The following is a 144,179-nucleotide window of genomic DNA, read 5'->3' on the forward strand; positions in this document are numbered from 1 at the left end:
GCATCCTACGCTCTGTTCTCAGCACAGTGGTCAGCTCCTGGAAGACACAGGTCACCTTAAGTAAAGTCCTCCACGGCTTCTCACTGGATTATAGAGAAAACTGGGCACTTCCAGTGGCTTCTTGGTCCCTTCATGGCCTCTGACTTCATCCCCCCTCCCTCCACTCCAGCCACAGGGGTCCTTGGTGGTCCCAGAGCAACCAGGTTGCTCTCCCTGCAGGGTCTTTGCACTGGAACACTGGTCCCCCAGGTAGCCCCATGGATAGCTTCATTACCATCTCCATCTCCTCTCAAATGTCACTTCCTCAATGTGGCCTACCTGGACCAACAATAAAATTATGATTTCTGTTTTCAGATGTTCCCTTTCCCTTCCCCTGCCCCATTACTTCCTAATATGCAATATAATTTATTTATTCATTATGGTTATCATATACATTCTGTCTCCCAGTACTAGAATGTAGGTTCTGGAAGGGGGGGGGGGTATTTTTCTGATTTATATATAAATTTATTAAAAGCCCAATAAATATTTATTGAATGAGTGAATAAATGAATGGATGAACATAAAGTAGCTAGAATACTGTGTGGCACAAAATACATGCTTAATAATATTATGCATCACCCATATTCAAATCAGATTTTGTGGCAGGAAGATCTAGGGCTGCCAGAGTTCCCCTTGAAAGAAAGATTCTGGGTAAAGGGGGGAAATCTGCCAGTTATAGACACTTATCCAAGGCTCATTTATTTCCAAATGACTTTGCATGGGCTCTTTTGGTTCTCCTCTGACTGCTCCCTTGTGCCAGACTTGGATGGATCCCTTGGACCTACCCTGGCAGGGCTCTGCTTGAATCACTGCTCTGTGCTCTTCAGGAGAACTTCAGGCCCAATTTAGCTAGAGAGAAGTAAAAATTAATAACCTCAAAGAAATCTCAGCCTATTTCTGCTGTTACCTCATTTCCAGGGTTTTTCAGTCTTTAAGAGACTTTAGGAGAATTAGGTCCAACCCAGGAGCTGGTAGAGTAGCTAATACTACTGAGCAAAGGACGCGTAGATTCTGTTGAGCCTGTCAGACATTCCCATGATCCGCAAAGCATGCAAATGGTTTATAACATTTTTTTGATAGAAGAGTTTGCAAGGGAACTGATTTAATGTGACTTAGATTTTACAGGACCACCCTGGGTATAATTTTTTAAATAGAGTGTATGGGGGAAATAGGGAAAGCAATTAGGAGGCTATTGCACTAATCCTACTGAAATCTCAGATCACAGTAAGAGAAGCAAGACATGCTTGGATTCCGGATACGCTTTGAAAATAGAGTCAATAGGATTTCCTGACTGGTTGGATCTGTGGCATAAGAGAAAAAAGGATCACAAAGACAACATGGTTTTGAGGCTGAGCCCCAGAGAGATGGGAGCCCTCACAGCACCTCGCATGACCCACAGGACACTCTTGGTTTTGAGAAGATGTATGTGAGGGTGGAGAGAGGAAGAGTTGTATTAAATAAAATTGTTTTGTACACAAACGTTGCACATATGTCTTCTGTAAAGCAGAGAAGAGTTTTTGAGACAGAAGGCTTTGTCCTCAGAATTTCTAATAATTAATTCCTGCTTTCCTTGCTTCCTTTTTTCACTCTGTTCAGGAAAACTCATTTTCTGAATAACTTGCACATAATAGAATAGCTTAAGCCTAACACATTGTTTAATGAAAATGCAACTTTAAAGATGTCCACACACTCACAGCGCTTCCTGAGTGAACTCAGACCCTCAACACACAGGTTTTGTCTGAAAGCTTTGTGCTGATTTATTTATTAATTTATTTTTAATTGAAGGATAATTTCTTTACAATTTTGTGTTGGTTTCTGCCATATAGCAACATGAATCAATCATAGGCATACATATGTCCCCTCCCTCTTGAACCTGCCTCCCACCTCCCAGCCCATCCCACCCCTCTAGGTAGTCACAGAACACCAAGTTTAAGGCTCCTGCATCATACAGCAAATTCTCATCTGTTGGGTTATCCTACTTTACATATGGTAATGCATATGTTTTGATGCTACTCTCTCTATTCGCCTTCCCTCACTGCTCCTACAAGTCTGTTCTCTATGTCTGCGTTCCATTGCTGCCTTGCAAATAGTTTCATTAGTACCACCTTTCTAGTTTCCATTTTTATGTGTTAATATACAATATTCTCTTTCTGAGTTACTTCACTCAGTCTAAAAAGCTCTAGGTTCATCTACGTCATTAGAACTGACTCAAATGCATTCCTTTCAATGGCTGAGTAATATTCCTTTGTATATATTTACTACAACATCTTTATCCATTTATCTGTTGCTGGAAATCCAGGTTTCTTCCATTTCCTAGCTATTGTACATAGTGCTGCAATGAATATTAGAATACATGTATCTTTTTCAATTCTGGTTTCCTCAGGGTGTATGCCCAGTATAGGGATTATTGGGTCATATGGTAATTTTACTCTAAGTTTTTAAAGGTAGTTTTTACTCTTAGTTTTTACTATTCTCTGTAGTGGCTGTATCAACTTACATTCCCACCAAAAATGCAGGAAGGTTCCCTTTTCTCCACACCCTTTCCAGCATTTATTGCTTGTAAATTTTTTGATAATGGCAATTCTGACTGGTGTGAGGTGATACCTCATTATAATTTCGATTTGCATTTCTCTAATAATGAGCAATGTTGAGCATCTTTTCATGTGTGTATTAGCCAACTGTATGTCTTCTGGAAAAATGTCTATTTAGGTCTTCTGCCCATTTTTTGATTGGGTTGTTTGTTTTTCTGGTTTTGAGCTGCATGAGCTGCTTGTGTATTGTGGAGATTAATCCTTTGTCAGTTGTTTCACTTGTTATTATTTTCTCCCATTCTGGAGGTTGTTTTTTCACCTTACTTAGAGTTTCCTTTGCTGTGCAAAAGCTTTTAAATTGAATTAGGTCCCGTTTGTTTTTTCTGTTTGTTTTTATTTCTGTTGCTCTAAGAGGAGGGTCATAGAGTATCTTGCTGTGATTTATGTTAAGAAGCATACTGCCTATGTACTGCCTAAAAGCTTTATAGTTTCTGGTTTTACATTTAAGTCTTTAATCCATTTCGAGTTTATTTTTGTGTGTGGTGTTATGCCAGTGTTGATTTAAAGCTCACCCAGTGAGAGGGGTGAGTATTCGAATGACTGAGAGGAGGACAGGGACGGGGAAGGGCTGTATTTTACATTTCTAAGCACTTGGGGTGAGGACTCGCCTCATTTTCCGGTCCAGTGTCCTCTGGGCTGTTGAACTTCTGCAGTTACACAGAGTCAATCTGTTCAATGACAGGGTCTCACCCAGACGGAGCCTGACCCAGAGGACGGGGCTTGTTGGAGACAAAAAGGGGAAAAGAGTGGAGGAGAGGACCAAGGGTCTCCCAACTCCCCATTACTAAAATTAGATTACGTTGTGTAGGTAGCCTATAATTTGGAAATTTGGGATCACAGGAAGCCGTAAGACCAGACAGAAACCTACAGCAGGTTGTCTCAGGAATCATCTGGCCTGGAAGAACGCAAGGAACAGGAGATTCGACGTGTCCTGGGGTGCTTGCCTGGCCAGCAGTGCATAAGGTCTTGTGTCTGCCCAAATCTCAGTGGAGAACTTCATGTTTTGTTTGAATCATGAAGTCCCCAGTAAAATTGAATCCAGCCTTTGTACTTCAACACTGAATTAAATCTCAGGGACAGAGTTTTGGGTGAAACAAAAAAGAATAGATTTATTGCTTCACCAAGCAAAGGGGACCACAGTGGGCCAACGCCCTCAATCGTGTCCCCCTTGGAAAGAGCAGTGAAGCTTTATAGTGATGGTTCAAAGAGAGTGTGAGCAGCTCATGGACATTATTCTGATTGGTTGGTGATGAGGTAAATGGAAGTCCATCAACATCATCGACCTTCTGGTTCCAGCCGGTCTGGGGTCTACATGTTCATGGTCAGCATCTTGTCACTAACTTTTAACTTCTCCCACCTGGTTGGGGTTTCAGTATCTGCAAAATAGCTCACAGATATTGTTGTGTGTATCCCTTAATGGGGAACCAGGACCTTGCCCCAAGGATGTTCTACTGTTTCTCTTGACTGTTTCTCCCAGGTTTCACATCCCCTCCCTTCCCTAATTAACAACTGCTTGAATCTGCCTGTTGAAACTCAGGGAAGATCATGGAGGGTGTGTGCATGCCAAGTCGCTTCTGCTGCTGCTGCAGCTAAGTCGCTTCAGTAGTGTCCGACTCTGTGCGACCCCATAGATGGCAGCCCACCAGTCTCCCCCATCCCTGGGGTTTTCCAGGCAAGAACACTGGAGTGGGTTGCCATTTCCTTCTCCAATGCTTGAAAGTGAAAAGTGAAAGTGAAGTCGCTCATTCGTGTCCGACTCCTAGCGACCCCATGGACTGCAGCCTGCCAGGCTCCTCTGTCCGTGGGATTCTTCAGGCAAGAGTACTGGATGGGTTGTCATTTCCTTCTCCAGAGGGATCTTCCCACCCAGGGATCGAACCTGCATCTCTATGTCTCCTGCATTGGTAGATAGATTCTTTATTGCTAGCGCCAGGGTGGATGAAGCCTATTTCCTGTTATCAAAGAAATGAGGGACACAGAAAAGCTTTTTGCCCAGGAACCCCAGAAGGTCCTGCTTGGTATCACCAGTCCCATGCTCTTATCTTCCAGAAGAAAGATTTCAAAAAAGAAAAGAGGATGGGCATGGTCAGACCAGTTACAATTTCCCACCTGGCAGAACTGAGTTCATCAACTCTGCTAGGAGGTAACTTCCTCATATTTGTGTTCTTTGGAGCCCTGAGTCTGTGTCTGTTTGGAACCCTGTCTCCTGCCACAACAGCCTGCAAAACGATTCAAACAAAACCAACAGGAAGATTGCATGTCAGCAGAGCACTTCGTAGTTAACAGAAGGTATTCAGATATGTTTTCTGGTTTTGATTCTCAAACTAGCCTGGACTGTCAGCTTCATCAGGACAGAGAACCATGTCTGCTTCATTCAGTGTATCCATGGTGTTTGGAGCAGGGAGGGGTTCATAATAGGCTGTCAGTGCATATTTGTCAAATAAATGAACCCTGTGGGACCAGAAAAGGGAGTCATCCCCATTCTAGATTTAAGGCCTAGAGACTCGCAGTTAATAAATGACAGAGCCAGGACCAGGCAGAGCCTCCTAACCTAAGGGCATTGCTAGTCATTTGGTCCCTTGATGTTTCTAAGTCGCTAGCCTAAGGAAGCAAAGAACCCTAAAGCCATGAGTAGGTGTAACAGTCATCCAGTGCCCAGAACAGTCAGCAAAGGTTTTCCAGCACAGAGAAAGATATTCAAAGGAACCTCTGGACAGAGATGTGGGCATATAGCTGACAAAAAGCTCCATGCCCTCCCTGTGCAGAACAAAGTGTGTTCCAGCAAGCAGACACTGGCTGGAAAAATACGCAGCTCTTCAGCATCCCCTGGAGCAGAGCTCCAGAATACAGCCTTTCTGCAGGGCTCAAGTGCTCATAGGAAACCCACATCCAAACACACCATAGTTATATCTAACTGATGCTTCATGGTCCACTATTTAGATTTTAGCTACTAGCCACAGTAAGGCTCAGGATCCATCACTCCTGCTATTTCTTCTCTAGGGAAAATAGCCAAGAGTTTAGTTTAACCACAAATCAGAAAGCAATGTGCATAGCTGACCATGGTCAGTTGTTGTGTCTGACTCTTTGTACCCCATGGACTGGAGACAGCCAGGCTTCTCTGTCCATGGGATTTTCCAGGCAAGAGTACTGGAATGGGTTGCCATTTCCTCCTCCAGGGATTATCTCAACTCAGGGATCAAACTTGTGTCTCCCGCATCTCCTGCATTGTCAGGCTGATTCTTTGCCACTGAGCCACCTGGGAAGCCCAGCATAGCTGACCTCTGAGAGTGAATACATGACCTTAGGTTCTTAAGGCTGAGAATTCTGAGTGGTTCACAGCCTGGGTCCCTAGAAACAAGGTCTGAGAAGCTGCTGAAATAACATGTATATCATGAGCGTTCTGAAGGACAACATCCACGGCTTCCATCAGATCCTCACAGAGGTCTCTGATTTCAATCCAGTCACTGAAGATCTGGAGTTACCTCCCCAACTTCCCAGCTTTGCTCAAAGGCCCAGGGATGGGACATAGGTCCCTAGCAAGGTAGCCCAGCCATTTCTTGGCAATTTCCATTGCCCAGGTGATCAATACCTGGCCCCACAGAGACTGAGGTTTGGGCAGATTGTCCCACTAGGACCTGAACAAAACATCTCTCTCCAGGTATCTAGCCCATGTTGTCAGAACCAGAGCTGCAACATAGCAATGCTAGGATGACCTTCCGCAGGCATCAGGGGCTGCTTTTCAAAAGTGTGTATTTAGACAGGTAATGACAAGTTCCCCCAAAGTGAGGTATTTATATGCTGCCCATATATCTCAGAAGAACCTCTTACATGGACGCCACATCTGGAGCTGGTGGCGTCCATCAGGCCCAATTCTAATGGACTGCCCCCAAATGAGATTTCAGTGATGGAGGCAAGACGCAAGTTTGTGGGAAAAAAAGAGATCCTCTCCTGCCATCTGGTGGCTAACGCTAATTATGCACCTTTTTACAACATGCATCTGTATGGAGTTCAGTCTCAGATCTTTTCCAGGGTTTCAGAACTGAACCCAGTATAAACTCCTCGCTTTACTTACAGGAAGCTGCAGCTCGGGAATTGTATAAGCATGTGTCACACAGCTTATCAGTGGCAGAGCCCAGACTGAGGCTCAAGCCTTCTCGCTGTCCTTCAGGAGCTCTTTCGCACCCTGCGGCGTGTTTTGTGTTTCATCTTTCCTATCTTGTGGCCCTTTTCCTGGGACAGGCACTTTCTATTTGGAAACAAGGTCCGGGCTGGCTGTACCCCTCCACGCTCCCACGCTCCCACACTCACCTCTGTAACAGATTCTCTCTCTACCCAGGGTCTCTCCATCGACTTTCCTGTGTCCTTCACTTGCCAAGAGACCCGTGAGGGCAGAGACGGTTCACAGCCTAGAGCCCAGCAGATATAAACTGATGAGCGAAGTCACCTGTCACCTTGCTCACCAGGTGGGCAGCGCAGTCAGTTCTGAACCAGGATCACCCCCTCACCACACCTCTCACCACAGCCTCTGTCTTCCCATTCTCTGCTATGAAGCCCCATGCTTCTGGGGTCCTGGAGAGAGCAGGTGGGGTCCCCGTGGGAAGAGCTCCAGTGGTAGGAGGCCCAGCCAGGACAATACTGAGTGGGGGCCTAGGGTGCTTACCCCTGGGTGCCCGAAGGGCAAAAAGAGAACGTGGTGTGGCTGTCAGGCTCAGGGTAGTTTCCGTGAAGACTGTTCAGGGAAGTTTCTGGGACTTGAAGGTGAATTCAGAAGAACCTTGGTGGAGAGCAGCAGGAACAACCAGGCCCAGAGGTGGAGCAGGCAGGTGTGTTAAGGGTCCATCTGCGGTGTGGAGAACTCTTGAGAGTTGTGGGGAGAAGAAGCCTAACCCAAGAGCTGCACCAGGGCCAAATGAGAAAGGCCTTAATGCCAGAATCTGGGAGCTTAGCCTCAGTTTCCAGGGGAGAGAAGGCCATGCAAGACTTTAAGGAGAACAATGAGATGGGGCCTGGACAGTAGTGGGGTCGATGAGTCAGGAAACGCTGGATTAAAAAGTGTGGCCCCGTGGACGTCCACAGAGCTCGTTGTTCTTACACTTCATCATGCTTTCGAATTCCCAGGAGAGCCAGCGTGAATGCAGATTCCCAGGTCCCCTCCAGAGATTCTGGTTCAGTAGGTCTGTGCATTTGCACTTTCAGCAAGAAGCAAACCCTTTGAGTGTTTCTGATACATATGAATTGAGGGCACACTCGAGGTGTCACAGAGGAGAATGAGAAGAGGAGAGAGCAGAAGACAGAAGATAGCATGTAGGGGGTGGGCAGTGAAGGTGGTAGTGGAGGGAAAACTGTTTGGGAACAGGAAGTGGAAGGGAGAAGCCGCGCCTGAGAAAGGGAAGGAAGACGGCTTTAAGGAGGAGAGACTGTTCCTTTCCAAATATAGGCAAGGGACTTGTCGACACAGTAAGGGAAGGAAAGAGTGGAACAAATGAAAAAGTGGCATCCACATACCATATGTAAAACAGCCCAACCTGGTGCTCGATGATGACATAGAGGAAAGGAATGAGGGGAAGGGAGGGAGGCTCAAGAGGGAGGTGATATATGTATAGTCATGGCTGATTTGCATTGTTGTATGGCAGAAACCAACACAACATTGTAAAGCAATTTTCCTCCAATTAAAAAATTAACTTAAAAAATAAAATAGGGACCAGTCACACACACACGTAAAAAAGGAGAGACTAGTTCCTCAAAACAAACTCAACACGAAAGTTAAATTAGGTATGAAGAGACAATGGGTTGATGGGATTTGGACAACTACACAGTCATTACTGACTCTATCCAGCAGTGGTTTATTAACGGTGGGAACAAAAGCCGGACGACAGAGGGTAGGAAGTCCCTGCAGGAGAGAAGCACGAATACTCAGGGGATTTTCCTTCTAGAAGCTTGACTAGGAAAGAAAATGAAAAGAGGAATGGAGGCTGAGTGGAAAGGGACTGATAGTGTGGAAGCATTTTGGTTTTAGATGGGAAAGACTGGGATATTTTTCCATGCGCTGGAGGACGCGTGGGCTGACATCAGAGCAGAGGGTCCAGGAGAGAAAGGTGGGGCTCCCAGAGCGCAGGCAGGATTGGGGAGCGGTCCTGAGCCCCCAGAGGCAGGACCCTCCTTTCCTGAGGCAGATGATAAGAGGAAAAGTGTGAATGCAAATAGGTTTGCAGGTTGACTAAAGTAAAGGACAAAAGAAAACAAATAGTGTAAATATGTAAACTTACCTTGTCAAAATTTGAGTTGATAAGTAAACCTGGGAGAAATAGAGTTCATTAAATAACTAGATTAAGAGTTAAAAAAAATGTTGAGTCTCAAATGAAGACCTAAAAACTGACTTTAACCATGCAAATGTAAATTCTGCACTTGGTTTAAAAATTAGCATCTGAAAATACAAAAGGGCAACTTAACGGCAGCCAACTATTTTTAAAAAATAATAATTGATGATATTCTCCATTTAACTAAAAAGGATTATGAGACTTTTAAAAGCTAAGAATTTGAGGTTATCAATGTAGGATCCAGGGATTTGCAGAATTCTCGCTTAAGACTGTTACTCCATCCCTTTCTAAAGGAATGAAAGTGAGGAAGAGTGGGTGGTGTGATTGTTGAGACAATTTAATCTATACTCTGCTTTATATTTAAGTCATTCATTTGCAAACTTTGATCTTTTAACTGTAACTGGAAACTAGTTCATTGTGTTCTATCTCAAATCTAATCACAATGATCTCACCAAATGAAACTCACAAATCTCCCTGACCACCTAGAAAGTCCTTCTAAGGCTAAAGAATCCTAAATCTCCACCCCTTAGATGCTCTGATGGCCTGGGTCTTGGGAGTGAGGTAGGAGGCTCTCCATGAATCATTCTCATGATCAGTTAGGTTTGGAAGCCACTGAACTGATTAGGAAATCTTTGGAGGTGTCTGGTTGCCACATTAAGCTACTAAAAAGAAACAGAACTTTTTCCCTTGTGTTTTGCAAGTATTCAGAGCTATCAGATTATGCCTTTGGGGAGTATGACAAATTATATACCTGAAATTATGGCTAATTATGGTCTACATCAAATCAGTCAATCCTAAAGGAAATCAATCCTGAATGTTCATTGGAAGGACTGATGCTGAAACTGAAGCTCCAATACTTTGGCCACCTGATGCGAAAAACTGACTCATTGGAAAAGATCCTGATGCTGGGAAAGATCGAAGGCAGGAGGAGAAGGGGACAACAGAGGATGAGATGGCTAGATGGCATCACCAACTCGATGGACATGAGTTTGAGCAAGCTCCAGGAGTTGGTGATGGACAGGGAAGCCTGTCGTGCTACAGTCCATGGGGAAACTAGAACTAGGCAAAGAACTAGACACCACAGAGTGACTGAACTGAACTGAACTGAACGGCATTTGTTGGCGTTGCATAATGTTAGAAGACTTGTTCCGGCTTATAAACTCCTTTAAAAAGTTTTAGTGTTCAATATAAACCTAATCACTTTAATCTTTTCAAATCTTTTCAAACTACTAGTATTCATGAGTAGTATATTTATGTGCAGTGATGCTGTGGATGTTATGAAGAGAGACTAATAAGACAATAAGAGGTGGTCCAGAACTAACTCATCATGCCCAAAAAACAACACAATTGAACAAATCACGTATCATCTTTATCCTTCGGGTTTAATTTTATTAGTTGTCATATCTCTTTGAGTTATAATGTATATATTGTAAAGTTCACCCATTTTAGGGTACAGTTGGATGAGTTTTAGCTCATTTACAGGGCTGAATAACATTCATTACAGTTTTAGAATACTGCCGTCACTCCACAAAGTTCCCCCACACCTATTAGTTCCCCCACACACAGCCCTATAGCCCAAGTAAACCTATGATCTGCTTTCCATCTCTAAGGTTTTGCCTTTTCTAGAAATGTCACATAAATGGAAACACAAAGTATTTAGTTTTCATGTTTGTCTTCTTTCACTTCACATAATGTTCATGAGGGTTCATGCTTGCTGTTAACATAAACACATAGTTCACTACTTACTTTTAGCTCTTCATATCTCAATCTAGGATCCATTTTTAATTCACTTGTGTGTGTCATGTGAAGTATCATGTAAGTGTACATATGCATATATGTATGTATGTATTTTTGAATATGGATAGCCAATTGTGCCACCACCACCTAAAAAAGCTGTTCTTATTCATTGAATTGCCTTGGCACCTTGGTTGGAAATCACTTGACCATAAATATGTAGGTTTATTTCTGGATTCTCTCTGCTTTCCATTGATCAACATGTCAGTGCTTGCAGGAAGGGTAAACCTTGATTTGTGAAAACTTTGTTTCAGTTGTATATACTAAGTTACTCTGTGAAATGTATTTATTACTAAGGATTGTGGTAAAAATATTATCCAGGTATTGCCAGATAATATTCATAGTAAGACACAAAAAAGGGTCCTAGAATAGACTATCAGGATACATGAGGATGGTGGAGCATGAGTGTAGCCTCACACTTTGCAAAAGGGGAAATTGAGGCTGGGAGGGAGGAAGTAACTTACCCAAAGTTACACCAGAATGCAACCCAGGTGCTCTTTCTGATGCCCCCATCTTCCCAATGCGTCGGCTTTTCCTCCCTGTTCTTCAGCAACTGCTTAAGCTGTTTCCACCCCATCCGCCGCTGAGGCTGTTCTGGCAGAAGCTGGCTGAGCCCATGTGGGCGTAGAGCTGGGCAGGAGTCTCCCTTTCCTCGGCCTCCTGAGACTTGCGAGTCTCCCCAAGCCCTGAGCTGCCTGCAGGACGGCCCTAGACGACTTGGCCCCTGTGCTCCTGCCCCTCTCTCTTCAGGGACAGTAGAATTGGCTTTTCTTCAGGGACTCTTCTCAGAACAGAAAGAAGAAAGTCATGCCACCGACGTCAAATGGCTCTTACACAACAGCAGCATCTTGCTGAGTATTGTGCAAATAACTCCAGAACATATGGATTGAATTTCCCTTCACTTATTCAGGAATGTAGTAAGTCATTGCCATGGAGGAAGGCTGCCACTGGGCCCTGACACTCCGAACACTTGAAAGAGTCGTCTCCCTGTGCCAGGGACCTCTTAGTCTGGAGCTCTCCCATCCATTTCAAGTTCAAAGGGCTCCTACGCTCAGCAAGGCACTGGCTGGGTGGGTCACAGAAGCAGCGTCCCAGGCTCACTGCTGCCACACTCTTTCAGAGGAGCACTGTGCTTCTAACCACATAAACTGGGCAGAATGTCTGCTCATTATTTCATTCATCCATCCACTCATTCAACTAGTACTTATTGAGCCCTATGGGAGCAGGGGGAGAAAGAATATCAGAGTGAACAAGAAAGCACAGCCCTGTTCTGGTGTCCAGTGAAAGAACTTTCTAGGACTCTGAGTTATCAAAGCTTTTGAATGGGACTGAGTTCCTTTCAGAGGCTGATAGAGACTCAAGCATCAGATGAAGAATTGGGTGGCTGAACTCTGAGATTCCTCCCAAGATCTCATGAACTTTTAAGTTCTTGGAATGCGGCCACGGCTCCCTTGCTGCCTGTGTCCCTTTGGACGGCAGCTGCAGAAGCTTAGACCCAGAGATTTTTGTTGGAAGGCATGGGTGGTCTCTGAAGAAGCAATAGAGGGTCCAGGAAAATCAGATACCTGTTTTTCCTGCTGAGAAAACTCTTTCCTTTCTTATTTCTTTTTATAGCTTGTCTTCTCTATCTAGTCAGAAGAGATTTGAGAATTTTACCCTCTTTAACCACAATTTGAGAGGTTCTGACTATGCTTAGGAAGCAGAGCTGAATAGTCAGGTCCTTAGCTTTGCCTCATTTCCCTGCTGCTACTGCTGCTAAGTCGCTTCAGTCGTGTCCGACTCTGTACAACCCCCTAGATGGCAGCCCACCAGGCTCCCCCGTACCTGGGATTCTCCAGGCAAGAACACTGGAGTGGATTGCCATTTCCTTCTCCAATGCATGAAAGTGAACAGTGAAAGGGAAGTCGCTCAGTCGTGTCCGACTCGTCGCAACCCCATGGACTGCAGCCCACCAGGCTCCTCTGTCCATGGGATTTTCCAGGCAAGAGTATGGAGTGGGGTGCCATTGCCTTCTCCACTCATTTCCCTAGAACAGTAATTTTCACACTTCGGCTGCCTTAAAATTACCTGGGGAGCTTCTTATAAGACAGACTGCTGGGCCCCGCCCCTAGAGTTCCCATTCAGTAGGCCTGGTTCCTTCAGGGAATGTGGGTCTTCAGCAAGTCCTCAGATGACAACTGCTGCTGGCATGGGTTCTCTGCAAACCCAGAAGATAGCTACAGGCCCCATGTTCCAAGGGAAAAAAAATGCAGATTTGCCAGGGAGCTTGGCCCTGAGGCCTGGAGCCAAAGAAGAGAAAGAGATGCGGGCTGGGAGGAGGGTGACAAATGGGAGTCTGACAGAGATCAGAGCAGGGACCGGCCCCTCCAGAGAAGGTCGCTCTAGCTTTTCCTTTTCTTTCTCCCTTTCCACTTGAAATGAAGCACTGCCCCCCCCTCCCAGCCCCTCTGCCCTCACTCCCACCCCTGGGAAGTCATCAGAATCAGGGGAGAATAGCCCCAGGCTGAAATTCTGAAGTTCTCCCAGGCAGAGGGAGGGAAAGGAGCCCTAGGGGGAGGACCTCCAAAGCCCAGGACTCACAAGCCCAGAGGGGAGCAGAATGGACTCCATTCCAGACTGGTTTGTTGGGGCATGTTCGTGGTGGGTGGGGGACTGACTATGGAAGTGGGAGCTTGCCAGTGGCTGTGCTTGTGTTTGCCAAGACCCCCATGTGATGCAATGGAAAGTGAGGTGGGAGATGAAGAAGAATAGCTAACTTTTATTTAGTACTTAAGTAAGCATCCCTGGTGACTCAAAAGGGTAAAGTGTCTGCCTGCAATGCGGGAGAACTGGGTTCGATCCCTAGGTCAGGAAGATCCCCTGGAGAAGGAAATGGCAACCCACTCCAGTATTCTTGCCTGTAAAACCCATGGATGGAGAAGCCTGGTAGGCTACAGTCCATGGCGTCGCAAAGAGTCAGACATGACTGAGCAACTTCACTTTAAGTAAGCATCAAGCCCTGAGTAAGCACCTGAAGTAGGTATTATCCCCATTCTAAGATAGTAGATGCTTCCCAGTTACACAAGCACCTGCCCCAGCTGACACCTCATATCAGATCCTGCTCTCTGCACTGTCATGACCACTTGGTCCCTGCACCCCTACAAGCCATGAGACTTTGACCAAATCAATTTTTCTGAGTCCCAGTGTCTCTGCCAGTGTTAAAAAAAAAAAAAAAAAAGTCAATATTGAGTGCTTCCAAAAGGATTTTAAGACACAGATAAAACAGCAAGGTGAAATAATGAGGTGAGATGCAGGGAGCTGTGCTGTGTATATCTCAGCCCTCCACCTAACAGTTAGTAGCAATGACCCCACCAATGGCCTCTAACATTCACTTAGAGGTCTTACATTTGGTTCTGGGCATCACCGGGTTAATATTTCATCTTGTTTTAAATAAAACCATTACTCAACAGTGTAACTAATGTTTTATTATTCCTAATTCCAAGACCATTACACCATGGAGCCAGAGTTTAAAAAGAATTTAATTGAAGACCAAAACATGCCCAGTAGCATTGCCTATCTTATAAATAATTCCTGTTCCAAATCCTAACTTGGTGCAGCTTTTTTGGTATATTTCAGTTTTCAGTGTGTGATATAAAATGTTTTCATGGTATCTCCGTGCAGAATCCTGAAACATTCAGAAAAGTATTAACAACAGTAATTATCCTTCTCACTTTTGTAGCACCAAATGATAGGCTGAACGACCACTCATGTCTTTTTGTTATAGATGAGGAAACAGGCCCAGGCAAGCAACATGGATTGCTCAGGCTCTTAGATTTGAATCCATCCATTCAGGTAGCATGCGTGCAAACCCAATGTTCTTTGTTTTACCCATGCTACTTCCACAGAACATTTGAGAAAAGAACATGCTACCCCACCCAACACCATCAGCGAGGCTGTCTTTTCATCTGAGTGTGTACAGCCATCCATAGGGAAATGCCCTCTTAGAACCAACACCCATTCCAACCCCCAGCTGCTAATTTTATGAAGATTTCTCAGGCCCTGGGAATGACTTCGGGCGGCTTTGATCAATAAGCTATGTCCTGGAGCTTTGTCGGTTGTGTTCTCTGTAAGTGTCTCTGGGGAGCTGTATGGTTTCCCAGAGTCCCAGGAGTTTCCTGCTAAGACCATGAAGAAGGAATTCATAGGGCCTGGACTCCATCTCAGGCCTGTCCATGCTGATCACGCTCGGCCATCTCTCCAATGGACTCTGCACTCTGTGTTTAGTGCCTATGGAAACGACAACAGAGGATAAGACCCCCTCCGGACAGGGGAACCTTGCAGATTGTATCCAGGTTACTCATCGCCTAAGAGAACACACACACTAATCACCCCTTCCTCCAGACAGGCCATAAATTTTTCTGTACCTGTCGGAGTGTAACCTAGTGCTTATTGATCACTGGCTAATTGTTTAACTGTCTGAGCACATGGCACATGAGTGATGGGGTTATTAGGATTGTATTTACCCTTCGTTAGTTTATGTAAGTCTCAAGGAATATGGGGCGGTGGGTTTGGACACATACACATGGGGTATAAAAGATTTTCACAAATGCTGGACGGGGTCCTTGGCTAAGAGAAGACTCTGCCTTGGGCCCGCCGGTGTAATAAACTGCACTCCACTGTCTGCATTGTCCTTCTGAGTGAGTTTGTTTCCGGAACGTGTGGCTACAACAACAACTGTCCTGCAAAAAGTCTAGAATGACTCTCAAGTGACTTAAGTTTTTTCTCTCAGGACTATGAGCATGAGGCATTTCCCGGACTGTGTACTCATATGTCCTCTATTTTCTTGATAGACAGCAGAATCTTGTCTCTCTTGTGGTTAAGATTAGAGACTCTGGATTAGTGTGAATGTCGCTTTGTTGCTTGTTGAGTATATGACACTGGAAAACTTAAATTTTTCTGAGCCTTGGTCTCCAAGTCTGTATAATGCAAATCATAATGATGCTTAACTCAGAAGTTTGTTGGCATAAACTAAGTGCTTGATATATGTATGCTCTCATTTTAATTATGCCTTTCTTTGCATTCAAAATAATAGAGACTTTTGCTTCCATGAGAATATCTTTTTGAAACAAGAGAAGGGTAAAGACCTTTCCAGATACACAACTTTAAAGAACTGGAGGATAAATCCATTAAAAATATGTAATAGAGATATGTTGGGGGGGGGGGAAATCAATGAAATCAAGAGCAGCCTCTTTGAGGAGGTGATAAAATTGACAAACTTCTGTAATAACTGATCAGCACAAAAACAGAGAAGATACAAATTACCAAATTCAGAAATAAAAAAGGTGACATTACTAAAGATTTTATAAGTATTAAAAGTACAATAAAGCAATACTACAACACTGTTATGCCATTAAGCAGAAAGCAACACAATATTGTTAAGTAATTAACTTCCAATTAAAAATAAATTTTAAAAAAGAATAGATAAAAAGTACAAATTCCTTGAAAAACACAAAAATTTACTCAAGATGAAACAGATAACTTGTACAAACTTTTATCTGTTAAATAAATGGAATTTGTAGTTAAAATTATCTCCCCACAGAGAAGAAGGGGGGAAACTCAAGCCTGTATAACTTCATTGTATTAAGAAATGCTTAAGAAAGAAAGGATGCCAATTCTATGCAAACTCTTTCAGAAAATTGAAGAGAAGGGAATGCCTCTCAACTCATTCTTTGAAGTCAGTGTTTTCCTGATACCAAAATCATATTAAAATGCTACAAGAAAATGTCATACCAATATGCCTCAAAACCATATGTAAAAAATTATTAACAAAATTTTATAAAATTGAATTCAACAATACACAAAAAGATTAATATATCATAACCAAGTAGAATTAACACAAGATTAACTTTCTGGAAAAGTCAAGAAAATAAATCAATGTAATTTACCATATTTTTAATGTGGTAAACTTTTAACACTGACATTTTAAATATTAACAAATGAAAAATCATATGATCATGTCAATAGAAGTAGAAAATGGAATTCCCTGGGGGTCCAGTGGTTAGGACTCTGTGCTTCCACTGCCTGGTCAGGGAACTGAGATCCCACGAGCCGTGTGGCATGGCCAAAATAAATAAATAAATAAAGGCAGAAAAAATAATTGATAAAATCCAACAGCCATTCCTGGTATATATTCTCAGCAAACTAGGAATAGATAGGAACTTCCTCAATCTGATAAAGGACGGCTACAAAAATCCCACAGTTAGCAACTAACGTAATGGCAAAGACTGAGTGCTTTCTCCATAAGATCAAGAATAAAACTTTTATGTTCAGTCTCCACTTCTATGCAATATTACACTTTTGGTTCCAGCCAGTGCAACAAAGCAAGGAAAAGAAAAGAAGTAAAACTGTCTTTATTCTTTTGATGATATGATCATCTATGTAAAAAATCTGATGGGATCTTAAAAAAAGCTATTATAACTAAAATGTAAATTCAGTAAGATTGCAGAAGACAGAAAGAAATCACTTCTATTTCTCTATTAGCAATAAGCAATCAGAAATCAAAATAAAAATGTCATATGCAATGAAGTAAAAATTTATGAAAGACCTAGAGATAAATATGACAATAGGTAGATAAGAACTATTCACTATAAACAGCAAATCATTACTGAGAGAAATTTTAAAGAACTTTATAAGTGAAGAGGTATATGGTATTCACTTAAGAATACTGAATGTTTGGGAGGAGCTAAGATGGTGGAGGAATAGGACAGAGAGACCACTTTCTCCCCTACAAATTCATCAAAAGAACATTTGAACGCTGAGCAAACACCACAAAACAACTTCTGATCGCTAGCAGAGGACATCAGGAGTCCAGAAAAGCAGCCCATTGTCTTTGAAAGGAGGTCAATAAAAGTTTCTTGGATGAAAAAAAAAAAAAAGAATACTGAATGTTCTTAATATGAACACTTAATTATTCTTAAGATATCAATTCTTCCCCAAACTGATGTATAGATTCAACAAAATTCCAATCAAAATCACAGCAGGCTTTCTGGTAGGAATTAACAAACTGTTTCTAAAACAACTTTGAAAAAGAACAATGCAGGAGAGCTAACACTACATATTTCTAGATTTTTCTAAAGCTACAGTAATTAAGACAATGTGGTACTGGCATAAAGATCCACAAATAGATGTACAGAACAGATTGAGAAACCAGATACAAATCCACACTGAAGGACAACTGACAAAGGTGTAAAAGCAAATCAGTGGAGAAAGGATTGTCCTTTTAACAAGTGATGCTGAAACAGTTGGACATCTATTTGCTAAAAAATGAGCTTCAATTCAAATCTTGTGCAATATACAAAAATCAGCTGCATATGGATCATAGACCTAAATGTAAATCACAGTATCATAGACCTAAAGTGAATCTAAATCTAAAAATTTTAGAAGAAAATACAGGGAATAAAAAAATAAAATACTGGAAAAACTATTGTGACCTTGGTGTTATAGACTGAACATTTGTATCCCTCAAAATTCGTATGTCGAAGCCCTATACCTCAATGAGATAGTTTGGAGGTGGAAACTGCGAAGTAATTAAGCTTGGAGGAGATCATGAGGGTGGTGCCCATGATTAGATTAGCGTCCTTATAAGAAAAGACACCCTCTCCTTCTCCCATGTGAGGACACCACAAGAAGGCAGTCTGCAAACCAGGAAAAGGGCTCTCGCCAGAAACCCAATCTGTGGCATTTTGCTTTTGGGCTTCACAGCCTCCAAACTGAAAAATAAATGTCTGTTGTTTAAACCCCCAGTACATGGTATTTTATTATTGTGAATACTTGGGTTAAGCAAAGATTTCCTTGATACAACACCAAAAGCATGATCTATAGAAGAAAAAAATTGATCTTTACTTCATCAAAATTAAAAACTTTTCCTCTGCAAAAAACATTAAAATAATGAAAAGACAAGTCATGAATAAGGGAGAAATATTTGCAAATTATGCATCTGATATACAGTGGTATGCTTAGACTCTTCATCATGTAGGACTCTTTATGACCCCATGGACTGTAGCCAGCCAGGCTCCTCTGTCCATGGGATTCGCCAGGAAAGGATCCTGGGGTGGGTTGTCATTTCCCCATCCAGGGGATCTTCCTGACACAGGGAGCAAACCCATGGCTCTTGTGTCTCCTGCATTGGCAGGCAAATTCTTTACCACTAGTGCCACCTAGGAAGTCCGATATACAGTGGACTCATATATAAATAAATCAATAATTAGGTAAAAACACAATTTAAAAACAGGCAAAAGGTTTGAACAATTTACCAAAAATGATACATGAATGAAAACACTTTAAAATGCTCAAAATTATTAATCATTAGGGGAATGCAAATTAAAATCCAATGAGATACCTCTACATATATATGATAAAGGTTTAAATTTTTCAAAAATCAAACTTACCAAGTTTGGGCAAAAGTATGGCACAACTGGAATGCTCTTCACTATGGTGGTAATGTAAAATTGTACAACCACTTTGGAGACATGTTTGGTAGTGTATTAAAACATTAGACATACACCTACTATCTGACCTAGCCATCCCATTCTAGAGATGGACCAAATAAAAATGGAAGCATCTTTCCAAACAAAGACACATATATGACTGTTCACAGAAGCTCTATTTGTAATAGCTGAAACCTGGTAATAATCCAGGTGTCCATGAACAGATGAACAAGCAAATCATGGCATATGAACTAATTACGTGTGTAACAACATGAGGGAATCTCAAAATAATTATGCTAAGTGAGAGAAGCCAGACAAAAATGAGTATATGCTGTATGATTCCGTTGGCTTAAATCTCTAGAAAGTGCAAATGAACCTGTAATGACAGAAAAATAATCAATTCTTTGCTAAGGAAGCAGGAGCAAAGTTAAGTGGGTAATTCTGAGTAAGAGCATTTCCTTTTCTCTGTTTCCTATTCTCTAACAATATCTCATTGTGGAGGTTGAAGTAAATAATGCATATCACACCTGGAAAGAGCTAAGTCTCAGTAGTATTACTCATTCTGGGTAATCCTTTCATCACTGAGTCTTACTTCAATTTTTGCCATTACTGTAGCTCTTATTTTTCTTTTGGCCTCTTGAAATCCTACTCATCTTTTCAGGCCCATCCTGAAGGCCACTTTCTTTGTATACCTATCATGGTCCTTACTCTTACTTTCTAATTATATTAATAAAAATTACTGTTGGTTGAATCTCTACAGAGGGCCAGGAGCTTTGCAGGTGATTTATAAACATATTACCAAGGATTGACTTCCCTCATAGATCAGTTGGTAAAGAGTCCGCCTGTAATGCAGGAGACCCAGGTTTGATTCCTGGGTCAGGAAGACCCGCTGGAGAAGGGATAGGCTACCCACTCCGGTATTCTGGCCTGGAGAAATCCGTGAGAGTCGGATACCACTATGCGAATTTAACTTTCACTTCACCAAGGATTAATCACCAGTTCTACAAATACCTAGATACAAGAAAATTTTATACATTTCTCCAGAGAAGATCGATTTTCCTTAGAAGCCCAAAGGTATCACTCCTTTAAAAGACTTTAAGAACAACTGTGTCCTTGAAACAAGATGTAAAAAAAAGGGCCATCATTTCTCCCATCTTGTGGGGAAAAACAAAACAACCAAGGCCCGGAGAGTTACCACAGCTAACCCAAAAACCCTCCCTGTCCTGATGAGTGCAGCGTTGAGTATCACGTTCTGCTCAACTATCAGGGTCTGCTGGCATGTCTTCAGAAGAGTCACGCTTGTTCACAGTCCTAAATGGGTAAAGACACACACAGAGCTCTGCGCCCCTTCCTGCTTCAGCCCCTTCCTGCTTCAGCCCCTTCACCTAAGGCCCGAAAATATTTTGAAGCCCCCCATTTTAAAATCATTACCTGAGGGGTGGCCAGCTTTCTTGCAATGCTTTTTTGTGAAATATTTTTGGTCTTAAAATCCTGCTTTTAAAAGGTCATTATGGTTCAGGTTCACTGTTTTGTGACAATTTAAATTAGTATTGCGGTTTGGCCAGAGAACGCTGATGGCCCCAAGGCCCATGTGCTCCAAATGCCCCCGGGCTTCAGCCAAGCTGCGCTCTGGGATGGGTCTGGCCAGGAGGTCGGCTCAGCTCTTTTCCAAACAGCGTTCTGCTGAGTTTTTCCTAGCCTGGGAGCGGCTGAGAATCAGGCAGCCTGGGTTTGTTAGGTATTGTAGTTCCAGATTATCCTCCAATCTCTCGCGAACTCATTACTGTTCTCAAATATGAATTTAAAGACAAAACAAAACGCTATCTGATCATGTCATTCTCCATTTAAAAATCTTGCCTTTCTGCGGCCTAAAATGTCAGCGTTCCTCAACCCTTTCAAGATTTTGGATGGGATCAAGTCTGCGAGCTGTGGCAGAAATTTGAATTTTTCAAGCTCCCCACATGACTCTCTCATTTACCCAGAGTTGAGAAAATCCCCAGCCTGCCTAGTAGATTTTCCGCATCTAGTGTGGCATGCAAGGCTCCTTACACCCTGACCCCCACTCACCCCCTTCCACTCTTCCTCCATCTCAGTAAGTGGCAACAACACAAACTTGAGTCAGAATTCTGGGAGATGTCTTTGCTGTATTCCTCTCCCTCAATTCCTCACTCTCAATTCACGGCCAGGTTCAGACTTTTCTGAAAGACAAAATATATTTTGTCTTTATCCTCTGGGTTCCATGTTCACCACCACCAGTCCGATCCATCCAGGCATTCTCTCTCCTAATCTGGGCTTTATTCACAAAAATATAAATAAATAAACATTATATTTTAGTGTTGCATTGCTATAAAGATAACTGGATTCTTTATTATATATCTGTTATTATTTTATTTTTTAATTCTGATTTTAAAAGAAATTAAAACATTTTCATGGGCCCCAGACTCTGTGCCCAGAGTGCCTGATGGTCCTAAGTACTGCAACAGGCTCCAAACTGGCCTCCAAATCCATTTTCCTCACGACACCCAGAGTCCTCCTTTACCCTTAATTAAAGTCCCCTGCTTAAACAGTCCTGATCAGTCACTGAAAGTTTTGCTTATTATAAATATGAATAAAGCCTCTCACCACATCCTCCACACAAGTAACTAGTTATTTGTGATTTATTTCCTACCACTTTTTTCAGCTGTATATGGAAAATAAATGCAAAATATCTATGATATGAGCAAAATATGTATTGTGTGTTGAACCTATTGCTTTTTCATTAAATAAATAGTATCCTAATGCACATACCATTCTTCAACCTGCCCATTTCACTCAACAGTAAATCTTCGAGATAAATCCAGGTTGATACATATATCAGTAGATCTTTCATATCTCTTCTTATTGTTGCTTTGTGTTCCATAGTATGACTATATTATATTTAGCCATTACTCCACTGAAGCCCGTTTTTCACCTTGACAAATAATGCTACAATAAATATGTTCGCAAATGGAAGTTTCTCTAAGACAGATATCTTGAGGTAAGATTATTAGTTTGTAGGATATGCCTCTTTTTATTTTGTTAATATCCCCAGATTGTATCCCTAGTAGCCAGGCCACTTTATGTTCTGACAAGCATGATACACGTGTACTTGAAAGTGTTGAAATTGTTAGTCGCTCAGCCATGTCCAATTCTCTGCAATCCCATGGACTATACAGTCCATGGAATTCTCCAGGCAAGAATACTGGAGTGGGTTGCCATTTCCTTCTCCAGGGGATCTTCCCAAACCAGGGACTGAACCTAGGTCTCCTGCACTGCAGGTAGGTTCTTTACCCTCTGAGACACCAAGGTTCTAGTGTGTTTATTTTTCCACAATTTCACCAATGCTAACCAGCTCCAACATCCTCCAGTAACTCTTTCTGAAAGGGCCGGCAAATGGTAGGCTTTGTAGAGTCTGAAAATGTCTTCATTATTTCAGCTTCACTTTCATAATCCTTCAGCTAGTAAAAAATGATAAATTTAAAGATATTTTCTTTTTTCACATTTGGATAGTCTCTATTTCCCTTTTGTTTCCACGTAGCTGGTAAAAATGTCTGAATGATAATCTAATTTCATTTTTTTCTCTTAAAAATTGGTAATTTTAAGATTCTAATTTTATTCTTAATACATTGACCTTTCATGACAAGGAATCTAGGTCTAATTTTATGTAAATATCTCACTTGGGCCTTGGTAGATCTTTTCAGTCTGAGAATTCTTGTCTTTTCTCAATTCTTGGCCAATTCTAAGGCCAATATATCATCAAAGTTTGTTTCACATTCCCCCTCTTTATTTCATTTTTAAAGAAAATTCTATTAGACATATGTAAGAACTTCAGAATCTATATCCCTTTATTTTTTTCTATACTTCTGATCTCTTTATCTGAGAGAATTCTTCAGCTTGAATTTTCAAATCATTAATTAATTTTTCATTTGTAGCCATTCAGCTATTTATACTTACAATTGCATCTTACTTTTTAATTTCAATAAACATTTAATAAATGTAAAATTGTTACTTTAATTTCATTAATTGTCCAGTTGCTTCTTTTTTGCATTTCAACCTGTTCTTTCAAATCTTTCTCCTTGTCTCATAGATGATATCCCCTCCTTTAACTTGCTGGAGACAGTTTATTTTAAAATCCTGTTCTTGTGATTCTATTAACTCTATTTCCTTCCATGAAATCCTTTTCTTACTGAGTTTAGTGTCACTTTTCCATATACAGGCTTTGACTCTTGTTTGGCAATTTTTCTGTGTTGGTGATTCTTGCTCCTTTCCCACTGACTTTGCATACAGTCTTGTCAGCCCCAGCGGGACTATGAAGACCCACCACAAGGTCAGGATGGGTTCCCACTGTGGGAAACTCACTGCCACAACTTCTCATCCACCACCCTCCTTTAATGGACTTTCCCACTTCCTCATCCACGGGTCATTCCTTTTCTTGATTCTGAGTGCAGCTGTTCACATTTCTATATCTTTATTATTTCCATGAACTGGGTTATAAAAATGGGGAGTTTCCACACATGTGATGTCCAAGTAGGGTAGTCCATCGTTGAGAAATCACCAGCTCTTCACTAACAAACTTGTACTCATCCTATTGATTTTAAATAACAGTTCACCATGACTTTGCTGACCACTGTGCATAAATTAGGCCCTTCTATTATCCTCTCTCATAGTCGTGTGTAGCATTCATCATAATTTATAATTATAGACTTAATTGTGTGTTTACCTGTCCTGATATCTTTCTAAAAATTTATTTAGACATCTATGTATTCAATGAGCATTTCTTGAGTTGAAAGTACAAAGGATGTTGTTCAGAACCTCAGATTATTGTGATGAAAGAATGACTCAAGTCAACAAAAAAATTGCTCTATAATTTGACAAAATGCAATTTAAAGTGTAATTTAGAGGGAGGAGCCAAGATGGCGGAGGAGTAGGACGGAGAGACCACTTTCTCTCCTAGAAATTCATCAAAAAAATAACTGAACGCAGAGCAAACTTCACAAAACAACTTCTGATCGCTAGCTGAGGTCATCAGGCGCCCAGAAAAGCAGCCCATTGTCTTCGAAAGGAGTGCTGTATAGTTGGAGAAGTCCTGAGACTACAGGAAGAATAAAACTGAAATCCAGAAGCAGGAGACTTAAGCCCAAAACCTGAGAACACCAGAAAACTCCTGACTACATGGATCTTTAAGTAATAAGTGACCGTACAAAAGCCTCCATACCTGCACCGAAACCAACCACCACCCAAGAGCCAATAAGTTTTAGAGCACGACATACCACGCAAATTCTCCAGCAACGCAGGAACATTGCCCTGAACGTCAACATACAGACAGCCCAAGGTCACACCTAACACATAGACCCATCTCAAAACTCATTACTGGGCACTCCATTGCTATCCAAAGAGAAGAAATCAAGATCTGCACACCAGAACACTGACGCAAGCTTCGCTAATCAGGAAACCTTGACAAGCCAATCGTCTAACCCCACCCACTGGGTAAAACCTCCACAATAAAAAGGAACCACAGACCTGCAGAATACAGAAAGCCCACTCCAGACACAGCAATCTAAACAAGATGAAAAGGCAGAGAAATACCCAACAGGTAAAGGAACATGAAAAAAGCCCACCAAGTCAAACAAAAGAGGAGGAGATAGGGAATCTACCTGAAAAAGAATTTAGAATAATGATAATAAAAATGATCCAAAATCTTGAAAGCAAAATGGAGGTACAGATAAATAGCCTGGAGACAAAGATTGAAAAGATGCAAGAAATGTTTAATAAAGATCTAGAAGAAATAAAAAAGAGTCAATTAAAAATGAATAATGCAATGAATGAGATCAAAAACACTCTGGAGGGAACCAAGAGTAGAATAACAGAGACAGAAGATAGGATAAGTGAGGTAGAAGATAAAATGGTGGAAATAAATGAAGCAGAGAGGAAAAAAGAAAAAAGGATCAAAAGAAATGAGGACAACCTCAGGGACCTCTGGGACAATGTGAAACGCCCCAACATTCGAATCATAGGAGTCCCAGAAGAAGAAGACAAAAAGAAAGGCCATGAGAAAATACTCGAGGAGATAATAACTGAGAACTTCCCTAAAATGGGGAAGGAAATAGCCACCCAAGTCCAGGAAACCCAGAGAGTCCCAAACAGGATAAACCCAAGGCGAAACACCCCAAGACACATATTAATCAAATTAACAAAGATCAAACACAAAGAACAAATACTAAAAGCAGCAAGGGAGAAACAACAAATAACACACAAAGGGATTCCTATAAGGATAACAGCTGATCTATCAATAGAAACCCTCCAGGCCAGAAGGGAATGGCAGGACATACTGAAAGTAATGAAAGAGAATAACCTACAACCTAGATTACTGTAGCCAGCAAGGATCTCATTCAGATATGAAGGAGAATTCAAAAGCTTTACAGACAAGCAAAAGCTGAGAGAATTCAGCACCACCAAACCAGCTCTTCAACAAATGTTAAAGGATCTTCTCTAGACAGGAAATGCAGAAAGGTTGTATAAACGTGAACCCAAAACAACAAAGTAAATGACAACGGGACCACACCTATCAATAATTACCTTAAATGTAAATGGGTTGAATGCCCCAACCAAAAGACAAAGATTGGCTGAATGGATACAAAAACAAGACCCCTATATATGCTGTCTACAAGAGACCCACCTCAAAACAAGGGACACATACAGACTGAAAGTGAAGGGCTGGAAAAAAATATTTCACGCAAACGGAGACCAAAAGAAAGCAGGAGTCGCAATACTCATATCAGATAAAATAGACTTCCAAATAAAGGATGTGAAAAGAGACAAAGAAGGACACTACATAATGATCAAAGGATCAATCCAAGAAGAAGATATAACAATTATAAATATATATGCACCCAACATAGGAGCACCGCAATATGTACGGCAAACACTAACGAGTATGAAAGAGGAAATTAATAGTAACACAATAATAGTGGGAGACTTTAATACCCCACTCACAACCATGGATAGATCAACTAAACAGAAAATCAACAAGGAAACACAAACCTTAAACGATACAATGGACCAGCTAGACCTAATTGATATCTATAGGACATTTCACCCCAAAACAATCAACTTCACCTTTTTCTCAAGTGCACACGGAACCTTCTCCAGAATAGATCACATCCTGGGCCATAAATCTGGTCTTGGAAAATTCAAAAAAATTGAAATCATTCCAGTCATCTTTTCTGACCACAGTGCAGTAAGATTAGATCTCAATTACAGGAAAAAAATTGTTAAAAATTCCAACATATGGAGGCTAAATAACACGCTTCTGAATAACCAACAAATCATAGAAGAAATCAAAAAAGAAATCAAAGTATGTATAGAAATAAATGAAAATGAAAACACAACAACCCAAAACCTATGGGACACTGTAAAAGCAGTGCTAAGGGGAAGGTTCATAGCATTACAGGCACACATCAAGAAACAAGAAAAAAGCCAAATAAATAACCTAACTCTACACCTAAAACAATTAGAGAAGGAAGAAATGAAGAACCCCAGGGTTAGCAGAAGGAAAGAAATCTTAAAAATTAGGGCAGAAATAAATGCAAAAGAAACTAAAGAGACCATAGCAAAAATCAACAAAGCTAAAAGCTGGTTTTTTGAAAAAATAAACAAAATTGACAAACCATTAGCAAGACTCATTAAGAAACAAAGAGAGAAGAACCAAATTAACAAAATAAGAAATGAAAAGGGTGAGATCACAACAGACAACACTGAAATACAAAGGATCATAAGAGACTACTACCAGCAGCTCTATGCCAATAAAATGGACAACTTGGATGAAATGGACAAATTCTTAGAAAAGTATAACTTTCCAAAACTGAACCAGGAAGAAATAGAAGATCTTAACAGAGTCATCACAAGCAAGGAAATCGAAACTGTAATCAGAAATCTTCCAGCAAACAAAAGCCCAGGACCAGATGGCTTCACAGCTGAATTCTACCAAAAATTTAGAGAAGAGCTAACACCTATCTTACTCAAACTCTTCCAGAAAATTGCAGAAGAAGGTAAACTTCCAAACTCATTCTATGAGGCCACCATCACCCTAATTCCAAAACCAGACAAAGATGCCACAAAAAAAGAAAACTACAGGCCAATATCACTGATGAACATAGATGCAAAAATCCTTAACAAAATTCTAGCAAACAGAATCCAACAACATATTAAAAAAATCATACACCATGACCAAGTGGGCTTTATCCCAGGAATGCAAGGATTCTTTAATATCCGCAAATCGATCAACGTAATACACCACATTAACAAATTGAAAGATAAAAAACATATGATTATCTCAATAGATGCAGAGAAAGCCTTTGACAAAATTCAACACTCATTTATGATTAAAACTCTCCAGAAAGCAGGAATAGAAGGAACATACCTCAACATAATAAAAGCTATATATGACAAACCCACAGCAAGCATCACCCTCAATGGTGAAAAATTGAAAGCATTTCCTCTGAAATCAGGAACAAGACAAGGATGCCCACTCTCACCACTACTATTCAACATAGTGTTGGAAGTTTTGGCCACAGCAATCAGAGCAGAAAAAGACATAAAAGGAATCCAGATAGGAAAAGAAGAAGTGAAACTCTCGCTGTTTGCAGATGACATGATCCTCTACATAGAAAACCCTAAAGACTCTACCAGAAAATTACTAGAGCTAATTAATGAATATAGTAAAGTTGCAGGATATAAAATTAACACACAGAAATCCCTTGCATTCCTATACACTAACAATGAAAAAACAGAAAGAGAAATTAAGGAAACAATACCATTCACCATTGCAACAAAAAGAATAAAATACTTAGGAGTATATCTACCTAAAGAAACAAAAGACCTATACATAGAAAACTATAAAACACTGATGAAAGAAATCAAAGAGGACACAAACAGTTGGAGAAACATACCGTGTTCATGGATTGGAAGAATCAATATTGTCAAAATGGCTATTCTACCCAAAGCAATCTATAGATTCAATGCAATCCCTATCAAGCTACCAACGGTATTTTTCACAGAACTAGAACAAATAATTTCACAATTTGTATGGAAATACAAAAAACCTCGAATAGCCAAAGTAATCTTGAGAAAGAAGAATGGAACTGGAGGAATCAACCTGCCTGACTTCAGACTCTACTACAAAGCCACAGTCATCAAGACAGTATGGTACTGGCACAAAGACAGAAATATAGATCAATGGAACAGAATAGAAAGCCCAGAGATAAATCCACGAACCTATGGACAGCTTATCTTTGACAAAGGAGGCAAGGATATACAATGGAAAAAAGACAATCTCTTTAACAAGTGGTGCTGGGAAAACTGGTTAACCACTTGTAAAAGAATGAAACTAGAACACTTCCTAACACCATACACAAAAATAAACTCAAAATGGATTAAAGATCTAAATGTAAGACCAGAAACTATAAAACTCCTAGAGGAGAACATAGGCAAAACACTCTCCGACATAAATCACAGCAAGATCTTCTATGACCCACCTCCCAGAATATTGGAAATAAAAGCAAAAATAAACAAATGGGACCTAATGAAAATTAAAAGCTTTTGCACAACAAAGGAAACTATAAGTAAGGTGAAAAGACAGCCCTCAGATTGGGAGAAAATAATAACAAATGAGGAAACAGACAAAGGATTAATCTCAAAAATATACAAGCAACTCCTGAAGCTCAATTCCAGAAAAATAAACGACCCAATCAAAAAATGGGCCAAAGAACTAAACAGACATTTCTCCAAAGAAGACATACAGATGGCTAACAAACACATGAAAAGATGCTCAACATCACTCATCATCAGAGAAATGCAAATCAAAACCACAATGAGGTACCATTACACGCCAGTCAGGATGGCTGCTATCCAAAAGTCTACAAGCAATAAATGCTGGAGAGGGTGTGGAGAAAAGGGAACCCTCTTACACTGTTGGTGGGAATGCAAACTAGTACAGCCACTATGGAAAACAGTGTGGAGATTTCTTAAAAAACTGGAAATAGAACTGCCATATGACCCAGCAATACCACTTCTGGGCATACACACTGAGGAATCCAGATCTGAAAGAGACACGTGCACCCCAATGTTCATCGCAGCACTGTTTATAATAGCCAGGACATGGAAGCAACCTAGATGCCCATCAGCAGATGAATGGATAAGGAAGCTGTGGTACATATACACCATGGAATATTACTCAGCCGTTAAAAAGAATTCATTTGAATCAGTTCTAATGAGATGGATGAAACTGGAGCCCATTATACAGAGTGAAGTAAGTCAGAAAGATAAAGAACATTACAATATACTAACACATATATACGGAATTTAGATAGATGGTGGCGATAACCCTATATGCAAAACAGAAAAAGAGACACAGAAATACAGAACAGACTTTTGAACTCTGGGGGAGAACGTGAGGGTGGGATGTTTTGAAAGAACAGCATGTATATTATCTATGGTGAAACGGACCACCAGCCCAGGTGGGATACAAGAGTCAGGTGCTCGGGCCTGGTGCACTGGGAGGACCCTGAGGAGTCGGGTGGGGAGGGAGGTGGGAGGGGGGATCGGGATGGGGAATACATGTAACTATATGGCTGATTCATGTCAATGTATGACAAAACCCACTGAAATGTTGTAAAGTGATTGGCCTCCAACTAATAAAATAATATTAAAAAAATAAAAAAAAAATAAAAAAAAATAAAAAAAAAAAAAGAAGACATACAGGTGGCTAACAAACACATGAAAAGATGCTCAACATCACTCATTATCAGAGAAATGCAAATTAAAACCACAATGAGGTACCATTACACGCCAGTCAGGATGGCTGCTATCCAAAAGTCTACAAGCAATAAATGCTGGAGAGGGTGTGGAGAAAAGGGAACCTCTTACACTGTTGGTGGGAATGCAAACTAGTACAGCCACTATGGAGAACAGTGTGGAGATTCCTTAAAAAACTGGAAATAGAAGTGCCATATGACCCAGCAATCCCACTCCTGGGCAAACACACCGAGGAAACCAGTTCTGAAAGAGACACGTGTACCCCAATGTTCATGGCAGCACTGTTTATAATAGCCAGGACATGGAAGCAACCTAGATGCCCATCAGCAGACGAATGGATAAGGAAGCTGTGGTACATATACACTATGGAATATTACTCAGTCATTAAAAAGAATTCATTTGAATCAGTTCCAATGAGATGGATGAAACTGGAGCCCATTATACAGAGTGAAGTAAGCCAGAAAGATAAAGACTAATACAGTATACTAATGCATATATATGGAATTTAGAAAGATAGTAACGATAACCCTATATGCAAAACAGAAAAAGAGACACAGATGTACAGAACAGACTTTTGGACTCTGTGGGAGAAGGCGAGGGTGGGATGTTCTGAGAGAATAGCATTGAAACAAGTATACTATCAAGGGTGAAACAGATCACCAGCCCAGGTTGGATGCATGAGACAAGTGCTCAGGGCTGGTGCACTGGGAAGACCCAGAGGGATGGGATGGGGAGGTAGGTGGGAGGGGGGATCGGGATGGGGAACACATGTAAATCCATGGCTGATTCATGTCAATGTACGACATGGTTCATAAAAACCACTACAAGATTGTAAAGTAATTAGCTTTCAACTAACAAAAATAAATGAAAAAAAAAAAAAGAAAAAAAAAAAAAAAAAAAATAACAGTTCACCATGACTTTGCTGACCACTGTGCATAAATTAGGCCCTTCTATTATCCTCTCTCATAGTCGTGTGTAGCATTCATCATAATTTATAATTATAGACTTAATTGTGTGTTTACCTGTCCTGATATCTTTCTAAAAATTTATTTAGACATCTATGTATTCAATGAGCATTTCTTGAGTTGAAAGTACAAAGGATGTTGTTCAGAACCTCAGATTATTGTGATGAAAGAATGACTCAAGTCAACAAAAAAATTGCTCTATAATTTGACAAAATGCAATTTAAAGTGTAATTTAGAGGGAGGAGCCAAGATGGCGGAGGAGTAGGACGGAGAGACCACTTTCTCTCCTAGAAATTCATCAAAAAAATAACTGAACGCAGAGCAAACTTCACAAAACAACTTCTGATCGCTAGCTGAGGTCATCAGGCGCCCAGAAAAGCAGCCCATTGTCTTCGAAAGGAGTGCTGTATAGTTGGAGAAGTCCTGAGACTACAGGAAGAATAAAACTGAAATCCAGAAGCAGGAGACTTAAGCCCAAAACCTGAGAACACCAGAAAACTCCTGACTACATGGATCTTTAAGTAATAAGTGACCGTACAAAAGCCTCCATACCTGCACCGAAACCAACCACCACCCAAGAGCCAATAAGTTTTAGAGCACGACATACCACGCAAATTCTCCAGCAACGCAGGAACATTGCCCTGAACGTCAACATACAGACAGCCCAAGGTCACACCTAACACATAGACCCATCTCAAAACTCATTACTGGGCACTCCATTGCTATCCAAAGAGAAGAAATCAAGATCTGCACACCAGAACACTGACGCAAGCTTCGCTAATCAGGAAACCTTGACAAGCCAATCGTCTAACCCCACCCACTGGGTAAAACCTCCACAATAAAAAGGAACCACAGACCTGCAGAATACAGAAAGCCCACTCCAGACACAGCAATCTAAACAAGATGAAAAGGCAGAGAAATACCCAACAGGTAAAGGAACATGAAAAAAGCCCACCAAGTCAAACAAAAGAGGAGGAGATAGGGAATCTACCTGAAAAAGAATTTAGAATAATGATAATAAAAATGATCCAAAATCTTGAAAGCAAAATGGAGGTACAGATAAATAGCCTGGAGACAAAGATTGAAAAGATGCAAGAAATGTTTAATAAAGATCTAGAAGAAATAAAAAAGAGTCAATTAAAAATGAATAATGCAATGAATGAGATCAAAAACACTCTGGAGGGAACCAAGAGTAGAATAACAGAGACAGAAGATAGGATAAGTGAGGTAGAAGATAAAATGGTGGAAATAAATGAAGCAGAGAGGAAAAAAGAAAAAAGGATCAAAAGAAATGAGGACAACCTCAGGGACCTCTGGGACAATGTGAAACGCCCCAACATTCGAATCATAGGAGTCCCAGAAGAAGAAGACAAAAAGAAAGGCCATGAGAAAATACTCGAGGAGATAATAACTGAGAACTTCCCTAAAATGGGGAAGGAAATAGCCACCCAAGTCCAGGAAACCCAGAGAGTCCCAAACAGGATAAACCCAAGGCGAAACACCCCAAGACACATATTAATCAAATTAACAAAGATCAAACACAAAGAACAAATACTAAAAGCAGCAAGGGAGAAACAACAAATAACACACAAAGGGATTCCTATAAGGATAACAGCTGATCTATCAATAGAAACCCTCCAGGCCAGAAGGGAATGGCAGGACATACTGAAAGTAATGAAAGAGAATAACCTACAACCTAGATTACTGTAGCCAGCAAGGATCTCATTCAGATATGAAGGAGAATTCAAAAGCTTTACAGACAAGCAAAAGCTGAGAGAATTCAGCACCACCAAACCAGCTCTTCAACAAATGTTAAAGGATCTTCTCTAGACAGGAAATGCAGAAAGGTTGTATAAACGTGAACCCAAAACAACAAAGTAAATGACAACGGGACCACACCTATCAATAATTACCTTAAATGTAAATGGGTTGAATGCCCCAACCAAAAGACAAAGATTGGCTGAATGGATACAAAAACAAGACCCCTATATATGCTGTCTACAAGAGACCCACCTCAAAACAAGGGACACATACAGACTGAAAGTGAAGGGCTGGAAAAAAATATTTCACGCAAACGGAGACCAAAAGAAAGCAGGAGTCGCAATACTCATATCAGATAAAATAGACTTCCAAATAAAGGATGTGAAAAGAGACAAAGAAGGACACTACATAATGATCAAAGGATCAATCCAAGAAGAAGATATAACAATTATAAATATATATGCACCCAACATAGGAGCACCGCAATATGTACGGCAAACACTAACGAGTATGAAAGAGGAAATTAATAGTAACACAATAATAGTGGGAGACTTTAATACCCCACTCACAACCATGGATAGATCAACTAAACAGAAAATCAACAAGGAAACACAAACCTTAAACGATACAATGGACCAGCTAGACCTAATTGATATCTATAGGACATTTCACCCCAAAACAATCAACTTCACCTTTTTCTCAAGTGCACACGGAACCTTCTCCAGAATAGATCACATCCTGGGCCATAAATCTGGTCTTGGAAAATTCAAAAAAATTGAAATCATTCCAGTCATCTTTTCTGACCACAGTGCAGTAAGATTAGATCTCAATTACAGGAAAAAAATTGTTAAAAATTCCAACATATGGAGGCTAAATAACACGCTTCTGAATAACCAACAAATCATAGAAGAAATCAAAAAAGAAATCAAAGTATGTATAGAAATAAATGAAAATGAAAACACAACAACCCAAAACCTATGGGACACTGTAAAAGCAGTGCTAAGGGGAAGGTTCATAGCATTACAGGCACACATCAAGAAACAAGAAAAAAGCCAAATAAATAACCTAACTCTACACCTAAAGCAATTAGAGAAGGAAGAAATGAAGAACCCCAGGGTTAGCAGAAGGAAAGAAATCTTAAAAATTAGGGCAGAAATAAATGCGAAAGAAACTAAAGAGACCATAGCAAAAATCAACAAAGCTAAAAGCTGGTTTTTTGAAAAAATAAACAAAATTGACAAACCATTAGCAAGACTCATTAAGAAACAAAGAGAGAAGAACCAAATTAACAAAATAAGAAATGAAAAGGGTGAGATCACAACAGACAACACTGAAATCCAAAGGATCATAAGAGACTACTACCAGCAGCTCTATGCCAATAAAATGGACAACTTGGATGAAATGGACAAATTCTTAGAAAAGTATAACTTTCCAAAACTGAACCAGGAAGAAATAGAAGATCTTAACAGAGTCATCACAAGCAAGGAAATCGAAACTGTAATCAGAAATCTTCCAGCAAACAAAAGCCCAGGACCAGATGGCTTCACAGCTGAATTCTACCAAAAATTTAGAGAAGAGCTAACACCTATCTTACTCAAACTCTTCCGGAAAATTGCAGAAGAAGGTAAACTTCCAAACTCATTCTATGAGGCCACCATCACCCTAATTCCAAAACCAGACAAAGATGCCACAAAAAAAGAAAACTACAGGCCAATATCACTGATGAACATAGATGCAAAAATCCTTAACAAAATTCTAGCAAACAGAATCCAACAACATATTAAAAAAATCATACACCATGATCCCTTGCATTCCTATACACTAACAATGAAAAAACAGAAAGAGAAATTAAGGAAACAATACCATTCACCATTGCAACAAAAAGAATAAAATACTTAGGAGTATATCTACCTAAGGAAACAAAAGACCTATACATAGAAAACTATAAAACACTGATGAAAGAAATCAAAGAGGACACAAACAGATGGAGAAACATACCGTGCTCATGGATTGGAAGAATCAATATTATCAAAATGGCTATTCTACCCAAAGCAATCTATAGATTCAATGCAATCCCTATCAAGTTACCAACGGTATTTTTCACAGAACTAGAACAAATAATTTCACAATTTGTATGGAAATACAAAAAACCTCGAATAGCCAAAGTAATCTTGAGAAAGAAGAATGGAACTGGAGGAATCAACCTGCCTGACTTCAGACTCTACTACAAAGCCACAGTCATCAAGACAGTATGGTACTGGCACAAAGACAGAAATATAGATCAATGGAATAGAATAGAAAGCCCAGAGATAAATCCACGAACCTATGGACACCTCATCTTTGACAAAGGAGGCAAGGATATACAATGGAAAAAAGACAATCTCTTTAACAAGTGGTGCTGGGAAAACTGGTCAACCACTTGTAAAAGAATGAAACTAGAACACTTTCTAACACCATACACAAAAATAAACTCAAAATGGATTAAAGATCTAAATGTAAGACCAGAAACTATAAAACTCCTAGAGGAGAACATAGGCAAAACACTCTCCGAAATAAATCACAGCAAGATCTTCTATGACCCACCACCCAGAATATTGGAAATAAAAGCAAAAATAAACAAATGGGACCTAATGAAAATTAAAAGCTTTTGCACAACAAAGGAAACTATAAGTAAGGTGAAAAGACAGCCCTCAGATTGGGAGAAAATAATAACAAATGAGGAAACAGACAAAGGATTAATCTCAAAAATATACAAGCAACTCCTGAAGCTCAATTCCAGAAAAATAAACGACCCAATCAAAAAATGGGCCAAAGAACTAAACAGACATTTCTCCAAAGAAGACATACAGATGGCTAACAAACACATGAAAAGATGCTCAACATCACTCATCATCAGAGAAATGCAAATCAAAACCACAATGAGGTACCATTACACGCCAGTCAGGATGGCTGCTATCCAAAAGTCTACAAGCAATAAATGCTGGAGAGGGTGTGGAGAAAAGGGAACCCTCTTACACTGTTGGTGGGAATGCAAACTAGTACAGCCACTATGGAAAACAGTGTGGAGATTTCTTAAAAAACTGGAAATAGAACTGCCATATGACCCAGCAATACCACTTCTAGGCATACACACTGAGGAATCCAGATCTGAAAGAGACACGTGCACCCCAATGTTCATTGCAGCACTGTTTATAATAGCCAGGACATGGAAGCAACCCAGATGCCCATCAGCAGATGAATGGATAAGGAAGCTGTGGTACATATACACCATGGAATATTACTCAGCCGTTAAAAAGAATTCATTTGAATCAGTTCTAATGAGATGGATGACACTGGAGCCCATTATACAGAGTGAAGTAAGCCAGAAAGATAAAGAACATTACAGTATACTAACACATATATACGGAATTTAGATAGATGGTGGCGATAACCCTATATGCAAAACAGAAAAAGAGACACAGAAGTACAGAACAGACTTTTGAACTCTGGGGGAGAACGTGAGGGTGGGATGTTTTGAAAGAACAGCATGTATATTATCTATGGTGAAGCGGACCACCAGCCCAGGTGGGATACATGAGCCAGGTGCTCGGGCCTGGTGCACTGGGAGGACCCTGAGGAGTCGGGTGGGGAGGGAGGTGGGAGGGGGGATCGGGATGGGGAATACGTGTAACTATATGGCTGATTCATGTCAATGTATGACAAGACCCACTGAAATGTTGTAAAGTGATTGGCCTCCAACTAATAAAATAATATTAAAAAAAAAAAAAAAAAGAAAAATCAGTGGGAGATAAAGACTTTTAACTAGTCTCTGAATCAGCAATGGATAATAGTCAGCCAAACAGAAAGTCATTAAATGTTGATCAGCCCTAAAAAAAAAAAAATAAATAAATAAAAAAAAATAAAATAAAGTGTAATTTAAAGTTTAAGTGTAAGGAACAAAGGTGGTGTTTACTTCCATGTTGAATGATTGGGGAAAATTTTCCAGAGAAGCTGATGTTTAAGAAAGATTTCAAATGATAAATAAGAGGAAGTTCTGTAGACAAATGAGGAAGAAAATAGCATTAAGGACCAATAGAACCGAGTATGTAAGTGCCTACAGACATGAGAGAGCATGATAAAATCTGGAATATGAAACGAGTTTGGTACCAGTTCTAGACATTAAAGTGTGATGTGTAGGCGTGGTGGTTATGGGGAAGGATACCCATGTAAGAGTATTGTGTCAGTCAGAATAGGCTAAATTATCTACAGTAACAAACAATACCAAGAGTTCAGTGGCTTCACACAACAGTTTCTTTCTCACTTAGGCAAAGTCTGCTGTGGATCCAGGCCATTCTCCAGGCAGCTGTCCTCCACATGTTGGCTCAGCACTGCAGGCTACTTCAATTTCACGGCAGCATTCGATTTTAAGGCTCAAAGGCTATTCTAAGGTATTTTTATTTTATTCCCTAGGCAAAGGAAGGATCTGAAAGGTCTAGCAAAGGGAGAGAATTAACGAGACTTGTATACTTATAAGAGTGGTACTAAAGGCAAAGAAACCAATGAGAAGTTATTGAAATAATCCAATGAAAACTAGTGAATCATTCCACTAATGCAAGGGCAATGGGGAATGGATGCTATGCATAATGATGGATTTTAAAGATATTTATATATGAACAATAGGAGTTATTGATTGATGGCAGATGAGAAGAAAAGGAAAAAATAAGTCAGTGATGACACTCAAATATCTGGCCTGAATTTCGGATTTGATAGTAGTTCATGAACATTGTACATATGAGAGAATGAGCAAGTTGGATATAGAAAATGACTTCTGCCTAATAGAACCTTGAGGTGGAGGTGAGAATAGACATTTGATTTGAGCATGAGGAACTATGGGAAGACATTTAGCCTAAAGAAGCAGCAGATTTGCTAGTGATCAGTATGTAATGATTTTTAAAACTATAGTGGGATGTATGAGAAATATGTGAGAAGACTGGTTATGATTGAGTTTCTGAGCTTCATGGTTTTAGGAGCGCCATCAAGCCCCTGAAATTATATCCCAAATTTGAAGAACAGTGCCTATTAAATGTTTCTTGGAAGAAAACTCATTCCACAAGTGTTTATTAAGGGCCTATTTTGTGCAAGCCAAAGGCATTATTCTTGGTACTGGGAATAGAGCAGTAAACAAAAAAATACAAAAATATTTATCCACTTGTAGACAGTGTTATTCTAATGGGGTGGAGAACAAGCAACAAACCAATAAAAACTTAAAATAAATACCATCTTAGCTGGTGGCTAGTGCCACAAAGACAAATGAAGCAGGATATGGGGAGAGCAAATGGGGGTGAGAATAGAATAGCATGGAGTGGCCAGGAAGGACCTCACTAATAAGGTGGCATTTTTAGAAAGAATTGAAGGAGTGAGGGAGTAAATTATGTGGCCTTGTTCAGGATATTCCAAACAGAGGGAATGTGGCTTTCATTAGATTCTCAATGATTTACCAGAAATATGAAGAATCATTCCTCTGAAGTAAGAAAGTCAAGAAACTGGTTTTAAACAAAGAAGAAGAAGAAAAAGAATCCATAAGGAGTGATGGTGATTGGTTGTGGAATTCAGAAAAGATATAAAGCCAAGAGAATCTGATAGACTGGAAATGGAATTGTGTTAGAGGGCTGGCTATCCTGATGAGGTTGAATTCTAGGGTTATTGAAGAAGTCAGACTTAGAAAGAAGGGAGACAGTGATCAGGGTATGGGGTATCACAAGGGTAAGATTCCAGACATAGATATGGCTATAAGCAAAGTAGATGGCTATGGTGAAATGGAAGAAATCATCATTAAACGAGATCAAGCAATGAGAGGCCATTGTCACTCAGGATGTCAGGAGGAATTGGGAGAGAGGTGAGCATAGTGTCACATGCCTAAGTTATTAATGAAAGGAACAGAGGATAGGATAAAGAAATTAGAAGATGACAGTAATAGAAATGAGTAGAGTGTGCCAGAATGATAGAAAAGCAGGGGAATTTAGAAGGAGTTTGGAAAAGTAATGGTCATAACACAGCACTAGAGAGTTAGGGAGGTGATAATCCTGAATCCCCTGACCTTTCACAAAGTCTGACCCCTGCTGTTCATTTGCTTCTGAAGGCCTAAGTAATCCTGTCCTATGGTTGTATCTTCTTGGTCCATGTGGTCTTAGCATCTGAGGAACTTCTGGGGCAGGGGAGACCTAATATGAGTGAATAGCAACTAAGAATCGTATTAAACATATTTAGGTGAGCAAAGGTAAGGCAAGTATAGATGATGTATTAGCTTCCTAGGGCTGCCATACTGAAATACCACAGACTGGGTCACTCAAGTAAAAGAAATTAATTTTCTCACAGTTCTAGAGGCCAGAAGTCTAAGATCAAGGTGTTGGCAGCTTTAGTTTCTTTTGAGAGCCTTTTCCTTGGCTTGCAGATGGCTGCCTTCGTACTGCATTCCCTCATGGTCTCCCTACTGTGTTTTCTGTATCCTAAACTCTTCTCACATTAACAATTAGATTAGGCCCATTCAGCCCTATTTTAACTTAATCTCTTCCTTAAAGCTCCTATCTTCAAATATGTTCATATTTTGAGATACTGGGAGTTAAGGCTTCAATATATGAATTTGGGGAGAAAATAATTTAGCCCATAACAGATGGTCTATGTTTCACGTACCTAACTCTAGGGCACATCACCCCTCCTAGGACTGGCAGAACAGAAAAAACCAGAAAATGTCCCCAGGCCTACCTTCTGCCTCACTTCTTGCTACACAAGGAAAATAAGCTCTGTTTCAGCACTAATCAAGGTTTCTCTTATCACCTACCAAACAAAACCTTAACTGGCCCAGTATTTGTTAATTCCATGTATGTGGTGCTTGAAATTAGCTTGACACTGTGGTGGTATGGGCTTACGCTTCGGGAGAACTTCTATTAGACAGTCTGTGTTAGTTTGCCAGAGCTGCATGACCAAGGATCAGAGACTAAATAGCTTAAACAGCAAAAATCTATTTTCTCACAGTTTGGAAGATTGGAAGTTCAAGCTCAAGGTGTTGGCTGGTATTTTCAGGAAGTTCAAGATCAAGGTTGTTCTTCTGAGACCTCTCTCCTTGGCTCACAGATGGCTGTCTCCCCACCCCATCTTTCCTCTGTGCGGTATGTATCTTAATCTCCTCCTCTTATAAGGATACCAGTCATACTGGATTAGAGCCCACCTTAACAACCTCCAGTTTAATCACCTCTTTAAAGATCCTGTCTCCAAACACATTCTGAAATACTGGGGGTTAGGGCCTCAGCATATGGATTTTGGAGGAGTGCATTTCAGCCCATAATAGAGCCTGGTTTATTTTTTGCATATAAATTATTTTCCCGTCCCCTAAATTCTTGCAGTCACATGACAACATGGCTCAGGAATGCTCGAAGTCCACAGGCAGGATCAGGGGCCTACAGATGAGGGGAAAGAGAGCTGGATTTAGGGTCAGGAGTCCAAGGCTCTAGATGCTGATCATCCTCCCAAAATGGGACACTTGTGCACGGGAGCTTTTAAAATTATAGATTCAAGAGCCCCTCCCAAGATTCACTGAATTTGAATCCTCTGAGATGAAGCTCAAGCATTGTTATTTTTTTAATTTCCCATGTTATTCTGATGACCTGATAGGTTCTGAAGTCAGGGTTTCCAGCATTCTGTCAGTCAGTGTATTGAATAACCCAAAATTTAATTCTGAGGTGTAATCTTTGGGGCCATTTATCAGTTTTTAGATATTCTATAGGAAGCCTGGATTCACAGTTGGCCAATAAAAACTCTTTGCCCAAATATTTTACATTTTCCAACGCATTCATGGAATTCCAGAAAGTCTGTGCTCAAGAGTTGTATATAATAAACACTTTGATAGAACATGTAAACGAAGCCCTGTTCTAGTTGCAGGAATGCTGTAGTATTTACTCTCTTAGTAGTAGGTTTCTGATCCATTTCCCTTACTATAAACGGGATCTTGAGCCAACATCCATCATTCTACACTTTTATGATTCTAACTGACATACTGTTAGTTTCCTAAATAGTATGTTAACCTTTTCATCACCATTTTTTAAAACGAATTGAATCTTCTTAGAAATTATCTTTCTGAATACCTATGATTGAATCCTGAGTGATGTAATGATATTATGACCACAGATAAAAGCAAGTGTCAAGACTAGAAGGCCACTCTGACCTCTTTGACTTTTAACAGATTATTAGCAATTCACCTCACCACCCCCACTGCAATTTCATTCCATAGTCCTCACACTCACATTTATATGTGCTCCATGCTCCCAATGGACTCCTATCCCCTGAGTTTATAGTGGAGGAAACTGATGTCTCTCCTTCCCCTCCTGCAGCAGAGAAAGTAGGTGACTTGCCCAAGGTCACATATGAGTTACCCATGTTTGAGTCTATTCCTAGACCACTGTCTTTCCCATTCCTCCCACTCTTCATGATTTATTCATGTTGCCCCAGGACGTTCTTATCAAAAGATCAGGACTGTATCACCAGTGCAGCCCCACACAATGGGAAATTGCCCTGAATCCAGGCCAGATCAGTCCCAAGCCACAGTTGTCACGCAGATTCCATCTGAGCCTTGGCTAACTCCCAAGGAAGCACATATCAGCTCTGCTGTATATTGGCAGAACTTTGGCTCAGAACATATTTCAAATGCCTCCCATTGAGCGTTGGCAGCCTTAAAAAAAAACATAGGAAATTATTCTGGGAGGCTCAGTGGCTCTGTGACACTTTACAAGGAGAAGCTGATGGCTTTCCCTCCCAAACTCTCCCCTCTCTGCCCAGAACAAATGACTGCATTTCTCTGGATGTGCCCTAAATTAGGAGAGGGCCAGCTCATCTGCAGCACTAATGGAGGGAATGTCTTTAGTGGGCAGGGCCCTCTGCATGGTGCAGGGTGCTTCGTGCCAAGTTCTTTCTCTCTTGGTTTTAAAATGCTTGTATATTCCAAGAGAAATGCAGTCCATGTGTTTCTGATTCATTTACACTTAAATCATTAAAATGTTGTGTGAGAGTTATTTGATGTCTGAGGAGCCTGTGAGTCTTCTTAATGGGACTTTTATTTTATTTTTATTTTTTTAAAGTCTAATAGCCATCATTTACTTTTTAAAGTCTAATAGCCATCATTTATTTTTTTTTCATTTACTTTTATTAGTTGGAGGCTAATTACTTTACAATATTGTAGTGGGTTTTGTTATACATTGACATGAATCAGTCATGGATTTACATGTATTCCCCATCCTGATACCCCCCCCCCCCCCTCTACCCGATCCCTCTGGGTCTTAATGGGACTTTTAAAGGGTTTGTTTTTTTTCTCCTGTTGCCTAAACCAGAAAGTATTATTTTGCTAAAACAGTGCCTGGTTCAAACATTTCCTCATCGCATATACTTGCACCCACAATATCAAACACACCCTCTTAATAATGCCCAGCTTAGCGAAGTTGACTTTTAAAGGTGATAAAATAGAGAAACTGGAGAAAAAAATGGAACAAGGAGAACTTCAGCAAGATTCAAGGCATTGTTCCCCCAAAATGTGCCAAAGCAGTGTTATCAGAGTGTGGAGAATGCATGTGTTTGCCTCCTTGCTTGGAAGGGGTGGGAGTCGTCTCTTGAGTACACTGAACAACTAAAAACGAATAAGGATAATTTCCTTTAAGTCTCACAGCAACTCCTATTTTCCAGATGAGGAAATAGGATCAGAGATGTTAACTATTGAGTCCAAAGTATACAGTTCGCTTAAATAGAAAGGAAAGATTATAGCTAACTCTGACTCTAATTGCTCTTTTCAAAAAATGCCTCAAATTGAGTTTCTCTGTGACTGTGCTATGTATTTGTAATGCCATATGCACTATAATATGTTAGTGAGAGGCAGCACAACACAGTGGATACCAGCTCAGATTTTTCCCCATCACTTTCTAGCTGTGTGATCTTGGGTATCTTACTTAAACTCTCTGAGCAGTTTCTTCATCTGGAAGCAGGAATAATATTACTACTCAGCTTTGCAAAATGTAAAGAGAATCAAAAGCAGTTAACCCATTATTAGAACAGTACCTGGCACATAGTGCTCAGTAAATATTAACTGCTAGCTGTGACAGCAGTAGGAGTAATAGGAGGCTGGATAATCTAGGCAAGTTATGGACTCTCTCACCTCAGTTTTCTTGTCTGTAAAATGGGTACGATAGTGTGACCCTCTCAAGTTTGTGGAAGTAATTGAGATGATGTCTGCACCTAATCCTGTGCCTAGCACAGAAAAGGTGATCTCAGTGAACTGTGCTTTTTATAACCAGACATCCCTCGCCTTGTTCAGGACTGGTGGTCATTGTTGTGAAGAAAGGGATTTCCTTATTCAGCTTGGCTGAGATCTGGTGCTGTTTTCTCCACAATCCCTGGGTCTAGCCATGTACACAGGCCCAGGTCTCTTCACAGCCATGGGGTGTGAGGCTCTCTGGCTGCAGTGGGTCCTCCCCGGGTGGTATCAGGCCCCGGCACAGTCCAAGTTGGTAAAAAGCTCAAGCCTCACTTTCAGCTGGTGAGGAATAACCAGCCAACTGAAGGACTGGCCGCTCGTTCACAAGTCCAGCCAGCTGCTCGGTTCACCAGGAAGCCTGTGGTTGTTTGCAGACAGACAAGCTTTGGGATTTACCTAGTGTAGATATTAGAATTGCCTTCTTAGTGTTGTCCTTGGTTAATTGATGTCCTTTTGCCAGTGTCCTGAAGACGAGCAGAGAATTATAGCCATCTGGCAAGGGAGTCTGGGGAGAGCTGACGTTGTCCCTCTTCACTGTCTATACACACACACACACACACACACACGCACGCACACGCACGCACACACGCGGTGATACAAATACCTATTCGAGCTCCTCAGTGATTCTCTCCCGGGAGCTGGAAGCAGCCGTACAGGATGAAGGAGGGAACTGGAGGAGGAGATCTTGTAAGGAAGAAGACAGATTCTGTTCTGTCAGGTCCCTCTGAGTGTGTGTAAGAGCAAGTCAGAGGAGAGAGAGAGAGGAGAAGGCAGAGGGAGAGAGGGGGAGAGGGGATCTGTTGCAGGCAGGGGAAGGCGTGACCTGAATGGAGAATGCCAGCCAATTCCAGAGTCACACAGGGACCTCAGAACAAAGATAAGGCTGATACCACACTGGGGACGAGCTCGCGGACAGTCAGGCCAAGGGGACCAGGCAGCCAGGAGCACTCAAGGCAGGAAAATGAGGTGAGTGTCAGGGCAGAAGTGGGCACGGGGTGGGGAGGGCAGCTTTCAGGGACCAGATGCCAAGTAGCCCTGGAAGGTCTGACCTTGTCTCTGGGCAGACTCACCTGCGTGTCCTGTGGTTGGTGCAGGGGCTCCTCATCAGTTCTCGGGGCTCTGAGAAGGGAGCCAGGCTGGGGCCTTGCCTGGGACTCCAGGGACTTGCAACTTGAAACGGGAGGCTGTGGCTCTGTGCAAATGCCGCCGGTGCCGCTGGAGCTCAGATTTCTCCTCTGCCAACGCAGGGTGCTGCCCGCCGGCCAGTGTGACTTTCCTCCTGTTGCCCACAAGGCTGAGTTTTTGTTTTCCTTCTTTAAAAAGAACACTGGTTTCTCTCTTCCAACACTCTGTGAGTTAAATATGTGTTTGTGTGTTTATTTGCTCTGACCGGAAAAGAAACCAGATCCCCATTGCTCAGCTCTGTGGCTTCTTAAACCTTCAGAAGTTTGCTAGTTTAAACCTCAGTTTAGAAAAGCAAAAACCTGTCCACATTTTACAGTCCCCTATAAATTTCTGCATTTATTACTGAAATCAGAGGCCGCCAGTCGCATGAATCAGGCTATGAATTGCACCAAATGACTCTTAAAGGGATATCTCAAATTAAAAAGAAAAAAAAAAGTCTTCCCGATTCTGAACCTAGGATTTTAAATTGCAATTGTTTCCAAGCTCTTCAATATTTCCAATGTCTCAGCCTATACTTAGTTACTAGCTGCTTGTTACTAGACATTGCTTATAAGTTTTCCAAGTGTCAAAATCCAGCCACCATAATTATTTTTACTACTTACAAGTGCTTATACTGTTAAAAATACAAAAAAGAAAAAACGAACACTCCAGAGACGTGTTAAGTCTCTGAACACCTCTATTTCCCGTTAATTTTACTCTCAATTGAAAAAGGGTTTCTATTTGTTTCTCTTCTGCAGTCACCTAGCAACTTTTCAGGGTCTGGGGCCAATGAGGGGCTTCAGGCTGTGTTAACTCTTTGAACTCAAGATTACCTGTGGTTTAGACAGATAATCAGGTCTTTAAGGTTAATCCAATCGCTCTGTTCTTTTTAAATCCATTGTAATGTTAACCCTGCTGTCTAACTTCATTTTCCTTTCTCCTGAAAGAGATGAGGTTTATGCCCCTCTACATGGAATGACAATTTGACTCATCTGTCCACCATTCAAGCCTTCACCCTACCACCCAGGACCCCAGCCATACCAAACTATAGGGCCGATGATCAGTTCTGTCTTGGCATTTCCTCATCCCTTAGCTCTCTTATTTCCCCTTTTTCTAGAGCAGTGGTCCCCAATCTTTTTGGTACCAGGGACCGGTTTCATGTAAGAAAATTTTCCAGGTATGGGGGGAAGGAGGGAGGGGTTCAGGCTTCAGGCAATAATGCAAGCTACGGGGAGTGACAGATGAAGCTTTGCTCACTGGTCCGCTGCTCACCTCCAGCTGACCAGCCCAGTTCCTAACAGGCGGCAGACTGGTACCAGTCCTCGGCCAGCCCAGGGGTTGGGGACCGCTGTTCCACAAGACTCTATCTTTCAAGCTTGCTCAAACATCACCTCCTCTTCCCCACTCAGTTTCCCCAGAGTCAGCATCTTATCCTTTGTGCTTTTTCTGTCCTTGGGAGTTACCTCTCTTAGTATTATCATGTTGAAATGTCCACCTCCTCCTCCAAGCCTAGTTCCTTAAGGAATAGGATCTGTGGCTTGTTCACCTTTGTATGCCTCGTACCTAGCATAATGTCTGTTTCATACATACAATCATTTCATTGCATACAATCAATACTGGCTGAATTGAATTCAGTTATTCAATAGAAAAACTTCTCCTGGAAAAGTGCTCCACTAGAAGTCTCTAAAAGGTCTTGCCTCATACAGACACAACACTTCAGAGTTTGCAAAGCCCTTGTAAAGTCTTTATCGCATCTGGTCTTCAGATTTTGGATGAGGTAAGGGTTTATGGAGACAGGAGGATAAAAGAGTTAAGCAACTTGCCCAAAGCCACACTGATGATCTTGAAAAAGCCCAGACCCAAATCCGGATCTTTGGGCTCCAAGTTTAGGATTTCTTTCTATAATACTGTGCCAGACTCTCAACCAAATATATTATTCTACATAACAGCTCTCAACCCTAGCTGTGCATTAGAACAATCTATAGTACATTTTAAAAAATGCCAATGACCAGGACTCACTCCAGACCAATTAAACTAAAATCTGTTGGGGAGGGACTTTTGTATTAGTATTTTTTTTTTAATTTTCACATAAAGCTATGGGTTTTTTGAATTATTTTTCACAGACTTAATTGCTTTGGCCAGATGCCGAGGCATGATATGGGCATGAACCCAGTTTCCCCTGTGAGCCTTTGTTATTGCTGCTTTCTGTAGAAGCTAACTCACCATATGGCACTGGGCATGACATGTCACCTCTTGGGGTATCCTTTTTGTCCTCTGTCAAGTAAGAGTGTCAAAGAGATCTACACAGGCCTTTTCAACTCTTCTATCCCAAAACAGTCTTGGTGTTGCGTAGGCTGAAGTGAGGAGTGAATGGAAAGGATAGAAAGTGCTACTCGTTCCACAACCATGGCTATATGCCGGCATTTTTTATGCATTCCTCAGAGGCTGCTCCTACAGTAGGGCTTATGAAATCCCGGCTTTATATATTACTTGTGACATTTCAAACAAATGTAACTAAACTTTTTGATTAGTCGGAGAATAGATAGCAGGTGTCAGAATTTGTACAGCCGGTGCCTGGTGGATAAGAAGCCAAAAACACTCAGAGAGCGTGATGGGAAATGGAAGCCGCCACTTGCATTCTTTGATTTGCAGCCCCGCAAGCAAGCAAGCGAGCATATGCTCAGGCTTATTATGTGAAAAGAGAGATTTGTTTCATATGTTTGAAACTGTTTTGAAATGCAAACAAAATAGAACAGAGTGCTTCACAGGCCTTCCTCCTACGCTGACCAGTTGCCTACTACACGTGGTCTGAGGCCTCTGAGGATAGATGGAGCCATCCGCCTGGGCCAGCCCATGACAGAACCAGCAGCAGCAGGAAGCTCAGGGTCTCCTCCATGTGGTGTGAAAAAAGCAGAAGTGAAGAAAGCTGACCTTTCAGCCTTGCATAATCTGGGTGTTGCTATTGCAGGGGGGTCCAGTTTGGGAGCCAAAGCTCATTCCCAACCCCTGCTTTTCGGGAAGCAGCCTGATGGGGTAATAGTAGCTAATGTTTGACTAGGGCTGGATATCTGACAAAGTACTTACTCTCCAATTCTCCTTTACTGTGACAGCAGCCTCGGGGGGTGTCATTACTATCAACACTTAATGAATGAAGAAGTTGAGAGAGAGACCTTACATGACTTCCCCGAGATGGGAATGAAGTCAAAGTCTGGACTGGAATCCACCTCTTTCAACCCAAGACCAGTGCCCTCCCCTTCTTAAGAGGCACTTAACCAGAATTTCCAGTGCAGGTTGGAAATATCAGTATATTTCCTCATTTCAAAGTGGGGCTGCCTGACCCCTGCAAGCCAGAGTTTTCAGACTTACCTCTCCTACTACTTCATCAGAGAGCTTGGACCCATGCCTGCCTTTCTCTCTGCCTTGGAGGCCCTTCCTCCACAGATTGGTTTGTAAAAATATTGACCCTGGCAATTGGATGAAAACATTTTGTTTCCTTAGTTGCATCTCACGTGTTGCTATTGTAGGGGCCTTGGAAAAAATTTACGTCTATTTTTCTTAATTGAATAAATAGCACAAGGTCCTTCCAGGCACATTTGAACATTTTACATACACAAAAGTAAAATTGAAAGCACTCATTTTTATTGAGTGTAATTTTATGTTACCACTTCAGAGATAACTACTGTTAATACCCCAGTGATACCCTTCTAGGCCTTTTTTCACTTATGTATTTACCTTTTATGTAAATATTATATAAGACAGCTAGATAATTTCATTGCAGTTACCTCATTGTGTTTATACACTCAAAAATTCATATAAATGCATATAGACACATATATGCATTTTTTTACTGAGCAGGGCGGGGTAGGTTGGGAGAAACAACTTTCTGATTAGTCAGATTCTAACTATTAATGTTAAAATGCTGGTATAATTCCCCAGAACTTACTTTTTAGACTATATATTAATAAGACTCTGGCCCCACATTCATGCTTTAGCTCATTCATTCATTCATCATCTATTATATACTAGGCTTTATATTGGGTCCTTTACATACATCATCTTAATATTCATGTGAGCTCTGTAAATTAGAAACTATAATCTTCACTTTACATTTGAGGAAACCTGAACTCAGAGACTAATTCCCCAAGGTTTCACAGCCAATAAGGAAGTGAGCTGGGATTTGAACCCAAATACACCTAACTTCAGGGCTGTGCCTAAAGCATTGCTCTAATTGGAAGCATGTACAAGGAGCTGCAATCTGGAGTGAAGGATATTCCATGGTATCCTGGGAAGCTTTGAGCTGGATGGTGGAGGATAAATGAGATGACCAGGTGAGGAATGAGTGGGGCATGTGTGATGGAGTCGAGGCCCGGATGGGTGTAGCATGCTTCCAGAATGATCTGCCTCCGGCTGGTATGAGATGAAGCTGAGCAGGCAAATCAGCACTAGATCAAAAGGGGCTCATCAGCCACCCCAGTAGCAGATGCTTTGCCCTGCGGGCACAGCGAAGCCACATGGACACGTCTGTGTTTTAGAAAATCAGATTTGGCAGAAGATTGCTAAATGGCGTGAAATGGGGCCCAAGGAAATCAGTTAGGATTCAGTAGCAATAGTTCAGATACGAACATTTAAATTAATTGACTGAGGAGAAACAGACGGGTTTCCAAAACATAGGAATCAGAATAAATAAGATTTAGGGGAGAAATTGACGAGCCAGGTTGGGGATGTTTGAGTTCAAGGTCCTTGAGTCTTGCAGAGGAACAATCTATTGGATGCCTTGGTTGTACTGTACATTGACCATTAGGTTTTTGACAAGCCTTAGACATTCTGCCTCATTATTGCATCAGCTACTTGGGTGTGTTCTGTAAGTTTTAGTTGAATTTCCCATGCCCCTTATACTTAACAGTCTATTATCTTGGAGTCCTACAACTGGAAATAGATTGTAAGTTTTTGATCCTTTTACAAGAACACTTGTCAAAGGGGAGGGGAAAAAAACTTGTTTTGGTCATTTCTTCTTAATTCAAAATTTTATATTTCTTAATTAATTTTGTTAAATTTGTTTAAGGTACTGCAGATCCCATCATCGAGTACAAGCCTTATCTCAATATTTCCATGTTACTATTACTTTTTAGAAAATTGAATCAAGAGTTTATGATTCTTAAATTAAGCTGAGCTGAAGAAATTATATCACTTTTTACCTATGAAATTTATATTCTAAACCAAAAAACAATATGTCTCAGAGTCCCAAATATGATATTTTCTGGGAAAGTTTAATACTATTACAGAATCTTTAAAAGAGCACAACTGGGAGAAACCTTAGAAATCAAGTTACTATCCTCCAGTGTTATGCAGTGGATAAGCAAGGCCCATAAGGGAAAAATAATTACAGCAAGTCAGGGACAGGCTGGGAACTTGGTCTCCTGGCTGTTGATTTAGTTAAATGACAAGGACCGTCATCTGAGTGTGAGTGAATCCGTTCATGTCTTTCAGGTGGCTCCTTCTTTGTCATGCTCTGTGCTTCTCCTTGCTGAAGGCCTCAGCCCACCTTGTGGAGCTTAACAACATGTTTGGCCAGATCCAGTCTCCTGGCTATCCGGATGCCTATCCAAGTGATTCAGAGGTGACTTGGAATATCACTGTCCCAGAGGGATTTCGAATCAAGCTTTACTTCATGCACTTCAACTTGGAATCCTCCTACCTTTGTGAATACGACTATGTGAAGGTGAGATCCTGATGTTCCCTTACCGTGGCAGGTTCCCTACCAGAGAATCTGCTGAGAGTTAGAGGAACCTAGATGAATTAGATGCTGTGTTTGCCCCCCAGGCCGGCAATCCAGTGAGGGAGACATACAATATCATAACACGACAAATGAAGGTTGCGGATGGTACGCTAGGTGCAGGTTGAGTAGAAAGACCTAGAAAAGATCTTAAGGGAAGATGAGATTGGCAAGGTGTTACTCAAATACAGCCTTCCCTTTTCCTTTCTGTTCTCAAAGTCTACCATTTCTGCTAACCTCTGCCCCAATGTCACCTTTAGTCCAACAAGCAAAAGAGACTGCAGAGTAAAAGCTATCGTTATATCCAAAGCTGAGGCATTAGAAAACATTGTCCAGTTCCCTAGGTAATGATCAAGGTAATGAGAAGTGTAGAGTATGCTGCAAGGGAAATTAAAGGTGAGGTTGGAAGGTTGGATTGGAGTGAGATTCTGAAGGGCTTTGAATGTAATGCTAAAGAGTTTGGATTTTATCAGCAAAGAGTATGGGCAACAGTAAAGGGTCACCACAGGAGATGGATGTGATGATGGATGTAAAAAACAAAGGGAAGAGGAGCAGGAAATGATTGCAGCATCAAACAACAATTTCTGAGGATTTAGAAAGTACTCACAAGCAATGCCATAGAAGCTGTTCTCTTCTGAAAGTGGAGCTAAGAAAGGTCAAAGTACTTCTGAGAGATGACACACATCATAGTTGTATCTGGTTCAAAAAGAGATGAAGACCTAAGAACCTACTTATAACCTCTCTTTGGCTTCCTGGAAGAAGCTCTTATCAAACCACTCTAGCACAGACTTCCTATACTTTTGGTATTAGTATAGTTTCATTTTTCTACAGCCGTAATTCAGTAAGAATTAACCTGGTATTAACCAGAATGTTTGATCATCAGCAAAGAAGTGAGTTGACAAGATGTTTTTACACTTATAATCTCGTTCAACTTTTAAAACAATCCTATGAGATAGGTATTGCTCTCCCATTTATAGGCAAAGACACAACCCCAAGAAGGTGAAGCAACTCACCCAAGGTTGTACAGCTAGTAAATGACAGGTCAAGATTCCAAATTCATGTCTTATGACTTTCAATACTGCATTCTTTTGGCTCCGCCAAACTGATCACAAGCTGTACTCCACTGAGCCCTAGGATACCGCAGAGGGTGACAAGGGCACCGGGGCAGGGGCCGGGGAAGCCTAGTAAGTGGGGCTGTGAACTCCCACCCTGATTAACTCATTTTGAATGGTGAGTGTTGCTGATTACATATGTTGGATATGCATCAAGTATCCCATTTAAAGCAAGTTTTCTGTGACTAAAAACTTTCTAAAATTGGTCCTCCATGGCACAGTTTTTCAATTTTAGCACTATTGACATTTTGAGCCAGATAATTATTTGCTGAAGAAAGCTATTCTGCAAATTATAGGATTTCTAGCAGCATCCCTGGCTTCACTTACTGGATGTCAATAGCACTCACATTCCAGTTGTGACAACCAAAAATGCCCCCAGCAGTTATCAATAGCCCCAGAGGAGCAAAAGCTCCACATGTGAGAACCGTTGCTCTCTCTGTGCCACTGCCCATCTTTGAATGTCCTGTGCTAGGAACTGTGAGAATTTAAGGACCCAGAAATCTAGTCCATTACTAAAGAGATGAGCCTAGAAAAAAAGCCATTACACAAGGTGGAAAAGAGTAATGATGATAAAAAATTGACAAAGAAAGAATGAGAAATGTTGTAACTATCTGCTCTCAGAGATGATGTGGCTTGGTAATCTAGATCGAATACAGTTTCTCTAAGTTCATTACAAATGGAGCCAACTTCTCAGAGTCACAAAGATCAAACAGGGAGTATTCACCAAGGCCCTAAGTGTTCATCATCGTAAACGGAAATTTCTAACAAACAGGTTAGTTATGTCTTCTAGGATATAATCTAGCCTCTGGAAGAACCGAACTCCAGGATCCCAGATGTATTATGAGTAAGGGGCATTTGGTTAGCAGAATCCCCCAGCCCATTCCCCTAGCTAATGTTGGCTGTACCACCATTTTATTCTCAAATATTTAGGTTGGAGAGTGAACTTAGCAGAAGGAAAATGACCAAACATTGGCTTAATACAAAAGTAAATTCCATTGATTTAGACAAGGCTAAATGTGAACTTCCTAACTGCTTTTTATCTGCTTTCAAACATATCAAACATCTAGAAATTTTGCCAGTGGAAACATTTGCCTTTATTAGTAGTTGAGGCCTCAAGACCACAGAAATTGCATATTTTTTTTTCTTTAGCTGTGACAATGACTTATTTTCATTATTTCCCATCCCTCCACTGCAAGAATTCACTCTCAATTCATTTGCAATTTTTTTTTTCTAACAAGTTTTCCTCTTTTTGAGACAGAGGTCAAGTCTGACCGTATTAGGACACCTTTGGGGCTTCCCTGCTGGCTCAGCTGGTAAAGAATCTGCCTTCAATGCAGGAGACCTGGGTTCGATGTCTTGATTGGGAAAATCCCCTGTAGGAGGGCATGGCAACGCACTCCAGTATTCTTGCCTGGAGAGTCCCCATGGACAGGGGAGCCTGGTGGGCTGCAGTCCATGGGGTTGCAAAGAGTCGGACACAACTGAGTGACTAAGCACAGCACACACAGAACTCCATTACCAAGATGATAAACACACAATAGAGGACGTAACCCCGTCCTTTGCTCCCAAATAAGTGGATTCTCCTGATAAGATAGATTAAGGAGTTGACATTGGCTATTTTGTAATGGAAAAAAAAAAACAAAAACACTGTACTTTTCAAGGGCCATAATAGAACATGAAGACCTCTTCTGACCCTGAATTAGGGACACTGGAATACATTTATACCCAAAGCTTAGCTTTTCTGCCTGGAGAATATTTTGCAGGTTAATTGATGACTTCTATCCAGGGTGATATGACATCTTCCTGAAAATTCAAGGAGATGGGACTAGGCCCTCTGGAAGGGCAGCATGCTCTGGGTCCTTGCCTGGAGTTTGGGAACTTTCTGTTCTGGTCCCAGATCCGCCACTAACTCCCGAATGATCTGGAGTGGACAAGACAGTCTTTTAACACTCTCTGCTCCAAAATTATACTTGTGACCTCTGAGCACAGCAAAGAATCAGTCTGGGTGAGACAAGGCAGAGTTTGAGCCACCTATCTGAAGTGCCCGGCAGTTTTCCCAATTCCTTTAGGAGGGATTAACATACTGGACAGAGGTATGTCTTTCCTCGGGCTGGCACAGTTCACTTCCTTCCAGAATGCTGTCCAGCACCATCACTGGCCCCTCTGCAGAGGTTTTAGCAGCCATGGGGCCTGAGTAGGCCTTCCTTCACAGGACACTGCACCCTGATCAGCTGTCAGCTGGTGCTCACGTGGAGACAGGCCCAGTTCCCCTGCTCACACACGCCTGGCAGAGTTCCCCTCCTAGACTCAAGAACTTATGGAATGTCAAGCTGCGGAGGGATGCTGGAGACCCACCTAGACGCACGCTGTTGTTGTTTTTCAAATACTTTCTCCCCAGTGGACGTTTTTCTTCTTAGAAATCTTCTCGTAGTCCTGATTCAGGAGACAGAAGTGGGGCTGTTGGGGCTGAAGGTGGCTCAGAAGCTCACTCTGCTTACTTAGCTTCCTTGGTCCCCCTGAAGGTCACAGCTTGTAGGAATTACAGTTTGTGTGCATGCATGGGCACACGCTAGATTGCTTCAGTTGTGTCAGACTCTTTGCAACTCTATGGATTGTAGCCCTCCAGGCTCTTCTGTCCATGGGATTTCCCAGGCAAGAATACTACAGTGGGTTACCCTGCCCTCCTCTAGGGGATCTTCCCAATTCAGGGATCGAACTCCCGTCTCACATCTCCTACACTGGCAGGCAGGTTCTCTGTGACTAGCACTACCTGAAAGTGAAAGTGAAGGTCGCTCAGTCGTGTCTGACTCTTTGAGACCTCGTGAACTATACAGTCCATGGAATTCTCCAGGCCAGTTCTGGAGTGGGTAGCCTTTCCCTTCTCTGGGGGATCTTCCCAACCCAGGGATCAGACTCAGGTCTCCCATATTGTGGGTAGATTCTTTACCAGCTGTGCCACAAGGGAAGCCCAAGAATACTGGAGTGGGTAGCTTATCTCTTCTCCAGTGTATCTTCCCGACTCAGGAACTGAATCAGGGTCTCCTGCATTGCAGATGGATTCTTTACCAACTGAGCTATCAGGGAAGCCCAATTGGGAAGCCCCAATTACAGCTTAAATGCTCCCTAAGTTCTCAATTCAGGTACAAGACTAGTATTTCCATCTGAGAACTCAGAAGCTTTCAAACCCAGAAGCCTTCCACATCTAGTTGAAACCCACTGAGTTTTTAAAATTGCATTCTCTCCCTAACCTTCTACCCTCAGTATATGTGGCTTTTCTGGCTATGAATGAGAAAGAGGCTCTTCCTTCTCATGTGAATGAAGTATGAGTGTGCTGGCCATATAACCCTCAGACAAGTCAATGCCCCTTTACAAAATTCTGTTTTTTCATTTGTTACATGAGCAGTAAGATGAGATGATCCCTAAGGTTCCTAAAACTCCAGAATTTTAATCTTAATTCTCTTTTCCAGAGCTTTCCAGATGACCTCACTAAATCTTCATTATCTTAGGTAGGATAATGCCAGAAAATAGTAATAATATGGTACAACAGCCACTTCTCTAAGTTCCTTGGCCATAAGCACTCCGTTAAGCGACCATAGTCTGCTGGAGTTGCCTTCGTGACACGTCATTTAAAGAGAACTTGTAAATATATCATTCTAGTGCTGTTCTTTTTCCAAGGAATTTTGAATATCATACATTTCCTTCCTGTGAGATAATACTCCTGTCCTGAGGATCTTTCACTCTGTGACTGAATTCCCCTGGCAGGCCTGGGAGTGTTTAAAGGACCACCAAAGAACCTCCAGTTCACAGGAATCCTTTCTGCCCAGCCACAGTCCCACAGACTGCCCTTCCCATCCTGGCCCATCAGGGTCATGATGACGGAATTGCTGACACTGCACATCAGCAGTTTGAAGAAGAGCAGGACCCTAGGGCTGTGGTCCAGATACTCTCACTTTATGAAAATTCCTCTCTAGCCTGATCTCCTGCAGTCCTTGGTCTTCAAGGCTCATGAGCATCTGCACAACAGTATTTGCCTCCTTGGAATGTGGCTGCCTCCTTGGAATGTATGGACTCCTGCAGTGTACAGACAGGCGTAGGAGTCACTTCTGGTTAATGCCGCAGGCGAGGGGTGGAGCACAGACACGGGCCAGGGAACAGGAGGCCTGGATTCTTGTGGCCATTCTCTATAACTAAAAGACCCTGGGCAAGGGATTCCTCTCTCACATACAGGGAGTTGAGCCAGATGGTCTCTAAGGCTCATCTAGCCCTGATATCTATGTATCAAAGACCCCAGGAATCTGGTTCAACTTCATGATCATCACGCTGAAGCACAGGGGAGGGCAATTCTTGGGCCAAGGTCACACTGAGACCAGAATTTATATCTTAAAACATTCAGTCTGTTTTTCCTTTAAAAATATTAAGTCACAGTGAAATCCCCCATCATATGGATGCTTAGGCTTTTAAGTATAATGTAAGGCCAGTGTTGTATGGATGTGAGAGTTGGACTATAAAGAAAGCTAAGCACCGAAGAATTGATGCTTTTGAACTGTGGTGTTGGAGAAGATTCTTGAGAGTCCCTTGGACAGCAAGGAGATCCAACTGGTCCATCCTAAAGGAGATCAGTCCTGAATATTCATTGGAAGGACTGATGCTGAAGCTGAAACTCCAGTACTTTGGCCACCTGATGTGAAGAGCTGACTCATTTGAAAAGATCCTGATGCTGGGAAAGATTGAGGGCAGAAGGAGAAGGGGATGATAGAGGATGAGATGGTTGAATGGAATCACTGACTCAATGGACATGAGTTTGGGTAGGCTCTGGGAGTTGGTGATGGACAGGGAGGCCTGACGTGCTGCAGTTCATGGGGTCATAAAGAGTCTGACATGACTGAGCGACTGAACTGAACTGAAGGCAAGTGTTGTCTATAATCAAACTTAATCTCTTAAATACAGTAGGCCACTGTCTTTTAGAATGTCCAGAAGAGACCTTTTTTTTCAGAAATGCAACCAATTGTGATTCCTTTAATTGAGCATCAGGTGAAGTAACTGATTTGTGCTGAGAAAGGAGCCCTGGAGCTATACTTACTGCAAAGTTAAGTTTAGTTCAGTCGCTCAGTCGTGTCCGACTCTGAGACCCCATGAATCGCAGCACTCCAGGCCTCCCTGTCCATCACAAACTACCAGAGTTTACTCAAACGCATGCCCATAGAGTCGGTGATACCATCCAGCCATCTCATCCTCTGTCATCCCCTTCTCCTCCTGCCCCCAGTCCCTCCCAGCATCAGGGTCTTTTCCAATGAGTCAACTTTTCACATGAGGTGGCCAAAATATTGGAGAAAGGTACTCAGAAATCAGAACCACCAAGGGAACAGCAAATTCACACATCCTATTTTCAAGCTCACTTCTTGGCATCTGTTCATTGGAAAAGGAGATAATAAAAACCTGCATTTGGCTTTCATTCTCTTTCTCTCTTTTTCCTTCTCTTGTTGAATGCACACAACTCAACTGGCAACTGTTAAATGCTCTTATGATATAACACTATTTTTCTCCTCTTAGCCCTATATTCTTGATATATTCAACATTTTTTTCCCATTCTCTTCACTTTAGCCCCTTAGTTCCAGTTCTTATTCTTCTCACCTAGTTTATTATAATAGCCTCCTAAATGTCTACCAACGGTCAGTCTCTCCCCATCCAGTCCTTCCTCTACATGTGTCCAGAGAGACATGCTTTGATTGTGCCACCCTCAAAACCTTTCAACAGCTTCCCACTGCCTATGGAATGAAGAATTCTATTGAATTCTAGGAATTCTATTGATATCCTATCGTAAGTTGGACACTGCACCAAGGACGGGGCCCATGAAGATGAATAAAACAGTACCTGCCCTACAGGAACTTACAATTTCATAGTATATCATGAGACAAGTATATAATTAATAAGCTAAAACCGAGAAGAGGAACACAAGGGTATGACACAGTATATGCTGTAAAATGGTCATTTCTGGAAGTTCAAAAAAGGCTTTGGGAATGGTTGATGTTTGAGATAAGTCTTGAAGGATAAATAGGAATTTAACAATTTCTATTTAACAATTCCCTAAATGCCTTGATCTCCCTAAGCATTGGTTTTTTGATTATACCAAAAAAAAAAAAAAAAAGACTACTGTACCTTCCTCAAAGGTTATGTGAGGATTTAAGTGAAATGATGGCTGTGAGTGGAATCAATAGTGAAAAGGCAAACATTTTCAATGGTTTGGCAATCAGGGTCTAGAGCCAGTCAGACCTAGAGTCAGGTCCTATCTCCACTACTTACGGTAAAATAGGGATAACAATAATGCCTGTCTCCTGGGCTTATTACTGTGAATGCCAAGTGAGGTAAATGCTGTATTTCCATGTGTCCAGTGCCTATGTAATGAGCTCAGGAAGTATTTTTCAGTGGTGATGATGGCAAGGGTGTGAGTACTGAAGCGCCAGCTGGTATTACTGGATGCTCAGTGAGTGTGAGTTTCCTCATCTCCGCTAACACTGACTGGTTGCCTATGACCTTGCTCAAGTCACTGAGTTTCTCAATTTATGGGAAAGTACTTTGAACAGACTGATCAAATCCAAGAGGCTGTTTATTTCTGCTGTATGTTCACCTTGTAGTAACACAAGATTATGGCAATGTCAACTAAAAAATATAGTCACAGCCTGAAAGTAGAGAGCTATTTTCTTTGGTGTGAATGTTTAGGACTCCAAGCCCGGGAGGCAGCATCCCAGTAGCTCTGAGAAAACTGTTCCAAGGAGGCCAGAGGGGGAGTCCAACTATATACTGGTTTGCAACACAGGGAGTAGGCAATCTGAATATCAAAGATCAGATTTCAAGTTAAGGAATTTATTGTTCTATGTATGGGAAAATACAAGCTTCTGGGCTCAGTGAATTCATTCCTTTCATATGCACCTCCGCTCTCTGGTGCCAAATCCTATTTCCTTGTTCACCTTAAGGAGTGGCAGATGGCTGCTTCTTGCATTCCCCCAGCTCCTTAGCAAGCATGGTTAGAGGGGTGACAGCATCTGTTGAATGCCAGTTTTGGGAGCCCTCATTCACATTCGGAGGCCAGAAATCAGCAATAGCTATGATATTTCGTGTTTATTGATATGGCAGGAGATATTTTCATTTCATAGCACTTTCTAATCTATGACCTTCTTTGATGCTCATGGACTAGGGAGAGCCAGAATTATGACACCTAATTTACAGGAAAGGACACTGAGCATCAAGAGCTTAAGTGCATTCATCTAGGACTTCATAGCAAAGCCAGGTCTCAATCCCTGGTCTTCTTACTCCCAAGTTAAGATTGGGGCTCTCTGTTTGGCCCTTCTCAGAACAGGTTTTATCCTGAATGGAGTATCAGGATTTTTATATGCTTCCTGGTTACAAGAGAAATTTAGTTAAAATTTTGTAAAACTGTGGGACTTTGAGGGCCCCTGTGTTGTCTAGGTTTTGTTAAAGAATTTTCTCTCTTATCCTGACTTTGCAAGGAAAAAAATATTTTATAAAAATAAGAGGAAATGGAATCCGTGCTATGAAGGATGGAAAAAGTGAAAGTGAAATCGCTCAGTCGTGTCCAACTCTTTGCGACCCCATGGACTGTAGCCCACCAGGCTCCTCCACCCATGGAGTTTTCCAGGCAAGAATACTGGAGTGGGTTGCCATTTCCTTCTCCAGGGGATCTTCCCCACCCAGGGATCGAACCCAGGTCTCCCACATTGCAAGCAGATGCTTTTACCATCTGAGTCACGAGGGAAGTGTTTGATTTATCTGTTTGTGGCATACAAGTTCTAATAGTAAACTCAAGGTCATTGTATGGACTGTCAGCCTCATGAGCTCAGGGCCTATGTCTGTGTTTGTTTCTCGTAGCGAACACAGTCCTGGGGGGCAGAACAGGAAAACGCATGGGTCTCCTGGTGGTGAGCATAAAGGAAAGGGTTCTGGTTTAGAGGTGAGCCACTGACTCCTGCCGAGACATTGGAAAGTCACCTGTCTGTTCTCAGCCTCAGTTTCTCCATCTCCTCAATGAGGAAATAGGACTGGCTGGCCTCTCCCAGTCCTTCCAGTACCGATTCTCCTTTCCCAAGCCTCGCTGGGTCAGTCTGCATCCTGCTGTATAATTGACAGATAAGTCCCTCCCGTGGCCCTGCTCCAAGACTGACTCCTCTGACCCCCCCGGCTCCTAATTTCTGTGCAGCCTCTGTGTTTACTCTGAACATGCCCTCGACCTTCAACTACTGATGCAGCTCTGCTCATTCTCTGGGAGTAGACAGGAGGCCTTGCCCCTGAAGGAAAAGAAGAATGAGCAAGTGTTTCTCATGAATTTCGATTGTATTCCCTAGTGGAATTCCTCCACTCCAGAGATACCCAGTTCCCAAATCCATTCTAGTTGATTCAGAAGAATCCAGAAGTGAAAATGAGCTTTAGAAACAGTCTGACAAAGGCTTATTTTATGTAGGAGGTGCAAGCAGCACAGCCTTGGTAGTGATGGAAAACAGAAGGACGGTCCCAGCTCTGAGGTAGAAAATGTTGGCAAGACTGAGGTGGAATGCTCTGGAGAATAGGTACTCCTGGTGTGCAAATCTGTGGGCTAAGTGTACACAGGCTGCTCTCAGACACACCTTAGTAAAAAGCAGAGCGTGAATTTACTTTGGTGTGCTCATACAAGGAAAAGGGAAAGGGAAGTATTCATTTATTCAATAAATCTTCATTGAATGCCTACCCTTTACTAGCACTTGGAGTATAGCAGTAATTAAGACAGAAATGTTTATTGGCATTGCTTACATTACACTGGGGGGAACAGACAATAAACACTAAACACAATCCAAAGTTAATTATATAGTGAGTAGTAAGATATGGAAAAGGAAACGGCAACCCACTCTAATATTCTTGCCTGGGAAATTCCATGGACAGAGGAGCCTGGCAGGTTATAGTCCACGGGGTCGCAAAGAGTTGGACCTTAATTAGCAATTAAACCACCGCCACCACCAGTAAGGTAATAGGCAAAGAAATGAAATAGAACAGGGTAAAGAAGGGTGTGTGTTACCACTGAAATGTATTGGTCAAGGCAGTCCTAGATGAAAGAGTGACATTTGAGCAAAGACTTGAAGAAGCTGAGGAAGTCAGCCATGTGACTTTTGGGAAAAAGCTCTCAACCAGAGAACAGACAAGACTTTAGAGGGAAAGTGCCTGGTGTATTTGAAGAACAGCAAGGAAGCCTGGCTTCCCTGATATCTCAGTTGGTAAAGAATCCGCCTGCAATGCAGGAGACGCCGGTTTAACTCCTGGGTCAGGAAGATCCGCAGGAGAAGGGATAGGCTACCCACTCCAGTATTCTTGGGCTTCCCCAGAGGCTCAACTGGTAAAGAATCCACCTTCAATGTGGGAGACCTGCGTTCGATCCCTGGGTTGGGAAGATCCCCTGGAGAAGGGAAAGGCTACCCACTCCAGTATTATGGCCTGGAGAATTCCATGGACTGTAAACTCCACGGGGTTGCAAAGAGTTGGACATGACTGAACAACTTTCACTTTCACTTTCAAGGAAGGTTGTATGGCTGGAGCACAAGGGAGAGAGGTAGAAGATGAAGGCAGAGGTACAGATGGGAACTGGATCGCCATGGGGCCTGGGATATAGGGTCCCTGCTAAATGCTCACAGGCAATGGCAGACTTTACTAGCTGCTTTTCTGCCCATGTATCATTTGACCTCCTGACTCCTAGAGGATAGAAGGAAGTTCCATCTAGTATGTTTGTGAAAACTGAGGCGAAACCCAGCAGTGTACTTATCATAATCAGCAACTGGGGGGTGGATTGGGAGGGCATACAGGAGTCCGCTCTTCACCACTCCAATATTCTAGAAGTTAGTAAACTCAAGTGCAGAGATAATGATAAAATTTTAGAATTGTTAGGAGGTGATGAGTTTTTACATAATTTATTACTTTTAAATGTAATTTATTTAACTGTAAGTTTATGAAACTGAATCTTTCATAATGGCTGTGTCTAACAAAAGCATAGCAAAAATCCCTGAGAAGTGACAGCTGCTCCCTATAGGTTGATACGAGCCAGCTCCAGGGCACTTGCTAGGGAGAGGTTAAAATAATACCACATATGAGTGGTAAGGTGGTGGCCAGAACCCAGGCCTTTAGGTCCCTATTCCAGGGACCTTAAAAATTTACCCACAAAGATTTGAAGACGTGCTTTCAGACAGGTGCAGGGCAGAGTCCTGGGAGATGTTGGAGGGACACACCAGCTCACACATTCCTGGAAAGTGCCTGGCGACGCTGGCCCACGGCGGGTCCCTTCTCTTCTCTCTGCTAGGCACTTACTTAATCACTGCTTTCACCCCAGGGCTGACTGCGACTGACTTGGAGCCAGGCTGCCTCTGCCACAGAAGAACACAACAAGGCTTTGTTTTTGCCTGTCCCCAGGCTATTTTCCTGCCCCTGAACCATTTGGGGCTCAGTCTCCCAGTCCCAGAGGAGATTTGCATGTGAATAGGCCTGTCTCTGAAGTCACAGAAGGGGTGTGTGGAAAGTCTAAGCCATTCACGGGCCAATGAGAGTAAAGTCCTTCCTGGCTCCTCTTCCCAGCCATGACTCCCAGACACTTCAGCCCACACCCCCAGCCATGCCACACTGAGATGCCCAGCATCGCCCGTTTCCCACCTGCGGGATGCCTGCTTCCCACGCTGGAGGTTACCCCTCCCCAGCTAGCTCTTTCTTCTCCCCAGGCTCTGCTGCCCGGAGACCATCTCCTTTTCTGCCCAGGGTCCTCCTGGCAAATGGGCAATCCTTCCTGGTAACAGTGGGATTCCTGGATTCTAAGGACCTGGCAGTAGGTCTAGGCCCTCTCACTATTAGTGGCATCCAGTATTGATGTCCAGTATTTGTATGTGCACAATACATACCTTGCTAGGGTTCAGAGGTTCCCCTAGTTCCGTTAAGAGATTCTTACTTGAACTAGCAAATATATAAGAACACTTTACTGGGACTCTCAATAGAGCTGGGCCTTGACAGTGGCTTCACCATTATGTGGTCATGTGACTTTCAACCAGTTACTTCACTTCTTTGAGCTCAGTTTCCCTATCTAAGAGAGGAAAAAGATAGTCTTTAAAATCCTTTCTATCTCTGACCTACTATGGTCTTGTAATTCCAGTTATTGAACCAGAGCTGACTCATGTCAGGACATTTAGGTTTTGTCTTAGGTCTGCCGCTACTCCTAAAGTTTAGTACAGTTCAGTTCAGTTCAGTCGCTCAGTCGTGTCTGACTCTTTGCAACCCCATGAATCGCAGCATGCCAGGCCTCCATGTCCATCACAAACTCCCGGAGTTTACTCAAACCTATGTCCATCGAGTCAGTGATGCCATCCAGCCATCTCATCCTCTGTCGTCCCCTTCTCCTCCTGCCCCCAATCCCTCCCACCATCAGGGTCTTTTCCAATGAGTCAACTCGTCGCATGAGGTGGCCAAAGTACTGGAGTTTCAGCTTCAGCATCAGTCCTTCCAAGGCACACCCAGGACTGATCTCCTTTAGGATGAACTGGTTGGATCTCCTTGCAGTCCAAGACTCTCAAGAGTCTTCTCCAACACCATAGTTCAAAAGCATCAATTTTTTGGCGCTGAGCTTTCTTCACAGTTCAACTCTCACATCCATACATGACCACTGGAAAAACCATAGCCTTGACAAGATGGACCTTTGTTGGCAAAGTAATGTCTCTGCTTTTTAATATGCTATCTAGGTTGGTCACTTTCCTTCCAAGGAGTAAGTGTCTTTTAGTTTCATGGCTACAATCACCATCTGCAGTGATTTTGGAGTCCAAAAAATTAAAGTCTGACACTGTTTCCACTGTCTCCCCATCTATTTCCCATGAGGTGATGGGACCAGATGCCATGATCTTAGTTTTCTGAATGTCAAACTTTAAGCCAACTTTTTCACTCTCCTCTTTCACTTTCATCAAGAGGCTTTCTAGTTCATCTTCACTCTCTGCCATAAAGGTGGTGTCATCTGCCTATCTGAGGTTATTGATATTTCTCCTGGCAATCATGATTCCAGCTTGTGCTTCTTCCAGCCCAGCGTTTCTCATAATGTACTCTGCATAGAAGTTAAATAAGCAGGGTGACAATATACAGCCTTGACCTACTCCTTTTCCTATTGGGAACCAGTCTGTTTTTCCATGTCCAGTTCTAACTGTTGCTTCCTGACCTGCATACAGGTTTCTCAAGAGGCAAGTCAGGTGGTCTGGTATTCCCATCTCTTTCAGAATTTTCCACAGTTTATCATGATCCACACAGTCGACGGCTTTGGTGTAGTCAATAAGACAGAAATAGATGTTTTTCTGGAACTCTCTTGTTTTTTCTATGATCCAGCAGATATTGGCAATTTGATCTCTGGTTCCTCTGCCTTTTCGAAAACCAGCTTGAACATCTGGAAGTTCTCAGTTCACGTGTTGCTGAAGCCTGGCTTGGAGAATTTTGAGCATTGCTCTACTAGCATGTGAGATGAGTGCAATTGTGCGGTAGTTTGAGCATTCTTTGGGATTGCCTTTCTTTGGGATTGGAATGAAAACTGACCTTTTCCAGTCCTGTGGCCACTGCTGAGTTTTCCAAATTTGCTGGCATATTGAGTGCAGCACTTTCACAGCATCATCTTTCAGGATTTGTAATAGCTCAACGGGAATTCCATCACATCCACTAGCTTTGTTCGTAGTGATGCTTTCTAAGGCCCAGTTGACTTCACATTCCAGGATGTCTGGCTCTAGGTGAATGATCACACCATTGTGATTATCTGGGTCATGAAGATCTTTTTTGTACAGTTCTTCTGTGTATTCTTGCCACCTCTTCTTAATATCTTCTGCTTCTGTTAGGTCCATACCATTTCTATCCTTTATCGATCCCATCTTTGCATGAAATGTTCCCTTGGTATCTCTAATTTTCTTGAAGAGATCTCTAGTCTTTCCCATTCTGTTGTTTCCTCTATTTCTTTGCATTGATCGCTGAGGAAGGTCTTCTTATCTCTCCTGGCTATTCTTTGGAACTCTGCATTCAAAGGGGAATATCTTTCCTTTTCTCCTTTGCTTTTCTCTTCTCTTCTTTTCACTGCTATTTGTAAGGCCTCCTCAGACAACCATCTTGCCTTTTTGCATTTCTTTTCCATGGGGATGGTCTTGATCCCTGTCTCCTGTACAACATCACGAACCCCTGTCCATAGTTCATCAGGCTCTGTGTCTATCAGATCTAGTCCCTTAAATCTATTTCTCGATTCCACTGTATAGTCATAAGGGATTTGATTTAGGTCATACCTGAATCGTCTAGTGGTTTCCTTCAGTTTAAGTCTGAATTTGGCAATAAGGAGTTCATGATCTGAGCCACAGTCAGCTCCAGGTCTTGTTTTTGCTGACTGTATAGAGCTTCTCCACTACTCCTAGGCTATGTGAATTTGGAGATTCATATTGCCAGTCTGGTCCAGAAACTACTATCTACCTAAAATGCATTCACTACAAGACTACCTAAAGATGGCTGAAAATACCCTGTCAGCTGGAAATTCCACATGGAAAGTGGGGGTGGATTATTTCTATTCCTACTACTACTATTACTGCTAGTGGGCTTCCCCAATAGCTCAGCAGGTAAAGAATCTGCCTAGAAATGCAGGAGACATAGAAGATGTGGGTTTGATCCCTGGATCAGGAAAATCCCCTGGAGGAAGAAATGGTAACCCACTTCAGTATTCTTGCTGGGATAATCCCATAGACAGAGCAACCTGTTGGGCTACAGAGTCACGAACAGTTGGACACAACTAATGGACTAAGCACTCACTACTAGTGGTACTCTAATTATTATTATCATTATTATTTTATAGCCAGATGACTTAGTCAGGACTGAAACAACAACCTACAGTCCCTTTCAAATATGGCCAACTTGAGTCTTAACCACACCAGCTGTGCTATTTTTACTTATGTGACTTTAAAGAACTTCTGAAATGCAACACATACACACATCTCCTTTTTTTTTTAAGTCCCAGGTTCTTGTCTAGCATCTGGTACTTTTAATTTGCTCCTTCTCATAGTCTTTGGGCTTCCCTGATGGCTCAGCTTATAAAGAATCTGCTTGTAGTACGGGAGACCTGGGTTCGATCCCTGGGTTGGGAAGATCCCCTGGAAAAGGGAAAGCTTATCCACTCCAGCATTCCAGCCTGGAGAATTCCATGAACTGTATAGTTCATGGGGTCACAAAGAGTCAGACATAACTGAGCGACTTTCACTTTCACGATCTTTAACTACAGTTTGGGCAGCTGAGTAAAGTAGTATCATTGGGCTGTTGCCCCTGGCCCAGTCCCTGGAATCAGGAGTTCTGGGTCCAGGGCTGTCACTGAAACACTGGCCTAAATTCACACACCTAGAGAAATCCTTTGAAACTCAGGAAAGTAAGGGGGAGGTTCCTGGACTTAATATTATTCTCTTGTGGATGAAAGCTGTCAGAGATCCTTTAAATTACTCTGGTCCGCTCTTAAAAAATTAGGACAATATCTTCACCATGTCACCCACCTCCCAGGACCATTAGGAAGCTCGTAAAGTACAGAGAGTCAAAGAGACCTAAGGTGCCATCTGTCAGATGGGGAGGCCGTGCGGTGAGGACTCCCTCGGTTCCCTTCCCACCCCATTAACCTATGATCTGGGGGACTCATAAAAAGAGAGGTCTGTGTTGCTGGCTCCAGTGAGGTTAGGAATGAAGGAGTGGAATCAGAAAACAAGGCATCCAGGAATGGTTTCAATCTCTTAATTCTTCTTCAAATGTGTGAAATTAACCACACTCCGCTTAGCTGGAAGTCCAGAAAGATGTCACCTCAGTTGGCTCAATCTTAGTGCTCCTGTTTTTCTCTCTAATTTACTGAGTGCTGACTATATTTCAGGTAACTCTCTACATAGTTTACATATATGTTCACCAAGTCCTATGATTTATAAATACTATTGTTTTCACTATCTTACAAATGAGGAAAACCTATCTACAGAGCAGTTTCAATTTGTAGGACTGTCATAATAAATTACCATTAACCTAGTGGTTTGTTCATTTACTTATAAATAAATAAATATATAGCTACTTCTTCTGTCACAGTTCTGGAGGCCAGAAGTCTGAAATTAAAGTGTCAGTGGAGCCCCGTGACCTCTGAAGGCAATCAGCACACTCTCTGAATATCTGCCTAAATTAAGCCTGAACAGTTCTTCAAGGGCCCAGAGAAGATGTCAAAGGGGCTCAAGGATATAGCTTGGGAACACTGACAAGCAAATCTCTAAAGTATTTGGACTTATAGGACAGCCTTTTTGGAAAAAAAAAAATTGAGGTAGAATTGATATACAGTTGTAGTTCAGTCACTCAGTTGTGTCCAACTCTTTGCGACCCCAAGAACTGCAGCACTTCAGGCTTCCCTGTCGTTCACCATCTCCTGGAGCTTGCTCAAACTCATGTCCATTGCATCAGTGATGCCATCCAACCACCTCATCCTCTGTCACCCTGTTCTCCTCCTTCTTTCAATCTTTCCCAGAATCAGGGTCTTTTCCAATGAGTTGGCTGTTCACATCAGGTGGCCAAAGTATTGGGGCTTCAGCTTCAGCTTCAGCATCAGTCCTTCCAATGAATATTCAGAGTTGATTTCCTTTAGGATTAACTCGTATGATCTCTTGCAGTCCAAGGGCCTCTCAAGAGTCTTCTCCAACACCACAGTTCAAAAGCATCAATTCTTTGGCCTTCAACCTTGTTTATACTTTATTATGTAAGTTACAGGGGTACAACATAGTGATTCACAATTTTTAAAAGTTAAATTCCACTTATAGTTCTCATTAAATATTAACTATATTCCCTGTGTCATACAATGTATCCTTGTAGCTTACTTATTTATGCATAATAGCTCCTTCCTCTTAATCCCCTACTAATATCTTGTCCCCACCCTCCCCTCTGGTTAGTACCCACTGGTTAGTTCTGTGTATCTGTGAGTCTGTTTCCTTTTTGTTATATTCATCAATTCATATTCTTTTTTAGATTCCACATATAAGGGATATCACATAGTAGTGGACAGCCATTTTGTTCACCTTGTGTCTTAAAGGAGCATAAGACATCACTAACTGGGGAATCAGAAAGCTGTAGTGAACCTGAAGCCACCGCTCACTAGATAATGGTTTTGATTGATTCACTGAAATCATCTCAGCTTCAAGTTTGTCACTGGGTGGACGTCAATGTATTGATAGTCTCTGATGAGATCATTTTATGGACACGTGGAAAGAAGCCATAGCTGTCCTCTTGCAGAAAGTTCACCAAGTTTTCTGCTGCCCTGCCTTAGCTTTGCCTAGGAGGTTTGTGCTGTTTCTACTAAGGTAGATAACTTATAGAAAGCAGACTCTGCTTTCTCCTCCTTCCAGCTCTCTTCCCTACTCCCTGCCCTCAACAGAATCCCTTTCCTATATCAGGTTGGGGTGGGTAGGGAGAGGCGGTTGAGACTCCAAATTCCCTCAGAACTTTGCTACTTACCTGGATGTCCTCCTTACTGCCCCCTTCCCAGCCCTCCACCTACAATTTCTACCTGCCTACATCCTGCTCAACTTTTGGTCCCAGCTCAGAGGCCATTCTCTTCTTCCTGTTTTCTGACCCTTCTCAGCTAGATGCAATATTTTCCCATCTTATAACCCCAGGAACTTCCTAGCTTTCATTGCAATAACTATAATCTGGTAATTCCTTAACATAGACACATGTGAATACTTATTCTCCTACTATATTTTATATTCCCAGAGGCAGGGGGCTTGCTTATTAAGCACATGCAAAAAATTAGTAGTTTTTGGCATCCTTCATGTTATAATGGGGACAGAATTTGGTATTTAAATATTTGTTGAGATGAAAGAAAGCAAATTGAGGACATGCATCCATATGTTAGTGCCGAAAATCACAATAGGACACAGCTGAAAGGACATGGCTGCCCATAATAAGTAGAAAAATAAAAGATTCTGTGATCCCCAGCCAGATGGTTTTCTACTATTATGCATTTTTTGTTTTCCTTTGATAAGGTATTTCCCCCCATCATATTAATACAATGACCCTAGTACAGGGACAGTCCAAACAGAAGCCAGGGCTCAATCCTCCATCTGTACTCAGAAGTCAATGGGTTTTGTAGAATTTTAGTCATAGCAAGGGCTGCAAATATTAAGTAGGGCCAGTGACCCCTCTGTTTACGTTACGACCAGAGCTGTCACTGAGCCACATCCTCTCTGGGAGATAGTCCATGCACCCCAGATAAAGTTTCAAGAGGCCCTTGAGCCAGAAAAGTTGTTTGGCAACGTGCCCGTGTGGTTTGCCTTGCACTCTCTGGATTGATGGGCTCCTTTCTCCAGGGTCAGAACTGTTCCAAAAGCAAATCTGGTATCAGGAAATGCTTGTGGTTATCTCTCTACTCTTGAGCAAGTCACTGCCATTCTCTGGACTTCAGTTTTCTCTAGAAGGAGGGGATTGAAACAGCTCTTAAAAGTCCCTCCTTCCAGGCTCTATTTGGAGCTGCAGGCTGAATTCCCAGGGCCCTGGGGCCTTCTCTTCCCTGCTTCAAAAGCTCTATCAGACTCAGATTTTCCCATGGGTCTCAGCTGGGGCATGCTTACCTGTCCTCTGAAATAGTGGTGAGGATTGTTTATCTGCCATCATAAACTTAGGTATCCTTAAGCCTGGAAGTTACAAGAAGGGAGGCTGTTTATCATAGACCTTCATTAGGTCTCTCCCTGATCCAAAAGATCTCTGGTTGGTTTTACTTGAAAGTCTCATGCTACAGGGATATAGAACCCTGGAGACTTCAGGGATAACAAAGAAGGAATGAGGCTGCTGTGTCTAGAAGCGTTGATGCTCAAGGCTTGACTCTTCATTAGTAATTACTTCTAGAGCACATGGTATAGACCACAAACAAGTTCTTAAGTACGAAGCAATCTCTGTGTTGAAGCTCCTCCTCACCATTCTCTAGTTCAACAAATCCCAACCTTTCTGACACCAGGGACTGGTTTTGTGGAAGATAATTTTTCCACAGACTGGGGGTGGGAGATGGTTTCAGGATGATTCAAGTGCATTACATTTACAGTGCGCTTTGTTTCTATTATTATTACATCATCTCCACCTCAGATCATCAGGCAATAAGATCCCAGAGGTTGGGGACCCCTGCTCTAGTTGGTTTATTTAATGTATGGATATAATGCCTTATTAGAATACTAGTATGTCAGGACTGGAAGAGAACGTAGAGCTCAGCTAGTTCAAACCCCTAGTTTACCAGGTGGATAATTGAGCGCTACAGGAGTCAGCTATATACCACTTTTTGGTGGAGTCAGAAATAGGGGTCAGGACCTCTAACGCAGAGGTCACCGAGATAGTGCATTCCAGCTCATATGGTTACTCATAGAAGAAGCCTTCTCCCAGACCCTCACTCTTTATGTATTTAGTCTTATTCTCATTAAATTCTAATGATTGCAGCTTAATGAGTTTCTACCTGATTTTAAAACAGTAAATAAAACCCAATCTACATAAAGAAGACATAAGAATTGCAAAGGCTTTATAGTCTGGGGGCTTTCAATGCAGGGCAAGCAACATTATAAAACTCAATATCCCCAAGAAACTTGATGTTCATAACATTGTCCTTAGATCACCAAGAAGGATTAGTATATTTTACCTGAGAAAGCAAGGATTTGAATAAAGCACTTTGAAAAGCATTATACACAAACATCCCAATTTTTTTAAAAATCATAGGTAAAATTTCAGCTACCTGGAAAACTCAGATCATAAAAACAATAAAGCAGCTGAGATGTTCGAGAAAGAGACATTTCAGCTGTGTGCAGATTGGAACACTCTACAGCAATAAGGCTGGTGTGAGTTTGGCTAGTATCTGCAGAGAAGAGGAAAACATAGCAAAGCCATGATCTCATCTTCTGTTTACACTTCAGTTCCCAAAGTTAGTGATTAATTGTCCTCGTGTTTTGTTGCCAGGGCAAATTATTTTCCTTTAAAGTTTCCACTTATTTTAAATAAATAAATCATTAGTTTCAAAACAGAAGTGTCAAATGTCAAGATACTTTTGACATACTAAGCTAATGAACAAAACAACGAATTCATTAGAAGCTACTAGAGATAGGCAGCCTTTGAGAACTTTCCTTTAAAGAGTGAAAGGCAGCAGACATCATTCTTGGTCAGATTTTTCTCATGCATCTTGGCTAAAACATCAGTCTGGAGGATGCAGATAAAAATGCTCCTTTAAAAGGATCGAGATAGGTATAAATGATAAGAGTGGTAGGTAAGCAAAGTATGGTAGTCATATAAATATACCAGCCAGGTACAACACTGTTTCCCAAACCAAGCACAAAATCTGCTTTAGACAACCAGTTTAGACTCTCTCCTTGGGTCTCTGAATCTACCCAGGGCCCCTGGCTCTTGCAAAATAGGGAATTCTTTAGCAAATAGGCAATTTTTGCAGCTGAGTCTTAAAAAACTGCAATGATTTTGGGATGATTCCAATAGTTTTCTGTATTAGTAAGACTACCTATTAAATACAGTTCTGATTACGTGACTTCCCTTTTTTGTTGTTTAGTCGCTCAGCTGTGCCTGACTCTTTTGCAACCCCATGGATTGTAACCCACTAGGCTCCTCTGTCCATGGGATTTCAAGTCACTTGTTATGTGATTCAAGGTCAATAATAATCTAGTTTCAACCTATCCCTCCAAATATATCTTTTCCTACAATCCCCACAGAATTTCAGGATTCTCATTGTTCTCAGAATAGGTCTTGCAGTTTTAGTTCTGGATGACAAATATTTATTGGATAACTGCTATATTCTAGGTCCTATTCCATGCACTGAAGATATAACTGTAAAGAAAAGAATCTGAAAAAGAATATGTGTGTGTGTAACTGAATCACTTTACACCTGAAACTAACACATTGTAAATAAACCATTCCTCAATTAAAAATAATAATAATAAAAAGCATATTTACATTTTTAAAAATTCCAATTCTAATATAGATAATGTATCATTTTAAAAATAAAGCTCAAATATACCAATAAAAAATAATTAATTAACTAAAAGTCTCACCTTCCCTTAGCTTATATTCCAGTGGGGATCCTTTGCCTCCTTCTGAGTACATTCTTCACAAGACACTTGTCACACTGTATGATAGCTCTGTCTGTTTTCTGCCATCTGAACACTGCTTCCCCATGGGCATGTGCGTGCTCAGTCACTTAATTGTGTCCAACTTTTTGTGACCCAATGAACTGTACCCTGCCAGGCTCCTCTGTCCATGGCATTTTCCAGACAAAGAATACTGGAGTGGGTTGCCATTTCCCACTCCAGGGGATCCTCCTGACCCAGGGATCGAACCCAAGTGTCCTGTGTCTCCTGCATTGCCAGGTGGGTTCTTTACTACTGAGAGACCTGGGAAGCCCTTCCGCATGCGCAGCTCAATGGCTTACCCATCTCCCATCCTCCCCAACCCACGCTTTGCTCTGTGGTTGGCACACACTGAATTCTCCATGAATGACTTACATTGGGTATGAAGTTTCTTTTCCTGGAAATGTAAGTTCCTGTTGTATCTAGAATCCATCTGTTAAATCTAACCCTGCTGTTTTAATAAATATGAAAATTTATTTTAACATTGAATTTTTTTTTAAACAAATAAGCCATTTTTGTTGCCAACAGGACTAACGTGAAGCTACTTCTAATGGACCTAAACAAAATGAATGAAACAGGAACTGGACAGACACATTGGCTTAGGGACCTAAACAAAATGAATGAAACAGGAACTGGACAGACACATTGGCTTAAGGATCTAAACAAAATGAATGAAATGGGAAGAGGACAGACACATTGGCTTAACCTGTAAGGTGTCTTTCCTCAAATTCCAGAATTCCTAAGCCTCTTTCTTTGGGCTTCCCAGGCTGCCTGGTCCACTTGTGGGAAGTCCCTCTGTCTTTTCTCCTTGAGACCAGCAGAGAAGCTAATTTGGGAAGCTGCACATCTTATTCCCTTTCTTTTTGACCCTAAAGGTAGAAACTGAAGACCAGGTGTTGGCAACCTTCTGTGGCAGGGAGACCACGGACACAGAACAAACCCCTGGCCAGGAAGTGGTCCTCTCCCCCGGCTCCTTTATGTCCATCACTTTCCGGTCAGATTTCTCCGATGAAGAGCGATTCACAGGATTTGATGCCCACTACCTGGCTGTGGGTAAGTTGGAGACGTGGGTGACTCATCCCCACGTCTCCCTTTCTCTCTCAAAATAAAAGTGCCTTGTGCTCTCTTCTTTAAAATGAACACCTACTACATAAATCCTACCATTAATGTCTTACTACATTTGGTCTATTGCACATCTATCCATCTTTCTATCCTCTATCCATCAATTCATCTTTTTTGACACATTTCAAAATAAATTGCAGACATCAGTACTCTTCTTCCTAAATACTTTAGCATGCATATTGTTTATCTAGGGTTCAACAGCTATTCACATTTTTTTCTTTTCATGTAAAATCTATATATTCAATGAAATGCATAAATCTTAAGTACAATTGTTAAGCTTTGAAAAATTTGTATTTGTAACTAAATCCCTAACAAGATGTTGAGCTTTACCCTTAACCCCCAAAGTTCTTTTATGCTCCTTTCCAATTACATCACACTCCTACCTCCTTAGAGGTCACCACAGCAGTCCTGATTTTTCCACCACCATAGATTAGTTTTGCCTCTTGCAAAACCTCACATAAATGAACACATACAGATTATATTTTGGAGATGAGAAATATTTTACTCAGCATAAAGTCTTTGATATTTATTTATGTTGTTCCAATTCATTAGTAACTGTTTTCCTGGCAGAGTAATTTTCCATTATATAAATATACTACAATCTACTTATCCATTCTTCTATTGACAGACACCTGGGTTCTATCCATTTTTTGGCTCCCATTAATAAAATTTCCACAAACCTTTTTGTATAAGCCATTCTGTAAACATATGTTTTCATATGTTTCACTTCTTTGGGGTATATATTAATATCTAGGAGCAAAATTGCTTAATCATAGTGTAGGTGTACGTTTAGTTCTATAAGAAACTGTCAGACTTTTTCCACAGTGTTTGCACCATTTTGTATCCCTCCACCAGTGTATGAGAGTTCTGGCTGCTCTATATCCTCACCAACATTTGATGTCATCAATTAAAAAAAAAAAAATTTAACCATTCCAGAGGACATGTAGTGGTACTTCATTGTGGTTTTAATTTGCATTTTTCTGGCACCTAGTGATGCTGAATATCTTTTCATGTGTAAGCTTCTTGGCCATTCCTGTATCTTTTGGGAAGAAATGTGTGTTCAAATTGGGTTGAGAACATACATCTCTTTATCTTTATATTTCCAATGCCTAAGATAGGGCTTGACCCACCTTAGAGACTTAGAGAGAGAAAAGCAACATGGACAAGAGGTTAAAAACCCAGATTTTAGAGTCAGCCCACCTTGATTTGAAAGAGGACTCCACTTACTATCTGTGTGACGTGGAGCAAGTTCTTTAATGGCTCTAAGTCTCAGTCGCTTCATCTATAAAAAGGAGGTCATAACCGTCCTGCTTGCTGTCATCACAACTGTCAGAGAACAGTGGCACCACCCCGAGTCAGGTTGCCCAGGTCTGACCAGGCTGTCTGTGACCTTGGGCAAGTTTCCTCATTTGTCATTGGAGGCTTAGGGGAGGCTTCCATGAGAGAATGCAGGTATCTCCCAACACAGTGAGTGGCCCCAGCGAGTGCCCTGTGAATGCTGGCTGTTCTCCTCACCATCGCGCTTGAATGGGTTGTGAGAGGCTCTACCTGCCCTGCAGACGTGGATGAGTGCACGGAGCGAGAGGACGAGGAGCTGTCCTGTGACCACTACTGCCACAACTACATCGGCGGCTACTACTGCTCCTGTCGCTTCGGATACATCCTCCACACGGACAACAGGACGTGCCGAGGTGGGGCCCAGCACCGCTGCTGTGCATCACCGTGAGCAGTCATACTTCCCAGTAAGATGAGGGGAGGCTCAGAGGAGGACAGGCAGGCAGTAGGAACAATTAAAAATGAAGCCAGATCACAAGGATAAAGATGCTGAAATGCCCACCAGCCTGGAAGTCAGGTTCAGATTCTCAGAGAATTGCATTGGAGAAGCCCTGGCCTCTGGACCATCTTTCTTCCCGGGGAACAGGGCTTTCTGCTCTTTAGTCCCTATTTCCTCTCCTCCTGTAAGTAACAGGCCGAGTCAAGGGAAAACCCAGGTTTCCCAGTCCTGAACCCTGAACTAGATTTTACCCATCAGCTCCTTTTTTTGTGCTCTCCCCTGGCCTCTCACATTTATATTGTGATAGAGAGAACCCAGTGAAAGTGAGAGAAGGGAAGAGAGGCAAAAATAAGATAGCAAGAAAACATCCCTTTCCTTCTTGCCCCCTATGCTTTCCCCTCTCATCCACATGCCTTCTCTGCCATAGTATCCAGGCTGAGGAGGGGAGGGAGAAATAGGAGGACTCAGACATTTCCACGAGGACCTCCTGTCTAGCGGGTAATACCCACATAGGCAAATGATAAAATGTAGTAAAAGTGTTGTAAACGAAGTCTGGGTGTGGCGCCGTCAGACCTGAGTCTGCACCAAGTGAGCAAGCACTTCCCAGAGATAAAGGAAAAGGGACAAGGAAAAGGAGGGCACGACAGGCAGAGAGCACAGCTTCTGCAAGCCTTCAAACCCCGTATGACTGCGGGGTAAGGGTCTGTGTCCTAGAAAGACCACCCGGAAGCTGAGTGAGGGAGCGTTGGGGGAGGGCATGCTAGAAACAGGATTCCTTTTCCTTCCTCCTTCAAAATCTTCTACTTCCAAATAAAACCCATCAGTATAAAGCAGGCACATACAGGAGTTTTCTTGAAGAGGGTTGTATTTTCCATGGTTTTCATTCAGTAAGTATTTATTGAGTATCCACCGATGTGCTGAGCACAGAGGGGCTAAGACTGAGCAATGTTTCTGAATCCTGTTTTTCATTTTTGCTTCTGCCCACCCCCCCGCCCAAGAGCCTTTTTAAACATTCTCTTCCTACTTGTCTCACCCAGGAAATTTAATACCACAAATACCCTGTATATATGTTTATGTACTATATGTCTGCCTGTGTGTTATGCATAAAAAGAGTAACAACTTCCCCTCTCTAAGAACCAATTTTGGCCCCTCTGGGAACAATGTCATCCCCATGAAAATGCTTGGGGTAGAATATTAAAGCACAAGGATTCAGAGACCACTCTAAATCTTGTTCTGTAGCTTGTAACTGAGAGACTTTAGGGTTAGCTATGCCCCCTTTCTGGGCCAAAGTTTTCTCATTTACAAACGACCAGAAAAAACTGACATGCCAGATCCAAGGACAATGGTTCAGTGGCATGTAACAGGGCCTTTGCAGGGTTAAGCCATGGCCAGGATCCAAGACACTGGTTGCTGGGTTGCAGCTGGGATGGGGAACAGAGTGGACTCCCTGAGGTCAGGGAACTTAGGAGTTTTGTGGGGGCAGGAAAATGCACTGAGAAATACATTTCACAATGGCAAGCAGTGGTCAGTAGCATGGAGAAAAACAAAGCAAGGCCAGGGGCCAGAGAGCGAGGGTATGTGCGACGGTCTTGTGTTAATGAGGGATCAAGGGTGGCTTTGAGCAGAGATCTCATGGAGTCCTGAGAGCAGCACAAAAGAGGAGAAGATCGTCCCCCTGACCACACATCTCAAAACCTTTCATCTGAGACCCGTCATGCCCCACACCAAGATCAGAGAACTGGACAAAAAGGCATATCACACTCACTGCCTTTGAGTCTTAACCCTGCAAATTACTTGGTTGTGTGACCTTGAGTAAATCTCTTCCCCTTACTGAACTTCAGTTTCCCCATCTGTAAAATGGGGATAGTGACTCCTTCCCCCACTTGCCTCTCAGAACCACTGCGAAAATTGTACCATAGCAGATAAGAAAGGGGAGGCTGTGGCCATGAGCATGGTGTACCACTTTGCTCCCATGTGTTTCCTGCAGTGGAGTGCAGTGACAACCTCTTCACCCAGCGGACCGGCGTGATCACCAGCCCCGACTTCCCCAACCCTTACCCCAAGAGCTCTGAATGCCTCTACACCATCGAGCTAGAGGAGGGTTTCATGATCAGCCTGCAGTTTGAGGACATTTTCGACATTGAGGACCATCCTGAGGTGTCCTGCCCCTATGACTACATCAAGGTAAGACAGCAGTGGCCATAGGCCCCGGGGATGCTGACAAATCATGGCTAAATTGGGAAAATTGACATTCTCTACCTTCTTCCAGGATAGGGGGCCAAGCAGGTGGTTTCCTAAAAAGTAATTATTTAAAATAACATCTACCACCTTAATTGGACCCAGTCTAGGGAACTTCCCTGATCCCAAACCAGCCCTTTGCCCCACCTGCAAAATCCCTTCTGCCAGGTAACATAACATCATCATGAAGTGACACCAGGGTGAAGATCATGGGGACCATCTTAGAACTCTGTCCGTGTGTGTTAGTCACTTAGTCGTGTCCAACTCTAGTGGACTATAGTCCACCAGGCTCCTCTATCCATGGAATTTTTCCAGGCAAGAATACTGGAGTGGGTTTCCTCCTCCAGGAGATCTTTCCAACCCAGGGATGGAACCCGGGTCTTCCACATTACAGGCAGAGTCTTTACCATCTGAGCCACAAGGAAGACCCAGAACTCTGTCTACCATACATTATATCCCAGGAGCTATGTTATGAGCTTATCCTTAGGCAGGTAACCTCTAGGGTATTCACTGTCCCCCCTCACCACAGTAAGGGTGACAAGATGAAGATGCACCCAGGATTATAGAAGTCATCAAATGAGAGTTAAGATGTACTGGTCCTCAGAGGAGGAAGGAGAAAGAGTTAAAGCAGAGGCAAGACCCAGGCCTGGGGGCTGGAAATCTGAACCAGCCCAGAGTGCCTCTTCCTTCTCTCCATCTCCGCTGCTTCTACCTGAGTCCAAACCCTGCTCTCTCTGGTCAGCTGCAAAGCTACCTGGAGGGTTTTCTGCCATCCACTCTTGCTGTGCATGATATGTTCTTTTCTAGCATCCAGGGTAAATTTTATAAAAGCCAGGCTATATCAAGATTGTACTTGGAATAAACATGAATTCCTCAACACAGTATGGCCCATGGCTGCAGTCCCATCCTCAAGCCAAAGCATTCCCTCTCCTCCAGCCTCACTGGCTTCCTTCCTGCTCTTGATTCTTACCAGGCTCTTTCCTACTTTTGGCCTCAACCTTTATATACATTGCTTTCTCTGCCTGGAAACTATCCTCCCCTCCTCTCCAAATGACAAGCTCCTACCCATCCTACATGTTTCAAATCCAACGTTACTTCCATGAAGAGGCCTGTTCTAAATACCTATTTAAAGTTATTATCTGTTACACTGAAGCTTCCCTGGTCGTACAGTGGTAAAGAATCCACCTGCAATTCAGGAGACATGTGCAGGAGACAGGGGTTCGATCCCTGGGTAGGGAAAATCCCCTAGAGAAGGAAATGGCAACCCACTCCAGTATTCTTGCCTGGAAAATTCCATGGACAGGGGAGACTGGTGGGCAGCAGTGCATGGGGTCACAAAAGAGTTGAACATGATTTAGCAACTAAGCAACTATAATATAACTGTTATATTAATGATGAATTACATAGACTACATAGATTTTACTACTTAAATTATAAACAGAGCATACATTTATGTTATATATGTATATGTATATCATCCTGATTATTTTTGCGATACTTACCACAGCTGGTAATTTTTTTTTTTTTTAATCTATTAGTCTGCCCCGACTAGACTGCAGGGTCCTTGCGAGCAGGGGCCTTTTCTGTCCTGTGCATCTGGACAGGGCTCTGCCCCTCTCTGAACCATAATATGTTTATCTCTGAGACAAGGATACTCAACCTGCCTTGTCCACTTCCAAGGTCATTGTAATTTGTAAATGGGAGTGTGGAGATGGAACCCTTTGGTGAATGGTAATACCCACTTAGAATGTGAGTGAACACCATGGACTTGCATGGAAGCTTCCAGAAAACCCAGGGTGCAGAGTAGAGATGATCCCAGAAGCAGTCACTGCCACTCAGGTGTGACCCTGCTTTTTTTCTATCTCGCCCCTCACAGATTAAAGCTGGTCCAAAAATTCTGGGGCCCTACTGTGGAGAGAAAGCCCCAGAACCCATCGATACCCAGAGCCACAGTGTACAGATCCTATTCCGCAGTGACAACTCGGGGGAGAACCGGGGCTGGAGGCTATCGTACAGGGCAACAGGTAACACAGCCTCTCCCCTCCTGGGTCAACCTGCCTTCCATGCTCAGCCCTCAGGGCGTAGCAGCCAGGGAGTGTGAGGGGATGCTGGCCTGGGGCTCCTCCAGGGATGTGGCAGGACTCCCAGCCCTGCCACTGAGCAACTTGGGACCAAGGCAGATTCTCTCTGCTGACTAGTTTCTCATCTATAAATGGGGTAAAGGGCAGCAATGATGGTGGTTTTGGATAAGACATTTTCAAAACTGGCTGCACTTCAGAATCATATGAAGAGATTTTTAAAAACAAAAAGCATATATGCATTAGTACATGATACTTGTTTTTCTCTTTCTGACTTACTTCACTCTGTATGACAGATTTTAGGTCCATCCACATCTCTACAAATGACCAAATTTTGTTCTTTTTTATGGCTGAGTAATATGCCATTGTATGTGTGTATCACATCCCATTTCTCCATTCATCTATCAATGCACATTTAGGGTGTTTCCATGTCCTGCTATTATAAGTAGCGCTGCAGTGAACACTGGGGCACACATGTCATTTTGAATTATGGTTTTCTCAGAGTATATGCCCCAGGGAAAATGGTACAGATGAACCTATTTCCAGGGCAGGAATAGAGATGCTGACATAAGAGGATAGACCTGCAGACACGGGGTGGGGGAAAGGGGAGGGTGGAACAAATTGGGAGATTAGGATTGACATATATGTACTACCATATCTAAAATAGATAGTTCATGGGAACCTGCTATAAAGCACAGGAAGCTCAACTCGGTGCTCTGTGGTGGCCTAGATAGATAGGATGGGGGAGAGGGGTGGAGATAGGTCCAAAAGGGAGGGGATAAATGTATACATATAGCTGATTCACTTTGTTGTACAACAGGAATCAATACAACATTGTAAAGCAATTAGGCTACAATAAAATAAATAATTTTTTTAAACTATAATTAAAAAAAAAAGCCAGGACGTGGAAGCAACCTAGATGTCCATCAGCAGATGAATGATAAGAAAGCTGTGGTACATATACACAATGAAATATTACTCAGCCATTAAAAAGAATACATTCGAATCAGTTCTAATGAGGTGGATGAAACTGGAGCCTATTATACAGAGTGAAGTAAGCCAGAAAGAAAAACACCAATACAGTATACTAATGCATGTATATGGAATTTAGAAAGATGGTAATGATAACCCTGTATGTGAGACAGCAGAAGAGACACAGATGTATTGAACTGTCTTTTGGACTCTGTGGGAGAGGGCAAGGGTGGGATGATGTGGGAGAATGGCATTGAAACATGTAAATTATCATATGTGAAATGAATCACCAGTCTAGGTTCAATGTATGCAACAGGGTGCTCAGGGCTGGTGCACTGGGATGACCCAGAGGGATGGGATGGGGAGGGAAGTGGGAGGGGGGTTCAGGATGAGGAACCCATGGCTGATTCATGTCAATGTATGGCAAAACCAATACAATATTATAAAGTAAATTAATAAATAAATTAATTAAAAAATAAAAAAACCATTATTAAAAAAAAAAAAAAAACAGTTTCCAGAACTTCACACTGTGATTGGCTAGGCCTGGAGAGGATCCTTCCAGCCCCAGGCCTTCCAAAGTCTGGGGCGGAAATTTGGGTGTGATCCTCTAGCACAAAATGTTTCATCATGGTGGTTTGCCTCCTTGTGACAAAGAGTGACAAAGCCCGTAGGCCTCATCGCCCAATACCTTGAGACACCTGATCCTGGTCCAAACCCTGCTGGAGTTACTTGACCCAAGGGACCTGCAGTAACTGGAGGAAGAGGGGCAGTGCCAGGACCACAGCTGGGTGTGACTAATACAGCGCAAAGACGTTATATCCTGGCCTTGGCTCATCACCAGCTTCAGTGCCTGCTTGTGAGGAGAGGCAGGAAGAGGATATTAATGAGGGAGAGTTTATCCAGGAAATACGTCAGGCATAGGAATTCTATCCAATTTAGCCTTTTGAAGTGCAAATCATAGTCTCTCTAGCACTGTGAAGAATAATCTTGGGAAGAAAGAGTGGGGTCATCATGAGTGACCCAAAAGAGCCAACTACTCCCACTGAGTAAAAATTTCAAGGGTGTAAATTTCACCTGAATATGAAAATTCTGTTCCTCTCATCGGAGGAGTCTAGTATGAAAGGTACACAGTGGTAGGTACTGAGCTCCTTGTTCCTGAAGGAATGTCCCACAGGTCTACTGTGGAAGATGGAAAGGGAACATTAGACAAGAGTTATACTCAGATATTTAATACCTTTTCCTACCCTGAGTTTTGATGAGATCATCTGGCAAACCACCTCATTTTACAGATGAGGAAATAAAGGTTCACGTTGGAAAGTTACCTGCTCAAGCGTCCAAAGTAAGCCTTCTTCAGGGCCTGGTAGGTCTAGGCCCCAATACCCTGGGGGTGTGGGTTTCACGTGTTTTTTTCCACCTCCATCAGGCCTTCAATTCTAGGGAATGGCTTCTCATGACCACACTTTCCTTTGTTTTCTCACCTACTCCTTTCATTGCTCCCCACCAGGGAATGAGTGCCCCAAGCTGCAGCCTCCTGTCCATGGGAAAATTGAACCCTTGCAAACCACATATTCCTTCAAAGACCAGGTGCTCATCAGCTGTGACACAGGCTACAAAGTGCTGAAGGTACAGGGTCCTGCCAGAGGAGGGGTGGGTCTCCATGCTGGAGAAATTCCCCAGAGCCTCCCAGGGCAGAAGGGCTTCCAGAGCTTGTCCTAGTCCCACCACGGTATTTCCGAGCTTTCCCACAATACACCAAAAATTCGCCTTCTGAAAATTCAAAGCGTGTGTCCCAGACTCTCCCTTCTGAAAGTGGCACAAAAGTCCGAGCAAAATATCCATTCAGCCCAACAGTCAGTAAAAACAGCCTTAACAAAGTTCATCAGGCTTACCGGGTAGCCCTGGGACAGAACCTGAGCTTTTAAAGGTGGGCAGGTAAGCATTGCTCATTCTCTGAAACAGTGGTTCTCCTAGGAATCCTCTGGTTAGCTTAACAAATCCACCTCCTAGGCCCCACCTGAGATCAATTAAAACAGAATCTCTGGGGCTGGACCCATGAGCATTTTGTCTGTTAAGTTGCCCAGGTGAGTCCAGTGTAAGCCAAGCTAGTGGACTGCTGTTCTCATGGAATGATAATCCAAGTGGGGTCCCCCCCACACCAGCACGTCACTAGTTAGAAATGCAAGGTCTTGGTCCCCAGGCCAGAGCCGCTGATTCAGAAACTCTGGGAGGGGGGCCTGGGACACTGATGCTCACTGGGTGAGGTTTGAGAGCCACGGCTCTGCAGAAGGAGTCACCGGTATAGGAGTCCCTTCTCAGGCAGCTGCCCAGCCCCCAGCCAACACCCCCTCCACCCCGCCCCGGCAGTAGGTGTCTCTCCAGAGTAGGAACGGGGGCCATGAGCTCAGGGTCTGTCCTCCCCTTGACTTCAAGCCCCGGGAGGCCCCCGTTGGGAAAGCCCAGCGTAGAACAGCCAGCTCTGGATGGTGAGCTGGTTATACTGGGAAACAGCCACCAACCCACCCCCTCCTCCTTTCCTCACCTTCTTCATGTTTCTTCCTAGGATAACGTGGAGATGGACACATTCCAGATGGAGTGTCTGAAGGACGGCACGTGGAGTAACAGGATTCCCACCTGTAAAAGTAAGAAAACACTATTGGCTGGTTATGAGGGTCATGAGCCCCCAGCATTGGGGGGATGTGAGCAGAGCCCACACGGGGTCGGGGGAGCCTGGCAAGCGCACCCTGAGAGGGATGGGGCAGGAATTTTACAGACACTGCAGTTCAATGAAAAGCTCTCAAATGTTCCTTTCAGCAGTAAGGTGTTAGGATTTCAAAAAACACTGCTTTTGAGTCCCAGTTTGCTTTCTAAATACTAATTTTACCTCTGCCTGCAGGCAGGTTGCCAAAGTTGCTAGAGGAATAGCTTGTCTCCACGTTTGAAACTAGCTCTGGCATTTGCTAATATAGGACACTATTTTGGCGCTGGTGACCTTGGCAGTCTTTATGTGGCGATCAGCCGTGTCCACTGTCTCCTGGGACAGCTGTGAAGGGAGGGTGGTGAGGTCAGCACAATGGACCTGAGCGAAGCAGGGGACTCAGCTCTGCACGGGTTCTTGGAACCCAGAGTTCTTGCCTTGGCTCTGCTCCTAACCCATGCTGTGATCATGGACAAGATCCTTCACCTCAGCTATAAAAAGATCTGGACTAGCCTTAATATTCCAGAATATATCCCAGTGGTTCTGAAATAATGCGATCCACATAAATCCTCCAGTAAGTTTTGTAAAAATACAAATTGACAGCCACCACACCCTCTCCCGCTACCCAGGTGATTTCAACTCAAGACTTATAAGGATCACAGTTTTAGAGGACATCTGTGGTAACAGTGATGGGAGGAGGCATAGTGACAGAAAATGAAAGAGAAGGAGGGGAGGAGGATTTATTTTTGAATGGAGAGGTGAGACGTCAAGAACTAGAGTGGGTCCCCACCCAGCCCCAGCCCCATTTCATGACCCTATATAAACTTTGAAGTGCTATTCCCTCCCCTTGTCCTAAACGACTCGGGTCCAGTAAGCAGGTGGATGCACTCTCAAGGGGACACTCTCAGGGGGCTCCCTTGAGGCAAATCCCAGGCATAATTTTGGAGCTTATTTTAAATTTTCTTTTTAATGTGACATTGTGACTGGAGTCAGAGCCCAGTGTAGGAAAGAGGGGCATTTTATGACTCCAACAAAAAGTTTCAACAGATGTTTACTGGCTACCTATGCAGACGTCAGAAAAGACAGGGTCCAGACGTTAAAGAACTCAAATGCCAGCAGACACTTGGCCGCCGCCTCCAGTGTGGCTCCTGTGTGGTGCTGCGACTGAGGCCTTTGTGAAGCACTCTGCAGGGCAAGGCAAGGGAGCGTTCTGAAGGAGACGGGGGACGAGGGGTAGAAAGGACAGGATCTCGCTTTGGAGACAAGTTCTAGGTCCCAATCCAGACTCCACCAGTTCAGCATCCCTGAACCATTGGCTCGTCCTCATTTGGCCTCAGTTTCCCGCATTGTTGATCGTTCTGAGGACTAACTGAGATTCGGGTTCAATCCTTGGGTCGGGAAGTTCCCCTGGAGGAGGAAATGGCAACCCACTCCAGTATTCTTGCCTGGATGATCCCACGGACAAGGGGGAGCCTGGCAGGCAACAGTCCATGGGGTCGAAAGGAGTCGGACATGACTGAGTGACTGAGCGCAACAACTGAGTTAATGTACACATCACACCTAAGGTGCACCAGGAGTAAGTAAAAACTCAATAAAAGCTTGTTCATCTCCCCCATCCAACCACCTTTATAAGAAGAGGTTTTGGTCTCTCTTTCATGCTTTTGGAAATTTTGGTAATAATTTTTTTCCCTAATGAAACACACACTTTTTATTGTAGCAGAAGTGTTGATAGAGTAGGGCAACTCATGTGTTTGATTGTACTTTTATGTGACATATTAATATACAAAAATATCAGGAAAATAGGAATTTTTTTTCCTTCTTAATATGGCCTGGTTCTCCCACCAGGACTAGTAGACTCTGCTCTCAGACACACCAGAATCTCTGCTTGTTCACTGAGTTGATATTTATTGAGCACTTTTGTTCCAGGCATGTGCTGGGTCCTAGGAGAGATGCAAAGGCAAAAAAGACAGAGAAGTTGAGAGTCCCCAGGGAAAGGGGTTGAGAGCAGACAGGAAGAAACTTGCATGGGAACAGGAAGTGGGAATTATGGGTTGTGGTCCTGGCCCTGCCTCCACCTGCTGTGGTGACTCCAAACAAGTCTTGCTCTGCTCCGATGCCATCTGTCAAATGAGGGTTTGAAACAGATGAATGCAAAGCTTGCTTGGGGAGCTGAATGTTATCATTGCCGCAAGCCAGGACTTATGACTGTGCGAATTCTCAGAATGGTACACATCCCACAATCCCAAGCTGTCCTTCACACTGACTGTACCTGCACTGTGCATCCTTAATCAATTCTGGTGGAGCGATTTCTGTATTTCCTGCATAAACCGTTTCTGCTTTGCTTGCTAATTTTTCTTTCTCTTCTTTCTCTCCCTTCTCTCTGCTTCCTTTCTCTGCACCTCCTAACCCCTCTTTGATCTTCATCATGGTGGCAGAAACGGAAAAGGATGTGGAAAGCGAACCTGAGTCAGAGCAAGTGGCAGAGTGAATGCTGGGACCCCACACTGTGCAGACATCCAGGAATGGAACACTCACAAGACCCCGGGTCCCAGGGCTTCTCCATCCCTCCCCATCCTGCCAACACTCCATTTCCCATTTCAGTGCGGATTAGAATGGATGCTGAACAAGGCAACACAGACCCAAGCAGTTGAAACTGCCTCGTGTATGAGAACAACTCTCCTTATGAGGGTTCACCCATCATTTAAACATTATGCTGGAAAATAATGAAAAGACAATGGGGGATTTCTTTTTTAGCACTTCTGGGTGGACTATACTCTTCTCAAAGGAAAAATGGCTTTGATTCTAGAGACACTTGATTTAATTTATATTCAAATGCTTAGGAGGACCAGGTGAAAGTGAGCCCTGATTTCTATTCCACACTTCAAGGTTAAATGGGCCGGAGTCACTTTGTGACTTTAATATTTGTACCTGTTGCTACTTTCTTAACAACCCTGAGGAGGTGAAGTTAACAATAACTCATATAGTGTGGGTTTTTAGGAAACCTAGATCTAGTCTCATGCCCAAAAATTTCTCTTCCATCTGTACCTAAAATGGGGCTAAAATCCTATCACCAGAAGATCTTTCCTCTGGGGCTTACAAAGTTTGCATTTCTGAAAATTTCCTAATTAAAGTTTTTCAAAAGATAGGCATCAGACTTGAAAACATCAGTGTTCAGCTTTGGAGTCATGGGACATCACTGGGTTATAAATAATGATGAAGAAGGGGCTGCAGAGGTTGGAAATCTCTGCTTCAGCCTGAAAATCTGGGTAGGCATATCAGAGAACCCCTGCATTACACCGTGACTGCTTATTAGTTTATTCGCTGATTGAATGGCCTCTTGATGAGGGCAGAATCCTGCAAAGTTGGCCAAAGAAAGATCCAGAGACTGAAGTGCCATCCTAGGTCAAGGGTGCCCCTGAGAGAGGAACTGGGCAAGCACTAAAAATAATCATCAGTTGAATCAATATTTTTAACAGCACAAAGATAACAGATCTTGCACTCAGTGTGATAGAGGGGATCATCATGTAGGCAGAAGATAGGATATGAACCCAAATAATTACAATACCAGGAAACAAAAGATACATGCATTAGAGATTGAAGAATAAAGGGCCATGCAAAGAAAAATGAGGAAGCAGCTGTATCCAATTAAAAGAATGAGAAACCTCTTTCAAGAAGCAGCAACATTTGATCAAGGCCAAAGGGTGGGCAGAGCATGAACCACAGGGTTTCCCTGTGTGGGAAGCAGCCGCACAGGGAAGGGGTCCTTGACGCTGGAGCACAAGGCACCACGGGAGGGATGAAGGTGGGGCTGGGGTCAGGGTGGGGTGGGCTGGGCATTTCTGGATCTTGAGGGCCAGGTGAACCAATGGTGTGTGCTTGCCTAGGATGCCCCTCAGTTCAGTTCAGTTCAGTTCAGTCACTCAGTCATGTCTGACTCTTTGCGACCCCATGAATCGCAGCACGCCAGGCCTCCCTGTCCATCACAAACTCCTGCAGTTTACTCAAACTCAGGTCCATCGAGTCGGTGATGCATCCAGCCATCTCATCCTCTGTCGTCCCCTTCTCCTCCTGCCCCCAATCCCTCCCAGCATCAGGGTCTTTTCCAATGAGTCAACTCTTCGCATGAGGTGGCCAAAGTATTGGAGTTTCAGCTTCAGCATCAGTCCTCCCAATGAACACCCAGGACTGATCTTTAGGATGGACTGGTTGGATTTCCTTGCAGTCCAAGGGACTCTCAAGAGTCTTCTCCTACACCACAGTTGAAAAGCATCAATTTTTCGGCCCTCAGCTTTCTTCACAGCTTTATCCCATCCATACATGACAACTGGAAAAACCATAGCCTTGACCAGATGGACCTTTGTTGGCAAAGTAATGTCTCTGCTTTTTAATAAGCTGTCTAGGTTGGTCATAACTTTTCTTCCAAGACGCAAGCGTCTTTTATTTTCATGGCTGCAGTCACCATCTGCAGTGATTTTGGAGCCCCAAGAAATAAAGTCTGACACTGTTTCCACTGTCTCCCCATCTATTTCCCATGAGGTGATGGGACCAGATGCCATGATCTTAGTTTTCTGAATGTTAAGCTTTAAGCCAACTTTTTCACTCTCCTCTTTCACTTTCATCAAGAGGCTTTTCAGTTCCTCTTCACTCTCTGCCATAAAGGTGGTGTCATCTGCATATCTGAGGTTATTGATATTTCCCAGCAATCATGATTCCAGCTTGTGCTTCTTCCAGCCCAGCGTTTCTCATAATGTACTCTGCATAGAAGTTAAATAAGCAGGGTGACAATATACAGCCTTGACCTACTCCTTTTCCTATTGGGAACCAGTCTGTTGTTCCATGTCCAGTTCTAACTGTTGCTTCCTGACCTGCATACAGGTTTCTCAAGAGGCAGGTTGGATGGTCTGGTATTCCCATCTCTTTCAGAATTTTCCGCAGTTTATTGTGATCCACACAAGGTTTTGATCCAAACGAAGCTTTGGGCGTAGTCAATAAAGCAAAAATAGATGTTTTTCTGGAACTCTTCTTGCTTTTTTGATGATCCAGTGGATATTCGCAATTTGATCTCTGGTTCCTCTGCCTTTTCGAAAACCAGCTCGAACATCTGGAAGTTCTCAGTTCACGTATTGCTGAAGCCTGGCTTGGAGAATTTTGAGCATTACTTTACTAGCGTGTGAGATGAGTGCAATTGTGTGGTAGTTTGAGCATTCTTTGGGATTGTCTTTCTTAGGGATTGGAATGAAAACTGACCTTTTCCAGTCCTGTGGCCACTGCTGAGTTTTCCAGATTTGCTGGCATATTGAGTGCAGCACTTTCACAGCATCATCTTTCAGGATTTGAAATAGCTCAACTGGAATTCCATCATATCCGCTAACTTTGTTCGTAGTGATGCTTCCTAAGGCCCACTTGACTTCACATTCCAAGATGTCTGACTCTAGGTGAGTGATCACACCATAGGATGCCCCTAGACTGTGTCAAAGCATCTTCAGGATGGCAGATCAAGAAAAGCATGTCTGAAGGAAAATAAATGACAGCAGAGTGAGAGTGAAGACAGGGTGTGGGTAGCAGAGCCCAACCCAGAAACTAACGAGAAAGGGAAGCCAAGGGAATGGAGGAAGGAAGAGTATTTTGATCCCAGAGTGTGGAAATGGCCAGGTGCACTTTAGAGAAGATGTCAAGACCATTCCTCAGGCAAAGAAGATAGACTGAGGAGACAGGGCCTGATCTAGCATCTTGGATTGTGTCAGGCAGAGCTCAAAGGGTCTGGCTAAGGGAAGTTGTCTCCAGGTCCCATGGAGATACAGTAATTTGCCTACCACTGTAGACCTAGAGAGAAGGTGCACCTCTTCCCCACTCACTATATACAAGCTGAAGTGATCCTCTATTTTCCAACTATTTGTCACACCCTCTGTGTGGCTTTAAGAGCAGCTTCATCAGTGGGCCAAGTGACTTCTCTGGAGTGAAGTGAAAGCAGGACCTCAGTCTAGACAGTCTCCACTAGTGCTGGACAGGCTCTCAGGGGCTTGAACACCTAGCCCTGTCTAAGACCAGCCCTGGAATTGCTCCACCTAATACTAGATACCCAGGAATGATCTCCTTTAGGATGGACAGGTTGGCTCTCCTTGCAGTCCAAGGGACTCTCAAGAGTCTTCTCCAACACCACAGTTCAAAAGCATCAATTTTTCGGCACTCAGCTTTCTTCACAGTCCAACTCTCACATCCATACATGACCACTGGAAAAACCATAGCCTTGACCAGATGGACCTTTGTTGGCAAAGTAATGTCTCTGCTTTTTAATAGACTATCTAGGTTGGTCTTGACTTTCCTTCCAAGGAGTAAGCATCTTTTAATTTCATGGCAGCAGTCACCATCCGCAGTGATTGGAAGGACTGATGCTGAAGCTGAAGCTCCAATACTTTGGCCACCTCATGTGAAGAGTTGACTCATTGGAAAAGACCCTGATGCTGGGAGGGATTGGGGGCAGGAGGAGAAGGGGACAACAGAGGAAGAGATGGCTGGATGGCATCACCAACTCAATGCACGTGAGTTTGAGTAAACTCCAAGAGTTGGTGATGGAAAGGGAGGCCTGGCGTGCTGTGATTCATGGGGTCACAAAGAGTCAGACACGACTGAGTGACTGAACTGAACTGAACTGAACTGAATACTAGATACTAGGTCTTGAGAATAATTTGGCAAAATAAACTGCTAGACCTAAGTTAAGGGAGACAAGGCTCATACAAAGATCCAGACACTAATCAGTGATATTTCCTTTAAAAAAAAGGAGGAAAAAGCTGCTTTGAGACTCATCAGGAAAATACATGTAAAATTGTTTACAGTTTTAGATAGTAAATATTATTGCTTCTTGCTGTCATAGTGCTGACCCTTACATACTTCCCCCGCCCCCCCCCCCCCCCCAAGAGTAGAAGGGTGTCTACTTTTGGGCAATCAAAACAGATGGGAGTGATTCATCCAGAGGGATTGGAGGCCAGGAAACACCACTAACCAGGTCTCTGGGTGTGTTTACCTTTCTTGTGGATAGGAAGTACCTATCTGCATTTACTCTCATCCTTCATCCCTCTCCTCCATGGTGGAGGCTCTTAAGATCACCTATGTTTTAAGCTAGATAACACTCTATTCAGTAAAAAAGATAAATTTGGAATTCTAAAGTTAAAAATCACAATTTCTGAGTAGCATCTCATGGGTAAATTGACCCTGTTTCTGTTTTCCAAAGTGAGCAGGTAAAATTCAGGAGGAAGGAAACTGGCTTTAGAATGTGATCCTCTGACATCAGACAGCTAATGTCCAGCCCTACCCAGAATATTGATTATAGGCCATTTTCACTAGAAAACAGATTCTAATAACTGTCAATCTGGTTTACTTAAAAAAAGCACTGAGTTTAAGATCAGGTCTAGTTCTCTGACTAATTCACTGTGTGATCTTAGACCAGTCAAGTCTCCTCTCTGGCTCATCTGTAAGTAAAGATGATGTTCTAGATTGCCTAACTTCAGATTCCATTCCCCCTGGGAAGTTCTGAGCTCCCTGGGATTCTTCAGTTCTGACAAAGGCTGTTTGACCTAAGATTATGATTTCCTTAGAAATGAGCATCACTCCCTAACAAGGCCCTTGAAGAGATATTGACAAATTGGCTCCTCATCCCCCATCCTGGCTCCTGGCAGACTCGTGCTGGCAATTCCCAAGACTTGCCTGGACTGGCAAGCTCTCCTAAGACCACCTCTGAGGAGCAGGTATCTTTGGTCTTGTCCTTCAGCCAGCCCCCAGGAGCAGCCACCCACAACCAGAGAAAATATGCAGGTGAAGATGAAAGTTTGGTTCACCCTAACCGCCCCCATCCTACCATCTGTGCCTGTGGGGAGCCAGCAGGGTGGGGCTGTGCAGGCGTGCAGGAGCTGAGTTTTTGTTTGTTTTTGTTTTTTCTTAAATGCCAAGCTTCAAAGTGAACACAGTAACTGCTCTTACTCAGCATGCGGTTGGGGCTGGAAGAAGTGAAGGTTCTTTAGTTTATATGAGCCAGAATTTTCTCACTGAGCCATGGGTTTCATACTTGGACAAAAGAGGATAAGAGGATTGCACAATAGAACTGGAAGTCAAGGAGAGAGCCCTGGCGGGGAAAAGTCTAGGATCTGCTTGAATCTCAGCAGACCAGCCCCTGCCCTGGAATTGACACCAGGCCAGGTGAGCTGACCGCTCGGCAGGACTATCACAGATGGGAGAGACCCCCAAATGCAAGGCTCTAACATTGCTCTCTGGAGCTGTGTGCAGTGGACAACATCGTATGAGACAGACCCACCCAGTGGCCCCAAGAAGAAGGGGCAAGGCCAACTGAGGGGTCTGCTCTCTTCCCTCTCAGTTGCAGACTGTGGGGCCCCGGCAGAGCTGGAAAACGGAGTGGTCACCTTCTCCACGAGGAACAACCTCACCACATACAAGTCTGAGATCAGATACTCCTGCCAGAGGCCCTACTACAAGATGCTACACAATATCACAGGTGAGCCTTGCATGCTTACCCAGCCCCCTCCCTCCTCACACTTTGGGCTCAGGGTTAGGCTGGGGGCTAATACAGCCAGTCTGCTGGCTGAGAGGAACTAGGAGGAGAAACCCTTGGAGATGTGACTTACCTCTCCCTGCCTCAGGCCTGCACCCCGAGAGTTAAGCTTCATGACACCCCAGCAGCATGACATACTGCTGGGACCTATATGACCTACCCACACAGACACACTCACAGCACCCCGCAGAGAAGAAACCCTCAAAAAGATGTGAAGGCCAATCAGTTCCGCCTGCACCACAGACAAGCACCAAGAAAATGCTCTGAATTTCTCAGAGCCTCCAAGTCCTCTCTTTCAAAGAGGAATAGTGGCAGAGCTCACACAGCTAGTGTAAGCCTCATGAAATGGTGGGCACAAGTGTGGTTTTATGAAAGGGTTTGTTAAGTGGGGAAGCAGGGGCAGGGCAAGTGCGTCACCCAGAGCTGTGTGACTAATGATGAGAAGTGCCCTCCAGGGTCTAGGCGGGGCCCCCACAGGCAGGGGTCAGATTGCTCAGAGGCTCAGGGGCCCCCACAGGCAGGGGTCAGATTGCTCAGAGGCTCAGACACCGTACTGAAGAGCATGCCATTTATTTTGGAGGCCAATGGGGAGCTATTGTGATTTTGAGCAGAGACAGGACGAGATCAGATTCCCATTTTAGAAAGATGCTTCAAGCTGCAGACCAGACTGGCTCAGAGAGAACAGCATCAGAAAGACTCTTTGGAAGACTTGCAGTGATTCACAGCGGAGGAGTTAAGAGCTCAGATCTATTTTCCATGTGCTATGAATCAACCACGTTCTCCTTTTTCTTCAACCTTTCTTCCCTCACCCAGGTGTATACACCTGTTCTGCCCAAGGAGTCTGGATGAATGAAGTCCTGGGGAGAAGCCAGCCCACCTGCCTGCCAGGTACTTCGCTCTTAAGTTCTCTGCCTCAAGGTCCCATGCAAGGCACTGGATCCACGGGTGCTCTGGCTGTTAATGGAGTTAGGGGTAGGGGGCATGATACTCTGATTGCTTTTGAAGATGGTCAAAGGTCAGAAAAGCCTAGCCTCACATCTTCTCGAACAAACCAGCCTCTATGTTCAATCTGTTCTATCACAACAGGACACTTCCTGCCTCCTCTCTCTGCCATTCTGCTCTCTTCCTGCCAGGCTTCTCATCTCACACAGTTGGTATTTGTATCAGCTGTGTACCAGGAAAAGTGGGAAAGTGGACACCTGCTCCTCAAGCAGGTGTGTGGTAGAGGAGGTGGAAATCAGACAAGCATCAAATAACCACAGGACAGAGCAACAAGTTCTTCCAAAAAGCAGTATGCTCAAGTCTTAGTGACTGCTGTCTCCCCTGAGCTTACTTACTGACCCTACTTTAAAATGAGCAAAGAGTTTTGTGGTAACAGGAAGTGTCCCTGTGCATATAGATTGGGGGGATATTTTATGGATATTTGCATTAGTACTAAACATATGAATGATTTACGTGGTAATCATGATGTATGCACATATTCAAACTGACTTAGAATATTATAGCCCTAAATGCACACTCTAGGGTTAAATAAATAACCCACCAAAAGTTAAATATTCACAACACAGAAATTTACACTTCAAAAAGAAATAAGAATAGTGATTCAGTCAATAGTGATTGAAAGATATAATCATTCAAGAGAAGCAGTGTTGATTTCATCATTTGCTGCAACAGCAGTAACTTTGCCATATGGTTCAGGGTTGCGTGGCATTCATATTTTTACTGAATTAGAGTGTTGGGTAAACTGAGATAGTGTATTATTTGAATGGTGCACTTTAGTAACCTTCAGTACTCACCTAGTAGACTTCTAGATTTAGGCATTAAAATGGGAAGGCTATGGAGCCATCTACCATTATCCTTGAGACCTGAAGAAAGTTTTAGCATTTGGGCATCAGTTTTGGCCATCACAGCTGCTATAAGATCTCAGAGAAGGAAGACACGTGGTTGTCAGGGAGCAGAGAAATGAGGACAGGTCAGGAAGACTTCACTTAAGAGTGCTTTCAATCTAAGCAAGAATTCAAAGAATTTGTGAGGATCTGGAAGAAGGGAAAGGTCAACCCATCTACACTCTGCTGGCCCCCATCATCTCAGTTAGGCTTAGCCAGGAGCACCTAGGGGCCACAGCTGGGGTAGCCTTGGAGAAGATGGGGAATGGTAGAACTGTGGCAAACTGGAGATCAGATCCCCCTTTTGCTAATACTATGTGGGCCAAAGAAAATGGCAGTGTAGGTGGGTTTCATCCTGGGCAGTCCTGTCATGATGTCTAGAGGGGGATGAGGCATTGTACTGGGAGTCAAGGGCCCAGCTCCTAGCCCTGGTGTTGCCTTTTCCTGATCTCCACCTTTGGTAAGTCATCTGACTTCTTTGGGGCTAGGATTTCATACCTCAGAAGTCGGGGAGCAGAATCAGGTGGTCCATGACATTCTATGACTCTTGATGGTCATCATCCTCTAGATTCATACAAAGCATATTGTATGAGTCTTGAAATTCTGGTAACACCTAGTCTTGAGCAGAACATGGTGTATCATCAGACCAGACCAGAGAATTCTAAATTCTCTTCTAAAACACTGAGATTGAATGCAGAGGCAAGCCAGAATAGAGAAAGCCATTTCATCTGGCATCATAATATCCACCTTTCCAAAGAAACTGTTAAACAAATATTATTTTCCCCCTACTTTACACTGAGAAAACTAAGGACCAAGAAGGTATAATGATTTGACCAAGGTTACCTACAAAAAGTTACAGGCAAAACTGGAAGGAGGACTCAAGACTTTTGATGTCAACACAAGCAATGCTGAGCCATTCTTGACTCTGCCATCCTCAGGTACCCAGGATTCCAGAATATCACAATTTTGTTTTTAGAGCCCTCCCTCAGTACCTCCAGTCTTCTAGAGCCCAAACCTGATTTCAGCACAGCTGAAGCTCTAGTATTTCAAGTCAAGCCCTCTGTCCCAGGAAAGACTGGATGGAGAATGGTAGCAGATAAAAAGAATGGCCCCATTTCAATGAGCACTCTCGAAGGCTTGTGGCATCATTCAACCTTTTGAAAGGACAAGAGCAGATAAAGAAGAAAAACAGACTTTAGTGGAAAAAATGAAGTTAGAATCCAAAGAAACAGGCTCCACTTCTGGCTCTGTCACTAATGACTTTAAATACGCCTCTTGCATCCCCTGAACCTCAATTTCGCCATCAGTAAATTAGCCATTCTCCAAGCTTCCCCAGCTTGGAGACATTCTGTGACCTGGGGCATGCCACTGGCACCTTGGTTGGCAAAAGGCACCGTTCAGTGCTAGCTTTGTTCTGACCATGGATTTAGCCACAGGCATATCCCTCATCAGATGCGGGTCTTTCGGCACTCAAGTTGCTGCACAGGGCTAGTCACAGACCAGCCTTGAGAAGTCACCCTGTACGCTGCTGCTTATAATTGGGAGTCTGGCCTTCAACTCTGAAAGGTTCAGCCACAGCCAATTAGCAAAACCCGTCTCACATCTGGCCTGGGGTGAACAGCAGGGTGCCTCAGGAGCACATAAAACATCCGGAAGAAAAGCATCTGAAAAGCATTAGGTTGCTGGAAGCCTGACCTCTCAAAGTTGCCAAGACAGCTCAAATGCTCCTTGGTCTTTAAAGGATTACTGAAAGTATCCGGGGCCAAGGGGTGTAGCCCTGACAATTTGCAACCAAGAGGAGGTCCATGCTCACACCAGGCTTACCCACCAGACCTAAGCACTCAGCTGGGAGAGGCCCTTGTGAGCTTGTTCTTAGCCAGCAGGGGGCTGGTACTGAAGACCCTCTGCTCATGGGCCAAAGGCGTTTGGCTGCAGGAGACTGGTGGTGCATGTGCATGCTCGGGGTACAACTCGGTGGAACGAAGTTTGATCAGACTTTTCTTCTTCCCCTGCAGGTACTACTGGGTTCCCGGGTGCAATGATGGATGACTCAGAGCAGAGCCCATGCATCATTGCTTGTAGATTATGCCACCTTTCTCTAAGCTTGGATGCCCTGGCCATCCCTTCACAGCATGTGTCTCGTAGGCCAGAGAAGAAAAGGTTACAGGGCATGAGACCACGCTCTTCATATGTAATGAGGCATTGTGGAATATAGGATAAGACATTCTTCTTAAATCTAGTTAAGCCCCTGCTACCCAGCTTAACTGCAGTGTGAACTTGGGTCAGTCACTTACCCTCTGGAGAGTTTTATTCACCTATAAAGTGAGAGTGGCCAGGGCAAATGAAATAAAAATCAAAGGAATTTGTAATTTAAAGGATCCCTGAAGATCATTTTGACCAACAGTCTCATCTAGCAGATCAAAAAGTGAAATCCAGAGAAGGAAATTTACTTACCAGAGTCACACAGGACAGAAGGGAGAAAAGCAAAATCAAGACCCCAAGTGTCTCGTCTTCCACTCCAGTGTTAGCTGTGACCTGCTAGACAGTCTTTTAATCTCCTATCTCTCAAAGCCATTGACCTGTCGTTTTCAGTTTTCCAAGTGCCCACAGCATGGACCACATCCGGGTTCCGATATGCCTTTTCTAGAGAAGAAAGGGGCAAAGGGACCGCTGCTGGAGATAGCCCTGGTTAAAGATGATCCAGACCACAGGTGGTCTTGGCTGGAAGGGTTCAGGATGGTGAAGGCCCACAAAGTAACCTGGTCTGGTCCATAGAGGGTCCTGGCTACAGAAGGGTCAGACTCCAGAGGAGTCAGGCTAGAAAGACTTAGGCCAAAAACAACCCCATACAGAGCTTTCCCAGGCCAGCATGGCCTCCGGACGTAGGCCAGGGCCCACGGTGGCATAATCTACAGTGGGTGAGATGTGCATTTCTTTAAGAGGCTCTTTTCACCTGGCCGACCTGACCAGTCTCCTGTCCTCCCACCCCCTCCTTCTCCTTACAGTGTGCGGTCAACCCTCGCGCTCGCTGCCAAACCTGGTCAAGCGGATCATCGGGGGCCGCAACGCCGAGCCCGGCCTCTTCCCGTGGCAGGCCCTGATTGTGGTGGAGGACACCTCGAGGGTGCCCAATGACAAGTGGTTTGGGAGCGGGGCCCTGCTCTCCGAGTCCTGGATCCTCACGGCCGCCCACGTGCTGCGCTCCCAGCGCAGAGACAACACGGTGACACCGGTCTCCAAGGAGCACGTCACTGTCCACCTGGGCCTGCACGACGTGCGGGACAAATCCGGGGCTGTCAACAGCTCGGCCGCCAGAGTGGTGCTGCACCCGGACTTCAACATCCAGAGTTACAACCATGACATCGCCCTGGTGCAGCTGCGGGAGCCCGTGCCCCTGGGGCCCCGCATCCTCCCCGTCTGCCTGCCGCCGCCCAAGCCCGCAGGCCCGGCGCCCCACGTGCTGGGGCTGGTAGCCGGCTGGGGCATCTCCAACCCGAACGTGACGGTGGACGAGATCATCGGCAGCGGGACACGCACCTTGTCAGACGTCCTGCAGTATGTGAAGCTACCCGTGGTGCCCCACGCCGAGTGCAAGACCAGCTACGAGTCCCGGTCGGGCAACTACAGCGTCACCGAGAACATGTTCTGCGCCGGCTACTACGAGGGCGGCAAGGACACGTGCCTAGGAGACAGCGGTGGCGCCTTTGTCATCCTCGACGACGCCAGCCAGCGCTGGGTGGCCCAAGGCCTGGTGTCCTGGGGAGGCCCTGAAGAATGTGGCAGCAAGCAGGTGTATGGGGTCTACACCAAGGTCTCCAACTATGTGGACTGGGTGTGGGAGCAGATGGGTTCCCCGCAGGGTCTGGGGGAGCTGCAGGTGGAGCGGTGAGCTGCCGGACTCCGGCCAGCCAACCGCCCTGCCCAGCTCCAACAAGACTGCACCCCACCCTCCTAATGACAACACACTCCACTGCTACACGCAAGCCTAAGGGATGGACACGCGGTTCCCACCCTCCCAAGATGGCCCCTGGGTCCCTGAGAGGCAGCAGTGTGGTATGGGAAAAGGTCCTACATAGGAAACCTGGGTCCCTGGCCCTGGCGCAAGTCCCTTGCCCTCTCTGGGCCTCACTCTCCCGCAGGACAGGGAGGGAGCTAGACTCGGGCCAGTACCTGAACTCCTCTCCTGGAGTGCCCACCCCAGGGGCCTCATTCACTCCTAGTTGTTCACCAAATCCAGTGAATTTGGCACCACTGTTGGTGTAACTGAGCTTGGACCTGACTCTTAGAAAATGTTTCCTTGCCTCGAGCTGAGTCCATATATTTTCCCCACTCTGCCCTCTGGGTCTAGACCCTTTTCTAGCAGAAAAGCCCTTAGATTTGAGGAGACAGGGATGACACCCCAGAGGCCCCTGTCTCTAAATATAAGGCCTTGTAGTATTTTCATCCCTGGGTTTTCTCTCCCCAAAACTCCTTACAGTCCAAGCCTTATCCCTTCTGTTCCCTGTTAAAGGAATCTCAAAGGACAAAGAGAAAGCTAGGAAACTCTGTGATGACTGGGGGGAGGAGAAGAGCAGTGGGAAACTTTCCAACCCCATTAAATTCCTGTCATCAACGCAAAACACTTTTCTGGGTACATCCACACCTGACTCTACAGACAAGCAGGAAGCAACCTTCCAGTCTTGAAATGTGTCACCTGAAAGGGCTACCCAAGCCCCAGCCCTAGATGTGGAGACGCAACCCGATTGCTTGGAGAAAGAGAAGGCTCACACCATACCTGCTGTGCCTCTGGGCAGGGAAATGGAAGAAGGGGGGACTCCGGACATACGAGTGACCTCCTCCCACCAGACCCCCTTCCCCCCACGGCGTGCCTACAGTCTGAGCTCTACAGAGAACCCACCTGGCATGAATGTTCTGAGGGATCCACTCCTCTAGCTTCCAGGAACCAAGTCAAGAGAAGCAGGGACTTGCCCAAGAAAGGCCGTAAGAGGAGACAGAGAGCCCAGAGTCCTGGGTTCAAGCCGCAGCTCTGCCCCCAAACTGGCTTGTAACTTGACAAATTGCTTTCCCTCCCTGGGTCTCAGTTTCCCCATTTATAAAAGGAAGGCACCGGATCCCCCTCAGGGTCCTTCTAGCTCCAGCGTTCACTGCTTCCAAAGCCAGCAACCTCACCCTGGCTCTCCCCAGCCTGACCGTCCTCCTTCTCCCCGGGTTTTGCTCTCCTGGGGACTCCCCATCAGAGACAGAAGCCTTGAGAAGGATTCCAAGAGAGCAATTGGGAAGCATCCGCTTTTCCAGTTGGGTCCTGACAGCACACTCCTGTGTCTATGAACGGTGCATATAGAAGATGCTATACTTTGTATATTTATATCACAAGCTTCACTCCTCTGTAAGGTGCCTCTGCACTGTTTCCTCCATCAGGGGACCAAAATGAAAATAAATCCTCTGTGGATAACCAACAGCCTTTGTTTTGGGGTTTAGTTATTGTTGATGTTTGTTTGTTTTGACCTTTTGAAGAAAATCTGACCCTTCATTAAGCCACAATCTCTCTCACTGTGGAAAGGGCACAGTTTTTGTCACCTGGACATTATCCAAGAAAGGGTGATGAGAAACGGAGTTGGTTATGGACATGTGAGGAGAAGGCAATGGCACCCCACTCAGTACTCTCGCCTGGAAAATCCCATGGACAGAGGAGCCTGGTAGGCTGCAGTCTGTGGGGTCGCTAAGAGCACGACTCAGTGACTTCACTTTCACTTTTCACTTTCATGCTTTGGAGAAGGAAATGGCAACCCACTCCAGTGTTCTTGCCTGGAGAATCCCAGGGGTGGGGGAGCCTGGTGGGCTGCCGTCTATGGGGTCACACAGAGTCGGACACGACTGAAGCGACTTAGCAGCAGCAGCAGCAGCATAGACATGTGTCCTCTCAAAGGCTACCTATTCCATCATAGAAGTGCCTGCCATTTAAGTCCTTGAGTTCAAAGTGCCCAGATAAGCACAGGAAGCAAGATCGTGTGCACCCAAGTCTCATGCAGGCAAGGGGAGTTCAATGTCATGAGAGGCGTGATCGTAGTGCTATGAGAATTTAAGGAGGGGGAAGTTCACACAGCTGAAGGGGGTCTGGGTAACTTTTCAAAGAGGTTACAAAGAATACACTGGGAGATGGGAGGGCAGGCCAAAGGGGACAAAGGTCAAGTAGGAAAGTGTGCCCCGAGTGAATGGGAACAGAGGGCGTAGGGGAGAGTGGACTGTCTTGAAGGTCATTCTGTGTTAGTACGCGGTCCTATAGCCAGTGACTGCCTAATTTGGGGCATATCAGAATCACTCGTGTTTATTAGGAACACAGGTTCCTAGGTCTCACCCATGGGAAGTTCTGAATCAGTAGGCTGAGTGTGGGCAGCAGGCTGTGGAAAGCGGAGGGGATGGAGGGAGGGACCAACCTAGAGAGAGTGATTGGGAAATCACTGCAACCATTCTGGAGAGAGGTGGTGAAAACCACCAGACCAAGGGTGACACTGCAGATGTGGGGGTGGAGTCTGTAAGCATTCAAGTAGTGTAGTGGGTAGGACTTGGTGCAGAGGCATTGTGTGAAATAGTGCAGACAGGAGATGTGGTGTAACACAAGCTAATATGTTAGTGAGGGCTCCCATGTCATACGCTCATAGTTTGTGTTTGGGGTTTGTATCATATTGAAACTGTCATGCTTTTTACACTATTGAGAACTAAAAGAATCCTACATTATACCTTATACTTCATGTGTAGCTGGTTTCAGAGATTATCAGTCTTGTGTTCCATCACATCCTCTAGACTGTTGGACCTTATATTGTTGATGTATTGAGACACTGAGGTGCCATGGGGTTGCATGAAGGGCACACTGCGACATTGCTCTCTGCTTCTCCTGGTGATTTTTTTTTACCAGTGGCTGATTAAAGATGGTGGCTGAAGAAAAGGGAGGCAACAAGGATAATGTCTGTGCAGACATTAACAGACATCTGGAATAACAAAGGGGAGATGGGTGGTGAAGGATGGAGACCAGGACTTGGTTTTGCTGTGTTTGAGGAGTTTATGAGCAATTCAGCTGGAGATGTAGGAAGGAGGAGTCCAGAGGAGAAGGCAGATTAGAGACACTGATCTGAAATTCATCAGGGTCTAAGTGGTATGTTGGCACAGGAAGAAGTGGTATCATCCACTGGAAAGGAAAAGAAAAGACGAGGGGGCCGAGGACTAAAGAAGGGAAACACCAGCATGGATTGCATGGAGAGAAGAAGAAAAACCCCAGGAAAGAGATAGAAAAGGGAAATCAGAAACACGGGAAGAAAAGAGCTTCAGAAGCCAAGGAGAGAAAGTGTCAAGAAGAAAAAGGTGATCAACAATGCAAATGAGCCGGGACAGTCCAGATGACACTTCCAGGCTGGATGTTCGTAGGCACCAGGACCATCAACTACCATCAACTCCGAAAGAGGATCCAGGGAACAGACCCAAGCTCACATCCAAGTCCTTACCCCTTCCTCCCCTTTCCTTTATGCTCCATGTCCCTAATCCCCCTCCTCTTCCTCCTCCATAGCCTCTTCCTTCTTTCCCGCTTTTCTCTCCCTCGCTCTCTCCCTACCTCTCCCTCCCATTGTGTCCCTCCTTCTCTCTTTCTCTCTCCAGCTTCTCCTAGGTTTTCTATCTCTTTCCTGAGGCAGCCTCTCTGGGACTTCTTTGCCCAGTTCTCCAGGTTTTGCTTCTTTGAAACCAATTAATACAAGCCTCTTGTTCTTGTCTGACTCTTCGAATGAGTTTGTATTTTCAGACTTGGGTTTCTGATTTGCTCTTTCATGAGTCAAAGCTGTATCTAGCCTCGCCTAAAACAGCAGATGCTCCAGCTTTAACAATGGGAGCTGCAAGGTGAGGAGAATTCTTAAAGATGAAGAATACATGAGAGAAGATTTCAGAGATAGTGTCCTCCTATACATGTAAATATCACCACTGAAGTTCCAGTTATGGGTCCGGAGACATTCTGTCTCCATGTATGATTACAAATCTATTAGATTGTCAGATGGCCACTTTATGTCCAAGTTTGTGTGAACTATGGTTCTTTGTTCTTTTGAGTTCACCTCTGAAGGACAGGGAAGGATGTGGATACTGAGTGTCAATTTTCTTTCCAGAAGCTTGACTATGAAAGAAAGGACAGGGAGAGACTACGAAATGAATGAGAATCTGAGAAAGTGGAAAATTCAACTTTTAGCATGAAAAGTCTTGATCATGTTTTGGAGGCATAGACAAAGGAGAAATGTGAGATAGAGGAGAAGGGCACAAATCCTCAAAACCAGATCCCCAAGAGTTTGGAAGTGAGGGGATCCAGAGCCCAGAATCAGTTCTGAAGAGATGTTTAGAGAGGGAGTAGGTAGAGAGGAGGATGCTTTCTTGTGGGCTTTGTGTTTGTTTGTTGAAACTTTTTCTACAAACTTTCCATAAAGTGATGGTTGGCAGGTCTGGGCTTATAGTCTAGCAACCCCAGCTGAGAAGGACCTTCTAGCAAAATTCCCAAGGCAGGCTCTCACTGGGCTGTCCAGGGTTACATTCCCATCTCTGAGTAATCACTGTGACCAGAGTATAAGAGGCTTTCATTAGTCAGGTCATGGTCACACCCCTCGAACCAGAGGTAAGATCATTACAACTCAGGCTAAAGGGACAAGACATGGGGGAAGAGAGGACCTCAGAGGAAACTTGGGGTGCAATTACTGAAATGGGCAGTGGATGCCAGGAAATGAAAACTAACATATTCCTAACAGAGGGTGATGAGCTAGCTGCTCTCGCAAAGGGCAAGCTGGAACCCAGAGTGTGACCTGCCCTCCTCCCCCTGGCTGCAGTGTGTGGGACCCCCACGTTCTCCCGGGATCTGTTGGCCAGGATCATCAATGGACGGCCCGTCCAGAAGGGCACCACCCCCTGGGCAGCTATGCTGTCACACCCGGACGGGCAGCCCTTCTGCGGGGGCTCCCTGCTAGGTAAGGAGAGGTGGAAGGGGTGGGGGACCCAGGGTGAGGGTGGGCTGGAGGAAAGGGACCTGACCCTCGAAGCTTCCACTCCAGCAGCAGGGCCCAGAAGCACAACCTGGTAGAAAGAGCCCTTAGCTGGAGCGGGGAGACACTTGTTCTGCTCCAGCTGGCTCCTTCAGGCAACGCCTCCTGAGTCCTGGCCACGCTCTGGCACTGAGAAGGGTCGGGGGGGTCAGGCCCTTAAACATGGACCACAACACAAGGCACTTCCATGCAGCTCAAAGTCAGGGTGGGCCGAGGGCCCTGGGCCGAGGGCGAACCAGGAAACCCACCCTAGAGCAGTCAAGGAAGGGAGATTTACAGAGCTTTGAATGCAGTGCTTGGGAATCAAGATGTGTCTTGAATGCTACTCCAGGTTTATAATCATGTTCTTTAAAGTCCTCTCCCGAGACAACATGGATTGAAAGAAGGGTTAATCTGGAAGCCAAGAGTCCAGTGACGTGGCTAGCGTGCAGTAGTGAGGAGGGAAGTCATTAGCCTCAGAATAAGAATAGGGACGAGGGGTGGAAAAAAGGCAGATTCAGATTCAAAGCCACTGGAAAAGAGAACTGTCAGACTTGTGTAATGGACTGAACATGGCTGGGAGTGGTAGCAAAGGCAGGAAAGAAATGATTTATGGCTCTTCCTACCACAGTTCAGCCCAGATGATCTAAGGACCATCCCAGCTATGACATCATAATAAAAATTAATAGCAATCTAGAGTCCCTCTGACCCCATCACAGAGGAGGACGGCATGGACGGGTCCACCTCTGCTTGGGCAGCCCTAGAGTTGCTGTGCTTGCCTCGCCCTGACCCACTCTCCTCCTCCATGGTGCACTCGGGGGAGGACAGCTCCCCAGCAAGAGACCCCCGAGGGAAGGTGTAGACACCGGTGAGGCTGCATCCTGGACATCTGGGATACGTGAAACGGTAACCCGGCAGAGGGGCTGATCCTTATATTCCCACAAACACAAAGACAGGAGTGCTCACGCCATGGAGCCTCCCAAAGGGTCACAGTGAGTGAGCACAGGTTAAAGGGGAGCCCAGTGGGGAGCAGGCAGGGGGCAGAACCAAGAATGAGAGGGGTTAGAAGGACAGAGGCAAAAATAGAGAAAGAGGGCATGTGAGAGACCTAGAGAGGGGGAGCGAAGGGAGATGAAGGGCAAAATGAAAGAAAACAAGTCCAAACAGAGAAAGAGAAACTGGTAGGGCAGGAAATGAGAGATAGAGAATCATGAAAGGCACAGACAAGCAGGGGCGACCCAGAGGAGAAGAAATCATCAGAAGAGAAGTAGAAAGAGGGGAGGAACAGACAGGGAGAGTGGAAGAGAGCAAAGACACTTCCAATTTTGTTAGAGTGTATTGTATGTAAAAGAGATGGATTAAGTGTTCATGATTTAAGGGTTAGATTAGTTTTCTGAAGCCTTGGGTGTTTCAGTTCAATGATGTTCAGTGCTCACTGTGTCTACTGCATGTTTGTCCCCAGTTCTGTACCCTCAGCCAAGCTACAAGAGCTCTACAAGATATCCTCAGCCTTGCCCATAGCCCTTCTCGTCTAGAATCTCTCTCCTCCTCCTGTTGTCTAGTTCTGTAGAGGGAAGAAAAGGGAGGAGAGGGGAGAAGAAGCAGAGAAGGAGCTGAGGGACAGACAGAGGGAACCTGCGCATTCAGTGCCCACCATGAAGCCTGTGCAGAGGGGCCCTGACTCAGGGACTCACTGTCTGCAGAGCTGGGAGATGAAGCTATGTCTTTGGGCTCATCATTGCTCTCCCCAGCCCCACTCCATGGCAGGCTTCCTAATCTGGGTACCTCATTCCATTTTATCCACTTGGAAAATTAGCCAGGAGCCCCTGGCTGCAGACAGGGATCAAAAATACCACCACGGGAAAGAGGATAGTCTGTGTAGGGTACTATCCAGAAGCCAGTAGCCGGAGCACATGGCTGCCCCTGAGAGGACCAGGGACCTGCAGAGAAAGGGACCTCTGCCCTCAACTCTGAACTCGGCTATGATACCCACACTCCAAAGCCCTGGTACCTTTCTTTCTGTTTGGCTCATCCCAGTATGTCTCTGGGCTCACCTGTTTATGGGTTTGTCACCTGATTCACCTTAGGGAAGAACCAAGGCCTGATCCTATATTAAACAAAGAGCAGGAAAGTGTCCGTCAAGGGAAAAAGAGCCAAGATAAAAGAGATGTGCCAGGCTGATCATCAGGAGACCCACGGTCAGCCCTGGTCCTGCCACCCACCTGCAGAGCTGCCCTAGACAGCCCCGCTCCCCTCAGGCCTCAGAATCCAAATGTATAAAATGAGAGTTTGGGATCAGAGCAGTGGTTCCCGACCTTGGTGACAGCAGAACTTTGGGGGCAGTTTTAAAGTGTGTTTGTACCTGGGCCTCACTCCACGACTTAGATGGCCTGGCTCAAGCCCAGACATTGTTTTGGGAGGATTTCTTTTTTTTAATTCCCCACATGATTCTATTATAAATGTGCACTCACATTTGAGAAGAACATGTACAATAATACTTTGCAAACTTTAATATGCGTAGAAGTTTTTTTATTAGTTGGAGGCTAATTACTTTATAATATTGTGGTGGTTTTAATATGCCTAGAAATTACTTGAAGTTCTTTCTAAGATTCTCAGATTTTAATGCTGGATACAGATTCTGATTCAGTAAACCTGTGTGGGGGCCTGAGAGTCTACATTTCCAAGAAGCCTCCAGATGAGCTTGATGCCACTAGTCCAGGGACCACACCTTGAGGAACAAGGCCTAAGGGGCAACCCGTGAGCAAGACTATTAACACCTTGGGCTGTCCGGAGGTGGTTGGCTTGCCACCACCACTAAACGCTTGCCAACCCCATGCGTTTAAGGGAGACCTGAAATCATTTTTTAAATGTTCAGTTGACCTAGGTTGGGGAAGCAGATGAAATCACAGATTCAACTCCTCATCTTCAGATTAAGATCAATGAGTTTCTGACTTGGGGCTGTGAAATGCAAGGGAGAGGGGTACCCTGGAGAGGGGTCTGAAGGCCCTCAGCTTGAGATAGTGGGACACAAGATGTGGCCAAGAGGACAGTGTGTGTTCACAATTCTGTTCTCAGGCTCCAAATGGATTGTGACTGCGGCTCACTGCCTCCATGAAGTGCTGGATTCAGAGGACGAAACTCTTCATCATTTGGAGTTGCTCAGCCCCTCTGCCTTCAAAATCATCATGGGTGAGTGTGAGCCTAGCTGATTCCTGAAGCCAGCTGCGGTTCTGGGGATGGGGTGTATCTACTCACTCAGTCATTAGGGAGGGAGCCTAGGAATGAAGGACAAGCTAGGACTGGAGTCCAGGGACCTGCCGAAGTCCTGGATCACAGTCTAAGCCTAAGGCAGTGATTCTCGGGTGGTAGGACCATGAGCAGATCTTTGAAGGTGAGGCCTTAGATTTTATAATAAAGACTCCCATCTGGATAACTTCCAAAGATGCCTCAGGCTTCTATGAATTCATGGTTTCAAGTGATTCATACACAAACAATCCAAGCTTCCCCTCTCCTTTGTAAACTGGCTTATGGAGTTCAGTTCACTGCATATTTATGTCCTGACACTACGTCAGATCTAAAGACACAAGTTCCTGTTTACAAGGACTTACAGTCTAAAAAAGGAATAAAATATGAGCACAAAGCCCTCTAATAAAACGCAGGAAGCAGTAAATTCTGTAGGAGAAGAACAGGGGAAGTTCATAGGGAATAGACTCCTAACCGAAGCATCTAACTCAAGGATCTCCAAGGTTTCAAGGAGGAGGCAACACGTGACCCGGGCACGGAAGGGTGATTATGGTTTGGACATATGGCAACGGGCACTGGAATGAGTATTACAAGGCGATGGGATCAGATCAGATTATGAAGAAAGACAGAGGTTCGAGCCCAGGAGAAAATGTGGGGAAAGGCAAATGGGGAGGGATGGCTTAGAACAGGTAAGTGAAAGGCAGTGTAAGGGTTAAGGCTGGAAACATGGGCTGTATGGGACAGGGGCTGACAGGGAAAAAGGTGTGACTTTATCCTCCAAGCTTCCGCTGCCCTCATGCCTCACATGCCTTCTTCTTGTCCAGGCAAGCTTCGGAGGATCCAGTCAGATGAGAATGAACAGAGTCTCAGCGTCAAACAAGTCTTCCTCCATCCCCTATATAACCCTAAAACATATGAGAATGACGTCGCTCTGGTGGAGCTGTCGAGGGGCCCGGTGCTCAATGACTTTGTGATGCCCATCTGTCTACCCCAGGGGCCACCGGAGGAAGGTACCGCACCCACCTGTGATTCCACCTTGGCAGAGCCTCCATGGAGGCTTTTACTCCAGCGCTGGTCAGGCTTCAGTGCCAGCTGAGTCAGCTGACTGTGTCTGCTGATTCCTCAGCCGCCTTCCCTAAAACAGCTAAGTCAAAGCAGGTTTCAAGGTGGTACACAAAAGCAGGCAGGCTTGGTCAGTATTGCAAGCATGTATCCGTCAGGGTTCAGATAGGAAAACAGAAACCAGACTAGTTACTGTAACAAAAAGAATTTAATATAGGGTATTGGAGGGCTGGAGAAATAAAGCCGGATGCTGAGATCAGAGAGATAGCACTTGCAGGGAGGAACTATACCACTCCTGGGGCTGGAGGAACAAAGGGGAGAGGTTGGACTTAGAGAACCTGGAAGCTGAGACAGGGGTTCTGTGAAGGAGGAGCTCAGACTCTGCAGAAGAGGCCCTGAGCTGATGGTGCTAGGGAACCAGCCACCACTGGTGGGGTGAGGAACCATCACTAGGGTGATGCCATCAGGAACAGCAAGCCTTCCTGGAAGTGCCCCCTGTTTTCAGTAATGTTCCTGACAAAATGGATCTGCCATTTCAGAGTCTCATTCACAGCATCACAAGCAGAGTATAAAAGGGTACGTCTGGAGCTGAGAGACAATAGCTTAATCGCGAGCACAAGCTCAACTCTCCATGCTGCCACCTCCTAGTTGGACAACCTTGAAGAAGTTGCCTAACTTCAAGCCCCTTCCCTTTACATGAGGAATAATGCCTCATGGGTGGTTGTGATATTTAAGTGAAATAATAATCAAACATATTCAGCATAGAGTGAGAGTCCAACTTGGGGAAGTTGGTTTTTGTTTCATCCTGTTCTAAATTCAGTGGTGCTGTGTCACCGCTAACCTTCTTCAATTCAACGAAGTTATTTTTTAAAAATGGCTGAATGGAATATGAGAAGTATTGAGGGGAAGTGAGCCCCCAGGAAAGGCCCAGGTATGGCTCTGATGCATCAGATACCATGTGCCTGCCATGTGCCACTTGATTTACATTAATTAATTTATGTGCTACTTATAAAAGCCTTGTGAAGTAGTATTGTAGTCCCATTTTCCAGATGAGAAAACTGAGGCTTGGTGAAGGGAAGTGATTTACCCAACGTTCAGCTTGTAAGAAGTAGATCTGGGGCTGGAATTCAGATCTTCCAACTTAAGGCCGAGGGCTGTTTTCAGTATCCAGGCTCTTTCCAAATGATAAAACAAGAAAGTGCTCTACCAGTGCTCAGCCCATTTCCACATTGCCTGAAGATTTGCCAACCTTACACACTTCTAGAATATCAGAGCCAGGAGGGGTTTTAGAGGTACCAAGTCTGACCTCTTCATTTTATGGATGAGAAAACTAAGGCTCAGAAGGGGAGGGAGCACAGTGTATTGTGGGCTAGGCTGGACTTTGTATTTATTCAGTTATTGATTGAGCATCTACCATGTGTCAGCCCTGCTGTAGGCATAAGGATACAGCCCTGAATAAGGCAGATGAGATTACTGATCTCACAGAGCCGAGGTTCCAAACTAGTTGGGAGTGGGAGAGAACAGTCAACTAAACAGATAAACCAGCTAACATCTCATAGAAACAAATGCCCAAACCCACTGTCTCAGGTAAGCTCCAGCCCAAGTCTTCCTCCCCACCATGCTGCCATTTTCTCAGGGGGAAAACTCAGTGCTTCCTCCACATGCAGGGGATGAGGGGGCAGCAAGGTGCCACCCTCCAAAAACCCGCAGACAGCCTCTCCGCTCTCACTGTGTCTTCTCTCCTCCAGGCGCCATGGTCATCGTCAGTGGTTGGGGGAAGCAGTTCTTGCAAAGGTTCCCAGAGACCCTGATGGAGGTGAAGTTCAATATATACCCTTCAGAGGGTGGCACTTGTGCCCCACATGGGACCTTTCTGAGCCCAGTGTCTCTCAGGGGGTTGGAGGTTTGGACTGGGGATGAGTGAGACAGGTACAAAGAGACCAGACTCACCTTCAAAGTTAAGTGAGATTGAATCCCAACTAGTTTGATCTACTTGTTCTACATGTCATAGGACTCTAGTCTGTAAACATTGATCAGTATTTCTGTAGCTTATTAGAGGCTCAATTTATGGAAATTCTTCCAGAAAACAGCAGACTGGGATACCGTAAAAGGTGATCCACCTGTAAACATCAGGAAGACTCACATAGCAGTAAGGGATGGGCCCTGAGAGCCACAGTCCTTCCAGCAATGAACCTGACTATGGCATTTGAAAGTTTACATTTCTAGTCATTTCAGAAAAGAACACTGAACCAGGAGTAAGGAGCCACACCTCCAAGTCCCAGCTCCTAGTAACCTACTGGGTGATCTTAAACAAGTCATCTTGCCTCTCTAGAATGCAGTGTAGCGTCTCAAGCTGCAGAGTCACCAGCAACACTAGATGTCCTCCAAGAGCTGTCTGGCTTGAACGTCAGGTTCTACGAGAGCCACAGCTAGTTTCTAAACCGTTCAATGTACATTATTTTAACACACTTTAAAATTTGGGGTTTGCAACAACCATTTACCATTCAATCATTCACTCTTGAGTGTTTATTCAGTGCCTTTTCCCAGGGGACACTAGTGGTAAAGAGCTCACCTGCCAATGTGGGAGACATAGCAGACATGGGTTCAATCCCTGGGTTGGGAAGATCCCCTGAAGAAGGAAATGGTAACCCACTCCAGTATTCTTGCCTGGAGAATTCCATGGACAGAAGAACCTGGCAGGCTACAGTCCAAGGGGTCACAAAGAGTTGGACACAACTGACATTGTATTAACTACTTTGTATTGTATTAACTACTAAGTATGCAGGGGGCTAAGAGGACAGATCTGGCCCCTTGTCTTCTTGGCTTATGGTCAAGTGGGACAGACAGAAAGTATTCATCAATGTGATCATCGGAATGAGGAAGAGGTGCAGGATGCTTCAGAATGTATAACTGGGATTCTGACCTTGTCTTAGGAATGCAGAAGCCCAGAGGAAGTGACAATTAAGCGATGTATGAGTGATGGATAGAGGTTAGTCAGACACTCGGTGGTTTGCTGAGGACAGGTACTCATACCACTCTGCCTGAATCCACCCTGCCTCCCCCACCTCTCTGGGAAGACCATGCCCCAAAAGGACGTGGATACCTCTGGTCCCCTCCCGTAAGGGCCAATAGGACTTGTGCTTTGTGGGAGATTTGACTCATTCCGTTCTTGGTTTGGCTGAATGAGATTCATATGATTCCTATTTTTATTCTAGACACCCACTCCAACATATACCCTCAAGCTGAATCAAGGCCAATAATAAACACAATACCTTACCTTTATGTATCACCTCAATTCAACATAACATTTCCTGAGTACTGACCATGTTCCAAGCTTTATAAGATAGAAACGGGCAACATACAGACTGAGCGTGTGGAAACTCAAACCATGGTGAGGGAGAGCATAAGTGAAGCTTGCTGCAAGGTGAGCCTCGCTAACCTCTATGTGAGTGCGTGCATGCTCAGTCACGTCTGACTTTTTGTGATCCCTATGGACTCCACTGTCCATGGAATTTTCTAGGCAAGAACACTGGAGTTGGTTGCCATTTCCTACTCCAGGAAATCTTCCCAAACCAGAGATTGAAACTGCATCTCTTGCGCCTCCTGCATTGGCAGACAGATTCCTTACTACTGCATCACCTAGGAAGCCTACACCACCTGCTGTGTATGCAGTGTTTGTAGTTTACAGAGCATCTGCTCATTCATCTCCTCTTTTTATAACAACTCTATGTGATTAGTATGTCAAATATTATGATTTCCATTTTTCAGATGAGGAAACAGAGTCTCAGAAATCTGAAAAAACACTGATGAAGGCTACATGTCCCACGTCCCACAACCAGTAATGATAAGGGTGGGGAAAAGAAGGTTTTGCATATGCTGACATGTTTGCATAAGAAGGTTTTGCATATGCTGACGTGTTTGAAATAATGCATATGCTAAGCAATATTATCTCCATTTGACAGATGAGAAAACCAAGGTCCAGAGGGGGCAGATGACATGTGCAAGGTCACACAGCAAGTTCATGACCTAAGACTGCACCAGAACACAGATCTCCTGGTTCTGCAGTCAGTATCCCCTCACCTGTATCACAGGGCAATTTCTGAGGCGAGGTGTAAGGCAGACCCAGGTTCGTCCAGGAAGGGACAGCGAGGGGGATTGGGTGTCAGAAGTTGGGGACTGACAATGACCTTGTGTTCCAGATCGAAATCCCAATTGTTGACTACCACATCTGTCGGGAGGCCTATGCTCCGCTGAAGAAGAAAGTGACCAGAGACATGATCTGTGCCGGGGAGAAGGAAGGTGAGTCAAGAGGCCTGCCTACAGCAGGGCGCCACCAGCCGGGATGGGGCACCCGGCCCAGCAATGGCAGCCCTGCAGACCTTGGAGCTGGCAGGTTGAACAGCGCAGGAAGGGGAGGAACGAGGCAGGGGACGGGAGGAAGATCGTGAGAGGAAAGTTACATCAGCGGAAAGTGTGCTAAGTAAGGAATTTCCATACTTCCCTTCTCCCAGCCCAGCTTTCCCCCTAGTAACCGAGAGTCCTGAACCTACGCTCTCTAAAATCACCGAGGCAGGAGCAGGCCTGACATAGAACTGCTCAGAGCCCAAGTTTGAGTCCAACGGTCTGCTGCGCCCCCTGGTGTCCAATTCTCTGAACTACACGTCAGTTGCAGGGAGAGGGAGGGTCCTCTGGACTTGGTCTTGGGAAGGAGACACTTTAACCCGCGTCACTTCTTCCTCTAGGGGGCAGGGATGCCTGTGCGGGTGACTCTGGAGGGCCCATGGTGACCCTGGATAGAAAGAGAGGCCAGTGGTACCTGGTGGGCACAGTGTCCTGGGGCGTGGACTGCGGAAAGAAGGACCGCTACGGAGTGTATTCGTACATCTTCCACAACAAGGCCTGGATCCAGACGGTCACCGGCGTGAGCAATTGAGTTCAGGTCCTCACCCTCCGCCTCACCTGCCCGTGGTCAGTCAGCAGCAGAGGACAATTATCTGATGCCAGACGTCCCTCACCCTACACGCGTCTCATTCAGCCCACCTAGTACTGGCCAATTAAGGGGGCATCTCAGCCATCTTCTCACTCTCCTTAAAGAAGCAGAGTAGCAAAGTGATCAGAACGCAGATTATATCACCTACTAGCTTTGTAACACTGGGCAGGTGACTTCACCTCTTTGAGCCTCAGTTTCTTCATCCCTATGATGGACATGGCCTGCCTTACCTCTTCAGAAAAGTATGATGAAGACCAAATTTATTTCATAGCACTTAGCACAGTGCAGGTATAAACTAAGTGCTCAATAAATGTGACTTAGTGGAAGGCCAGTGTGTCTACCAGGCACATTTTGTTTGCTTATAAATCCTGGCTGGGCCTTAGGGTTGACCAAGTGTGTACCTGTCCCCTCAACCTTGACCATCGCCTTCGCCTAACCTCAAATGCTCTATGCTTCTTTACTGCCATGCATTTCCCAACCCCAGTTCCCAACTCTCTCCATGAAAAGGTGAAAGAGACAGTCTTAGTCTCTGCTGGTCCCATAGTGATGCACTTACAACTGGGCTGGATACCGAACTGTGATAGTGCCTGAGAGAAGTAGAGACAGGGAGGTGGAGACTGGGAACCAGCTCTGCCCCCAGCTCCCTGTGACTCTACGCAAGTCCCTTCCCCTCATCCCAACAAAGACCCTTGCAGCTCTGACAGTCAAGGATCCAACAAAGCCATTTCTCCCTGATGAGATGAGTTAAAGCCAAAATTACCAAAAGGTCAAAAAGGCCCAATAAGAGCTTTGAAGTGAAATGTTAGTCGCTCAGTCATGTCCAACTCATCGTGACCCCATGGTCTGTAGCCACCAGGCTCCTCTGTCTATGGGATGCTCCAGGCAAGAATACTGGAGTGGGTAGCCATTCCCTTCTCCAGGGGATCTTCCTGACCCGGGAATTGAACCCAGGTCTCCTGCATTGCAGGCAGATTCTTTACCACTTGAGCCACCAGAACCCAGTAGAGCTTTGATGCAAACCAAATCCTGCTGCTACTGCAACACCCACCCCGTGCACCACACCCTAGCTCCCCAGGATGTAGCCCAGGCAAAGTGCAAGCCTAGGAGCCTTTTCTTATTCCTAAGCAGAGTCTCTGTTCTAGGTACCCACCTCCTTTTCTTCCTGGGAATCTGGCATGAGGTAGGCCCTGGGAGGCCAGACTCAGGCCCCTTACTCTCCCTCCCTGTGTCCACAGCTGACCCCAAGCACTGTTCCCCTGTTCCTCAACCATAACACCCCAGCCCTGCAGGGTCATAAAATCTTCCCGAGCAGAATGCCTCTTCCCTTCAGGAGCCACCTTCTCTCTCAGGAAGATTCTAGGGTCCTCGTCCCCTCCAGAACTCTGAGAGGTGAGCCCTACAAGGGATCAGAAGCCCCAAGTCCTGTCTTCTGCTCTGTCTTCAATTCTGTTCCAAAATTGGTCTTCATGGGAGATTTCAGTTCTTGACCGGCACTGCAGCTGCCGGAGTCATTCAAGGTCTCTTGCTGGAAGAAGATACCAAAGAATGAGAACTTATGAACACTAAGCCCAAGGCTGATCACTCAGGGACAGCAACTTACAGCCTGCTTTTGATTCTCTGAGCAGGTCATTCTACCTCTCTGCACCCTGCTGGTTGTTCTGTACACAGAAGGTGGCCTTCATACTCAATCCCACCAGACATTTGTCAAGCAAACTGGAGCTCTATTTTAGACACCAAAGAAGAATCACAATGCAAAGTTTTGGAACGACCCTAAAACATTCCAAACATCATGCCTGCTCATTTCACAGCACTGCCTGAGTGCCCCCCCTGTGCCAGGCTGTCATGACTGCTATGGGTACCACCATGATGAAGGGAACATGATTCATGCTTTCCAAGAGCTCCTACAGGAAGAACTGACACCTCCACAAGTATCCACCATGACAGAATGAACCCGACCAAGTGCTGTGTGTCAGAACAGCACAGGGGGAAAGAAAGGCCATTCCTGTATGCAGGCATTGGAGGAGGGGACGGTGTTGGAGCTGCACCTTGAAGAAGGTGCGCATTTCTACAGCTGAGACAAAAGGAGGGCTTCTAGACACAGCAAGAGCACATGTCCATTCTTCTCTCATAAAAGTGACGTGTCCCTCAGGCCAGTGCTCTGACTCTGGAATCAGAGTCAATATCTAGAAGAAGCTTTTCCCTTAAATTCAAGCAATTCTGGGACTTGAAGCAGCCTCAAAACTTGTGTACAAATGCCAATTTCTGGCTGTATCAGTTTATCTTGTTTATTCTAATTGCAACTTCATCTTTATCTAAGGGATGTCTAGATGTGTTGCTGGACTTTACCTTACCCTTAATCTATGAGCGTTTACTAGATATACCAGCCCCTGCACTGCTGCTAAGGTCCAAGAAACCCAAATGTCTCACAGGGTTGTAGAAGCAGAGGGTTGGAGGGTCTGTTAGGACCATACTGTCTAACCCTATGACCTCATTCTTGAGCATATCTAAAGATGTGACACTAGCTACCTCCAAATATAGCCAATTTCAACTTCAAAATGCAGTTTTATCTCTTAGAAAGGTCTCTCTTCTATGCAACCACAATTCACCTCCCAGAGAATAGTTAGTATATCTGAAGCTATGATTCTGCACCGGGAATGTTGTTATTAGCGATAATGATCATGCCCAACTTCATTGGAAACAGAAGCTGTTGCTCTACAACATGTGTAGCTGTAACTGCACGTTTGTTCCAATAAACATCTGTATTGCGTCAAAGCATCCTGTTTGGCTTGTGTGTTTTTCATGGACTGATGGTTCTGGTGAGTAGCATTGTCATTTATCAACAGTTCTCTGTATCCAATTAGGATCCCTGTACCATGAAGAGAGAGAGAGAGATTATAATGGGAAAATCAAATCATTGATACCAAAGCACTTCTTAGGCTTCTCAGGTCAGTTCGGATGAAATACCTTGTTCTGTTGTTCCTATAAGTTATCAAAATATTCCAGGAAGACAATTTTTCAATATCCAAGTTACATTTCTTGATTGTCATCCATAGCTAGAATATAAAAACTTTTTTTTTTTTTTTTTCGGATCATGTTTCGGTTCAATTGTTTGGTTCAGAGACAATGGCACCAGGTTGATGAGTATAGCCTATTCTTAATTGGAGTATGTACTTTCCTTCTGCCATGAATTAAACTTATTACCAGGTGCCAGAATCGAAGAATCAGCACCACCATGAGGTCCTTCAAGTAAAGGTAAGCAAGAATCAGGGAAGGAAAATCTATACCCCTCTTGCAGAAGAAAGAGTAGCCAATCTGGGTCTAGAGTGAGTCTTGAAATCAAGAGACTTAGGTTGTAATCCAAGCATTGGTTGACTTCCTTATGCACTTAATTTTCCTATCTACAAACTGGAAGAAAAATCTTTGCCCTACGCTTGTCTGAGGGTTGTGCAATCAGATGAATTAACATACAGGGGAAAATTTTGGAAACTAAATTAGATCAATATGAATAGTTCTAAGGGAAGTAATCAATAACACTGTGGAGTATTTCTCAAGCTTGGGTGTTCAACTCAGGTCACACATCTGGTGGGAGGCGGGGGTGAGGCAGACACCCTCCTGCTCTGGCCCTAGATCCAGAACTTCTCTGACTCAGCAGTAGCACCATCACTAAGACATCCTGCATTAGTGTTTTCCTGGAAAGAACCTTGTTCTTTTACTTTGCAAACTGAAGAAGAAAGCATCCCAGCCCCAGACAATAGTATGTGAAAAAGCAGGGAGATGAAAGGGTAGTGAATATTTGGGGAAAACTGAGTAGCTCATTGTCCCTGGAAAACCAAAGAAATCGAGAGAAAGAAGAACACCTTCAGGAAGTCCTGACTGGGATGCTCAGCGTGGTTTTGGGAATTTGAGGATTTTGGACCAAGGAGAGACGTGATCTTTTGAAATCAAGCTTTACTGCAGAGAGTGAACTGAGGGAGAAGAGCCTAAAAATAAGGAGACTCAATGTGGCTTCCGAACAACAGGCAAGGGACCCCCTGGTCCTGGACAAGGGCAGACGGAGGAGACGGAGGAGAGGAACCTGCTTCCAGGGGCTCTGAGGACCTAGGGCTGGGCCCTGAGAAGCCTCTTTAAAGAGACTCAAACTTCTGTTCACATGTGAGAGTGAATAAGTAGAGAGCACAGAGGGTAAAAAGCAAAGGCCAAAACCCAAAGGCAGTCATTGTTTTCATGTCCCCGGACTTTCTGTGACCTCCGGCATCAGTTCCGTCTCCAGAAAGAAAGCCAGGGCAGTCTCTGAACTTGGGAAAGAGAGACAAACAGCCTTTGTGACCACCTCCTGTGTCTGGTATGTGCTGACTTTTTTTTTTTTCCAAGGAGATAAGGAAAATGTGTTTTGTATGCAAAAACACAGGCTCAGTTCCCAGCAATGTGCCTCTGATCACAGGAAAAAGAGCCAGGACCCTGCCAATATTTAGGCAAAGGCTCGATGGGAGGCCCCTGTGAGGAAGAGGCATTAGGACAAAACAGTGTTATGGCAAGGGAAAGATGTGTCAAGCTGGGCCAGGCGAGCGTGCAGAATGATGAATGGATTAGTGTGGGTGGGAACAGAACTGTTCCTCTAATATCCTCCAGTCCCAGGGGAAGACTCTGCAAAGTAATATGCCAACGGGCCAGCACCAAACAGAACAAGCCCCAGGGATTCGAAAGGTACAGCATAGATGCAGTGCAGGCCTGGGGTCTCAGAAATGCTAACCTACTTTAACAGTGAGGATTCTCACCTCCTCCTGAGCTGTTCATCCTATGCCACTATTCCATCTTGCCCATCTTCTGGGACTATCTGGTTTATTTAACCCAGGCCCACTAAACACTCACATGTGGCCCAGATCTGCTGACAAGATCCCAGACAATGGAATCTTTCCAACAACAACTCCCTTTGGTCTGAGTTTGTATGCCCAAGGCCCAAATCCATGTTGGCAGTCTAGGCCTCCCATTATGTCTTTTTATTTCAGTGCATTTCAACATTATGAAATGCTTTTAAAAAAAAAAAAAAAGAAAGAAAGAAAAAAGACAGGGACACAAATCCACATCCAGCTCAGACCTGCTAAAACAACACACCCCATGCAGAGGACATGGGCAGGATTCCAATCCGAGGAGTAAGTTGGTGCCACTGGGAGAGAAGGCACTTTGGACGCATGGGACGAGCCCTGGACCCTGACCCTGAAGACTCGGGCTCCAGAGTCAGCTCTGCCGCCTGATGGTTCTGAAAGCTCAAGCGGTTCGTGCTGTCTGTTCAGTTTCCACAGTCCCCTGAGGGTGTGTCCTTTCCAGCCTCTATACTCAGAGAGCCCCGGGGCTCAGTCTCTGGGCCTCCTTTCTGTACTCTCAACTCTCACTCCCTCAGGGATCTCATCTAATCTCATGACATTTAACATCATGGAAATGCTAATGACTTTACCTGCATCTCTAGCTTGGTCCTTGCCTCGGAACCATAGGTATGAATATTCACCTGCCTTGGCATTTCTTGTGTTCAATATCTAACAGGATGCCTTTAGCATCTCAACCTTCATGTGTCCACAGTCAAGCTCCTGATATGACCCCCACATCTGTTCCTCATACAGCCTTCCCCATCTCAGAAAGCAGTAACTCAACTCTTCCAGATGACCTGGCCCAAAGATTTAGGGTGTCTTTTACTCCCCTTTCTCTTAGACCCCACATCTGAGTCAACAACAAACCCTCTCAACTCTAACCTTAAAACATAGCCAGACTCAATCCCAGTTACTGCCACCCTGTTACAGGTCCCCACCCTGGAACAGACCACTATCTGCTCTTTGCTGGTTTGTTGCACCAGCCTCCTGGCTAATTGTGGTCATTTTCCTTTTTCATTGTGGTCATTCTCAACACAGTGACAGTAAACTGAATTACATCACCCCACTGCTCAAACCCTCCAATGGCATCTTGTTTAAGTTAAAAACTGATGTCCTGATAATAACCTATATGGATTATATGCTCTGAATCTATCACCCCATTCCCACATAGTAATGGCTACTAAGCCTGAACTGCATTCCAGCCACACTGGCCTCCTCATGGTTCAGCATTTCAGGCTGCTTCTACCTCTGGGCCTTCATATGCCCTTCCCCTTCCCCTTACACTTTCTTCATCTTTTTTTTCCAAATGTCACCTCTTAGTGAGACCTTCCCTAGCTACCGAATCTGAAACTGTAACTCTGTCCCTGCCCTTCCTGTCCCCCTTGCCTACTTCATTCTTCTCTTTAAGGACACTAGTCCTTAAACTAGTGTACCACATAGCTTACTTATACTGTTTTCTGTCTAGTTCCTCTACTCTCCATAAAGTCAGTGATTTAGTCACTTTGCTCTTCCATGTATCCCAGCACCTAGAACAATGACTATATTATGGCACATAATATATACTCAATAAACATTCATTGAGTGAATGAATCTTGAAAATACTGAGTATCTTATTATGTCCTCAAAATAAAATTATAGGCCTATTAAGATGGGAGTGAAGAAAAATTATTGGACTTATTTTAGAAGAGAGAGAATAAGACACAGGCTGAAATTTCATCACTACCACACAGGTATTTGTATAAGGTGACACCTTTCAAGGTAACTACCTTTCAAAATGTGAATACCTTTAAAGTGAGGTTGAGTCAGAGTAAGACAAATAACAGCTTGCTGCTAGAAAGGAAAGGAAAGGAAGATGATACGGGCATTCAGATAAAAAGGTCCAACTCCAAGCTGACCCAAGCAGACGGAAATCTTGATGTAACAACTAGATGACCTATTAGGGGGATCGGGGTCAGGGCACCATCCCAAATGCCTGAGGACAAAATAAGGCTAAGCAGAAGTTTTTGAGTGATGTCAGAGCCAGCAGGGACTCTTCAGATCACCTTACCTCTTTGCCTGATAAATGAGGAAACTGAGAGCCAGGGGAGGGAAAAGACTAGGTCACCCAAGGTCGGCAGCCTAAATGCCTAGATAATGGCTAAGCCAGGGCTGAAACCCAGATTTCTGGTTCTCAGGTCAATGAGTTTCTATACCACCACCCACCCTCACAAGGCCCTGTCACAACAAAGCCATAAAATAGACAGATTTCATTGCCCTGATGCATGCAACAGTACCCACGCAATGCCGAAAATGATCCCAAAGGAAATTTCTTAGCTGGGAGTCCTACAGAGAACCAGAATGGGACTTGGAAAAGAACTAAATTCCTTCTTGGGTATTTCAGCCAATGGGAATGGAGCCCAGAAATCACTGATGTTTTCTGTTTGGGGAGATTTTTTTTAATAGCTGTCTTTGAAGAATGAAGAGTGCTACCATGCTGATGGAAAAATGAAGTCATTGCTTTGAGAGATATATGAGGAAAAGAAAAGAAGTCATGCTACATATATTAAAATAAACCAGCTCTACCTCTTGGGCTGGGAAGTTAACCCTTGTTTTCCTAAATTATTTAGCAACATAACCAAAATCACCAAGAGGAAGAGCCCTTGAAGACTCAAAGGGGAGGCTGCCAATTGAAAAGGAAAGGATAAGAAAGATAAGGATGGCTGTTCAGTCTCATCAGAAAGAAGAGAATGAATATGGGCTTTGAATCTGGAATGTCATAGATAATGTATTATTTATTCCTTATAATAGACCTCCATGGCAAATCTATTATTCCCATTTTGATGAGGAGGAAAACGGGGCTCAAGGAGCTTAACTAATTGGCCCAAGGCCATGTCAAGTACGAAGGTGAGAGTTGGACCATAAAGAAGGCTAAGCACTGAAGAATTGATACCTTCTAACTGTGGTGCTGAAGAAAACTCTTAAGAGTCTCTTGGACAACAAAGGGATCAAATCAGTAAATCTTAAAGGAAATCGACCCTGAAAATTCATTGGAAAGACTGATGCTGAAGCTGAAGCTCCAATACTTTGGTCACCTGATGCAAAGAGCCGACTCACTGGAAAAGACCCTGATTCAGGAAGAGAAGGGGGCAACAGAAGATAAGATGGTTGGATGGCATCATCGACTCAATGACATGAGTTTGAGCAAACTCCAGGAGATAGTGAAGGACAGGGAAGCCTGGCGTGCTGCAGTCCATGGTGTCAGACAAGACTTTGCAACTGAACAACAACAATACAGCTAGTAAGTAGCAGAACCAGGACTTAAGTGTTTCTTCCTCAGATTTCATGATCTTGCCTTACTCCACACTATAACTTTAGTGCTTTCTCTAGGCTTCAGTTTCTTCTCCATAAAATAAGGGCACTTAATCAAGACACCTCTAATGTGTCTTATAGCTCTGATGGCCTATGGACTTACTAATGTTAGAAGTTGTCCTTAGTCGATGATCTTCTGGAGCCCCCTCAAGAGCCACAGGACTCTTGAGCCCCAAGAAGAGTGAGCTGATCCCCTGGCCTGCTAAGTTTGAAGGAAGTGATCAAGGCAGCACTTCTTGCTGACCTTAACCAAGGATTGCAGCCTCTCTAACCCCAATTCAGTGCCTATAGGTCTCCTCCTGGCTTGAACATCAAGACAAATGCACAGAACCTCCACTGGGAGAGGCCTGGGATCCTGAAACATCCCTGAGGTGTTTATTTATAACACCAAGGGTACATCTAACAAGTTCATCATGTGGCATGTGGCCATGTGTGCAAAGAAAGAACTGTCCCTGAGAAGTCTTTGCTAAAAACAAGGGCTAAGCTGTGAGCAATCCTAGCAAGTAGAAGGAACAATAAGGGAGACAGAGCAGGCATTCATAGATTGTACACATCTTCCTACAGAGCAGTAAGAAGCCTAATGCTTTAGCAAAGAGTTCTGGACTGAAACCAGGTGAGAGTTGGACTCCTTGCTCTGCCACTACATGACAGTGGGGTCTAGGGTAACTTTGATCATGCTCTAGCATGGATTATAGCTTAGACCAGTATTAAGTAATTGCAACAAAGTTTGACAAGCATCTGGCAAGGGTGCCAGAGCTTAAAAAGTGGAGACTCTCAGAGCAAGATAAAGCCATGGTCACAGGTGGACAGGCAGGAGCAGGGAGGTTTGACGGAGGGTCAAGTCCCCAGCAGGGACGGGTAGTGAGTAGGTAAACTGTGCCCAAATCCTAAAGAATCCAAGGGAGGTCATCAGGGAAGATCTCAGGGCTTATAATCATAAGCCTGGGTGCAGAAGAAAACCTATTCCTCAGGTAGGCGGCATTACCCCAGGCAATTCAGGTGGGTCACCTGGGGTTCTGATTCTAATTCAGAGGCTCAGGTGCCAGCCAGAAAGTTTGATTCTATGGGTCTGAGGTAGTGGCTGAGCACTGACATTTCTCTAAAAGCTCTCCAGTATTTCTAAACTACAGCCAAGGTTGAGAACATCTGCCATAAGCAGAGATCTCTGAGAAACAGAGCCCTCCCTGAGTGGCCACTGCATCAGGCTTTGCCAGACAGAAGGGGCTCAGGTATGCTTCCTGGATAAAGGAAAGAATACAGTGTATGTGAAGCAGAGGAAGTCACCAGCCAGTTATTAGAATCAGAGCAATTCCAAGAATAAGACTGATCTTATGCTGAGTCCCCTGAATGACTGGCCAAGGACTGCCTGCATCCCTCCTGACTATGTACATGATTGGCCCTGACCTGGAAGCTGGAGCCAGATCAAGTTTAGGTGAGGACCCCAGAAAGGGGGGAGAGGGGATCAGGGTGTCCAACAGCCCATTACAGATCAGGGACACTGGTGAATCTCAAGCACACATTAATGACTACGAAGCCTGATTGAAGAAATCTCATCTTTATTAAAGTACCCTGCCTATATATAAATGGCCCTCCTCCTTCCACCACTACAGATGGTGGTGACTTTCCCTTAGAAAGGGGAGTGGTGAGGGAAGAAGAAGGAGTCAGTTATTAACAAAAGTGAGGTGAATGAGGACCATCAGAAATGAAGGTGGCGTCCTGCTTCTTGCTTTCTGCCTCCCCCCATACCTTATTCTATACCCCTGCTGTCAGGAATCATCTTTCCTCCCTCTCCAAACCATATTGCATCCCATTTGAAAGCTATCAGGATTCTTGCACCTACCTATGCACTTCTCTATGGGCAAAACCCTTTGCATCTTTAATGCTCCCTCTCTTACTAATGAACCCCCAACCCTGTAGTTCTGGGTGCACTGCTGATCTTTGATGAGAGGAACCAAGCCTGGCCAGCATGGGAAAGTCTCTCAACAAACAGCCCAGGAAGCCAGGTCTCATTTCCTATATTCTGACTATCAGAACTGCTGAGATTCAGTCAGACTTGGTCCTTAAACTTTGAAGACTCTTCACTATATTGGAGAGACACTGATTTGTTTCCTAGAAATTTTGTGCTTTACTTCTAACACTCTACCTTCTAAACCTCTCCTAAATTTTCTGATGGTTCATATGCAGTGGGTGGGAAATCAAGCGCTATGGGGCTACACCCCCAACCACCATGTCCTCCCTGAATGGAGAGAAGCTGGAAACTGGGAGTGTGACCCTGACGTACCCAGGAAAAAGGGGGCAGCCGAATGCTCCCACCTCTCTCTCTCTTTGAGAGGAACCTATGCTGTGTGTGTGGAGACAGAGCTCTGGAAGAGACTCATACACTAGGCCGAGGCTAATTTAAGGCCACAGCTCCCGATGTGGGTGACAATGTGGGGTAGGGGTAGGGTGAACCAGAAGGCAAGGGTGAGCTCATCACTGTGGAAAGGCCCTTTAAGATCACCTAGTCCTGTAACTTTCAAACTTTTTAAAATCAGTTGGACCTTTTTCCATCCAAAACTCTTAAATAAAACTCCATCTAAAATGGAGCTGCTCTGATTAAAGCCAGAGGAGGAGGTAGGAGTTGGGGATGGGAGGTAGGACCAGGGTGGGAAAGCCACTCCCTCAGTCTCCCTTCCAAATGCAAAAGTCCCTAAGGCACTATGCAGAGCACTGGGGCCCTGGGTCTCACTTTGAAAAGCCAATGATTTAACCCAAACCCTTAACTTTATAGATTTTAAAGCTGGGTGATTTGTGCAGGGTCTCTGTGGAGTGAGTGGTGGCACCAGCGCTAGAACTTAACCCCACTCCCAGCCCAGGTCTCTCTTCACCCCCTCCCACCAGCTGGCTGGCCCCTCGGGCCTTGGGCCCCCAGCATCTCCCTGGGCCCAGCAAGGGAATCTTAGACGGAGCTGCGGAAGGAGAACTGCAGGTAGATGATCAGCAGAAGGACCGTGGCCCAAAACAAGCACCAGGGGATGGAGAAGAAATTGCAGCCAGAACCCTCCTCGGCCTGTGGCTTGGTGGGGCTGGGCGCCCGAGAGAAGGTGTAGGTGGTCGCCTCCTCCTCCAGCAGCTTCTCGCTGGGCTTCCAGTGCACGATGCCCTCCTGGCAGGCCTCGCAGAACTCGCTGCGGTGCCGCCGGGTGTCTTGGCGGCTGGCCACGTGGATGCGGTACTGGCCGCCGCGCTCGCCGTAGCACTGCTCGCGCAGGCTGGTGATGAGGTTGTCCACCAGGCTCTCGATGTTCTCCTCCAGCATGCTCGACTCGTCCAGCCGCGCCGTGCCACACTCGTAGCACAGCTGCTTGAAGACGCGCATGCGCACCGAGCCCGCCCGCTGGGCGCGGTCCAGGTACATGTGGAAGAGGATGACCAAGTGGGGCGACTGCCAGGTGTGCCAGCACCAGGAGCAGTGGAACCTGCGGGGACGAGGAGAGGCGAGAGGAGAGGACAGAGTGGAGACAGTGGAAACAGACTGCCCGAAGGAGGGATGGGGCAGCAGGCAGAGCCGGGAGGTGGAGGCGGTGTGTTTACGGCTCCCTGAGTTCATCAGCTTTCCCCAGGTGTGTGCTCTGCTAGGACCAGAGCCCGCGCCTCCGATGCACTTGGCATCCAGCAGTGCTCAGCCATCGCGGGCCCTTCTCTCTGCCCTGCAGAAGCCTCAGTGCCCTCCATCTCTATGCCCAAGGGCCTTTCCTCTGGGATATTGGCTCTGGGCAGCTTTCCTCACATGTAAAACGTGCACGTTGCATGAAGAGTTTTCCTGTTCAAATATACTTTGAGTCTGATAGCAGGGATGGCCCACATCACCTAGAAAATGCAAAATCCATCCACACGCTCTTACCTGTCAACAATGACTGTGAACAGGCCAGATCCAAATCAGGAGCAAATGACACTGTTATTGCCTCTTAGCCTCTGGGCCAGTGCCAAGATTACTGTGTCTGAAGTCCTGGATGTGGAGGCAATCTACACCCAGAGTGAGCTAACTGGAGCCAGCTGGGGCTCTCAGGCCATCAGCTGGGTCCGGAGGAGACACCTGCCCTCCCCACCCAGCCCCACAAGCCTTCCAGGCCCTTGAGCAGCTCCTGGGCCCTGTCAAGTGTCCAGTCCTTTTGCATCTGTCCTGTCAGCTGGGTAAGGGTTTCGACATTTTCATTTTTTATCTCTTTTCTTTGATTCACATCCTTTGGGGACTGTTTCCCCTCTCCAAAACCAAACTACAAAACTTGGAATGGAAAATGTCAGAACTAGAGGGACCTTAGGAGTCACCTAGTTAGCCCTTTGTTTTACTCTGAGGCCCAGAGAGTAAGAAAGCGGACACACAGTGAGTTAGAGGCAGAGCTGGTATCCAACACATAACAGTGCACATTCAAGATGTTTCTTGAATTAAATTGAGTGACTTGAACCAGGGAAAGAAGGAAGGAAGGCCTTGCTTCTGACCTCCAGGCTGCACCACTCAGCATCCAAACCTTGTGTCCCAGAGGTAAGCCTTTACATAATTCACCCACGGACAAGAATGCTGGAAAGTCATCTTGGACATTATTGTAAGTACGAATCATCTAGGAACCTTGCTGAAATGCAGGTTCTGATTCAGTAGGTCTAGAATGGGACCCAAGATTCTGCATCTTTAACAAGTTCCAGGTGATGCAGATACTACTGTTCCCTGAGGAACAAGGATCTATGCTAACCCTTTCTTCTGCCAAGTGGGGAAAGAGGTCCAAGAAGGAAACTGGATTGTTCAAAGGCCATGAAGAGTAGAGCTAGTTTCCAACATACTTCATGTGTTCAGTATTTTATATTAAGTCAAGCTGAATTAAATAGACTGAAACTGAATTGTTCCAGGACCAGAAAACAGATCTCTTGGCCCACAAGCCCCTCCCCCTTCTCTTGGCTTTCAACCATTTTAAGAGGTTGAAAGTGAAAGCCACTCAGTCTTGTCCTCCAACTCTTTGTGACCCCCAGGACTATATAGTCCATGGAATTCTCTAGGCCAGGATACTGGAGCGGGTAGCCTTTCCTTTTTCCAGGAGATCTTACCAACCCAGGATCAAACCCAGATCTCCGGCATGGCAGGCAGAGTCTCTACCAGCTGAGCCACAAGGGAAGCCCAAGAATACTGGGGTGGGTAGCCTATCCCTTCTCCAGTGAATCTTCCCAACCCAGGAATCGAACTGGAGTCTCCTGCACTGCAGGTGGATTCTTTAAAACTGAGCTGTCAAAGAGGTTATTGACATATAAAAGTAGATAAAACATCAGCACTTAAGAGCTATGACTCAGAGGGAAAGTTACTAGGTGCTGAGCGGAAGAACTGGGGTCGAACTCATATCTCCCAACTCCCAGTTAGCTCCTCTTCCTCTGCCTCCCAGTCTACAGTGGCCTCACAGCAAAGCTGACCCTTAGCACATGGGTTCTCCACGTTTCTGTCTCTTCTGGAAAGGCTACTCACCTGCCCGAAGCATGCAACTCCAGGTACTGCTTCCAGCCTGGAGCCAGCACGTTGTGCTTGAGGTTGGGATCGATGATGAGGTCCCAGCTGTCCGCTGGCTTTGCCTCCTCCATCTTCTCGTAGAAGATTTTCTTCCATTCACCTGTGGTCACACTTTTACACATGGTCTCGTCAGGAGCGAGGGAGGGCAAGCTCCACTTGAGTGAGAACACGGGGAGTGAGGGCAGGTGCAGGGCAGGGCAGCGCAATCTCCACGGTCTAAAAATCCTCATCAGTAGGACCGAGAGGAAGCGAGACCCAGCTCCCTCCTTTGTCCGCAGTGGAACCTGTTTCCACGGCAACCAGGCAGGGAGCCAAGAGACAGAGGTTGGGAAGGAGGGAGTCTCTGAAGGGGTGTTTCAGGGCCCCAAACTGAGGCTGCGGAGGCAGAGTTTGTGAATCTAAGCGACCTTAGACAGTGTGGGGGGCCTGAAAGGAGCGTGAGCTTCAGACCATCTCACTCTGGCCTGCCAAGGGCATGCAGAGGCGAGGACCTGGGAACTGGCTCAGCTTTACCTTGCTGCCCCTGGAGGTATCATCAGCATCTGGCTGCTGTGGTAACCATGATGCCTTTGGGAGTCAAAGAGAAATAAGAGATGGGAAGATGCAGACCTGTTAATAGATGCAGCAATAATAATAAACCCTCTCTCTGCACCCTCACCTGTCTTGCAACCAGCACTTTGCCATTTACAAAAACAATTGAAGGTCTCTTGACCCACAACTGTTATTGCCACTATACAGATCAGGAGACTGGGACTCACCTAGCATATAAATGGCAGAGCTCCTGGCCAAATCCAAGTTATTGAGCCTGTACCAGTCCATCAATTCGTTTGTCAAACATACCCACGTGCCAGGCTCTGTGTATGCCACACAGTTTTAACTGGGTATGTCCTCAGTAACCAGAATGCAACAGGATCTGTGCTGTGACAGCCATGTAGAAGAGCAGTCACCTGTGCACAGAGGTGGGACCATTGCATCAGCCTGGCAGAAGAAGAAAAGATAATCTTCAACTTGATTATAGAAGAGGAACATAATACCCATGGGGAAAACAACCTTTACTTTTGGTGCCTCTTTGGCTAATCTTTAATATATTTTCCTTTATAAAAGTCATATAGATTTTTTATAGAAAAATTGGAAAATATAGATCAAACAAGGCAAAGATAAGATTCTTCCTAATACCCATACTCAAGATAGTCACTGTTAATATTATGATATGCACACCCTGCTTGCTATTTTTCTGTACATGTACATGTGTATATATATATATATATATATATGTTTGTGTATTGCGTGTGTATGCATGTATGTGTGTATATATACACACATACATCATTAATATTATTCCATCTCGGAGGCTGCTTATATGCTGTTATATGGTTGAGCATAATTTATTTAGGAAACCCTCTATTTGGGGGCATTAATTTTTTTCCAACACTTCACAATTACACTCACTTCCTATTTGAATAAAGCTTATTGCTGAAGCTCATGGGCCTGCATTTCAAGCATGAGAGATGATGCTTCCTGCAGTTGGAAAACACACTTGTGGCTCTACTCCCTGTAGAAGCTTGATGTGGCTAGAACATGAGCAGGCTCTTTCAACAGTATAACTTGTAGACAGCCTACAGATTCTGAAGCTTAGGGATGAAAAAGAAGGGCCTCAGTCTCCTATCTGATACTCAAGACTGTCTTCCAAGTGATTCTCCTGCCTTTGCATGAATACTGGATGCTTTGGCATCCTTTATTTTAGCCTCAGTTTATTCAGATAGGCAGTGGGATAATAATGAAGCAGTGTCTCTGGTGATTAAAAGCGGGAGCTCTGAAATTACTTGCCTGTGTGGTTTTTTTCTCTTTTTTTTGGAATGCTATTATAGCCTCTTGGGTATCCTAATATATTTATATATATCATTTCAAAATGTGTGTTGATGTTTTATGTGAATACATTTTTAATTTGCATAGTAACAGCAATCACTATGTAGCACTTAAGTGAGGTGTCAGGCATTTTCCTAAGTGCTGTATATGTATTAATTTATTTCATCTTAATAATAATCTCTATACAGAGGTAATATCAGCAGCTTCACCATTCCTGTGATGCCATAGTCATTTGATGAGAGGCGCCCGGGTTCAGTGGAGAGAACACTGAACTGGAAGGTGGAGATATTAACATATATCCTCAGCCCTTTTACCGGCTGACTTTGTGACCACGGTCAAGTCACTTCTCTTAGTCTCAGTTTGTTTACCTGTTCAATGAAGAATTAGAGTAGAGGGCAAGGCTAAGGTCCCCTCTGACTGTAGCCACATATGAAATCAAGGAGCTTTATACTTAGAAACCTGAATCCTTGGAGGGCAAGAGGTAGGATGGAGGCCATTGGATGGAAGAAGGATGCTTCTCATGAGGCATTGCAGGCAGTGCCTGGGGCCAGGGTCTGTCTCTTTAGGGGCTGCTACATAGTTAAAGATCTCTGGCAAGGTGTCAATCCACTAGCTTTGTACAGGACATAATAAGAAGGACAGAAATTAAATCAGAGTCACTGAACATTCATGCTGGAAAGGATTTTTAGGCTCATTAAACTTTTATCTTTCAAGTCAGTATTCCTGTCTCTGAGTTAAGGCAGTTGATACCCAGAGAAGTACATAAACTGCCTAGCCTCAGAGGCGTGATGGGAGCTGTCTTACATTGCAGCCACAGGCCAAGGAGAGAGTGGAAACTGAGGATATTTCCAGGAAGTATGTGAAGCTGAGAGAAGCTTCTGTGAACTCGTTGTGAAACCAAAGTGTATTATCTGACACCAGGAACAAATTCTCTAGAAGTATTTTTGCAGTTGTTGCTACAATAAACATTATGATGAAAGACAAGAACAGAGAAGGTAAGAATCACCAGAGTTGTGTGTGTGTGTGTGTGTGTGTGTGTGTGTGTGTGTCCACATGTGTGTGTGTAACCAGCTGATGCAATTCCCACTGGCACAAATTAAGTTTAATTTAGAACCTGAGCTTACTATCACAGAGGTCTATGTAATACATCCTTCTGTATAGGAGAATATTTTTCTAATATAATATTTCTATCAAGGCAGAAAACCCTATGGTATTGCAACTTGCTTTCTATCAAATGAACTCTGATACCATGAAATCCACAATTTAGAGATTGCCAGTCTTTTAGCAATCAGGATTCTTGGACTCTAATCAATACAAATTGATAAGAGGCCAGAGGAAAAATTCAGGCAAGGCTTTGCTGGGACTCGTGCTGCAGCAGGAAGGGGTGGAAACAAGGATCAGGTTCTCTTGCTCATCCCTGAAAGGAGCAGCAAGTTAGTTGCTTATATGGGGTGAGGGTAGGGGTGGGTCCAGGGGTGGTGCCAGAGGGGTAGCTTAGGTGATTTGACCCTTGTACTGAAGGCAAGGGGCATGCACAGTACCTTGCTCTTGCTTTGGACCCGTCTGAAGTGGCAGTGGGCTTTTGGTCTTTTCATATCCTGATGTTCATACTTTGCCCTAATTGCACATCCCTGCAGTTGTTTTCAGCCCCTTATAGTGTCTTTTTTTTTTTTTTTTTTGCTTGAGGGGATGTTTGTCCAGATGCAAGCAATGCAGCAAAGGGGCCCTTATCCCAGCACGTCTCAAATATAGATGTCTTTAAAGCCAGTGGCCTCACCTTGACCAATTTCTTAAAGTTTGTGATCACAATTTAAATCCATTAAATGGTTTAAAGCTAAATCCCCAAGTAGAAAATAGAGTGTGGTGGGTGGGGGAAGAGAAAAAAGGAAGAAAGCTATGTCTCTAATTTGTTATTTGGCTCAATAAGAAATATTTCCTGAAGTTTATTATTCTATTATTGCTTATCAAAATGTTATAAAAATAAACATCCTCACTCTTAAAATAATACACTAATGCCAAGTGATTCTCAACCATGAACAATTCCATATCCCTAAAAGGCATTTGGGAAGGACGGGGATATGTTTGCTGGTTGGATCAATGACTAGACATTTCTGTTGGCACACAGTGCCCGGAGACCAAGGATCTAAATATACCTGACAGTTCCACAACAAAGAATTGTCCTTCCTAAAATGACCTACCTTTCCTAAATCCAAATAGTAAGTCCCTCCATGATCTGTTGATTTGCTGGTATAAAGAGCCTAGATGGTAATGTCAACTTCCAACCTAATTAAACCATTTTTTTCTTCCTTGATGGAAACATTCCTCCCTTGGAAACCAAGATCTCTGAACCAGCAGAGTCCAAAGTTGTGGGGGATAGGAAGCAAAGAGTAAACCAAAAACAAACAAAAAAAAAAACTCTAACTAACTAAAATCACTAATAACTAACTAAAATCTCAAAAACCACAGAATGATCTCTGTTTGTTTCCAAGGCAAATCATTCAATATCATGGTAATCCAAGTCTATGCCCTGACCAGTAATGCTGGTTTAATGGTTTCATGAAGTTTAACGAAGTTTAATGGTTTCATGAAGACCTACAAGACCTTCCAGAACTAACACCCAAAAAAGATGTCCTTTTCATTATAGGGGACTGGAATGCAAAAGTAGGAAGTCAAGAAACACCTGGAGTAACAGGCAAAGTTGGCCTTGGAGTACAGAATGAAATAGGGCAAAGGCTAATAGAGTTCTTCCAAGAGAATGTGCCGGTCATAGCAAACACCCTCTTCTCCAACAACATAAAAGAAGACTCTACACATGGACATCACCAGATGGCCAACACTGTAATCAGATAGATTATATTCTTTGCAGTCAAAGACAGAGAAGGCCTATATAGTCAGCAAAAACAAGACTGGGAGCTGGCTGTGGCTCAGATCATAGACTCCTTATTGCCAAATTCAGACTTAAATTGAAGAAAGTACGGAAAACCACTAGACCCCTCAGGTATGACCTAAATCAAATCCCTTACAATCGTACAGTGGAAGTGAGAAATAGATTCAAGGGATTAGATCTGATGGAGTGCCTGATGGATTATGGACGGAGGTTCATGACATTGTACAGGAGCCAGGGATCAACACCATCCCCAAGAAAAACAAATGCAAAAAGCAAAATGGCTGTCAGAGGAGACCTTACAAATAAATAGCTGTGAAAAGAAGAGAAGCGAAAAGCAACAGATAAAAGGAAAGATATATTTGAATGCAGGGTTACGAAAAATAACAAGGAGAGATAAGAAAGCCTTCCTCAATGATCAGTGCAAAGAAATAGAGGAAAACAATAGGATGGGAAAGACTAGAGAGCTTTTCAAGAAAATTAGAGATACCAAGGGAACATTTCATGCAAAGATGGGCTCAATAAAGGATAGAAACTGTATGGACCTAACAGAAGCAGAAGATCTTAAGAAGAGGTGAGAAGAATACATAGAAGAACTATACAAAAAAGATCTTCGTGACCCAGATAATCACGATGGTATGATCACTCACCTAGAGCCAAACATCCTGGAATTCGAAGTCAAGTGGGCCTTAGGAAGCATTACTATGAACAAAGCTAGTAGAGGTGATGGAATTCCACCTGAGCTATTTCAAAGCCTAAAAGATGATGCTGTGAAAGTGCTGCACTCAATATGCCAGCAAATTTGGGAAATTCAGCAGTGACCACAGGACTGGAAAAGGTCAGTTTTCATTCCAATCCCTAAGAAAGGCAATGCCAAAGAATGCTCAAACTACCACACAGTTGCACTCATCTGACATGCTAGTAAAGTAATGCTCAAAATTCTCCAAGCCAGGCTTCAGCAGTACATGAACCATGAACTTCCAGATGTTCAAGTTAGTTTTAGAAGCAGCAGAGGAACCAGAGGTCAAATTGCCAACATCCATTGGATTATCGAAAAACCAAAAGAGTTCCAGAAAAACATCTATTTCTGCTTTACTGACTATGCCAAAGCCTTTGACTGTGTGGATCACAACAAACTGGAAAATTCTTCAAGAGATGGGAATACCAGACCACCTGACTTGCCTCTTGAGAAATCTGTATGCAGGTCAGGGAGCAAGAGTTGGAACTGGACATGGAACAACAGACTAGTTCCAAATAGGGGAAGGAGTATGTCAAGGCTGTATTTTGTCACCCTGCTTATTTAACTTCTGTGCAGAGTACATCATGAGAAACGCTGGGCTGGATGAAGCACAAGCTGGAATCAAGATTGACAGGAGAAATATCAATAACCTCAGATATGTAGATGACACCACCCTTATGGCAGAAAGTGAAGAAGAACTAAAGAGCCTCTTGATGAAAGTGAAAGAGGAGAGTGAAAAAGTTGGCTTAAAGCTCAACATTCAGAAAGCTAAGATCATGGCATCCGGTCCCATCACTTCATGGCAAATAGATGGGGAAACAGTGAAAACAGTGACGGGTTCTATTTTTGGGGGGCTCCAAGATCACTGCAGATGGTGACTGCAGCCATGAAATTAAAAGATGCTTGCTCCTTGGAAGAAAAGTTATGACCAACCTAGACAGCTTATTAAAAAGCAGAGACGTTACTTTGCCAACAAAGGTGCGTTTAGTCAAAGGCTATGGTTTTTCCAGTAGTCATATATGGGTGTGAGAGTTGGACTATAAAGAAAGCACCGAAGCATTGATGCTTTTGAACTATGGTGTTGGAGAAGACTCTTGAGAGTCCCTTGGACTGCAAGGAGATCCAGCCAGTCCATCCTAAACGTAATCAGTCCTGAATATTCATTGGAAGGATTGATGTTGAAGCTGAAACTCCACTACTTTGGCCACCAGATGTGAAGAACTGACTCATTGGAAAAGACCCTAATGCTGGGAAAGATTGAAGGCAGGAGGAAAAGAGGAAGACAGAGGATGAGACAGTTGGATGGCATCACCAACTCAATGGACATGAGTTTGAGTAAACTCTGGGAGTCAATGATGGACAGGGAGGCCTGGTGTGCTGCAGTCCATGAGGTCACAAAGAATTGGACATGACTGAGCAACTGACCTGAACTAAAATCACTAGTGTACCATCAGAGGTAATTTTGGGAGAGCCTTTCCACCTCTTAATACTTGGGGCTGAGGAAAAGAGCCCCAAATCTTGGTTGCTAATTCAAAGTATATGCCACATCCTGGAGAATAATACCCCAGTCCTGCAAGGTCACCTGTGTGTTAGTCACTCAGTTGTGTCCAACTCCTAGCGACCCCATGTATTGTAGCCCACCAGGCTCTTCTGTCCATGGAATTTCTCAGGCAATAATATTGGAGTAGGTTGTCACTCCCTTCTCCAGGGGATATTCCTCACCCAGGTATCAAGCTCAGTTCTCCTGCATTGCAGCCAGATTCTTTACCATCTGAGCCACCAGGGAAGCCCTGCAAGGTCACCTAGATGGCTCTATAACTGAGTCTTCTGAAGGCCTCCCTTTGTTCATTCAGGTCAGTCACTTTAGAATGATGCGAGATATAGTAACACAAATGAATTCTATGAGCATGAACCCATGAACCCAAGCAATGCTATGAAGAATATCATAGTGGCAAATAAGGTATTCTCTAGGCTCACTGCTGTGTGTCCAAATGACAAGAGCAGAGGTCAACACTGAACCCTTGACTGGGGCCACAATCCCACGGGGAACCAGCTAACCACCTGGTGGCCGTTTGATTATACTTGACCATTTCCATCAGGGAAATGGGCAGAACTTTGTTTTTAACCGAAATAGACAATTACTATGGATATAGGTTTCTCTTCCTTCTTCATAATGCTCTGGCATTTGTGGACTTGCAGAATTCCTTATTCACTATTGTGGCTTTCCTCAGCTACTTAGGTTTCCTCATTGCATGGTGGATGGTTTCCAGGAAGGAGAATTCCAAGAGGAAGGAAATGGAAGCTACCAGTCTTCTTAAGGCTGAGATCAGTAATCCCAGAATATCATTCCTATCATATTCTGTTGGTCAAAGCAATCACAGGGCCAGAGTGAAGGAGATAGAAGATGAACTCCACTTCTTTTTAAAATTGAAGTACCATTGATTTACAATGTCATGTTAGTTTCAGCTGTATAGCAAAGTGATTCAGTTATACATATGTATTTGTAAATTTTCATATTCTTTTCCACCATAGGTTATTATAGGATATTGAATATAGTTCCCTGTGCTATACATAGGTCCTGGTTGTTTATCTACTTTATATATAGTAGTATGTATCTGTTAATCCCAAACTCCTAAATTATCCCTTTCTCAGCCCCTTATCTGAATGCCCATGGGGAACAAGTCTAGAAGGCTCAAACAGATTAACACACTAGCCCTGAACTAGCCAAGTCTTCCCCAGAGCAAGCTCATGGGTTATAGTAACCCAGGCATCACCCAGACCACTTGTGTCTGACTAGTCTTAGGATTTGGGCATCCATAGCCTTTTCAATGCAAGTGTTACCTTGACTATTTTCTTTGACTCTTTGCCATTGTTTGACTGAATTGCATTTTTATCATCTGGGACACCTCAGCTGCTTCTGGAAGCAACTGGCCCCTTGTCTGACTAAATGGTGCCACATACCCCTGCATATTATATATAATATGATATTCAGTACGTATCTACATATATAAACTCTCAGAAAGTACGAGGAGAGAGAGAAGTAGAAAGGATTGTGGAATGAATGAGAGCAAGAAAAACCGAGGCGGGGGAGTCTCCATTCTGTCGCTGACTTGCTATGTGACCCAGAGAAGCTGACCTCTCTGGTCCCACATTTCTGTGACCCTAAGGTTAATAGAATCGTACCACATGTCTGTAAGAGTCTTCTTTGTCCTAACAATTTATGGGCCCACAGTTATATGAAATACCTAGAGCTCTGACAAAGGTAGGATTTCTCTCTTCAAACCCCACCTAGGAGAACAAGGTGGCAGAGGAGTAGATGGACATGGAGTACATCTCTCTCCACGATACTTCAGAAATACACCTTAAGATACAGAAGTGCCTGCAGAACACCAGCTGAGAATGGATAGGAGTACCTGATGAGTAGAAAAGAATATATAGAACCATGCACAACTCAGTAGGATGAAAGAACTAGGGGGAGAAACAGGAGTGTCAGTAGGACTGGACCTGCCCTTTGTGGGTATGGGAACTGAAGCAGGGGTGGGATCCGCACATCGGGGCAATTGTCTGAGTCAGAGGAGAAACATTTAAGGCTGAGAGTGAAGCAGCTGATCTGTGACAGCCTAAATGGAATGAGAATCAGACAGTCCTTGCCGCAGTCATGCATACCCCGAAGAGGGATGCAGCTGCCCTGGAAGGTGCAGTGGTTAGGGGCTGGAGTTTGGGGATTGTGGAGCAATCCCAGGGTGAGGGCTGCTGTTGACTGTAGAGAGACGGATCGAGGGGATGTGAGGGAGGAGGTTGTGGTGGTAAATGCCTGTGGAGGAAAGCTGGGCAGCCATGGAAGCAAGGCAATACTGCTGAGTCACGCTTTGTGGTTGGAACCATCACCGTAGCCTCTCTCCCCACAGGCCAGCATCAGCAGCTGAACAATAGAGAGGCTGGACCATCAAACACCTGACGCACTGAACTACAGAGTAGAACCCCACCCAGGCTGCCCGTTTAAGTGCCTGACACTCCGATCTACAGAGTAGGACCCCAGCCAGGGGGTCCCCTCTATGTGTCTGATGCACCAGACAACAGAGAAGGAACCCAGGTAAGGGTGCCCTCTAAATGCCTGAACAGGTGAAGCTATGGAGAAAGACTGGCCAAAGAGGTCTTCTGATTGCCAGCTACAAGAGGCTCAAAACAAGACTCTAATAGGGCAATAACTCCTGCTGTGGAGACAGTCCATGTCCCTGCACACTTGGCACTGCCAGGGTCCCCACAAACCAAGCAGCTGCACCACCTTCATGGTCAACCCTCACTGGGGCGGAGCTGCCACAGGCAAAGAAAGTCTTGCATCTGTGCATGCAAGGTCATTTCAGTCATGTCCAACTCTTTGCCGTCCTATAGACTGTGGCCTGCCAGGCTTCTCTGTTAGGGGGTTTCTCCAGGCAAGAATACTGGAGCGTATTGGCCAATACTGGTTCCCATACTCTTCTAGAACAACTATATTTCCTGCTGACCTAGCTGCCAACTCCCCTGAGTACCTCGTGCTGCCAGAACCCCTGAAACACAAGCAGCTATACCACCTCCACACCTGGCCCTCACTGGGACAGACCCAAGTCCTCCAGGGCAGCCTCAGGAGCAAACCCCAGTGGATGGCCCACAAGCAGAGGTGGAAATAAAACCACAATTGAAACCCAGGGGCAGTGTGATTAAGGAAGAAGACCCAAAACCTTCCCACCAGCTGAACAAGCTACAGATTAAATCCACACAATCAACTGGGCAGACTCTGTGTATATGGAATATATAAAAGGCCACTGGGAGCTCCCACAAAAGAAAACACACTAATTCTGATACCTGTGGACTTTGGAGGCAAGAACACACTGGAGTAGAACCAGATTAGCATCTGAGCTGCCCACGCAGCAGGTTCAGAGATCAGCATCCTAGGGAGGGGAGGTGGACTGTGACTCCCAGTGAGGGAAGGACTCTGACAGCAGTGACTCAAGAATAACACTTATTATTCTTAAGTTTCTACTTGTTCTATAAATTCTTTGGATTTTTCTTTCCTTTTTTTGGTCCCCCCGTCTGTTGTAGTTGTCTCTTTTATTGGCACTATGAAATCTAACTAAGCTTTTGAGTTTTCTTTTTCCTCAGTCACATTTTTTATTGTTGTTATAAACCTCTGCCTCTATGTTAGGCTTTTGCAGTTCTGTGGAGTCTTTTTTTTTTTTTTTTTTTTTCTTTTCTTCTTCCCTTTCCCCCCACCACTTCCTTTTATTTTTTTAATTTTAATTTTTTTTAAACCTATTATTTTTTCTATATTTATTCCTTGTTTGCTTTTCCTACTGTTCTTTCCCCATTGCAGTTAATCGTTAATGCATATAAATCTTCTTTATTCACCTCTATTTAACTTTGCATATCTATTATTTCTTACTTTCCTTTTCTCTCAACGTGTTTGTTAGATTTATTTTCACTGCTTTACTCCCCAATTGGCACCTTGCTTTAGTTTTGTTTTCCAATCTGTGGTTTAGTTCAGCTCAGTCGCTCAGTAGTGTCTGACTCTTTGCGACCCCATGGACTGCAACACTTCAGGTCTTACTGTCCATATTATCAACTCCTGGAGCTTACTCAAACTCATGTTCATTGAGTCGGTGATGCCATCCAACTGTCTCATCCTCTGTCGTCCCCTTCTCTTCCCACTTTCAATCTTTCCCAGCATTAGGGTCTTTTCCAATGAGTCAGTTCTTCACATCTGGTGGTCAAAGTATTGGAGTTTCAGCTTCAGCATCAGTCCTTCCAATGAACACTCAGGACTGATTTCCTTTAAGATGGACAGGTTGGATCACATTGCTGTCCAAGGGACTCTCAAGAGTCTTCTCCAACACCACAATTCAAAACCCATCAATGATTCAGCACTCAGCCATCTTTATAGTCCAATTTTCACATCCATACATGACTAGTGGAAAAACCATACCTTTGACTTAATGGACCTTTGTTGGCAAAGTAATGTCTCTGCTTTTTAATAAGCTGTCTAGGTTGGTCATAACTTTTCTTCCAAGGAGCAAGCATCTTTTAATTTCATGACTGCAGTCACTATCTGCAGTGATATTGGAGCCCCCAAAAATAGAGCCCGTCACTGTTTCCCCATCTATTTGCCATGAAGTGATGGGACCAGATGCCATGATCTTAGCTTTCTGAATGTTGAGCTTTAAGCCAACTTTTTCACTCTCCTCTTTCACTTTTATCAAGAGGTTCTTTAGTTTTTCTTCACTTTCTGCCATAAGGGTAGTGTCATCTACATATCTGAGGTTATTGATATTTCTCCTGTCAATCTTGATTCCAGCTTGTGCTGCCTCCAGCCCAGCATTTCTCATGATGTACTCTGCATATAAGTTAAATAAGCAGGGTGACAAAATACAGCCTTGACATACTCCTTTCCCTATTTGGAACCAGTCTGTTGTTCCATGTCCAGTTCTAACTGTTGCTTCCTGACCTGTGTACAGATTTCTCAGGAGGTGGGTCAGGTGGTCTGGTATTCCCATTTCTTTCAGAATTTTGCACAGTTTGTTGTGATCCACACAATCAAAGGCTTTGGCATAGTCAATAAAGCAGAAATAAATGTTTTTCTGGAACTCTCTTGCTTTTATGATAATCCAATGGATGTTGGCAATTTGATCCCTGGTTCCTCTGCCTTTTCTAAATCCAGCTTGAGCATCTGGAAGTTCATGGTTCATGTACTGTTGAAGCCTGGCTTGGAGAATTTTTAGCATTACTTTACTAGCATGTGAGATAAGTGCAATTTTGCAGTAGTTTGAGCATTCTTTGGCATTGTCTTTCTTTGGAATTGGAATGAAAACTGATCTTTATGCTTTAGTTATTTTTGTTTTTATCTGGTAGATATAACTTTCAGTTTTCTTTGTTTGCCAGGTCAATATATTGTACTTTATTTTTGTTTGACTGATTTGATTTTGCTTATTGGTGTATATGTATATGTGAATATTCAGTCACTCTCTTTATTGTTGTTATAAACCTCTGCCTCTACATTGGGCTTTTGCAGTTCTGTGGAGTTTTCCTTTTTTTTTTTTTTTTCTATTTTTTCTTTACTCTTTTTTAATTTCAATTTTTAATTTTTGAAAACCTATTACATTTTCTCTACATTTATTCCTTTGTTTGCCTTTTGTACCATTCTTTTCCCCTTGCATTTAATCTTTAATGCATATAAATCTTCTTTATCTACCTCTACTTAACCACATATCTGTTCTTTCTTTGCTTTCTTTCCTTTCCTCTCAACATTTTTGTTAATTTTGTTTTCATTGCTTTATTCCCCACTTGAGACCTAGCTTTACTTTTGTTTTCTAGTTTGTGCTTTAGTCAGTTTTGTTCTTAACTGGTAAATATAATATTTTATTTCCTTTGTTCACCTGGTCAGTCTACAGTACTTTATTTTTGTTGGACTGTTTTGATTTTTCTTATGGATGCATATGTGTATATTCCATTATTTTAATTATTATTTGTCTGATTTTGTAATTGCCATTCATCTGGTGTTCAGTTTTGGGTATATGTTTTAATCTCACTTAATGTCATAACAAACCACTTGTAGAATCTCAGAGATCAAGCCCTGAGCCTTTAGAGTGGGAGCATTGACTCCAAGACTCTCGACTACCAGAAAACTAACCCTAGGGAGCATCAAATAGTGAGAACTCACACAAAGGAAAACCACTTGAATACAAGACAGGGCATCACCCAACCACCAGTAGCACACTGTGCAGGACGCCTCATCTAAATGACAAGCAAAACAAAAATACAAACCAAATCATCAGCAGACAGGATTACCTCCTCACTCAGCCTTGCCCATCAGAGGAAAAACAAACAAACAAACTCAGCACAAATCTCACCCTATACGAAGCTTCCACTAGCCACTGGACCAACCTTAGGAAGCAAAAACCAAAAGGAAGAAAGAATTCAAACCTGAAGCCCAGGAAAAGGGGACCTCAAACACAGTAAGTTCCAAAAAAAAAAAAAAAAAAAGAAAGAAAGAAAGAAAAGGCAGCGAAATACTACACAAGTTAAGGAAGAAATTAGAAATGCAGAAGTCCAAATAAATGAAGAGGACACAGGCAAGCTACCTGAAAAAGAATTCAGAATAATGACAGCAAAGATGATCAAAAACCTTGAAAACAAAATGGAGAAAATGCAAGAATCAATTAACAAAGACCTAGAAGAATTAAAGAATAAACATACAAAGAAAAACAACCTGACTACTGAAATTACAAATACTCTAGAAGGAATCAATGGCAGAATATCTGAAGCAGAAGAAAGAATCAGTGAGCTGGAAGATAAAATGGTGGAAATAACTACTGAAGACCAGAATAAAGTAAAAAGAATGAAAAGAACTGAGGATAGTCTCAGAGACTGCTGGGACAATATCAAACACACCAGCATTCAAATTATAGGCCTCCCAGAAGAAGAAGAGAAAAAGAAAGGGTATGAGAAAAATTTTGAGGAGATTATAGTTGAAAATTTCCCCAGCATGGAAAAGGAAACAGTCAATCAAGCCCAACAGGTGCAAAGAGCCCCATACAGGATAAACCCAAGGAGAAATATGCCAAGACACATACAAATCAAACTAACAAAGACTAAACACAAAGAAAGTGTATTAAAAGCAGCAAGGAAAAAGCAACAAGAAACCCCATATGCTTAACAGCTGATCTTTCAGCAGAAACTCTGCAGGCCAGAAGGGAATGACAGGATATATTTAAAGTACTAAAAAGGAAAAATCTATACCCAAGATTACTGTACCCAGGAAGGGTCTCATTCAAAATTGATGGAGAAATAAAAAGCTTTTCAGGCAAGCAAAAGTTAAGAGAATTCAGCACCACCAAACCAGCTTTACAACAAATGTTAAACAGACATATGTAATCAAGAAATACAAGAGAAGAAAAAGACCTACAAAATCAATCCCAAACAATTAAGAAAATGGCAATAGGAACATTTATATCAATAACTACTTTAAATGTAAATGGGTTAAATGCTCCAACCAAAAACACAGGCTGGCTAAATGGATACAAAAACAAGACCCATATACATGCTGTCTACAAGAAACCCACTTCAGACCTAAAGACACATACAGACTGAAAGTGAGAGGATAGAAAAATATATTCCATGCAAATGCGAAGGAAAAGAAAACTGGAGTAGCAATCCTCATGTCAGACAAAATACATCTTAAAATAAAGAAGATTACAGGAGATAAGGAAGGACACTACATAATCATCAAGGCATCAATCCAAGAGGAAGGCATAGCAATTGTAAATATCGATGCCCTCAACATAGGAGAACCTCAGTACATGAGACAAACACTAACAGACATAAAAGGAGAAATTGACAGTAGCACACTAATAGTAAGAAAGTTTAACACCCTATTCACACCAATGGACAGATAATTAAAACAGAAAATTAATAAGGAAACACAAGTCTTAAATGATACATTAGAAGAGATGGATCTCATCGATATCTTCAGGTCAGGACATTCCATCCAAATGTAGAAGAATACACCTTCTTCTCAAGTGCACATGGAACATTCCCCAGGATAGACCACATCTTGGGTCACAAATCAAACCTTAGTAAATTTAAGAAAATTGAAATCATATCAAGCATCTTCCCCGACCACAATGCTATGAGAGAATCAATTACAAGAAAAAAACTGTAAAAAAAAAATGCAAACACATGGAGATTAAACAATACATTTTTAAATAACCAACAGGTTACTGAAGAAATCAAAAGGGGAATCAAAAAATTTATAGAAACAAATGACAATGAAAACACAACTCAAAACCTATGGGATGCAGCAAAAGCAGTTCTAAAAGGGAAGTTTATAGCAATGCAATCCTACCTCAAGAAACAAGAAAAACATTGAATAGACAACCTAATTTTAGGTTGTATAAACTTAAAGTTACAGGAAACCTAAAAAAACTGGAAAAAGAACAACAAAAAAAAATTGGTAGAAGTAAAGAAATCATAAAGATCAGAGAAGAAATAATTGAAAAAGAAATGAAAGAAACAATAGCAAAGATTAATAAAACTAAACACTGGTTCTTTGAGAAGATAAACAAAATTGACAAACCTTTAGCCAGACTCATCAAGATAAAAAAGAAAGAAGAATCAAATCAACAAAATTAGAAATGAAAAAGGAGAGGCTGCAACAGACAATACAGAAATACAAAGGATTGTAAGAGACTGTTATGAACAATTATATGGCAATAAAATGGATAACCTCAAAGAAATGGACAGATTCTTAGAAAAGTTCAATCTTCTAAGACTGAGACAGGAAGAAATAAAAATTATGAATCACCCAATTACAAGCACTAAAATTGAAGCTGTGATAAAAAAAATCTCCCAAAAAACAAAAGCCCAGGACCAGATAGCTTCTCAGGAGAATTCTATCAAACATTTAGAGTAGAGATACTGCCTATCCTTCTAAAACTCTTTCAAAAAATTACAGAGGAAGGAACACTTCCAAACTCATTCTGTGAGGCCACTATCACCCCGATACCAAAACCAGACAAAGACAACACAAAAAAGAAAACTACAGGCCAATATCACTGATGAACATAGATGCAAAAATCCTCAACAAAATTTTAGCAAACAGAATTCAGCAACTTATCAAAAAGCTCATACACCATGATCCCTAGTTGGGTTTATTCCAAGAATGCAAGGATTCTTCAATATATGCAAATCAATCAATGTGATACACCATATTAAAAAATTGAAAGATAAAAACCATATGATAATCTCAATAGATACAGAAAAAGCCTTTGACAAAATTCAGCACCCAAAATTCAGTTTTTATGATTAAAACTCTTCAAAAAATGGGCATGCAAGGAATCTACCTCAACATAATAAAGGCCATATATGATAAGCCTACAGCAAACATTATTCTCAATGGTGAAAAATTGAAAGCATTCCCCCTAAGATCAGAAACAATACAAGGGTGTCCACTTTCACCACTATTATTCAACATAGTTCTGGGGATCCTAGCTACATCAATCAGAGAAGAAAAAGAAATAAAATGAATCCAGATCAGAAAAGAAGTAAAGCTCTCACTGTTTGCAGATGAAATGATACTGTACATAGAAAACCCTAAAGATAGCATCGAAAAACTACTAGAGCTAATCAGTGAATTTAGCAAAGTTTCAGGATACAAAATCAATACACAGAAATCACTTGCATTTCTATATACTAACAATGAAAAATCAGAAAGAGAAATTAAGGAATCAATCCCATTCACCAATGCAACAAAAAGAATTAAATATCTAAAAATAAACTTACCTAAGGAGACAAGGAACTGTACACAGAAAATTGTAAGACACTAATGAAAGAAATCAAAGATGACATAAACTGATAGAGAGATATTCCATGTTCCTGGGTAGGAAGAATCAAAATTGTGAAAATGACTATACTACCAAATGCAATCTACAGATTCAATGCTATCCCTATCAAATTGCCAATGGCATTTTTCTCAGAACTAGAACAAAAAATTTCACAATTCATGTGGAAACACAAAAGACCCTGAATAGCCAAAGCAGTCTTGAGAAAGAAGAATGGAGCTGGAGGAATGAATCTTCCTGACTTCAGATTATACTACAAAGCTACAGTCATCAAGACAGCATGGTACTGGCACAAAACAGAAACATAGACCAATGGAACAAGATAGAAAGCCCAGAAATAAACCCACACACCTATGGATACCTTATTTTTGACAAAGGAGGCAAGAATATACAATGGAGCAAAGACAGCCTCTTCAATAAATAGTGCTGGGAAAACTGGACAGCTACATGTAAAAGAATGAAATTAGAACACTTCCTAATACCACACACAAAGATAAACTCAATATGGATTAAAAACCTAAACATAAGACCAGAAACTATAAAACTCTTAGAGGAAAACTTAGGCAGAACACTTGATTGCTTAAATCAAAGCAAGACCCTCTATGACCCACCTCACAGAGTAACGAAAATAAAAACAAAAGTAAACAAGTGGTACCTGATTAAACTTAAAAGCTTTTGCCCAGCAAAGGAAACTATAAGCAATGAGAAAAGACAACCTTCAGAATGGGAGAAAATAATAGCAAATGAAACAACTGACAAAGGATTAATTTCCAAGATATTCAAGCAGCTCATACAACTCAATACCTGAAAAACCAACAACCCAATCAAAAAGTGGGGAAAAGACCTAAACAAACATTTCTCCAAAGAAGACATACAGATGGCTAACAAACACATGGAAAGATGCTCAACATTGCTCATTATTAGAGAAATGCAAATCAAAACTATAATGAGATATCACCTCACACCAGTCAGAATGGCCATCATCAAAAAGTCTACAAATAATAAATGCTGGAGAGGATATGGAGAAAAGGGAACACTCTTGCACTGTTGGTGGGAATGCAAATTGATGCAGCCACTATGGAAGATGATATGGAGATTCCTTAAAAAACTAGGAATAAAACCACCATATGACCCAGCAATCCCACTCCTAGGCATATACCCTGAGGAAACCAAAATTGAAAAAGACACATGTGTCCCATTGTTCATTGCAGCACTATTTACAATAGCTAGAATATGGAAGTAACCTAGATGTCCATTGACAGGTGAATGAATAAAGAAATTGTGGTACATATACACAATGGATTATTGCTCAGTCATAAGAGGAACACATCTGAATCCATTCTAATAAGGTGGATGAACCTAGAATCTATTATACAGAGTGAAGTAAGTCAGAAAGAGAAAGATAAATATTGTATTCTAATGCATATATACAGAATCTAGAAAAATGGTACTGAAGAATTTATTTACAGGGCAGCAATGGAGAAACAGACATAGAGAATAGACTTATGGACATGGGGAAAGGGAAAGAGAGGGTGAGATGTACAGAAAGAGTAAGATGGAAACACATTACCATATGTAAAATAGATAGCCAATGGGAATTTGCTGTATGTCTCAGGAAACTCAAACAGGGTCTCTATAGCAACCTAGAGGGGTGGGATGGGGAGGGAGATGGGAGGGAGGTTCAAAAGGGAGGGGATATATGTATACCTAGGGCTGATTCATGTTGCGGTTTGACAAAATAACAACAAAATTCTGTAATTCAATTATTCTTCAATAAAAATTAATTAATTTTAAAAAACCAGATACTTAGATACTCAGAAACATATAAGGAGCTACTTTCTATTTTCCCAATGAATAGACATTGCTATGCCCTTAGTTTTCTTTGTGAAATATTTTCTGAACAAATAAGAACTGGTGATTATTTAGAAAACTCCTCAGATTTTTAAATGGCCAAAGTTATGAAATAACTAACCTCTCATCCAGATAATTTAAGGTTATGTCTTTACCTGAATCAGTGTATCCTCCAGGTCTTTTCTCTTCCAAGTAAACTCAGCAGAATCTGCAAAGAAGGATGGATGAACAAGTATGGAAATAAGTCCCTATGGGACTCACGTTCTTCCATCACCTGCTCTCAGTCTAATTCACCAAGCACAGCTCCCACCACATCATCCCTTCTCAACCCACCTTGCCACTACTTATTTCTCCAGAACAGGACCTGGAATCTACCTCCTCTTTTGGACTTTCTGTTTCTTCTACCTGACATGCTTTGTTGCCATTTTCATAGAACACCAGTTTACCCAGCCTGGTATGCTTGTTCCCCTAGATAGTGGAAGGGGAGGGAGTGCATACGTTCTCTGTAGCAGCCCACATATTCCATACTGCCACATTTATAAAGATTGCTAGTATTTACTGAGCACTTACTATATGCCAAGTAGGCACCCTGCTAAAGGTTCATGTTTTACTCTCATATCAACCCTATAAAGTAAGCTCTTGTTTTTCTGCCTTTCATGGATGACTGAAGCCTTGAAATGGTTCAGCATTTTACCCTGGGTCACTTGTCAGCAGGTGGTGAAGGAGGGATTTGAAATCTGACGGCAGCGCCCACTCTCTTAACCACTGTGCTGGGTGATAGCAGGATAATCCATCTTCTCCAAGAAAAGCTGAG

The 144,179-nt window shown here is 43.6% G+C and overlaps 2 protein-coding genes and 2 long non-coding RNA genes across 6 annotated transcripts; 1 reads left to right on the top strand and 3 right to left on the bottom strand.

Annotated features, from left to right (window-relative positions):
* Positions 1-7,296: 7,296 nt before the first annotated feature.
* LOC136173063 (uncharacterized) lies at positions 7,297-11,413 on the bottom strand. Its single transcript, XR_010664171.1, has 3 exons — positions 11,206-11,413; positions 8,897-8,925; positions 7,297-7,470 (listed from the first exon to the last, which is right to left on the bottom strand). It is a non-coding gene; the product is annotated as an uncharacterized lncRNA (long non-coding RNA).
* A 2,618-nt stretch (positions 11,414-14,031) lies between these two features.
* LOC136173057 (uncharacterized) lies at positions 14,032-44,528 on the bottom strand. 2 transcript variants are annotated; one of them, XR_010664167.1, is made up of 3 exons: positions 44,103-44,528; positions 21,274-21,404; positions 14,032-15,007 (listed from the first exon to the last, which is right to left on the bottom strand). It is a non-coding gene; the product is annotated as an uncharacterized lncRNA (long non-coding RNA). The 2 variants fall into 2 exon arrangements; XR_010664168.1 differs by lacking the exon at positions 44,103-44,528 and adding an exon at positions 21,994-22,063.
* On the top strand, positions 43,664-113,675 carry MASP1 (MBL associated serine protease 1). Of its 2 annotated transcripts, XM_065942313.1 has the most exons (16): positions 43,664-43,998; positions 49,684-49,915; positions 72,134-72,311; positions 73,940-74,071; positions 76,142-76,338; positions 78,269-78,416; positions 80,947-81,065; positions 82,003-82,081; positions 90,503-90,640; positions 91,511-91,585; positions 101,433-101,570; positions 104,700-104,813; positions 105,692-105,877; positions 107,678-107,745; positions 110,129-110,228; positions 110,672-113,675. In XM_065942313.1, exons 1-16 carry the CDS (start codon positions 43,994-43,996, stop codon positions 110,860-110,862), a joined length of 2,100 nt encoding a protein of 699 aa, XP_065798385.1. In that variant the 5' UTR covers positions 43,664-43,993; the 3' UTR covers positions 110,863-113,675. The 2 variants fall into 2 exon arrangements, with proteins under 2 accessions (XP_065798385.1, XP_065798384.1); XM_065942312.1 differs by lacking the exons at positions 101,433-101,570; positions 104,700-104,813; positions 105,692-105,877; ... (1 more) ...; positions 110,129-110,228; positions 110,672-113,675 and adding an exon at positions 95,589-98,039 and having other exon boundaries at positions 43,667-43,998.
* Positions 113,676-122,067: 8,392 nt separating this feature from the next.
* Positions 122,068-124,886, bottom strand: RTP1 (receptor transporter protein 1). Its single transcript, XM_065943437.1, has 2 exons — positions 124,615-124,886; positions 122,068-122,587 (listed from the first exon to the last, which is right to left on the bottom strand). The coding sequence occupies exons 1-2, from the start codon at positions 124,884-124,886 to the stop codon at positions 122,068-122,070; spliced, it is 792 nt and encodes a 263-aa protein (XP_065799509.1).
* Positions 124,887-144,179: the final 19,293 nt, after the last annotated feature.

The sequence above is a fragment of the Muntiacus reevesi genome, chromosome 8 (genome assembly GCF_963930625.1).
Source record: "Muntiacus reevesi chromosome 8, mMunRee1.1, whole genome shotgun sequence".
In the NCBI taxonomy this organism is placed as follows: domain Eukaryota; kingdom Metazoa; phylum Chordata; class Mammalia; order Artiodactyla; family Cervidae; genus Muntiacus; species Muntiacus reevesi.

Coding starts and splice junctions, on each gene's coding strand:
- MASP1 (XM_065942312.1), top strand. Junction 76,339..78,268: donor GCCCCTATGACTACATCAAG/GTAAGACAGCAG, acceptor CGCCCCTCACAG/ATTAAAGCTGGTCCAAAAAT. Junction 82,082..90,502: donor CAGGATTCCCACCTGTAAAA/GTAAGAAAACAC, acceptor CTTCCCTCTCAG/TTGCAGACTGTGGGGCCCCG.
- RTP1 (XM_065943437.1), bottom strand. CDS start 124,886: ATGAGGATTTTTAGACCGTGGAGATTGCGCTGCCCTGCCCTGCACCTG. Junction 122,588..124,614: donor GAGTTGCATGCTTCGGGCAG/GTGAGTAGCCTT, acceptor TCGTCCCCGCAG/GTTCCACTGCTCCTGGTGCT.